A 144,179-nucleotide genomic window follows, 5' to 3' on the forward strand; every position below is an offset into this window, starting at 1 on the left:
TCATCCAACTACCGTAAAAACTTTGCACAGCTATTAGGGTAAATAAGGCACTTTACCAATGCCCAAACCGTGAAGTGCCTAGTTCCATATCCTTTCAATGTTTCATTGGAACTGACACTTAAAACTCTTAGATGATTTTCCTCCTTATTCTTTTAAAAGCTGTATTTTAAAGTTTACCATGAACGTATTTTCGAGCTGACAAAAGTGTTTCAGGGCAATGTTGCCATCTTTAGCAGAAAAACTACCTTTCCCAGAATGCATTTCCCTTATATCAGTCCATAATAGTATCAGTCCCTTAAATCAGTCCTTTATATCATTTCCCTTATATCAGTCATTTCCCATAGTTCTTTTTGGGTCTGAGAGTCAACTTTTAAGTTCTTTTTTACCAGACTTGCTTACAAATTCTTGACCGGGAGGTTTGAACAAAGTTTTTTGCTTTTGCAACGGGAGATTTGAACAGGCATTTTACATTTTCAATTATGGGACATTGGGAGGTTTCTGGTCTCTCCTCAGCTGGCTTTAACAGGTGTCTCTCCTTTAATTGACACTGGCCCCCAAATCAGAACCGCACCTGCCTCGTTAGCGCGCATTGAGGTGGGCAATTTCTGATAGCAACTTTCCTCGGGGCTTGTGTTTGTCTTAGCCAGTCAGTGAAAAACAAGATCATGCACTACAGCTTTTCCATAGCTCTTTCGGAAGAGATTTTCTCCCACTGATTTATCTCATTTTGCTTGTTCCTCCCCCCCCCACCCCCCCCAGATGCAGAGCTTCAGGTATCTGTCTGCGGCTCTGTACCTCTGCTAGCTGCCTTTGGAAGTAGGGGCTTTTCCCCCCAAAATCTGCCTCAAATTCTAGCAGCTTTTCACAGGTCATGCATTTTCTGGGGAGGATTCTGTCCCTTCTGTTTCTTCAGAGTCTTTCTCCCAGACAGTTCCCAGTTTGGTCTCAAGTTTATCCCCTCTACCCCAGGAACAGTTTCCAGTACTACAGTGGCGGCTTTCCCTGCTACTGAAGGTAGGGGCTTTTTGTCCGTTTGTTTTCTGGGTCTGTGTGGTTTGCGTACAGACTGAAAATCTAACAAGGGAGGTTTTTGCCATTTCTAAACTCCCATTAGGACAGGTGTTTTGCCTTATCAGACCTTCACCTGGCCCAGTCCCCCAGTGGGTTGCGTTTGCTTGTCTGGGTGCTCAAGGACAGAGCTTATTCCAGAGGCAATCACCCCTCAGGGCTACACTCCCTCATCTCAGGGGAGTCAGTTGAAACAAAGCTTTTCTCAAAGAGGTGCTTTCTCTGACAGAAAAGAAAGCTGTACTAGTTCTGTTCTGCCCTGGCTGGGCTCTTTCCCCAGACAGCGTTCTGACTCAGCAGCACAACTGCTTCAGACACAGTTCAGCTTTACTGTTTTCCCAGAAAGGTCCTTACTCTGATAGGAAAGCTTTTTTCTCAGATTTCTTTTTGCAGCTGTGGACCTATCAACCCAGGACTTGTAGGAAAGTGGACAACTGTGCCATTCCCACTGGCTTTAGCTTTGTTCATTGGCAATCTTCCCCTGGGTCCTGCACCTTCCTGCCTCAGCTCTGTGCTCCAGGAAGTTTGAACCTGCAGGAACCCTAGTATCCCTGAAACGCACCCCAACTCAGAGACGCTGGCCAGTCCCTCTGGGTTTTTGCTCAGAAGCGAGGATACAAAGCTAACAGTTTGCATTGCTTCAGGGGATCTTTGCATTAGGACCATTAGGAGCACCTTTTCATTCTGAAACGCTCAACTCAGAAACAAAACCCTTGATGCCTCAGCTCGGCTGTAACTGAAAAGCTTGGCTTTTTTGCTTTTCTCAGGTAAAGTTTCTGGCCCTTTTGGGCTCTCTGTAGCTCTTTACCCACACTCTCCCAGCGTTTCCCTCAGGGTACTCTGACCCACTGTCTTTTACTAGCTTGAAGAGACAGAGCTTAGAGGTTTTTTAGGAACTTGTCCCTGCCTCCTGCATTGCAGGGAGGATTTTTTAAAGCTTGAAAGAACTTAGAGAGGTTTTGCTGTCTTAAGAGGTTTGTTTTCCCTTTGAGCTAATCACAGGTGGTCCCCATACTAATATCTTCAGGTGATTCTAATTTTTGCCCTTTTGAGAAAGTTAAAGGCTTTCGTTTTTAAGTTTAAAAGCTTTTGAGAAAGATGAAGGCTTTTTAGAGATTTTTCCCCAAAATTTTCCAAGAAAAGCTTTATAGTTTAAGAGAAAGATTTTTCCCCCCAAGAGAAAGAGCAACTTTTCCCAAAACTTCCCAACTTTAAACTTTTTGGCTTTTTACATCCCCATTTTTGCCTCAGGGAGAAATCACTTTCTCCTGCCGCTTGGACTTAGCATTTCAGCTGTCCCCAGGTCAAAAGCTTCCATAGGAAACTTTTCTTCCCCATAAGCTCAAAGAAGAGCTTTTTTACTACCCATAAAGCCCAAAGAAAGATTTTTTTTCCCCCAGTTTGCGTTCTTAGCCCCCAAAGTTAGAAAATTGTAGAGTTTTTCTGTCTAGTTGCTTTACTTATTTTTTCCTACACAATCTTACACTTCTAAGTTTTTCCTACACTATTCTACTACCCTATGCCTTATTTTTCAGATAGAAATTGAGAAAGGGATAGAAGATAGAAAATTTTGACAGAAGAGAATTTCGCTGCAGCATCGGACATCCTTCCAGTCCGCTTTCCTTTTCTCTCGAGGATAAAACCCCTGCCTCTCAAAAATATATATAAAAAATATATATTTTCCATAACACCGGCATGCCTCATCCACTGGCAGGGCTGAACTCAGCACTTTCGCCAAAAACTCTGTAATAAAACTATTATTTTCCTTTATCTTTAGTCCCTATTACTTTGTCTGTAGTCCCTGTTCATTTGTCTTTAGTCCCCCCTTTTTTTAGTCCCCCCTTTTTTTCTTTAGTCCCTTTTTTCTTTTTTCTTTAGTCCCTGTTCAGGCGCCATTCTGTGGGGCGTTTACCCAACCACCCCCACAGTTCCCCAGAGTTTTCTTGAGTGCGAGCAGCAGGAAATATTAGATAGAAGGATTTATTGCGGAGAATATCGCGGAGATAAACAGATAGAAAATAAAGGATAGCCTCGAGAGGGCCTGGAACCTATTCCAACGGGCCCCGACTGTCTCTGCCCCAGGGTTTTTATAGAGACGCCAAGGGGTGGAGCAAAAGACCTCCTTCCCCAGCACAGCCAAGTGCAGACCATCCCAGACACCTGCACTTAGGCCCGTGGTCTAATCATCCTCTATGCGGACCTGGTGGGGAAAGCCACGAGGAACCCGAGAACGGGCTCCCACACCTTCCATTACCACTTTCTCCTTTTCTCAACACTTCTTTTTCACCTTGGCCATCACCTACTTTTCAAAGGGACTGAAGGAATTATGTTGTAGAGAGGATTTTGTCATCACAGTAGGTAATAGCATTCTAGATCTTCACTGGATTCATTGTAGACCTATTATGTCTGCTGCTCCCTGGAAAATTGGGCATTTATATTCCCAAAATGGATACTTCAGGGGCCAGAGGAGACTTTTTGTTTATGTATTTTGATTTTTCCATGCAAACTTCTGGTAGCTTACAGTTAACCAGCTTCTGTTACTTCTTGGAGCCAATGATGGTTTGATTGAGAATGGCCCCCATAGGTTCATATATTTGAATACTTGGTCCCCAGTCAGTGGAACTGTTTGGGAAGGATTAGGATGTGTGGGCTTGTTGGATGTGGTGTGTCATTGGGGACAGGCTGTGAAGTTTCAAAAGTCAAAGTCATTCCCAGTTACCTCTCTCTCTCTTCTTTGTGTATGTGTCTCAAGATATAAGCTGTCAGCCACTCATCCAGTGCCTTGCCTATCCACCACCATGCTCCCTGTCATGATGGTCATGGACCCACCCTCTAAAACTGTAAGCCCACAATTAACTCTTCCTTCCATAAGTTTCCTTGGTAATGGTGTTTTGTCAAAGCAGTAGAAGAGTAACTAAGAAATTGTTACCTAGGAGTGGCATATTTCTTTGACAGATTGGATTATGTTATTTTGGGGTGGAATGTAGAAGACTTTGGGATTTTGGACTAGGAAAACAATTGAACACTGTAAGCAGGGCTTAATGGGCCGGTCTAGTAGGAGCTTGGAAGACAGGTATTGAGAGAAATGTGGACTGTGGAGGTACAGCTCGAGAGATTTCAGAGGGGAAAAATATTAGCAACCAGCTAGATACTATTCTTGTGATACTTTTGTAAAGAATGTGGTTGCTTTTTTCCCTTTTGGCCTAAGGATCTTCCTGAGGCTAAATTGAAGAATTTTGGACTAATTTCATTGGCAGAGGATATTTCAAGACAGCCTGGTATTGACTCTGTCATGTGGTGATTAGTGATCACTCCTATGCAGGTCCACAGTGAAAAGAAACAAGTGGGGCAAAAAGAATGTGAAGCTTGAGAGGGAAGAGGTCACCAGGAAGGTAAGGCATGTGCCAAAGGAGACAAGGAGAGGCCAGATTCAAAACAGAGTAAGAAGAGTGATACCCTCAGGAGATCCCACCCAACTAACCTTCCTACTTGTAAAAAGGAAAGCATTTGCAAATGTAATTTAAGGAGAGCCAAGCTCCATCCCAAAGAGATAGCCTAAGTTGGCCCCATCAGCCAAGTGATTCTGGCTTTTCTCATAAAGGATACAGGAGTAAAGGGGTTGTGGAATCTTCCTCTGTGGTTAAGGAGAGTCACTGAGGCATTTGGCAGTGGAGTCCCTGCATGGAGTCCCAGAGAGGCCATTGTATGAGGCTGTAAAAGTAAATAATGAATTGCACTGACCTCAGTATGTTGGCGATGCCAGAGCTATGAGAGATCTATAGAGAGCTGTAGACATGAAGTGGAACCAGCCCCTGAGAGAGAAAAGTGTTACTGTCAGCAAAATTGGAAGGGCAGAGCCATCTGAGTCCTTTGACGTCAGACATGGAGCTCCAGTATTTGGAGTTTGTCCTGCTGGATTTTGGTCTTGCTTTGGTCCAGTATTCCCTCACCATGCTCCCTTTCCTCCTCCCCTTTGGAATGGTAATGTATGTTCTGTGATGGAATTACGTCACACAATTGAAAAGTAAGAGATTTTTTTTTCTACAAGAAACAAGATAGCAGCTCTTTTGTTTTGCGGGATGGTTAACAAAGTCCCTCAATAGCCTTTTCCCAGGGTCTGTGGAAGAATCTACAACCAGTTGATAATATAATCTTAATGAGGTCATGCTATGGGCCTCAGGAAAATGAAATAGAGATTCAGCTGTATATGATAAAGCTATACCTAGAAGGATCAAGGAATCCTTCTAGAGAAGTAGTCAAGTATCAAGGAATATTTTGTGTTATTTGGCTTTTAATATATCAGCTGTTTCCTGCTATGAACTTCTTGTGTGCTCATAACACCCCCAAGAACTTTTAACAGTGTATTTTACCTGAAATTCTTCTCTAGCATCCTAGGCCAAAATGGCAAACAGTCTCCTGAATTAATATAAACATTGCCTAGGAGACAGGCACATAGCTTTGTTTCTTGTGCAAATGAAGCTCAGACCCTCCTTTCTCTCACAGCCCAAATGGCATTCCAGAGCAATTGACTCAGAAGAAGGGGGGGCGGGACAGGACGGACGGACGGACACGACACTTTTTGTAAACCAGGTGCAATGTAGCAATGAGGCAGACTTCCTAGCTCTGAGCAGAGTTACCCCACCCTGCAAGGATATGGTAGCATAGGAAAATAGAGGCAATTTTATTTTAGTGACTTATAGACTCTTTTACCTAACCACCTGTAAATTGTAGTTTGAGCATATTTATGATAGACTCATAATGTTTCACCTAACCATTTATAAGAATATATTTTGAGCACATAAATTCCCTTCTTTCCTTATTCCAGGCCTTATCTGACCCCGACCTCCTCTATTTACTCCCCTTTGGGGTTGCAAACAACGCTGGCTATCATGGTTCTTGTAGGGATCTTGGAAGTTTTGCTTTGCATTGTATTGTAAGAGTCAGGCTTCTGGGAGGGAGAGACTGGTTCTGGAGGAGGAAGGGGAAGGAACCAAGATGGAGAAGAACAAGGATGAGGATGAGGATGGAGAAGGAAAAGAGAGTTATAAGAGGACAGGAAAAGGGGCAGAGAGGAGCTAAGTATAAGAACAAAATAGAAGCTGTGTAGAGAGAAAACTGACTCAAAAAAATAAAGCATATGAACTAAAGAGTTTCATGTAGATAGCTTCATTTAATATTATCAAAGATTAGATTATCAGCTGGTCATAGATTCTTCCTGGACCCTGGGAGAGGGCTATTGAGGGGCTGGACCCCCGTAAACCCTGATAATATCAAAAGAATATATGATACACAAAACTCTTCAGTCCATTCACTTTATTCTTCTGAGTAAGTTCTTTGTCTACACAGCTTCTTTTCTGCTCTCATGTCTAGCTGCTTTCTTGCCTGATTCTCTCTACATTTTTCTGCTGTTCCTTCTAAGTTCTATCTTAATTCCTTCATCTAGTTCTGCCCCACCTTGGTTTTCATCCATCTGGTTCTTCCTCATCTGTTCTTCTTTGTCCATAGTTCCTCTTTATTCTTCTAAGTTCTCTCTCTCATTCTTCCCCATCCAGTTCTTTCCCATCTAGTCCTCCTCCATCTGTCCTCTACTACTTCTTCTCCATCTTCCACCTCATTCTTTTAGTTCTCAATCTAGTCCTCCTCAAGTCTCTGGGGTTTACAGTTATACACTCATGCAATAGCAATGCTCTAGCTAACGCAAGGTCACCAGGCTTGGATTCCTTTAGGGTCAAAGGGAGGGGTGATAAGATCCATTCAAGGATCAGTAATTGTCAGCTGCCATTTACAACCCAAAAGGGAAGTGACTAATGGGGATAGAATCAACTGAGGGTCGATTTCAGTTACTATCTAAGCAAAGGGGATTTTATGTGCTCAAACTATATTTTAGAAGTGGTTAGGTAAGGTGTTAGGAGTCTATCAGTGATGAATGAAAATAAAACTGCCTTATTTCCCTTTGGCCCCTGATCTGTCCAAGCTATCTCGGCTGCTGCCGTTTTCTGGCAGGGCAAGAGAAGTGTAGCTAGGTAACCTGCATCACAGCTTGATGTATCTGGTTAAGTAAAAACCCTTCAGTTCTGAGTTAATTGATCTAGAGCTTGGAAGAAAGAAGATTAAACTTAATTAGCACATTTGCCAGGCCTTCTGAAACAGTCTGGATGCTTAAGTGTGTTCTTAGAAAATCTGGGAGGTATCTCAGATAAGATACTTTTGTCCAGAGAAGGTCCTGGCTGGATGTTGCTAATGACGATAATTACAGAAAGGCCTGAAATTGGGGGTCTTGACTGTGTTAGCACAGTTGGAGAAAGTTATACTTTAATTGTATAGGGGAAACTGTGCCCAATGAATGATCAAACATACTGTTCTTAGGGATGGAAAAGCTACAATAGCATGTGAGAAATCTATAACAGGAAACAGCTAATATTCAAAAGCCATTATCACCAAGACTCCTTAAGCCTGGCTTTATCCTCTGGAAGGCCCTTAGGTTCTTCCAGGTATAGCTTTGTCATAGCCAGCCAAATTCCTACTTCATATTTCTGCATCCTGCAGCATGGTGTCTTACTGTTCTATTGCTGTGAAGAGACACCATGACCAAGGCAACTTGTAGAAGAAAGCATTTCATTGGGGCTTACATTTTCAGAGGGTGAGTCCATGACCATCATGGCATGGAGCCCAGTAGCAGGCAGACAAGGCAGGCAGGCAGGTATGGCACTGGAGCAGTAGCTGAGAGGTCAGAGCTGATCCACAAGCACAAGCAAGAGAGAGCTAACTGGGAGTGGTGCGGGATTTTAAAACTTCAAAGCCCACTCCCAGTGACACACCTTCATTAAGGCCACACCTCCAAATCCTTTCCAAACAGTCCATCAGTTGGGCAATGGTAGTGCACGCCTTTAATCCCAGCACTCAAGAGGCAGAGGCAGGTGGATCTCTTGAGTTTGAGGCCAGCCTGGTCTACAGAGTGAGTTCCAGGATAGCCAGAGCTACACAGAGAAACCCTGTCTCAAACAAACAGTCTACCAGCTGGAGACCAGGCATTCTCATATATGAGCCTATGGGGGTCATTCTCATTCAAACCACCACAAGAACAGAAAGGCAGGTGGGGGAAGGGTAATCCTATACATAAGTTCTTTAGAAGAAGAAATTCATCATGACCAATTGGCCATCGTGAGAGTCTTCTGGAGGGTCATCCCAAAAGTCTCCTGTGGGATGTTTTTTTCTCTGTAGACTGCCAGGAAACTTCTGGAAGGAATGTCCTCAGAAAGATTAGGCCATAAGGGAAAGGCCAGGCTCTCACCAGACCCTGTTCTAATTCTGGAGGTGATCACCAGAAAGTCAGACGTTCATCTAATGCCCTGAAGCACTCTCCCTCACTTGAATGTTGATGAGTCCTGGGATACCCTCTCCAGGCTCCCACTCCAGCTTTCAAGATGCCCAGGGTAGCCCAACCAGTCAGAACGCACATGGTCAATGTCTTAGTGGCTATGATAGCCCAGTAGTCAGTATTGCCTTTCTCACAGTTCAGCCACACTACAGCCTTTCAAGATATATCTGACCAATATTCAAAATGCAATTTTATGCAACCTCTTGCCTGCCAGTGAGGTAGAGAGCACTCTTTCCTTGTAGTACCTGAGATTGCTGCCCCTCTGTTGGCCAGTGATATCCTTTCCAAGTGCTCAGCAGAGTTGTTCCTGCTATCAGGGGGGAGTTTATGCGTATATCTGGTGGATACGATCATAGACCCCACTATATGGGTGGATAGTGAAACCATAGGCCGTGCTATACAGCTGCTTCATCAGTCCTGATATATTTCAAGGATCCCACATATCGTCCCCATCAAAAACAGTACCCATTTAAACCTCAGACCAATTCTGAATCTTAAGAGGTGGTGATTGGCTGGGAGTATAGTGCCTCATGCCTTTAATCCTAGCACTTGGGAGGGGTGGGGGCCCCTGCAAGCACCATGGCCGGCAGGGAAATGAACGGCAAGAGGCAAGAAAGGAAGATTCAGTTCAGTCTGACCTAGTTGGTGCTGGTTCAAATTTCTAGAGAGCCTGATATCAGGTAGTTTATTGCAAGCATATTTAAACACAGTACAATTTGGAAAAAGTTTCCTGGTGTACAGCTGGGCGGTGGTGGTGGCGGCGGCGGCGGCGGCGGCGGCGGCGGCGGCGGCGCACGCCTTTAATCCCAGCACTTGGGAGACAGAGGCAGGCGGATCTTTGATCTTTGTGAGTTCGAGGCCAGCCTGGACTACCAAGTGAGTTCCAGGAAAGGCGCAAAGCTACACAGAGAAACCCTGTCTCGAAAAAAAGTTTACTGGTGTAATACAATCCCCAGTGTATAAGGAAGCATAATTACACTGAAGCGCTACTCAAAGTACATGTAACCATGAAAATGGTTCTACAGCTTAAGGGCCTAGCATCTGGTGTGGTCTCTGACTGAAATAGCATAGAGGTCAGCAGGCTATAAAGTACATGTGATATCTCCCCTAAGGATGGGTTCTGTTAACTGAGAAACAAAGCAAAAGAAAGGTCGAGAGAGGTGGGTGAGTGCTGTGGAGTAATCCTCTTGTACACTGTAAGGATTTGTCACTTGAATTGGTTTAATAAAATGCTAATTGGCCAGTAGCCAGGCAGGAAGTATGGGCAGGGTGACCAAACTAAGGATGATGGGAAGGAGAAGGGCAGAGTCAGAAGTTGCCAGCCAGACACAGAGGGAGCAAGAGATGAACATTCCATGCTATTAAAGGTACTGCCATGTGGTAAAGCATAAATAGAAATATGGGTTAATTTAAGTATATGGGTTAGCTAGTAACAAGCCTGAGCTATTGGCTGAACATTTATCATTCATGTTCAGCTTCTAAGTCAGTTATTTGGGATAGGTAAAGTCCATTTACAGGTGAGTCTAGGGTAAACATTCTGGGGGGTTTGGATGAGGTCCGGCCCTACAGATAGCAAAGGTCACCAAGTCATTAACAACATCCACCCTCAGCCTTCTGGGTGGAAAACAGGTCTTCATTTTCTCCTTTGTGAAGACAGCCCTGTGTGATTAACATTTCTGGTTTCCCTGGTGATCTTGGGCACAAGGACTTTTGTGCTCCCAACAGGGAGGCAGAAGCAGGAAGATCTCTGTGAGTTCAAGGCCAGCCTGGTTTCCATAAAGAGTTCCAGGCTAGCTAGGGCTATATGGAGAGACCTATGTACTAGCTAGTTTTATGTCAACCTGACATAGGGTAGAGTCATTTGAGAGATGGGAACCTAAATTAAGAAGATGCTTCCTCTGCCAGGCGGTGGTGGCACACACCTTTAATCCCAGCACTTGGGAGGCAGAGCCAGGTGGATCTCTGTGAGTTTGAGGCCAGCCTGGTCTACAGAGCGAGATCCAGGATGGCACCAAAACTACACAGAGAAACCCTGTCTTGAAAAACCAGAAAAAAAAAATGCCTCCTGGGCTGTAGTCAAGCCTGTAGGGCATTTTCTTTACTAGTGATTGATGTGGGAGGACCAAGGCCATTCTGTGTGGTGCCATCCTCCAACTGGTGTCCTAGGTTCTATAAGAAAGCAGGCTGAGGGGCTGGAGAGATGGCTCAGAAGCTAAGAGCTCTGGCTGCTCTTCCAGAAGTCCTGAGTTTAATTCCCAGCAACCACATGGTGGCTCACAACCATCTATAATGAGATCTGGTGCCCTCTTCTGGTGTACAGGCAGAATACTGTATGCATAATAAGTAAATAAAATCTTTAAAAAAAAAAAAAAAAAAAAGCAAGCTGAGCAAGCTATGAGTAGCAAGCCAGTAAGCAGTAGTACTCCTCCATGGCCTCTGTATCAGCTCCTGCCTCCAGGTTCCTGCCTGTTAGTTCCTGTCCTGACTTCCTTCAATAATGAACAGTGATTTGGAAGTATAAGCCAAATAAACCCTTTCCTCCCCAAGTTACTATTGGTCATAATGTTTCATCACAGCAATGAAAACCCTAACCCTTAGGACACTCTGTCACACACACACACACACACACACACACACACACACACACACACACAGAGTCAGAGACTCTTGAAGGAATGTTCTAGGCCCTAAAAGTCTGCTATTTGGGGAGTTCAGAAGAGACCTAATGGGGGCTGGAGAGATGACTCAGAGGTTAAGAGCACTGACTGTTCTTCCAGAGGTCCTGAGTTCAATTCCCAGCAACCACATGGTGGCTCACAACCATCTGTAATGAGATCTGGTGCCCTCTTCTGTCTTGCAGGTGTACACGCAGGCAGAACATTGTATACATAATTAATAAATAAATCTTTTTTAAAAAAAAAAAAGAGAGACCCAATAAATGGAGGTTAGTGTAGTGAGGCTAGGGTCTCCACGCTCTCCTCAAATCCTGTGAGGGCAACTTACTATTCTGTCTTGGATTTGAAGGATGCCTTTTTCTGTGTTCCCTGCATCCTGGCAGTCAGACCTTATTTGCCTTGGAAGATCCAACTTGAAGGCAGGACGAGCCCCTTAGACAGTTCTACTCTAGGGCTAGTCCTATCCTAGGGACAGTCCTACCCTAGGGATTCAGAGACAGTCTCTGTTCGTATGGATTGGCATTAGCCCAGGACTTCATGGACTGGTCAAGTCTTCACGTGACCTTCTCCAGTGACATTACTTTGTGGGGCATCTGAGGAGGAAAATTCCCAGGGAATTGAGTCTCTCTTCAACTTCTTAGCTAACAGGGGATGGATATAAGGTCTCAGGAAAATCAACTCTGCTCAAGTTACACAGTAGGGAATTTAGGGGGAAACGTAGCCTGAGTCTGAACAAGTCCATCATACTCCAATGCATGCTTTTCCTCAGACTGTGAGGCAAAGGAGGGATTTCCTCGTGATGACAGGGGAGATGGATTCTCGGACTGTAGAGCTGTTAGCCCCTCTAACTGCTTGGTAGAGAGCTTGTACCCATGCCCAACATAGGATTCCTAATTTGAATGGGATCTTAGTTGTCTGTGAACCCATGACTGCCCTCCTGAAATTGGAGGCAAGGTCTACCCATATTTTTGCTGGTGATGGTACACCTCCCTTCTGGAAAAGTCATATGACATTCAGTGTTCTAGTTGCCCCTGGTCCCCTACAAAGTGAGGAGATTAAGTTCTCAGTTGTCAAACTCACAGGATTAGGTTGCATTGTTCAGAATACCAGTCTTGTGCCTATAGGATATTGCTGAGCAATTATACAAAATAAAACCCAAGGGAATTTTATTTCCATCCTAGGCTGTAAGTTAGAGAATGACATTTGACTTCTGCCCCCAATGAGAATGGGACCCTGACTTCACCCAGACATGGCCTCTGGTGTCCATTCCCCTTAAAGAGCACATCTGATACATGGGAGGTGAGGTGGCAGTTCTGGTGGAAGGGAATGCCTAAGGATACTGTTACAATCGTGACCTTTCGTGTGAACATCCTAAGCATTTCCTATGCACCACAGTGCTGTGGGATGTTCTGTATGTTAAATATGTTGCTCTGATTGGTTAATAAATAAAACACTGATTGGCCAGTAGCCAGGCAGGAAGTATAGGCGGGACAAGGAGAGAGGAGAATTCTGGGAGGAGGATGGCTCAGACAGAGATGCTGCCAGCCACCACGATGAGAAGCAGATGTTAAGATACTGGTAAGCCATGAACCACATGGCAACTTATGGATTAATAGAAATGGGTTGATTTAAGATATAAGAACAGTTAGCAAGAAGCCTGCCACAGCCATACAGTTTATAAGTAATATAAGTCTCTGTGTGTTTACTTGGTTGGGTCTGAGCAGCTGTGGGACTGGCGGGTGAGAGAGATTTCCTGACTGTGGGCCAGGCAGGAAAACTCTAGCTACACTGCAGGGCCCTGGTGTGTAGCTCAGACCGGTGCACAGGTGCAGTTCACTTCGTTGAGCAAGGCATTATTATGATGTTGAGATCTCTTCATTAACCTTGTTTCTCTTTCTTAAACTTTTAAAAAAAGATTTATTTATTATGTATACAGTGTTCTGTCTGCATGTTTGCCTGCAGGCCTGAAGAGGGCATCAGATCCCTTTATAGATGGTTGTGAGCCACCATGTGGTTGCTAGAATTTGAACTCAGGACCCTGGAAGAGCAATCAGTGCTCTTAACCTTTGAGCCATCTCTCCATCCTCTAACATTTCCCACCTTTTTGTTTGTTTGTTTTGTTTTTTGTTTTTTTGAGACAGGGTTTCTCTGTGTAGCCCTGGCTGTCTTGGAACTAGTTCAGTAGACCTGGTTGGTCTTGAACTCACAGAGATCCACCTGCTTCTGCCTCCTGAGTGCTGGGATTAAAGGCGTGCGCCACCACTGTCCAGCTAACCTTGTCTCTTAATGTTCTCCGAGAGGTGGTGATTAGAAACATGGTGGCCCACCTCTAAACTCCAGCTGACTGGTTAGCAGCTTCCCCACGGTGTCCACCTTGCAATGAGCACAAGTGTCTAGGAAATCACCAGCCTGGCTGACACTTGTGACAAAGGCCACATGCTGTGGAATAATCCCCTGTACACCGTGAAGATGTGTTACTCTCATTGTTAATGAAAAGCTGATTGGCTGATGGCTAGACAGGGTTTTGGGGGCAGAGAGAATGCTGGGAAAAAGAAGGGCAGAGTCAGAAGAAACCATGAGACGCAGAGTGAGCAGGATGAGAAGTACGTACATGAGGTGAGCAAGCCTCAGGGTATCACATAGATGAATAGAAATGGGTTCATTTAAGTTATAAGAATTAGCTAGAGGGGCTGGAGAGATGGCTCAGCGGTTAAGAGCACTGGCTGTTCTTCCAGAGGTCATGAGTTCAATTCCCAGCAACCACATGGTGGCTCACAACCATCTGTAATGAGATCTGGTGCCCTCTTCTGGCCTGCAGGGATATGTGCAGACAGAACACTATATACATAATAAATAAATAAATCTTTAAAAAAAAAAAGAGTTAGCTAGAAACAAGCTGAAGCTATCGGCCAAGCATTTATAATGAACATTAAGTCTCTGTCCGAGCATTTATAATTAGTATTGAGTCTCTGTGTGGTTATTTGGGAGCTGGCTGGCAGGACAGAAGCTTCTGCCCACACCCACAGAAGGTTCGATTTGACGTGGTTTTCTTGCTTGTGCTCCTCTAATGAGAGCAAAGCCGATGCACTTGGGGTTGTTTGTTTTGGTTTTGTTAAGACAGGGTCTCTCTACACAACCATAGCTGTCAGGGAACTCTATAGACCAGGCTGGCCTCAAAATCACAGACATCCATCTGCCTCTGCCTCCCAAGAGCTGGGATTAAAGACCTGTGCTACCATGTCCCAGTGCAACTGTTTTCAGTCACATTTTTGGGTAAGACTGTCATTACTCTAACAGTTTCACTTCATATGTTACAGATGCCACTACACCTGTATAGCACCCTGTCACCAAAAGGCTGTCCTGCACCCCAGATCTACACAGTCAGTTAAGTTCTTTTTTTTTTTTTTTTTTTTTTGGTTTTTCGAGACAGGGTTTCTCTGTGTAGCTTTGCGCCTTTCCTGGAACTCGCTTGGTAGCCCAGGCTGGCCTTGAACTCACAGAGATCTGCCTGGCTCTGCCTCCCGAGTGCTGGGATTAAAGGCGTGTGCCACCACCGCCCGGCAAGTTAAGTTCTATTGCAGCCCTCTGGATTTGTCCAGGAGAACCCTTTTCTCTAGCCAACACCCTAAAACACTATCCCCTCTCTACAGGAAATGGCCAGAGTGGTCACCACCCCAATGCTCCCATCCCCAAAGGCAGTCAGTGTCTGTCCTTGAGAGCGGGGAATGAAAAGGGGTCCGGAATTTAGGCCAGTCAGGAAAGCAGGGGCAGGCCCTGTTTCTTGCTCTTCGCGTCCCTCCATTGTTCTGGATGTTGTAATTGGACAGCTGAAAGAAAAGCCTACAGGTAGGAGAAAAAGAGCTCCCCTCAAGGAAGGATACCCTGCCCGGACAAAAAGAGGGAAGTGGGCAGGGTTCTATAGAACACCAGAGTTTCTCTGGTGGACTCCGGCTCTGGGCCCCCTCCTGTCCCTGTGTTGTTAGTTCGTTCTAAAACGGTTTGCTCTGCTTCGTGCTCCTTTCCCCTCCACCATGGCTGTTACTTCTGTTTCCTGTCCCAGTGGACCCTGGATTCCCAGGGTCACTTTCTCTTTCCCAGATCCTCTCATGTGGTGACGCATCTTGACCACATCTGGAATTAACTACACCCCAGGCTGCGGGGCATGCCTGTGAGGCGTTTTCTTGATCAGATTGTGTGAAGCAGGAAGACACACCTGAACTCTGGGCAGTACCACGTGCCAGCTCAGACAGAAGGACACAGAAGAAGGAGACTGCATTTGCCAGCTTGCCCTCACTCACTGGCAAGTCCATCCTTCCTGCTGCTGCAATACCAGCTTCTCTGGGATTCTAATGTGGACAGAAGACCAGCAGGCTCTCCAGAGGTCCGTTCTGGCTCAGTGCCAGCCTAGGACTGCGCAGACAGACAGACAGCCTCATCGACTGAATAACTGCAAGATTCTCAGCCTCTCCAGTGTGAGACAGCCTTTGCTGGGTGTGCTGGTTAGTGTGACGTGAATTTGACACAAACATGGGTCATTTTAGAAGGAGGAATGAAGAAAATACTACCATAAGATTGGCCTGTAGAGTGTTTTCTTGATTGATGATCAATATGGGCCGTTGTTTCCACAGGAAGCAAAAAGTTATGGTTCTCTTCAAAATTAGTGAAGATTCGATTTGATCTGGGAAGACCTCCTAAAAATCTTGACTGCAGACATGAAAAAAGAAACCAAGAAAGAGTACAGGACAGGTGACATGTATGCTGATCCCTCACCTATGGAAGCAACTCTGAGAATGGACAAGACGTGATCAGTCTTGTTGGCTACAGAGTTCTCATGACTTATTATTACCTGCCATCCTCTCATATGGATGGATGGAGATTTCTATTACAGTTTAGTTATACAGTCCAAACGGACTTATAAAGTTGAAAGATGCCTTTTACCTGTTCAAACATAAAACAAAAAAAATCATCTTTAGCTGACTTGTACACACCACACATTCCATACTTGTGTTATTACAGATATATATGTTAACTTCAAAAGTTAAAGGGTTTCAGAAAAAAAAGGACCAGACACCAATAAAGGTAAGTAGCCAGGTGACCCAGCCTCAAAATGCCTCTGTTGCATTTTCCTCAACATTCTGCATCCAGAACAACTTCAAAGCTGCTAGCTGAGATGGTCCAACCTCACAGACTACTCCAGCCAGGACTTCAGACAAGCCCTGTACTTTCCCATTACACAGAGACTGGACAAAAAATGATACAGCTAGCTCTCCCAGGACTTGACCATTATGTGAATTTTCTCAGGGTTCTCTAAAGATGCCATCAGCCCTAGCCAACAGGATGCAATTTCAAGAATATGATGCCCACATTCCCAAGATGTATGGTAAATGGTTTTTGGTCATTCGGTGGATTATGATGTTTGTCATCATTTAGGGGGGATTGATGATGTTGTGGCCACATCACAAGATCCCCAAGCAAGACCACCATAGAGCCAATATCCGATGCAAAACAAAAAGGGGTTTATTGATAACAAGCAAGCCCAGGCTTGGTCCATGCCCAAACTCAACACAGCAGGTGGAGGAAGACAGCCCTGAGCTCTCAAGGTGAGGGGTTTTTAAAGGGAAAAACTGCAAACAGGGTGGTACAAGCCTTGGTATCATATGACTGGGTGAGGGTGTGTAACCTTTGAATTTACTGGTTAGGGGTTACAGTTATATTTTGGGGGCAGGCCTGGACAAATCTCAGGCTTTGTCCTGAGCTGCCCTGGGGGCTGGCTGGCCTAGCACGTTCACATTGACCCATGCACGTATCTCTAAGTTGGTGAGGGGTCCCAGACAGTAAACAACTGGCTGAACCTTGAGCGACCAGAATACGTGCAGAAAGGGAACTACTGCAAGGAAGCTGCTTGCTTAAGTCTCAGGAAACTGAAATTGAGGACTGATCTCTGAGAGAAGACTGACAGCCTGTTATGGCGTCTGCTTGGTTCTTTCAGTGACAAATTGTTACTGGTCATGGTAAGAGAGGAAACCAAACAAGGGAGGTTAGATTCAAGGATCTCTTTCTGAAAAGAAAAAAGATATAGGAATGATAGGGTAAAAGGGTAGACTATTGAATATACTGTAAACTAAAAAGCAACTATTAATTTCAAATATTTTACATTGGTATGGCTTTTTCTATATTGATACAAATTTAAGGTAATTTTTGATGGCTATTCTTGGTTGTCAACTTGACTACATCTGGAAGTAACTAAAACCCAAATGGCTAGGCACACTTGTGAGGGATCTTTGCTTAATTAAGTCATTTGAAGTGGGAAGACCCACTTCTAATCTGGATTTTTGAGGTGGGGAGAAAACATCTTTAATCTGGGCCACACCTGCTGGCAGTCTATATAAAGGACATGGAAGAAGGAAGCTTGCTCTCTTTGCCTGCTTGCTCTCACTCTTACTGGCAAGTCCATTCCTTCATAGCATTAGAACCCTCTTCAGGATTCTGGCATATACTGAAGACCAGCTGAGACATCCAGTCTCATGGACTGAACAACTACTGGATTCTTGGACCTTCCATTGGCAGAGAGCCATTGTTGGACTAGCTGGACCACAGCCTGTAAGCCATTCTAATAAATCCCCTTTCTCTGTATATAGATTCATTCTATCAGTTCTGTTCCTCTAGAGAACCTGGACTAATATACTCTCCTTCCCCTCATGCCATACACTTCATTTTCTGTGCCCAGAACAACCTTGTTTGCCCATTTCCTGTCTGGGTGGGCTACTGGGCAGATTCCTGCCAGATTCAGAAGGAAGTTGCCATGTTGCTTATCTGCTGGCTTTCCTGAGGTCCAGAGCCTGGCACCATTCTCCCCAGCCTTTCTGTTACCAGGAACAGAGAACAAGGGTCTGGACTTCTCCAAGATACTCTCATTGCCATGACAGGTTTCACACTGTGCTGGAGTCCGATCTCAGGTAGTGGGGTTCCTGCCTGCTGTGGCTTCACATTCCAACTGTCATGAAGACATCCTTACAGAATGGCCATAGTTAAGTCAGACTCCTGCATCTGCTCCTGTGCCCCCTCAGCTTCTGCCTCCCTCTGCTGCTGCTCCTCACTCCCCAGAAGCATCTTCCAGACCTCAGGCCTGTGTTAGTCCCTACCCAGAAGTTGCTGACTTCTGTGTTCTGTCCCCAGCCTGACACTGTCCGGAAGGGCTGTCCAGTTAAGTGAAGGACTACAGATGCGGCTCTTGACACACAAGCTCTCACTTTGTTCTTCAGTACCCCCACCAGGGTTGCAGCCTCCATCCTGTGACAAGTGGCCAGAATGGCACTTGCCGGGAAGGATCAGAGCCACACTGCTGCCTCAGGACTGCTGGCAAGGCCAGAATGCCTAATGAGCACTGGGCTACACCACACAGAACTGACTCACCAGGTACGTGATACAAGGTCTTCGGCACCACCCCTCCCAACGCCCATGCTCAGCTCTGAGCCATACCCGGCAGAGGCACAAGTCCAGGACAGGGTGGTCCAGACATGGAGACCCCAGCCTGTGGTCACTATAGCTGCAGTACCCAGGATAAGGGCTTAGTAGTGTCTGCAGGGCTGTCCCAAGGCCAGGAAAAAGACAGACCTCAAGGCCCCCAAAGAATACCTGAGATCTGGGAGCTCACAAGGTGGTAACCTGTTTGCAGGTGAACAGTCACAAGTAACCCAGCCTTGATTCTACGTGAGGAAACTCTGGCTTGGAGAGAACAATCTTTGTCCTCCAACCAAAAGCCCCCATGAAGCCAGGTCCAGCACCTTCAGCCTCAGCCTCAGCCTTCACCCAGCCCTTCCCATTAGCGGGTGTGGAGAGGCAGCACTCAGGCCTGGGTTGCTTTATGTATTGTAAGTCCTCTGCTCTTGGCTATATTGGGCTACCTCAACCAGAAAACCTTTTTCCTTAGCCAGGTGTCATCTGTGTTCAAATGGAATCCAGGGTCATTGGGGCCAAGATCAGGACATATTAAGGAAATAGATCCTAGACTTCCTCAGTTCAGGAGCAGAATATAATGTCAGGAGGAACCTGGCCATTGGCTGACGGTGTCGCCTCCCAAGGGCTCAATAGTTGCATCAGTTATGTCCCCTTTTGCCCACATTCTTCTCTGAGTTGGAGGAGACTGAAGAAGCCCTCCTCCGAGCTCCTGGCCCACTGCAAATTGTCAGGAGTGGCTGGCTAGGGTCATATAGCCTTAACTTGGGAAGCCTCTTTTTTTCAAGTTTACTTGGGTGAACTCAGTGTGGAGGTAACTAAGTTGGCAAGCCTAAGAGGTGAGTCTGGATGAGCAGGTAGGGAGCGATTGGGGACCCTGGGCAGATGGTTTAGAAGAACAACCATTTGAAGAAATGTCAAAGTCCAGGGATATGGCGAGAAAAGGTAATCAAAGGAGTTTGGAGGCCGGAACACAGCTGTCAGAAACCCAACTCTAACAGACTTCTCTACAGAGCCATGCAGCAGTCCTAGGGTGGTGAGGCCTAGGAGCTCCATTCAGGACTTTAGGCCGGTGTCCATTTCCTGCCTCCAGCACCCCAATCTTGACTCCTTCTCAGGCGAGCCTGGACTCACATTGCTACCATTTAGCGGTCCTCAGGGAAGAGCAGCTGTTTCTCAGCAGTGCCCAGAGAAGCCCTCCAGTTGTTGGCACTGAACCCATCTCTGTCTCAACCACTGAAGCCAAGTTAACAACCGACTTAAGCACTCACTGGCCAGGTCTTAGGTCACATGACTACCCCTGGGGCTGGAGGGGTTCAGTATTCTGCCAGCCCTATAACCTGACACTAGGGTGGGCTTGGTCCCCAAAGGACATTTACAGTTCGCAGGGGCCTTGCCCTACAGTGCTGGATAGTTTTGTCATCTTGACAGGAGCTGGAGTCATCTGAGAGGAGGGAACCTCAAGCGAGAAAATGCCTCCATAAGAATAGGCTGAAAAAAAAAATAGGCTGTAGGCAAGCCTGTAAGGCATTTTCTTAGTGACTGACGGGGGAGGGCCCAGCTCCTAATGAGTTGTCTCATCCCTAGTGGTACTGGGTTCTACAAGAAAGCAAACTGAGCAAGCCATGAGGAGTAAGCCAGCAAGCAGCATTCCTCCATGACCTCTGCATCGGTTTCTGCCTCCAGTTTCCTGCCCTGTTTGAGTTCCTGCCTTGGCAACCCTCAATAGATTGAGACTTAGGATATGTAAGCCAAATAAACCCTTTCTTCCCCATATTGCTAAGGTCATGGTGTTTCATCACAGTGATAGAAAACCTTAGACACCTATTGAGGACTACTCTGGGTACTTAAGTGTCTAGGAGGGTCTACACTTGGGCATGGGGTGGAAGCCAGAAGCCAAGAACCAGCATCTCCAAGGAATGGGATGCTAAGTTACAAGGGATGCTGGAAGGCAGGTGTGCAGAGTTGGGAGTTATAGAATGAGGTAATAATGACAATTTGAAAGGCACCAAGAAGCCCCAGAGTTCACAAAAAGAGGGTTATAGCAGGGCAGGCAGGAGACAGGTTAGGGATTTTACCAGGCACTTGGATAAGAGCCACAGGGCTGGCTGTGGAGTACTGGGAACACTCAGGCCGACAAGCCAACTCTTAGCCTTCAGGAAACCTCAAAAATACCTGTGGAATTGGGTAAGGTTGTTTCCAAGGTCTAGCCCATCATGACCCTGTGGACAGGGGCTGAGCCATTTGGGGGTGAGCCAGCTTGGGGATGGTAGCGCCCAATTCAACATGGTACCTGGCCATGCCTTTTGCAGGGAACCTTCAGCCAGGTACCAGACTTCAAGAGGCAGTGAAGTGACCACTTGGTTCAGGTGGCTGAGTCTGCCGCATGATCACATCAGCCAAGAAACGCTGGTCCCTTCCCACCCTCAGCCACTGCCCCAAGGCCCTTCCCCACTTAAAAAAAAAAAAGTGATACAGGGAATGAGCGCTCACTATCTCTCACCAACCCTGGCTCCAGCTCACTCCTACACCTTACATGTGTACATACTGTTCTAGAACTTTGCAGGTCTTCCATTTGGCAAAATTGTCCATTGTTAGACTGGCTCCTGAGGTTTAATCCCCAACATGTGGACAGCTATCCTGTACATGCTGGTCAGTGCGGAGATCTAAGGCTGGGAGCCACTCTCTTAACATTTCTTAGAGGTGCTGCGCTCTCCACTGGCCGGCTGTCTCACTTCTGCCAGCGCGGTCGGCCTCGACTCCCCCCGCAGGAGCCCCACCCCCACCCCCGCAGCCTCCAGCGCCCACGAGACAACGACAAGGGTCAAGGTTGGAACCGTTTATTGCGCCCCAGGAGAGTGGCGGGCGGAGCAAGGCGCCGCGCAACCGGAGCGCCGGGTGGCCAGCGGCGGGCACGGCAGGCAGGCGCCGCCAGGCCATTGGCGCCGCCGGGCCGGTAACCATGACGACGGCCGTTGCCAAGGGTGAGAGCCAATGGAGGCGTCGCCAGGGCCGTTTCAAAAACCTAAAGCAAACAGAACGTAGCATCGCTGGGGGAGGGGCAGGAAAAGGACAGGGAGTGGGGACCTGGGCCAGGCCGAACCGTACCGAACCGGTACACTGTGGGGTAGAGACGGGAAACTTGTTAACGTCGCCAGACCGTCGGGCGTCACTTGCGGCCCTTGGGCACCTTGGGCACGTTGGGTTTGGCCGCCTTCTTCACCTTCTTCGCGCCGGCAGCCGCCGCCTTCTTGGCCTTGTGCGCGCGCCGCTCGGGCTGCGGCCTGGCCGGCGTCCTGTCCGCCGCCGCCGCCGCCGTGCGCGCCTTGGGCGCGGGGCTGCTGGCCGCGGAGGCTCCGCGCCGCTCCGCACCGCCCTCCAGCTTCTTGCGGTTCAGCTTGAAGGAGCCGTTGGCGCCGGTGCCCTTCACCTGCAGCAGCGTGTCGTTCTGCACCAGCGCCCGGATCGAGTATTTGAGGTAGGTGCGCCCGTTCTGCTGGTCGAACCACGCCACCTTCCTGGCCTCGGCGTAGATGCGCGCCAGAGACGAGCCGCCGCGCTCACCCAGCCTGCGGATGGTCTCCACCACCAGCTGGCTGTACTTGCCCGGCTGGTTCTTCTTGCGGTTCTTCCTTCTCTTGGGCTGCGCGGGCGCCGCAGGGCCGCTCGCCTTGGCCGTCTTGCGGGCCGTCCCGTCGGCGCTCGTCGGCGGCAGGGCCTCCTCAAGCTCCACGGACATGGTGGCCAGCGGGTTAGTGGCAGGCGGCGCGCGGTAGCCTGGGGGCCGCGCCGGGAAGAGGAAGGCGAGGGGCCTCGGCGACGCCGGGGGGCTGGGGGCGCGCGGCGGCTCCAGGCGGGAGCGGCCGCGGCCGGGCCTAGGACCGGGCGGCAGGGCTGGGGCGCGGGCGGGGGCCGGGCCGGCCGCGGCGGGGCTCGGGGGTGGGATGCGGAGAGCCTGCGGGGAGCGCGGCGTGGCTGCGCCGGCTCCGAAGCTCTGGGCGTGCGCGCTGCGCTCTGGCGGAGAGCGCGCCCCGCTCCGCTTTTATTTCCCCGTGGCGGACCACGTTGAGAACAACAACAGCCTGGGCCCAGGCCAGCGCCAACTTGTGCTTCTTGGAGTGCCTTCTGCGGCCGCTGCCTCCTCCGCCCGCGGCTTCCGGGCGCGGGTGCACCCTCAGCAGTGTGCCCTGGCCAGGGTCCGAGCCCGCTGTGCGGCGCAGAGGCAGCCTGCACCTAGGAGGAGCTCGGCGGAGGGGCACAGAAGTGTGCACCCCAGGCTGCACCGGCGTGGAGGAGGGGGGCGCCCGGTTTGGAAACGATTATCACGGGCCCCGGGCGAGACCCCAAGGCCCAGAGCTTTGCAGGCGGTAGCCAAGGGTGCTCCTCAAGCACCCGAGTTAGGTCTGGGCCCAGGGAACCACAGGCCTACCTGCAGGAGGGGCTTTAATTTGTCTGAACTAACACAGGGTACGCCCTCACGCGGCCAACAGGAGCAATGCGAAGAAATGAGAAGGTTCTGGGGCGGGGGTCTCTTCTGGATCCTAAGGGGATAGAAGAAGGGACGTGCCCTGAGGTTGCGTGCTCGAGATCTTGGGCTTTGGGCACCAGCCCAAGGATGTGTCAAGGAGGGCATAACCACAAGGGCTTCCCCCCAGACACAGCTTATTGCTCCCTGGCTCCAAGTACCCCATTTTGTGATGCTTAAGTAGCTGTCTCTGGTGCCCTAAAAACCAAGTGGGGGCTCCAGGATGGACAAGTGTAAGGTTATGAGCTGCTGAGGCATGTCCCTGAGAGGGTGTGGCTGGAGAGTGGCTTTTGGGAGTCGACTCTACAACACTTGATAATGGAGGGCTTAAAGGAGGTAGTGCAGGAAAGACCTGAAGCCTAAGAGGTTAGGATGACAGTGGAGGAGGGGGTGGTTCAGGCAGTGGCCTGCTTGTGAAGGACACAGTAGATACCACTCTAGAGTCCATGCCAGCTTTTGGCTGATAGGTGTCAAGAAGTTCCCTGGCCTCTTGAGTGAAGGGAGCACTTCTGTTGATCAGAAAGGTCCTAACACACTCCACTGGCCTCATAAATGAAAGGGAGACCCAAGATTCTCAGCTCTCAGCTATCAGAGATGCCTTTCAAACTACTGGATCCACCTTCCTCCCTACCCCACCCCTGTAGTTGGATTTTTCTTTGGGCCGCTGTGGGAGTCCAGCTCCCACCTTTCCTAGGGTTCTTAGAAGGAGGAGAGAGGGATAAGAAAATATTAGATAGAGCAATATGGAAGACGAGAAGAAAGACAGAAACACAGGATAGCTTCAGGAGGGCCTGGATCAATACCCATCAGCCTCGTCCTTTATTGAAAAGGGCTTGTTATAATATGCCAAGGGGAGAGGCAAAAGACCTCCCCCTTGCAAGGTCAAAGCATACCATACAGCCAAGTGTAGACCCTTTCAAACACCTGGTAAACATGTCTGTGACCAAATCATCTCACTATGCAGCCCTGCTGGGTAAAGCAAGCTCAGATTCTCTGACCCTGAGTAAGTTCTCACTAGGAAGCCTCTGTGGGCCACCACAGATCCCCCTTCTTAATAATGATATAAAGTGAGGGTACAGAGCTTAACTCTATTCACCTCTGAATCACCTTTCCACTAAGAACTTGCAAATAGCTGGAACAATCACAGCAATACACCTACCCTTTATTCCTGCTATACCTCCCTGTAAAGGACTAGAGGATGATCAAGATAGAATGGCCTTTTTGAATGGGTCTAAGATGTCTATAGTAGTCTTAGCTGCACCAAGCCCTTTTTTTAAATCAATAAACTCCTGATGCAACTGCATCAAATAAATCAGTAAACTTCTGTTGCAACCGCATCAAACCTAAAGACTCCTTTAGCATTACCATTACCATTAACAGGTTAACATAACCCTAGCATGAAGATTACTATACACAATTATAATTCTCACAAACTTACATACAAAAGCAAACTCTCACTAGAGCTATGTTCACGTTACAAACTTTAGCAAACATCCAAATCTCTTAATAGAACTTGTTGCATTTCCTAAACTTTAGCAAACATCCAAAATCAATTTCTTTATAGAACTATACACTTTTTGCTAACAAAACATGGGGTACATTAACACAAGTTAACATTAATCCACTCAAGGGACAACAAAATATTTTTTTAATTAAATAGGCTGAGGAATATTAACTCCCCCTTTTCTTTATAATTGAACCTGGGTAGAAAAAAAAAATTCTTCATTTCTACACTAAACTAGTTTCATCCATTCCTATATAACAGTTCCATAAAGTTCCATTCCAAACAGTTCGTGAGTCACCACAGTCAATAAAGTATATATGCATACACAAAAAAATCATAAGTCAGAGACTATATACGTAAGTGAAGTCAAAATTGTTCCATTGCAATTAAACCACTTCTGTTCATCCCATTTCTTAAGTCTAAAAAGCTCAAAAAGACATTTCTGGTACCAGTCTTAAAGTTCCTCTGAGTGCTCGAAATCAGGGCCTGGCTTGTCAGCTGCCTGGAAGTCTCTGTATAGCAATCCAAGTCGTATTGACTCTGAAGCAAACAGCTCCAAATATGAGAAGTCCTACAACCAATTTTTTTTTTACATTTTCTTTGCCTGTAACAATTCAGTTCAAGCAGTCTCTGAAACTTTCGTTCTCAGCTACAGCTGCGCTTTGCAGTCCATTGTCTTCCTCTAAGACAATTTTGTTCCAGGGCAAAAGCTATTAGCTCAACAATAGCTGGCTGGTGCAGACCTCTTTGAAAGAGACCTTCTTACAGCCAGCAAACAAACCGCACAGCTTTTTTACAGTCCTAGTCCTGAGGCCAGAGGGCTCTCAACCACCTCTTGCCTCAGGAGCTCAAGGGAGGAAACCCAGCCACTACAAGCTGTGGCTTCATTGGGTCCCATTACCTGCTCTGCCAGCGGCTTGGTGCTCTGCACCCCGGGTCCCGGAAGCCTCTGTGCACTGCCCTGCTTGCACGGCCAAATGCCACCAGCCATTTGGCTCTGCTTCTCTCTGCTGCTGGGAGCCCAGGCTGGCCTGAGTTCCAGCATGTCTCACCCAGGCATTCTCTCAGCTAGCAGTCTTCCCTGGGTCTGCAGCACCACCTCTGCTGTGGTTCTGCCCTGGTGGGATGCTGCCTGGCCTCCCCAGGGCTTCCCCAGCTCACTGCTACTTGCAGTAGTCAGGCCTACCTTGGTGTCCCCTGAACATACACACACACTCAGAGTCACCTGCTGTCTGGCCCTCCTGCTGTGCACCCTGTGGGCATTCCTCCCTCTGGAGGTTTTGTCTCTGGTGCAGCCGCCATGGCACCCTAAGCGCTCACCCTTCAGATTCCCACTCAGCTCTCCCAAGCATCCCTCACTTGGTTTCTGGTCCAGGGCTGAGGTTCGAAGTCTCAGCTGCTGCTGGTATGCCTTTCCCATGGTGTCTCTGCTGGGCTCCTCAATGTTGAGCTTTGCCTCTAACCATATCTCTCTGGCTGGCTGATTGCATTCTCTGCCATGGCTCTTTCATGGCAGAAAGCATGCAGAAACCTGCTTGTGCTGGCTCTTGGCTTCTGCTGCCTCTTCGATGATGCCCTGAGGGTCTCAGCTGCCAATGCCTGGCTGGGGCAGTCACTCACACTCTGCTACTGCAGCTTTCTGAAGCTGGCAGTCTCTGAGGGGACTTTTTCGTTCTCAGACTGCTCAGTCTACCTGGACACCGCTTTCTGTGTCCCAGGTCCCGTCCATGCTGGGGGCGGGGGTGGGGGCGGGGGTGGGGGTGGGGGGACCTACTCTACTATAAATTACTTTATATTAAACGTTCACCATATCCCTAGACCTAAAATTTATATTCTCCAAACTTCACCAAAATTTTTTTACAACTTTAAGCCTAACTTACTAAATAGAGAGAGAGAAACATAGACAGAGATAGATACTTGCTGCAGCATAACTTTACTTTGCTTTATATTTACAATTTTATTCCCAAAGAATAGAATACCCCTGCCTCAACTTAATTCATTACTGGGCACGCTTCACGGTGCCTCCTCTCTTATCCTTTGTACCTAAGCCCTATATTCTGGTGCCATTTGTGGGTGATTGTGGGAGTCCAGCTCCTACCTTTCTCACCTTTTCTAGGGTTCTTAGAAGGAGGAGAGAGGGATAAGATATTAAGTAGAAAGAGAGATCTAGCCAATGAGAAGACAGACAGAAACACAGGATAGCTTCAGGAGGGCCTGGATCAATACCCACCAACCTCAAAGGTTTATTCAGAAGGCTTTTCATAACATGCCAAGGAAGAAGCAAAAGACCTCCCCCTTGCAAGATCCAAAGCACTCTGTACAGCCAAGTGTAGACCCTTCCAAATACCTGGTAAACACGCCTTTGACTAAATCATCTTGTTATGCAGCCCTGCTGGGTAAAGCAAGCTCAGATTCTCTGACCCTGAGTAAGTTCTCACTAGGAAGCCTCTGTGGGCTCTCACAGGCCACCAGCTCACAAACAACAACATGGAGACTTATGAAAACTTGGCCTTAGCTTAGGCTTGTTTTGATTTTTTTTTTGTTTTATTTTTTGGTTTTTGGTTTTTTTGTTTTTGTTTTTGTTTTTGTTTTTGTTTTGTTTTTTTGAGACAGGGTTTCTCTGCGTAGTTTTGGTGCCTGTCCTGGATATTGAACTCAGGCCCGGCAGATCTCTGTAGACCAGGCTGGCCTCGAACTCACAGAGATCCACCTGGCTCTGCCTTCAAGTGCTGGGACTAAAGGTGTGCGCCCCCTTCCAGCCTTAGGCTTGTTTTTAACTAGCTCTTACAACTTAAACCATTTCTATTCATCTACGTTCTGTCTCCTACGACCCACTCCTGCTTCCTCCATGTCTCCCGGAGTCTCTTCCAGGCACCTTGATTCCTTCTCTTACTTACTCTGTCTAGAAGTCCCACCTGTACCTTCTACCTAGCTATTGGATGTTCAGCGTTTTATTACACCAATCACAGCAATACACCTTCATCCAGTGTACAAATATCCACAACACACCCCATCAAAGGAAGGGGTGGTAAGGAGCCTCAGGACGTTGGCCAGGGTTTAGCAGAGGCCCTGTGGAGCTTGTTGAGACACTGTATGGGGAGGCTCTCCTGGACTCACTCCCCTGTCTCCAGAGCAGCTCCTCTGGTGGCTTCAGTTGCCATCCATGGGCTGATGACACCCACTTCTACCTCCCCCAAGCAGAAGCCTGCTGCCTCCTGTCCTGTGCACTGGGATGCTGCCCACAGGCTCCTTTAGAGCTTCAGGCAGGAGGACTAATTTGTCTTTCACCCCATCCCTTCAATGTGAGGTAGGCTAGACAGACAGGGAAAGGAAAGGTAACAAGAGAAGGGTCTCTTGGATCTCGTTTGTCTTTCTTGCTAAGAGTCAAGAAACTTCAATACAACTGCTAAACCCAAAATTGCCCACAGAACTACGGTTTTCCTAAGATACCTGAACATCAAATGAACTGTAATTAGTCAGGGACAGAATGCTTGTGACACTGAGTTTTTATCATAGTAGCACTTCTCTCATCCCTCCCCTTCAAGAATGTATCTCATAAAAACACCTTATTTCATTTACAAAAGGATTTTTGTTTGTTTGGTTTTTGAGACAGTCCTGGAACTCACTCTTTAGACCAGGCTGGCCTTGAACTCACAGAGATCGATCTGCCTTTGCCTCCCGAGTGCTGGGATTAAAGGTGTGTGCCACCACCGCCTGGCACAGAAAGAAAGTTATTTAAGATTTTAAAAAGTGAGCTAGATCATGTATTTTAACCCACTTTTAAACTCTACTTGCATTTTAAGCTTTGCTTAAATCTTTAAACCTTATTGTAAATTATATACTCTGAGGAATGTAACTTAGAAAGTCATTATAAAGACACCAGAGTGTGACTTTGTGTGTGTGTGCGCGCGCACGCACATGTGTGCATGTTGCATGCATGGCTTGGGTGTCTTTCTCAGTCATTCTGTACCTTATTTTCCCAGACAGGGTCTCTCGCTGAAACTGGAGCCCCTCCGTTCAGCTAGCCTGGCTGCGGCGGGCCGGCAGGCCCCAGGCATCTGTCTCTGCCTTGGTAGTGCTGGAGTACACAGCTGCACACACACCCAGCTGGGGCCAGGGATCGGCACTCAGCTACTTCTGCTTGAGCAGCCTCTTCCCCACTGACCCCTCCCACGCCCTCCCCTCCTCTTCCCCATCCCTGCTTTCCCTCACACGCTCATGTCTGGGAATTGTGTTTCACCCTTGGGTTAGTGGTGAAGAGACACAGACACAGCCCCACACTTCACACTCAGAGTTCCCTTCCTTTTTTAGGGACCTCGACTCAGGCCCAGCTAACTTGTGGTTTTAATGTAGAAAAGAATTTCAGGACTAGCCATGTGAAGTAGAGTTGGAGATTTTGTTAGAAGGGTGCTCAAGAGAATGAAAGCAGGCCCGAGACCATGGATGTGGGCTTCGGTAAGGGAGTCAAGATGAGTTCTCTTAGTAATGATTAGCTGTGTGTCCCATTTGGTGTCTCTCAAGTTACATCTCAAAAGATTGCTAAGAAACCCTTCACTTCTCTTTCCCCATGCATAAAGCGTGTGAGGACACTCACGCATGAACGTGAAGAGGGAGATGTGGGTGTCTTCTTCTGTCACTCTCCAACTTGTTTTTTTTTTTTTTTTTTTTTTTTTTTTTTTTTTTTAAGATTTTAATTATTTATTGTGTATACAGCATATGTGACGGCAGGCCAGAAGAGGGCACCAGATCTCATTACAGGTGGTTGTGAGGCACCATGTGGTTGCTGGGAATTGAACTCAGGACCTCTGGAAGAGCAGTCGGTGCTCTTAACCTCTGAGCCATCTCTCCAGCCCCTCCAACTTGTTTTTTAAAGATACTTGACTGTGTATGAGTGTTTTGCCTGCATATATGTCTGTGCACCGTATGTGTGCAGAGGTCAGAAGAAGGCATTGGATCTCCGGGAATTGGAGTCACAGATGGTTGGAAGCCATCGTGTGGGTGCTGGGAACTGAACTTGGGTTCTCTGCAAGAACTTAACGGAGTTGACCCAGTGCTCTTCCCACTGAGCCATCTCTCCAGCCCTGACACCTTGTTTTTGAGGCGACAGCCACTGTGCCAGAATGGCTAGTCAGTGATACTCCAGGGTCTGCCTGTTGCCGCCCCCATTATTGGGGTTTTAGAGGCACGCTGTCTTACTGGGCTTTTATGGGGATGCTGGGGATTTGAACTCAGATCCTCATATTTTTCACACCAAGAAACACTTTACCCACTGGGCCATATTTTTAGTGAGACTATAGGGTGGCTCCAAGGGTGCCTTGGGTGGAATTACCTGATTAGCTAAAACCAGGAGCCAGTAGGCCTGCAGAAGGGGTGCAGTGTGTGTGTTTCCCTGTAAGTGGGGTTCCAGGGAGAGGCCTATTCCCTGCAGGCTTATTCCCCGGAAAGAGAACAGCCGTAATCAGGTGCCTGTGTTGGAATTCTTGCTTCTCTGCTGGTGAGAGGCTTCAACCAGATTCCTGGGTGAGGGGTGTTAGTTTTTCGGCTGCGTTGTGTGCTTACCCTGCAAGGAAATGCCACGAAACACGACAGAATCCGCTAACAAGAGTTTTATTAAAGGTAAAGGGACAGAGAGTGAACAGGCCTGCGGGAAACACGTGTGTGGAGAAGAAGGAACCGGGAACATGGCGCCTGATTTTATTTTATTTTTTTCTTTTTTTTTTTTTTAAGATTTATTTATTATGTATACAGTGTTCTGCCTGCATATGTGTCTGCAGGTCAGATGAGGGCACCAGATCTCATTACAGATGGTTGTGAGCCACCATGTGGTTGCTGGGAATTGAACTCAGGACCTCTGGAAGAGCAGCCAATGCTCTTAACCTCTGAGCCATCTCTCCAGCCCGGCGCCTGATTTTAAAGGCTGGGCGTGGACAGATCAGATCAGCGTCACTACTACACGCAAGCGCGTAGATCACATGGCCACGTTGCGCGCTTACGTGGCTAGTGGGACATCACGGATCTTGGTCACGCGAGATGCCCTGACCCGGAAATGGCTATCTGGACCTGGCTAGGCAAAGTGTCCACCAGGCATATGCAAACACGCCTGACCGTGGGGGCTTGTTGTAAATCTTTCATCGGGTCCCCCTCTTTTTTCATGCCCCATAATCACCCCCACCCCACCCCCCACCCCCGCCTCACTTTCTGCTCTGCCCGAATATCCGAATATTGAAACTCACTGCCACTGTTCCACTCTGACTCATTCTGAAGTGTTTTCTGAGGCAGGCGAGGACCTCGCTTCACCTAAGTGGAGGTTTAAGGCAAAGGGAGCCCTTTAGGTTGCTGGTAGCTGTGTTGGGCTGTGTATTCTTTGTGCTGCTGACAAACTAACCTGCCCTACCTCTGTCCAAACCTCCACCCTCACCTCACCCCACATCTGCGAGGGGCGTGGTGCCAGCCTCTGCTAATCGACTACTCCAGTGGCTGTTCATGAGGCAGGGCAAGCTCTGCAGAGCCCGGTCCAGGCTCCACCCTGCCTCCAGCTTCAGCCACTAGCCTTTTCCTTCCCCGAGGTTTCCTGCCTCAAGGCTTCTGCACCTCAGTCTTTGGGCGACCATGCTGCCTCCCAGTATTATTTCCTTCATAGCACTTCCCATCATCCGGTGCTGCTTCTCTCTTTACTCAGGGGCTTGGCTCTGGCTTGTGCTTTTTTGTGGCTTTTGTGTCTATCTTTTTTCTAGACAGGGACTTGCTATTTAATTTTTTTTTCTTAAATTATATTGAGTGGGGTGGGGAGGGAGGGCTCACATTCCACCACATATGTGTGGAGGTCACAGGAGAGCGGGTGAGAGCCAGTTCTTTCCACCATGTGTGTCCTAGGGATCAAACTGCGGTTGGCAGGCTCGATAGCAATCCCAGGACTTGATATTTTGCCTGATGGAAGCTCTTCAGAGCAGAGCTGTGTCTCAGTGCTCCTCACACCCAGTCTCGTGGCATCTCAAGCGAGTGAGCCTTCTTGGCATTCTTGTAACTGAACGGTTTTGGGGACCGGGCTCACGGGAGACACTAAGGCAGCTTGCCGTTTGGGGTAGGGAATTTATTTGGATATTAATGTCATGGAAAGAGCATGGCGGGGGCTCTGAGGCAGAGTGGGAGCCCTTCTTAGTGGTTTCAGAAAAAGGGGAGCACAAAAGAGTAGGCCCGGCCCCGGGCAGGCAGCTTGCACTCCAGAGAAAGAATGTTTGACTCCAAAGCTGTAGGGAGTCGGAAGGGATGACACGTCTAATCGGGTTGAGCTCGGTACACTTAGAGCACTCATGTTCTGGAGTCTGGCAGTCTGAGGTCTGTAAACTTCCTTCAGGGAACAATTAGTGTGCCTGCCGTTCTCTTGGAACAGGGCGCCTGAGTCTGTCAGAGGTCTGCAGATACACAGGCTCCTTCACGGCGGCTGTGAGCGGCTGCTGCAGGTGACGCATCCTGATTGGCTCCTCTGAAACCTCATAGTACCATCATCAAGGCAGGAGTGAAGATGCCCTACAGCAGTGCTCCTCACTCACCCTCCCTAACGGTGTCACCTTTAATACAGTTCCTCATGGTGTGGGGACACCCGACCATAATTTTTTTCGTTGTTATTTCATAACTGTAATTTTGTAATGTAAACATCTGTGTTTTCTGATGGTCTTAGGCGACCCCTGAAAAAGAATCGTTCAGTCCTACAGGGGTTGGGACCCCCATGTTGAGAACCACTGTTTTATAGACATATATGCTTCTGCCGTTAGCTCTCAATACTTTACGTGTTCCCAGGAATCTCCTGTTGGGGAAAGGAAAAGGCAGAGGGGGAGCTTGTTTTCTGGAAAGAGATTTCACAGAATTCTGACAACTTGTCCGACTTCTGTGCTGGAGAAGATGCTAGCTAGCCAGGATAGTGTTGGGGGTGTTGCTGAATCTCTGTCTCTTCCCTGTGGCCACGAAATCTCTGTTCTCTACTGCTTGTCTGGTAATCAGACCTGTTGAGGGTGGGTGGCAGAAGTTCCTGGGCTGCTAAGGCCCAGGCCCTGATCCTAACAGCTTGAGTACTAGTCTCGTATTCATGCAGAGAAGTAGCTTCAGGAAATGATTGACAGGAACTAAAGTGCAGCCTGGCTGAAGCGACACACACAGACTCAGGCAAGGAGGAGCAGGATTAAGATCCCATAACTTTGTGAGTGGTGGGGGCACCTGTTCCCTACAAACTGAAAGGTCTTGAGTAGTGGGGTTCAAAGAGAACACTGAGCTGGATTATGGGGGTAAGGAGTTCATTAGAAGAGTTATTAATGCCAGGGACAAACAACACCATGGCTGTCTGTCCGAGGAGAGTTCAATTCTGCAGACAGAGTCTGGGCCACTCTTACAGCTTCTGAAGCACGAGGTTTCACAGCCTGAAGCCATCAGCAGGGAAGGGGGAGGGGACGGGATGTGTGACCACAGTAGTCACACTACTTTTCCAAGCGAGAAATCTGGACACTTGGAAGTCTGTTAGCTAGAGATTCACAGACAGTGCCCTCAGTGGGGTGCCCATCAGTATGGGGGGGGTGCTGCTGCAAGTATGATGTCTGAGCAGCAGTCTGGTTTGGATTCTAACAAGCCTCCTCTACTCTAGCAGGTACCTGACAGAGCCTGGCAAATGGAAGATGTCTATGGTGTTTTCAGTCCTGGGTCAGAACTGGAGGCTGTGACCTTGCCTTCTGGAGTGAGTGGCCAGATGGGGTGAGGGAAGGGTGCTCCCCCTTTAGGAATGTCAAGTGGCTTTAGGCCTGGATGGGAACACAAAGGAACAGTCTCAACCGCTAGGATGGTGGGGAAGGTGCCTTTAAGATGCAAATGAGCATTGTGAAGCCTGAGGGAGGCATTGTTATTGGGCTGGGACCCCTTTGTCTCCACCCTCCAGTTTGGTCCTTAGAACCTGAAGTACCCAGGCCTGAGTGAAGTGTCTAACGGGTTGAAGAGGAACCTGGGGGGCCCCCAGATCTGGAGGTCAGCAGAGGGGCTGTAGTGCGGCTCCAGATGAGGGCAGACCCCAGTTGTGGGCAGTCCCAGATATGCTGGAACCTAGCAGAAGGCTTTGATGTTCTGAGAAAACATGTCCTAAAGAGGCCTCTGTGGAAAGGACAGTGAGCCAGCAGCAGGGCCTCACCGTGGAGACCTTTGCAGCCTAGGCGTAGAGTTCTCATTCTAGGGTGCTGGGCCTGAGAAGCCGGCTACATTGACCATGGCTGTACCAGGGCCACTGCTCCACCCCCACCTGCCTCCCTCCGGAAGCTGTGCAGGGCCATACAGAGATTGGAGGATGGAAATGGGGCCACCCGTGCTGTCTTGGACCACGTCACTCCCCCCTCCCCCCTCCTCCCTCCCCCCTCCCCCCGGCCGAGGCCAGGTCTCAGGTTTCTTTTTCATCCCTTCTGGTTTTCTTTGTGTGCCTTGAACCCCGGTTCAGTCTCTGGTGCGGATCTGAGTTTGGAGGGCACCTGCTTACATTTCCAGGGCTTTTGTTGTTGACGTGTGAACTGGGCTTCCAGAGTAGAAAGGGAGAGACAAATGGTTAGAACAGATAGAGGGGGTAGCAGCTAAAGAATTGGCCTCTAGAATTTGGGATCAAATTTTGTGGGTGGCAGCAGCCAGTAGAAACAAGTGATCCATTCCTACCTTAGGAGAGTCAGATCAGCAGCTTGGTTCCGAGAGGCCGAGTTTCCTGGAAGGGAGCCCATTTATACCACTCCCGTGATCTCAGTACCAGAAATGAAAAAATAGAAAGAGGCCATGACTAAGTCTGAAGAAGATTTGTATTAGAGATATAAGGGAGAAAGCAGGCAGAGGGAAGAGTCCAGGCTGCCCGTGGCTGGCTGACTAAACTGGACCATGAGGGGAGAGATGGGGAGGGAGAGCAAGAGAGGAACCACCAACCAAGAGAGGCAGCCAGGGCCAAGAGACCAAGAGGCCACTGTAGCCAAAATGACTGGGAGGTGGGGGGAGAGGAGCCCAGAAGCCCAGCATCTGGGAGGGCGCTATTTAGGGTGGGGGTGGGGGGAGAAGTGGGGGGGCAGGGGGAGCTGGCCAGTGTCCACTTTGATATGTTAACGGGCACCTCATTTGTCCAGTGTGTGATACCTAACAAGGGACACATGAATAGTGATAGAAACAGAGGCAGTTTATTAAGAAAGAGGAGGACTCTCCTGAGGGTGACGGCACCACAGACTTTGGACCCTTTATGCTACTGACACAGCAACTGTCTTCTGCACTTGGGTATTATGGGCTTTTCCTTAGCATGGCCAGGTGGGCTGTGCAGCTTTCTTTGCTGACTGACGTATCCATGCCAGTCTTGATGCCTCTTTCTCCGTATTCCTTCTGTGCTGGCACAGCACCACAGTTTACCACCCTCTGCAGGCTCTTGGGAAGGCCAGCTTAGTGAGCAGCTCTGCTCAACCCCAGCCGCATGCATTTCACTTCCTCTTTTCTAGTCTCTGGGAGCTCCTGCTTCTGTCTCTTGTGTCCCTGCTGACTGCCTTATGTGCCTGCTGTCTACCCTGCCCTGCCACCTGCCCCATGACCCTGAGTTTGGAATTGCTCTTTCCTGTATTCTGGCTCAAAAAGCGTGGAGCAGGGCTGTGTTAAAGACTCGTTCCTAGGCTCATCCTAGATGCTCCGTGCTCAGTGCCACCAGAGCTGGAGGCCCCCAGCTTTCCCACTAAAGCCTTGGGACATCCAGTTGCTTTGGGGACAAGGGTCCCTCTTCACCTGGTGCCAGTTTTAGTCTTGGTGGGGGGTTGTTAGCCCTGCTTGCATTCCCAATGACTCCTTACCCCCCTCCAGTCACACCTTGTTTTTGTCCCTGAAGAAGTGATGGGTCCCTAAGGAGCTAGGATGGGATGAGAGGCCACCATGGAAGGGCCTAGGTTTCAAAATGAAACAAGCCCTGTCAGCAAGGCTACCTTCTTGCTGGGCCACTGATCTCACTTGAGTGGGGGAAGGAGGCAAAAACTTCAACCTAGGAGAGCAGGGCAGACCCTGGCAGAGGCTCCTGAGAGGAGCATCAGGTAGCTGGGAAAGGGGACTCAAGCTTGAGAGATCCGCTGTGACAGCAAGTATTTACTGTTGGATCCATGTAAGCGGCCCTTTTGCTTGCCCACCACTTTCTGGGATCCTATCGTTAGCTAGAGCAAGACTCTGTAGCTCACTACTACACAGTCCGGCACATAGTAGGCCCTCAATAAATATTTGTTGAATGAATGAGATGCGATTCAAAACCAAGAACAGATTTGGGGCATTTCTGAATCTTTCATGTCACCATCTCCACCGGAGACCCAGGTTTGAGAGTTTCCTGGGGTCTAGGTCACCTGACAGGGCAGGTGGTGGGACCTCACCTCAGAGTCTAACAGAAAGCTAATTATGTGTCTGTGAGGGACACAGAACTTCCCTTTAATACAGAGAGCTCCTTGTCCCATCAGCTCTCGGGGATCCTGAGCTCCCCAGCTCAGGAGCCGCTCAGCAGCTGCTTGGCCCTCGGTTGCCTCCTCACTGCCGTCAGACACGGACATGGCAGGGGCACGGATGTGGCTCTCAGCTGTGTCGGACTGCATTTCTGCCTAGATCCCAGTGCTCCGGGATCCTGGCCCCTGCTGACCTCTTCCACCTTATCTCCTGTCCCCATGCTGTCCCTCAACAGGCCATCTTAACGCCTTTTCATTTAACCCTTTTCTGGCTAAATTATCTTTTCTTGACTGCAATATCCATCCCGCTGTCACAGAGACTTAGTGTTTACAACATTGAGTGATAGAAATCTAGAAATGCCACTCTATCTTGGACTTCTATTTATGAAAGATTAAAAAGCAGAGCGAACTTCACCAAGCCCGCCTGCCCCTCCTGGCACTGCTGGGCGGCCTCAGAAGAGGCTCCATCCTGTGTTCTCCTAGGACATGGGTGTCATGGAGAGGTAGCCCTCAGGAGGTGGCCAGGGCCCTTATCTCGCCCGTGCCTTGTCCCAGCCTCCATCTTACATGAAGAAGCTGAGGTCCAGCACAGGAAATGTTCTAGAAGTATTCCAAGCAGATTCCTCCTGCCCTTGTCCTTGTCACTGTCCAGCTAGCAGGGGTCACAGAGGTACCTGGCAGGTCACCTCATGGGGGAATGAGAAGCCACAGGGTTGGACAGGGGGTATAGAGAGCTTCACTCAGCCTCCTGGGTCTTTGGCTCAAAGACAACCCTTAGGTGTCCCAAGGGGGCTCCACTTATGTGCCATTGGCGGGACTTGGGGGTGTATGTGTGTGTGTGGGTAAGAGAAGCAATTTCAAAAGGTTTGAGGAATGTTAGATGTTTTGGATGTGGAAAGCAAGGACATTTGAAAAGGGACTGTAAACAGGTCATTCCTAGAAACAATGTTTCTTCAAGGAACAATGGCAACAGAATGCCCCTTCCTTCTGGAGTATGCAGAAGGTGTGGTAAGGGAAAACACTGGACCAACGAATGTAGATCAACAAGGGACAGACAGGGTAATCCTTTGCCTCAGTCTTCGGGAAACTCCCAGAGGGGCCTCATGCAGGCCCCAATAGCAAATCCAGTTCAAACCTTTCCTGCAGTCGTAGAGGAAACCCCTACCCAAGAAGAAACAAATTAATTTTTCTGATAACTCTAGACTCTGGGTCTTCTCTATATAAGGTCAACTCCTATGTAAACACTGCCCAGTAAAACCCAGCAGGTATTTGAGACATGTCCACCATGAGAAGCAGAAAGGCCATTTCCGTCCTTTGCTCAGTGGGTGCTGCATAAGGAATAAAGCATATTTGGTGGGAAATGTTCATTTTACAAAAATTTTGAATTCTTCTATGTTCCCCTGCCCCCCAAGAAGTTTCAGGCCCTGCTCTGGAAAAAGAAATTTTCAGTTCTGTAACCCATACATTTTACTCTAAAAATGTTCTCTTTCCTTGACGGGGACTAAAGCGGCTCAGCGGTGAGCACTTGCCTAGTAGTCTTGAGGGTCTAGGCTCCATCCTGTGACCAAAAAAAGAAAAAGTTCACCAAAATCAGTAGACTTGATTTTTCTCCCTTAGAAGTTTTCAAATTAGATTTAGACGAATTTTATTTTAAAGTTCAGGAAAGGATGTATTCCTCATGTAAAAGCATCCACCAATAGCACTGGCCAGAGCCATGAGCTGGCTGTGGGGTGACCTAGTACCTTAGACTGGCCCGGAGAGTGAGGAGCCCCTAACTGACCACACAGCCAAGGAGCCGGGAGCTCTCCTGTCTCTGGGTCACGTCGTCACTGTGAACATGGCTTGTAGTGTCGGAGTAGTGTTAGCTATTGTCTGGAAGCCGGAGCCGAGGTTCTTGTCTGGGGTAAGTGGTACAATAATCAGGGAGCTCCCAAACTTTTAGGCAGTACAAGGACATGCTTTTCACTAATGTTGTACACACACCTAAAAATCAGTCCTGCTCCCCAGCCCTAGCCTCAAATCAAAAGGGGTTTTTGGTTCTGTTGCTTTTGAATGGCATCATTCCCATGCTATAGCTAGAGTTAGAGGGTCAGTGGAGAACAGAAAGCCAGTGACTGGCTTCTGAGTGGAGGTTCCTGGGCCAGGACCAGCACCCTAGTTGAAGGCTTTGGGCACTTTTGTAGGCCTGAATGACAAAACCTCAAGAATCAGACATCTGAGAGCTGGGCATGATGGCACATGCCTTAGTCTCAGCACTAAAGGAGGCAGAAGCAAGGGGATCTCTACGTTTGAGGCCATCCTGGTCTACGTAGTGAGTTCCAGGAAAGCCAGGGCTATGGAGAGAAACCCTGTCTCAAAAGACAACCCCTTCCTCCCTCCACCCCTAGGGGAAAAAGTAGGGGAAAGAATCAGACTCCTGGAAGTGTCTTGGTCCACAGAGGCAGGCATTGAGTTTCTGCTGGCCTTGCCCTATCCAAGTGGGTCTGCTGTTGCCATTTTTTTTTAAGCTTCCATAATAGGTCCTGCCCATGTAGGGATGAAATCCAATGTCTCTGGAGTGAGGTGTCAGGGCCCGGCCTTCCCTGAACACCCATTTCCACATGGGGGCCCTTCCGTGGTTTCTGCTTTGCGCTGCTGGTGTCCCCAAACACTTCCCCGTGCCCTGGCCCTCCAAGGAAAGGCCCTCTCCAAACACCCCATCTGAAGTAGGGTTGCCCGGCCCCATTCCTGTGACTTCTGCATGGCTTTCCTTCAGGGCACTTCAAGTTCTGTGCGTTTCTGTGCTAGCTAGTCTCTTTTGGCCCTATCGGCCAGTCTGTGTAACCAAGTCCTCTGTAATTGGGACTCAGGCTCACAAATGTTCATTCCCTAAGTGAGCTAGGAAGGTCTTCGGCCTTGGTGCTGGGGGCCCTAGGTGCCGCCGGCTGTGGGTCCGGCCACCCACAAGGCTGTTGCCCAGCCCAGGCTAGCAAGGACGAAGGAATGGCTTGTTTCTGAGATTGTCCTGGTCTGCAGAGGGCCCAGCTCTTAGGAAGAGGCAGGCAGGCGCCTCCCTGCCCAGTTCTCAGGCCCCTCAGGCCCCGCTGCTGGAGGCAGCAGCTCCCAGTGCCCGACTGCCTTGCAGCTCCGAGGTTGGCCGTTGGGAAAGCGTTGGGAGCGCCCATCCCCCTCCTCACCCCATCTCCATGGATACCCACGCTCTCCCCACCCCCACCCCCAGTCACGGAGGCGGCCCCCATTGCAGGCCCTGTGTGGCAGCCACTCACAAAGCCACCATCTACTCACAGACCCTTCTCCAGAGAAGTGGCCAGCAGAGCTAGGGAGGGGCGTGGGGGCGTTGGAATGCTTGCTGCTGGGTCCGCCTTGTCTTTGCAGCCCCCCCCCCCCCCCCGTTTGATCCCGAGAGGGCCCAGAGGTTTCCCCTTGGGGCCTATTCCATGTAACCTGAGGCCGTGGCTTTGGGGACTGCTTCCCTCCCGCACTTCAGGTTAAAGTGCCTCCTCTTTACTCTTTGCCTGGAAAACTGAAAGAACATTGCATAGACCTCTGCTTACACCCTAGCCCAGACTACGCCACACTTAAGCCTGTCAGGGAGGCTGAGGGTGTGAGATCTCCTGTGCCGAGCACATGATCCAAAGGGTTACAGCGCCTTCATGCTGAGGCTGACCAACCTGCAAGCAGACCTCTGGGGTACCAGCCACCAAGACCACGCGGCAGAGCTGGCTTCTCCAATGACCACAGGATGGAGGCCCATTCCTGGGTCTTCCAGGCCTGTGCAGTCAGCATATCTGGCTCATTATCTCAAATCCAGACCACTGGTCCCTGTGGTGGCCAGGGACACTGGGACCAGTGGTTTTCATACTTGCCTGGGACACACAAACACACATACAGTAAACCCCTAAGGTCTCTCGTCCATCTACTCGCAAGCCTAGTTTGGATTTTTTTTTTTCCTGATAAATTTTGTCCCAGAAAATAAGAAAACAAACCGATAAAAACCAAGACAACAAAACAAAACACAGAGCACTGGTCAAATCCCTCTCAGGGCCGCTCAGACTCCAGAGCCAGGGAGAAAGGACAAGTGACTGAAGAAGCATTTCCTGAGGGTTAGAACTGGAGGGGACAGAGGCCTTGCCACTGTGGGAAGCCCAGTGTGGACCCCAGCTGTGGCCTGTGTGAGTGAGTGTGTGTGTGTGTGCGTGTGTGTGTGCGTGTGTGTGCGTGTGTGTGTGTGTGTGCGTGTGTGCGTGTGTGTGCGTGTGTGTGCGTGTGTGCGTGTGTGTGCGTGTGTGTGTGTGTGCGCGCGCGCGTGTGTGTGTGTGTGTGTGTGTGTGTGTGTTTTCCCCTAAATCTCACTGGGGGGTAGTGCATGCCAGAAGAGGGTGCCAGATTGCCTGGAGTTATGGCAGTTGTGAGCAGCCCGGTGGGTGCTGGAAATTAAGCCCTGAGCCTCTGGAAGAGCAACAAATGCAGTCATACTCTTTTTTTAACAATCACTGGTCTTCGCCCAGCCTGGTCGGACATACCTGCCATCCTAACCGAGGAGGCTAAGGCCCTGTTTCAAAACAAAGCCCTCAGATGCAAGCAAAACTCCAGATGGTTCTGTGGTTGCCGATGGGACCACAGGCTGTAGCCTAGCTACTCCTGGCAGAAACTTGGAGCTGAGGCAGGTGTGCTGTTCCCACGTCAGAGGGTGTCTACACAGGATGGACAGGGGAAACCGGAGAACCCAGGGGCCCTATAAAATAAAGCCAGTATCAATGTACCAAACGGACTTCCAGTTTCTCCCATTCTGAGCGTGTAAAGTTGTTAGTTTTCTTTTCTCAGGGTATCATCTGTGTTTCCCAGTTCAGTATTTTGTTTATGCCAGAAGGACTAGACAGCTGCCTTCTCTGGTTATATTTCTTGGGGGTTTACCAGGATTTGAGAAGGCTCTACAAGATAGATGTATACTTGACTGAAAATCTTGGAGAAGGACTCACAGTTGGCTGTGACCCAGTTGGTACTGCAAGGGCCCCTTCTGAGCAAAGGGACACACCGACCCCAGCTAGCATAGTGAAACTCCAGTGAACCCCCACCTCCATCAGGAGTAGGGGGAGTGGGGTGATCTGACCTTTTACAGCTGGAAGGAGAGTGCTCCTTGGAGAACCAGGGGGGGATGCTTAGGCTGCCATTCCTAAGCCAAGAGGCTGGGCAAACTGGACCTCAAGAAATGGACACCGAGGAATGGATAGTTTTCCCAAGGAGGAAGGGTCAGAGAGGGCAGATCTCCCACTCAGTACCCCTGGGGAGGTCCATGGGGACGCTCACTCCTGTGTCAGAAAGCTGCCTGGCTCCATGCCCGGCTCCTGGGCCCTCCAGTGAGCTGTGAAGGCACCTAAGGGTAGGCCAGCTATGGGTGTACTGGCTCAGCTGCTTCTTATGCCTAGTGTGCAGACAAAAGCTGGGGTTGTCTTCATGTGTAGAGACCAGTGTGCTCCGAGTTCCAGATAGGAGGTCTGCCTGGAATTCAGAGGCTGCTGAGTGAGCTAGGAGGGCAAGTTCCATCTGTGTAGGGAGTCACCCATGGGTGCTGGCAGTGCTGATGGGCGGGCTCTCTGGGATCTACGTGGCTACTGGAGGCTTGCTTCCCTGTAGCTCTCAAAAGAGGTACAAATGACCCGTATGTGAACTCTGGTGTCAGGAACCGAGTCAGCCGGAGCTAGCTGTGAGTGGATGACAGATGCCGCCACCACACACACACACACACACACACACACACACACACACACACACGTCCCTTCCTCTGACCCAGACCCCTGTGTCTGCAGTATGTGTGAGGAGCTCTCTGCTGGCCTTGCAGCAGACGCTGGCTGTGCGGCTCAGTGGGAGAAGGAGTTCCTACACACGCAGGAGTCTCCGGGTCCTGTCCCCAGCACTTGGAACAGTCAGTTGGTGGGGAGAAGAAAGGACCCCTCACATGGCAGTGTCCAGACGCCGGTACCAGCTGGTGGCAGAGGGATCAGCTTGCTTGGGAAGGAGGTTGGAGGTAAGGCTCTGCTGGCTCTTGATGCCTGTCTGTCTGTCCACATCTGCAGGCTTCATTGTCTGTCTTTCCTCCTTGCTGCCCGCCTTGGCTTCACTTCGTCACGCTCTGGGCCCCCACGCTTTCATCTTTACTTTCCAGTCACTGTGGCACAAACACCCTGAGGAAACAGCGTCCGTCACCCATTCTCTAGACACGGGTACCTGTGGGGAGTTATTTCCTCTGGGTACCTATCACGCTTGCCCACAAATATACTCCAGAGTTTTCCTTAAATATTGGGTCTTATAAGACTAGGGATTCGCCAGGCGGTGGTGGCGCACGCCTTTAATCCCAGCACTTGGGAGGCAGAGGCAGGTGGATCTCTGGGAGTTCGAGGCCAGCCTGGGCTTCAGATCGAGTTCTAGGAAAGGTGCAAAGCTACACAGAGAAACCCTGTCTTGAACCCCCCCCCAAAAAAAAAAAAAAAAGAAAAAAAAGGAGAGGAGGATTCATTAAGGCCACAGGGCATATAAAAGGTCATAGCATGTGCAGCAAATATTCTGAACAGGCTTGCCCTTCTTTCATGGAAGCTAAAGAGAAAGAGGATACAGGTACCCATGCCCATGCTTTAGAATCCTCAGAGGATGCTCTGCAGAGGGAGACAAGGATCTGAAAGATGTTTCGAGATATCTTTTGTCTTACAGATGGGTAGTCATCAGCAAAGCTTCCCCCAGACTGCGTCCTTACCCACTGGGATCTCTGGATCATGGGCCTAAGAATGGAACACTGATATTTTTCTGCACAATGGTTAACTGAATCTCCACAGCTGTGAGCAGACTCTGCATGGGCTCAGTGATCAGACTGGTTTCTTACTGGGGAAGCTTTGGAGGCTAGTTCTGTGTTCCTTAAGTACTTCACAATTTATCCTGAGAGGTGTCATTAAGGAAGACTTTTGGGAGAGCCTCCAAAAGCAACAAAGTTTCACTGGGTGTAGCAGAAAACCCTCGCTGCTGTAGGGTCTGGAGAACAAAAGGTTAAACTTGAGGACTCTGAAGGTAGAGTGGCATGTTCTGAGTACCTGGGGTGCTTCTCCTAGGTCTGGCTTCCCATGGTTAAGTGGGGGTGGGGGTAGCATCTAGTTGCACTTCAGACATTCCTTCCCCCTGGTGTGGCTATGGCATGGTCACTGTGGCAGGGACTTCTGGAGGACAAAGATACTGCTATCCTAGTGGCCGGGAGTGCCCTTGCACCTTGGGTACCGCAGATACTTTCCCTCCCAATCAGATATCCCCCCCCCCCCAACTAGGGGTGCCTTTAGGCTATTGAGAATTCACCCTCCCTGTGAGGACAGGGTCACAGGTGCTCCTGGATCCTCCCTCCCTGTGAGGACAGGGTCACAGGTGCTCCTGGATCCTCCCTCTCTGTGAGGACAGGGTCACAGGTGCTCCTTGTTGGCAACCTTGAACGCTTGTCTTGATGGTTGTGTGGTGAGATCCAAGAGGAAAGGTGCATATGAACAGCCACTGTTGACAAATGGGCAGACTAGTTGGCAAATGGCAGGCCCAGCAGGTGTCTGAAACCTTGCTGGCCAACTCGGAAAGGACCTGTGAGCTGCATGTAACCTGTCTCAGTTGGATGACATTAGTCTCAGAGACAGGTCACCTGTCTTCTAGCAATTGTTATCTGAGGACTAGATGGGAATATGCTACCAGAGCAAATGTGTGAGCTCTCAGCTGTGGCTGGTAATGGGCTAGAGGGATTGGCTTGTGAAGGTTGAGAAGGAAGCTTGAGAATCCCTTGAAGACTCTCAGGGCCGTTTATATGATCCATGCTTTCTGGTCAGCTGAGGCTGAAGAGTTGGCTGTGATTATTAAAAGAACAGTGTGATGGAGGCTAATCTTCTGGGAAGTAGTTCTTCAGGGTCAGTACACAGGCCGTGGTCAGAGGGACCGAGGCTGTATCCCATGCCTGCAGCCAAACTTGGTGATGTGTTAAGAGTCTCCCACAGGACACTGGGTTAGTGGCAAGAGCTGCAGGAAATGCCAGGATGGGGATGGCCACCAAGAGCAGCAGCAGACATGGAGTGGAGCTGGCCCGAGCCTGAGAGGAGCTGTGTGCTGTGTAGAAGGCGGCCTGGAGAAGCGCTGCTCGGGCCCTCTGGAGCCCAGTCTGTGAGTGGGTCCAGGCACTGGACACTGAGCTCTGATTGTAACTGTGCCCTGGTTCTTCCCTCTTGGAATTAGGAGAGTATGTTTGTTCTTTGCTTCTCTGGGTTTTCTGCGAATGACCCTGCATTGGTAGGTGGGTGGATCTCAGAAGAAGCAGACAGTACTGGCTTCTGGGCTTCTCCTAGTATACCAACAGGCTAAGGAGTAGGAGTCTAACCTACCTCCTTTCTGAAGCTGAATGAAAAAGAAAGCTGGGAAGTGACAGGGACCTGAGCAAGTCATATATATAAGGCATGTAGGTCAGAGTTCGTTTGGTTGGTTTTGTGTTTTTGAGACAGGAACAGCCCTGGCTGTCCTGGAAATTGCTCTGTAGACTAGGCTAGCCTCGAACTCACAGAGATCTGCCTGCCTCTCCCTCCCTAGTAGTGGCATTAAAGGTATGCACCACTACTGCCTTGTAGGTCAGAGTTCAATACACTGGTGTCATACCTTGGCTTAAACTGATGGAGTTACTGGTCTATTCTCCATAATAATTACAAGAACTGGCTTACAGAACAAAAATGTATATCTAATCAAAGTTGAAGTGCTTGGTTTTTGCACAAGCTTTATTATCTAAACATTATATAGTCACTACAGGACCAGACAGATACCTTCTGGGCTTTCAGTAACCACATGCAGAGGCTAGACTAACGTGGTCAGAGGGACGAAAAGGCAGAATCTTGCCACCTTGCCCTTCAAAGTCAGGTTTTGGGATTGTAGGGTGTCTCTCAAATGTTAAACTGTGGGGGTTCTCCTAGTCCTTTGTTCAGGACCATGGATACCCCACATGGTGAGCTCTACCCAGTGTCCAGTCTACAAAGAGGAGGGTCAATACAGAGGAAAAATGTGCTCCATGCTTCCAAGCAAAGCCCAGGTCAAGCAAGGCCTTTGACTTGTTCTCACATGGATGGAGCCAGAGGTTCCTCTCAAGCCTGTGACCGCTGAGGAGCAGATCCCCAAATGGTCTTGACAGTGAAACAAACGAAAAACATGATTGATTGTGGCCCACCTATGGTCCTGAACACCAAGCAGGAACGTATAGCCAGGAAAGTAGGATGGTCAGCCTGTCTCTTTAACAGTTTAAGGCAATAGTTCTCAACCTGTGGGTCGCAACCGTTGGAAAACACTTATTTCTGATGGTCTTAGGAACCATGACACCGCTCAGTAGCAAAATTAGTTATGAAGTAGCAATGAAAATAAATTTATGGTTGGAGGGTCCTAAGACCGTTGGGAACGTGTTTCCTGGTGGTCACGACCCACAGGTTGAAAGCCGCCGGTTTAAGGGCATCACACTTGCTGTACATTAGGCTTAGGTCCATAGGAGATGTTTACACCATTTCTAACCATTTTCTTTTTACCAAGAAAAATGCTGTCGTGGTGGAGCACCGCAGCCTTCCTGAACTCCTCCGTTCAATGCTGCAGTACCCACCTGTAGCCCAAAGAGGCAGGTCTGAAAAAGAAAAAAATCCAACGACAGTTAAATTTCTTCTCTTTCTGCCTCTCTAGAAGCTGCCTGGGAGGGACCTCAAAGAGAGTCTATCCACTCCGACAGCCCTGAAATGCCTGAAAGCAGATCCTGGGCTAACCGTTCTGGGCCAGGCATGGACAAGTGTAGGGATGCTGGAGTGTAGGAATGCCAGCCCCTCCAGTGATCCCCATCTACAGCTGATGCAACAGGGTCCTCTCCACAGCAACCACACTGAAGGTAGGCCCTGGTGTTAGAGAAGCTTTATGGACCAAGGTTCCTAACCTTTCTGCCTCCATTTCCCAGGTTTTGGACTTACAAGTGTTAAGTTTTTCTGCCCAGCTATTTTAATTTCTGAAAATTTCAAAGTTTTTTGTTTGTTTGTTTGTTTGAGACAGGGTTTCTCTGTGTAGCTTTGGAGCCCTCCTGGATCTCACTCTGTAGACCAGGCTGGCCTCCAACTCACAGAGATCTGCCTGCCTTTGCCTCCCGAGTGCTGGGATTAAAGGTGTGCGCCACCACTGCCTGGCCTGATTTTTAGTTTTTGAGTGTCTCACTCTAGCCCTGACTGGCTTTGAACTGGTGACAGTCTTCAAGCCTCAGCTTCCCAGGGGTCATGATAAAGTCATGACAGTTTCAGCCACATATCATGTTTCTAATGAGCAAATCTTTTACCTTCTTGTTATTTTTAAATGCTTTGGTTTTTGGTGCTGAGATGTGTAGTTCAGTTGGTAGTGTTCACAAAGCATTAATGAAGCCCCTGGTTCTATTCCTAACCCTGAGGACCAAGCATGGTGGCCTTCACCTGTAATCCCAGCGTAAGGAGGTGTTCACAGGCATCCTTAGTTACAGTGAGTCTGAGGCCAGTCTGGGACAGGAGATCCTGTCTCCAAAGAGAAAACCTTTGATTTCTGATTTTTTTTTTTTTTCCGGTTTTTCGAGACAAGAGTTTTTCTGTGTAGTTTTGATGCCTGTCCTGGAACTCACTCTGTAGACCAGGCTGGCCTCGAACTCACAGAGATCCGCCTGGCTCTGCTTCTCGAGTGCTGAGATTAAAGGCATGCGCCACCACCGCCTGGATTCTGATTTTTATAAATGTGGTATTTTTCTTGGTTTCCTTTTGGGATTGTTCCTTACTGACTTAGTCAGCTCTAAGTTTTCTACATGAGTGTGCTACCTGTGGAAGACAGGCTGACATCTTCGTTTTGAATCTGGATGCCTTTTCTCTGCTTTATTGATGGTAGCAAAGTAGTGTACCCATCTTGTTCAGGAGTCTCAGCATTATCATGCCAGCTCTGCCTATGTAACCTAGTGATGCTGAGGCTTCCTATCATCGGCTTCCTATCATCGCATCTCCTGCTTTTCTATCACGGGGATGTGCTGTTTGTTGTTTCCAAACCTTTCTGAGGGAGAAACAGTGGACCACAACTAAACCCTAGGAAGTGAACCAGCTCCTGGTGGTAGTATGGCTCAGTTAGTGGTAGAGCATGTGCTTGCCTAGCAACAAGAACCTTCTGAATCTTGTAAACTGAGGCACTTCTGCTCGAGTGAAGGTGTAGAGGCAATGTGAAGGAAAATGAGCCCCCGCTATAGGAAGGGGCAGGAACAGACTCCCCAGTCACCTTCCAGCTCTCAGCATACTCTGCCTGGCAGAGGCCATACTCACAAACCAGGTCATGAGAAATACCACTTATAGTTGCTGGTGGTGTTGGATGTTTCTGTGGTACTGGGTGCAATCCAGAGCCTCACCAGGCAAGTGGGAGCCTCCCAAGTCCTAAGCCCCCAGAATTTGACTGAGGTGGCCCTTAATCACTACTAGCTCAGGAATGTGCTCAGTGAAGTATTCTGTTTTTAAAAAGAATGTAGAAAGCTGGATGTATGTAGGGGACTGTATTTTCTTTTTCTTTTTTTTTTTCTTTTTTTGAGACAGGGTCTCTATAGCCCTAACTGTCCTGGAACTCACTACATAGACCAGGCTGGCCTAGAACTCACACTCACACACCACCACCTCCCCCAGCCTTTTATTTAAATCTTTTGAGACGGGTTTCACAAAACTACATAGCCCAGGCTAGCCCTGAACTCTCCTTCCTCCTGCCCTAGCCTCCCTGGTGTTCTGTCATGCCTGTCTTGGGGAAATGTTTTTGTTTATCAGTTGAAGTCTGGCTAGATTTCTGATACAGGGCTGACCCCAAATGTCTAGGTTCAAGGGATCCTGCCTTCCCCTTCTGTTTCATCTGCCTGCAAGTATGTCACAATGCCCAGAAAGATGTCATTTTTAACAATGAAGTCTGTGCCAAGGGGCAGGAGAAGGAAGGAAGGAAAGCAACAGGAGTCTGAAGATTCTGGGGAGCAGGTTAGTAAAGCCTCAACGGACACCTTAAGAATCACTACTGTTTAAAGGGGAATTTAACAGGCTTAGCACGTGGCTTCTGTGTGCTGGGATACAGGTTCCAGCTCCCATCAGGGAAGATCTGTGAAAAGTGGCAGCTGTGACTTGGCCTGAGTCATTCCATCCGTCTGTCCGACTGTGGCACACTTACACACACACCCTGATCAGGTTATAGTTGTATCTGAAAGGAACAAATGTCCTAAGGTCACCAGCAGTTTGGGGCTGCCGCTCTTCGGGAACGTTTTCCATTCCATGTCCCACCTTTCCCAATACTGTGGTTAAGAAAAAGATCCACACTGGAGCAGGTATTCTAGGGTCAGGCATGAAGGCACCTCTGCCTCTAAGCACCATGAGGGTCCAGTGAACACAGAGAATGTCCCCACATAGCCAAAGTCTGCAAGAAAAAAGACAGGGCAGCTGTTCTTTGTTCCTGTTAAATTTTATTGGCATCACGTTCGTCTCTTTACAGAAGAACTCAGCCTACACCCTAGAATGTAGACTTCTGGAGGGGGTAGTGCTCCGGGAAGCAAGCCATGATGCAGGGCAGGACCTTGGGACGGGACAGAACTGCCAGGGCTCAACCCAAGAGACGGGTGGGTTAGTGCTGGGCCACACTTGGTGAGGGGGACGGAGGGGATGATAGGAGGAGGGGTCTGCTAACTACAGGTACCACAACCCTGAAAGGAGCCTTCTAGAACAAAGGTAGAGTCACTGGGACAGGTCTGCTGGGTTCTCCTTTCCTCTTAGAGTAGGATATTGATCTAAAGGGCACAGTAAAGTGTTGAATTGGAAAAAACAAAAACAAAGAAAAAAAAAGAAAAGGGGAAAACGAGAATTTAATTTCTGAAATAACGCAATTTATCCATTGTACACACTACTGTATTATGCAAATCAACCTTTTGGAAAATTTAGACACAGAGGATAATTGTCTAGTTCAGTTTTCCCTCTGGAAAGATGAAAAGCTTTTTGGCTCTTAAGTCTTTGATAAAAGGCGTACATAATTCTTTTGTCTACTGTACAGAATACTGCCGCTAGCTGGACTTCCAAATCTGAGTCTCTAACACTCTTGTAATCCAGACAGGGTTCAACCCTCCACCTTGCACGCCTGCGTTAGAGGACTTAAACACACAATCCAGGAATTCCTTACACTAATTTATACATTTTAATTGGTTGCATATATTAACATGTACTATAAGATTCTTTTCTAAGAAGCATTACATAATAAATGGATACTGTAAAAAGATCTGATTAGTTAAAAGTAACAAGCATTAACAGATACATACAAAACAGCCTGTTCAGAATGGAGCGTGGGGCACCAGCCTTCCCACAGGACCTTCAAGGAGGGGTAGGTAAAAGACCACAAGACCGTTAAAAAAAAAAAAAAATCAGATAATTAGACACAGATGAACTGTGAACAGTTCTCTCACTCTCCAGTGGACAAAAAGAGTAAGCTTTCCATGCCCACTGCACCCCAGAGCACCCAGGGTCTCTGCCAAATGCCATACACAGGGCTTACAGTGGGCAACTGCCCCAAGAGCCTGTCAGGCACAGGCTAGAGTTTGCTTGCTGTGTGTGCGTGTGTGTGTATGTGTGTGCCTGTGTGTGTATGTGTGGTGGGTAAGTGTGTCTGGTGGAGTTTCTTTTGGCAGCTGGATGTGAGAGATCACGTTCTGTTCTGTTTAGAGGAAGGAGGGACGCGTATTGAAGGCCTATGTGTGTTCTTGGTCTGTGAAGGACTCTGTGCTCTGTGCTCACTGCCCCTTCAACAACTGCAGCTCTCTGCGGAGGCCTTGGCCCGGTCATTCTTGTCCAGTTTGATGGGTTCAGGGAATTCATTGTACAGCTCCACTTCTGTTTCCTGGTCAGGGGGGAGAGAGAGAGGTTGATGACTTAGGATACAGGACATTCCAGTTTTCAGTTTGGCCTAGGGACAGGAGCACACCCAGTGAAGGTGCTTTCTGCTGGCTTCACAGAACTGTCAGCTCTTTGGTGTTTTTGTTTTTTGTTTGTTTTTCCAAGACAGGGTTTCTCTGTGTAGTTTTGGAGCTTGTCCTGGATCTCACTCTGTAGACCAGGCTGGCCTTGAACTCACAAGATCCACCTGGCTCTGCCTCCCGAGTGCTGGGATTAAAGGTATGCGCCACAAATGCCCAACAACTGCCAGTTCTCAACTGTTAGCTAGGTCCCAGCTCACTGCTCCATGGTCCCAGGATGCTCCACATGCCACCATGTCCCACTGAATTTTCTGGATTGCTGTCCAGGAGCTAGTCTCTTTTCTTCCCAAGGTTTGTTTCCCACATTGCAGCCTGAGGGGCAGCGCTGAGGGTGATATCATCATGACCTGGGCTACATGAGCAGCTAAGATGGGCTTCAGTCACTTCCTGGACTAATACCTGTGAGGAGTAACTGAGTGCCCACACACCAAGCCTTGGGGCTCACCCTTCAGCACTGTACCCGAGAAGGAAAATCTCCTAAACAGTATTATTTTTATTTTATTCACAACAGCTACAAAAATATAAAATATCTGTGGATACATACTGAACACAGTAGAAGCTTTACTAGGGTCCAATATACCAAGTGTGCACACAGTGGTCTTAGTGTACTTACAAAACTGGACCACCATCACATCAGTTCCGAACACTCATCACCCCAAAAAGAAACTCTATGCTAACTATAATTAGCAGCTGTTCTTTCCCCAGCAACCAACCAGAGGTAGGAGTAGAAGCCAGGGCCTCATATATGCTAAGCAGGCACTCGCCAATGAGCCATATTCATCCCAGACCTGTCTCATTTCTCCGGTTCTACACTGGGTCTTACTCTGGAGCTCAGCCTGGCCTTGCATTTATGGGCAATCTTCCTTCTACAAGGATGACAAGTGTACACAGCATACCCTGATCTAGAAAAGTTTCCTTTTATCAGACTTCTTTCAGCCTCTGTGTTACAGCCACGGTCTACTCCACTGCGTCTGTGGCTGAACGGCATCTGTAGTAGATGAAGCACCTTTTGTTTAGACACTTACCAGCTGGTGAACATCTGTGTTGTTTTGACTTTTTGGCTATTATAAGCAACAATAAATTTATACTCCCACCAGTACTAATACGTACACAAAAAGTAGAGTATGAATGACAGCCGTGGACAGAATGGGTGTCAACCCAAAGTTTGTATGTTGAAGCCTTAGCCCCAGTGTGCCTATGCTTATTCAGATCAGACAAGGTTATCCGTGGCATCGGATCTCACAGGACTTCCAATTTTCCTTTTCAGACAGGGACCCATATGTATCCCAAGGCATTTATTACCATGCTGGGTTTATGTTGTACTGAAGATGGATTGAGCCCAGGGTCTCATGAATGACAACTGAGCTCAAGCTCCAGAGCTGACTATGGATGTTGTTACTGAGATACCCCAGAGGGCTTATCACATATGCTCTCTGAGCAAAGCAGCCCTGTGTGGACACAGCAAGAAGACAGCCATCTGCATGGCAGGAGAGTCCCCTATCCCAAACCCAGTCTGTCAGCACCTCGGGTTCCAGACTTTACAGCTGTGACAACAAAATAAAATGTCCTATGTATAAGCTGTCTGATCTATGGTGTTTTGTTATGCCCCACCCAAGTAGACAATACAGTTCCAACAAAAATCTCAAGGCTTTCACTTAGCTGGGGGGGGGGGGGTGTTAGGAGGCAGCTACAGGTAGGCAGAACTAGACACTAAAGATGCAGAAATAAAGGTAGTCCAGGTAAAGCAATGGTTCTCAACATGTGGGTGGCGACCTCTTTTGGGGTGGTATCAGATATTTTAATTCATAACAACAGCAAAAACCAACCAACCAACCAACCAAAAAACCCAGCTAGGAGGGGGGTAAATGAAGTTGGAAGGAAGATGAAGGTAATGTCTACTCACCAAGAGTTCATAAGATCACTCTGGGCACATTCCCAAGGGGCTATCTCTGAAAGGACTACACTGGTATTGCAGGGAAAAGGGGCGAGCTAAAGAAACCTACCCTGACCCTGGAGCCCAGAACCAGTGAAAGATACACAGCCTGGATCTGGGACCCTAGCCAGTGAAAGAAACACATTATCCCCAAACCCAGAACCAAAGAAACATGTCCTGACTCTGAAACCACTGCCAAAGAAACATACTTTATCCCTAGAATCAGAGCTAGTGAAAGAAATATGCCCTGGTCTTAGAATTAGAGCCAAAAAGCTAAGAAAGGCCAGTGAAAGAAACACAGTTTGTTTGACTCTGAAATCAGAGCCATCTCTGCCCCTGACCAATGAAACTAACCAATCCCTAAGCAGAAAAAATTAACCAATCCCTGAACAGAAAATCTTCTCCCTAGAGAAACTCCACCCCAAGAGAGCCTATATAAACAACCCTGACTGTTCATTTTTTCGGGCTGTTCTTTCCCACCCTGGTAAGGGTGGGACCTTTCCAAATAAATCTTTCTCATGAGAGTTTGGGTGTGAAGATCTTCATTTGCCAGCACAGAGAAGAAGAACCTTGCTAGGATGTCCTTTAGGGGACTGAACAGAAAAAAACCTTGTAGAGATGTTCCCTTATAGGGGGGCTGAGCAAGGTAGAGCTGAACAAAATAACCTTGCTGGGACATCGCTTAAGGGACTGAGCAAGGGGGGGCAGAAAAAGTAAAAACTTTTCGCCAAAGCTGGAGGAGATTGCTACATTTCTGCAGGGGTTTCCCCTTTAGCAGATTAAAGCAAAAGAAGCAACATCTTGGGCTGGAGAAGAAGCAGAGCTCCACTGAGAAGCCCCCTTAAGTGGAAGCTGAGCTTTGCTCAGCTGTAGCGGCTCTCCAGGAGAGGAACAAGATTGCTATATCCTGCAGGGAGACCATCCCCCACCGCACCCAACTCCAGATATCACCAGACTCCCGAACAGCCAGGATACCTTTCTCTCCAGAGCTGAGCTGTCCCAGCAGCTCCAGGTATAGCCTAACTCCTGGAGCAGTCAGGATTACACCCCCCCCCACCCCACCCCCGCTTCCCCAGAGTTGTAACTCTAGTTTACAGGTATAAGGACCCTTGGTGAGTTAGGGAACTATAAAGAGCCTCATAGTAAAGGTATCCTGGTCTGGAGAACTCAAGGACACCCAGTTTCTCTTTCTAGGTAAAGAGAAGGGATGAATAGTTTTTTTTTGAGTTTTTTTTTTTTTGAGCTGAGGATCGAACCCAGGGCCTACCACTGAGCTAAATCCCCAACCCCAAGAGAAGATGAAATATTTAAAAAGCACAACAAACCTCATGAGAATGGGCAGGGGGCCAGCCAAGATTCTGTGCTGGCCATTCAGAGACCACCACCACTGTGGGATATTTTGATAGCACTCTGACACACTCCTGAGACTGCCCAATAAAGATACTTTTAATCAGGGGGCGGAGCCAGTGACTAGCTGACCAGAATTGGCCATAGAGAAACCAGCATTTGGATAGAGAAAATGCACAAGAAGGAAAGGGTGGGACTAGAGTTTGAGCTCTCTTGATTCCGGGAAGGAAGAGACATGCTTCTTGCTGCGCGGTGTATCCAGCCAAAAAGCAAGGTCAGCTAGTTACAACTCTACCTCTGAGCTAGCAGGTTTTTACCCCAGCCTTTGACTTTTGAGTCTTATTGATAAACAGAACGATACTTCAGCTGCTAAACTGACAGAAATACCAGACCACAGTAGCCAGCCTAGGAGGCAAGGCTCCAAGGGACAGTGCTAGGAGGTGGCAGTTGCCAGAGCCAGCAGTTAGTTGTGGCACCACCCACGGCTGGGGAGCTTCCCTAGGTGAACCACCCAGCCCCATCCTAAACAGCCTCAGTTTACCAGAGCCTCTAGGGGTCATCCCACAGAGAGAGCAACAGAAAGCGTTGGAGGGAACCTGACAGTGGTGCCAGTCAACGGAACAGAGAGGAGAGAGTGTTTCCATGTGTTTGTATTTCCTCATGGATACATGCATGCTAAGAAAATCCAGGTGGGAGGGGAGATTGGGGTGGTGGTGGATGTCAGGAGAAAGCATGCTTCTTTGGGGGGCTTTCTTGGCATTTGGGTGATCTGTCCTACCTGGACAGGCCCACCACTGTCAGGAGGCACTTTGTGCAGCCCCTCTAAGCCAGGACCCCTGCCTCTGGAACAGTTAATTCCAAGTCTCTGCCAACCACACTGCTGAGAACCAGTGCACTGATACCTAGCTCCCTAGAGATGAAGGGAACCTGTCTTGACTTTCCAGCTACCACCTGCCTCAGGCGTCCCTGCAGACACACACAACACAGTTTTCTGTATGCCGCATGATGATGGTGCCTTGTGGCTTACGTTTTTACCATGGCCCTCAAAAGTGCCAGTAGCTCAAGCCCACACTTTTGAAAAAACTCCCCCCAATACCGTGACAAACCCCAGGAGTTTGCATATGCTAAGCAAACACTCTAGATTGACTATACTTCCAGTACTACTATATTGTCCTAGCTGGCCTTGAAATCTGCCATCCTGCCTCAGTTTCCCTGCAATAGCTAGAATTACAGGCCTGTGTCACAGGCCGAGCCTCTATACTACTGCCTTGGCACATGGTATCTTCTCACAGGAGAGAGTAGCTGGAAGCTCTGGGTTCCCTGACAGTTTTCTTGTATTTCTTACTAGTATACTACTCTCAGAAAAAAGCCATTTCATGGTTTGAGAGTTGAGTCAGGTAACTACGCTCACCATTCAAAGCTGGCATTCTGTTTTGCAGGTGAGGGGTGGAAGCTCAGACATGAATGACTAGGTGGCAACTGAGATTTGATTCAGGTTTATCTCATTAACTAGAAGCATTGACCTCCTATAAAGCCCAGGAACAAACAAGCCCACAGCTCCTTCACAAGGATGTCTGTTTTGTCCCCCAAGGTTTCACTATGTCTGGAACTCATTATTCAAGCACTAGGCTGCCCTTGAATGCTCCGTATCTCAGGTAAGTGTTCCATCACCAAGCCAAGCCCAGCTCTGCCCTATGTCTTTTTAGATAACAAATATGTCATGACCTATCCATCCAGAGAAGCACCCTAGCTTTCCCAGCTGCAGCTTGGAAGAAAGGCATCTAGGAAAGAACATCAGACATCACCAGAGGGCACCCCACAGCTGGACAGTCCTGGAGACCCACCTGTTTAAGGGCACCCCACAGCTGGACAGTCCTGGAGACCCACCTGTTTAAGGGCATTCCGAGCAATTGTCTGGAAGGCCTGCTCCACATTGATGGCCTCCTTGGCACTGGTCTCGAAGTAGGGAATGTTGTTTTTGCTGTAGCACCAAGCCTGTGCCCTCTTTGTGGCCACCTACAGGAGGGAGGAGGACACTACTGACATGAACAGTGGACAATGAGTGACTCAGTCCTCCCCAGGACAGGTACACAGAAGAGAACAGATCTGGGAATGAAGATGAGTGTGGCCTATAGACCTGAAGGTCTGGTCACTCTGCTGCCCGTGTGAGGGATCCAAACTATTTCTGGCCATAGCCAGACCTTGTGGCTCTTAGCAGTGTGCCACAGACCAAGCCAATCCCAGGAGGTAGAGAATGATTTCTCCTGGGTCCATGGTTAAGCTCTGGTACAATTCCATTTCCCCTCACTCATCTTGGATCACGTGGAGAAATGGTAAGTGGCACAGACTTTGCAGGGCTCACCCCTTAGATTTTTCCTTCCCTCGCCCCAGCCAAGAAACAGAGACAAAATCTGGAAAGGGAAAGAGATGGTCAGAAATAAGCTGAGCTAAAATTAACTATGTTCCAACAGAAATGCTGGGTAGACTCACAGCTGAGTAACACGACTCAAGGCCCACAGCATTCTTCCACTCTGAAGCGAGAAAACCAATTCCTTCCTTTAAGGTACAGAGAGGGAACAGAGGCTCTGAGAACTGATAGCCTCACATCAAAGCTGGCCAGGGTCAGCTGGGGGACTGGGTGACAAGCACTGCTACCAGCACCTCCCCAAATTATTCTAAGCCTGGAAGAGAACCCTCCAAACTCCAAGGTATCAGAGGAGAAGGGGCCTGTGGGGTAACTTGCATGTTAGCACTTACTTGTCTGTTTTCAAGGTCAATCTTGTTTCCCAACACAACAAAAGGGAAGTTCTCAGGATCCCGGGGGCTGGCCTGGATAAGAAACTCGTCTCTCCAGCTGTCAAGGGTTTTGAATGTGTTGGGGGCAGTCACATCAAACACCAGAACACAGCAATCTGCACCTCTGTAGAAGGCCACACCAAGAGACTGGAACCGTTCTTGACCAGCTGTGTCCCATATCTACAAGAAACAAAAGACCTGGTCTCCAGGAGATGCTGGGTAGTGTGTATGTGTGTGCACACACATTTAGAGGAGGGAGTGTCACGAGCTTCCTCTCTTCTCCCAGGTATGTACTCAGAAAGTGAAGTTACAACCACAAGACTTATGTATTCTGTGAACTCCCTAAGGGCTTGATTATTGTGCTTTATTTGAATGCTCTATGTAGCCATGGCAGGCCTTGAATTTGCAATCCTTCTGCCTCAGCTTCCTGGGTGTTGAGATTACAAGTATGCATTACCACAAGCTTTTCTAGAGGTAGTAGAAATTAAGGATTACTAATGAAAATGATATTTGTATCAATGGATTTTTAACAATCTTTAATTCTTTAATCAAAAAGTGGTTTTTGTTTTTAATTCAAAACAAAACCAAAATTAATTAAAAATCCTTACAAAAAATATCTGGAGAGATAAGAGCAACAGAGTGGAAGCTAGCAGCAGGTCCCACTGGTTCAGCATAGACCCTGTCCTACAGGGCCATGTTCAATTGAGAAGCAAACGGTATAAGGAATTCAAAGACACAGAGCAGACAAAAACTGAAGAAAAGCCGGGCGGTGGTGGCGCACGCCTTTAATCCCAGCACTCGGGAGGCAGAGCCAGGCGGATCTCTGTGAGTTCGAGGCCAGCCTGGTATCCAAAGCGAGTTCCAGGAAAGGCGCAAAGCTACACAGAGAAACCCTGTCTCGAAAAACCAAAAAAAAAAAAAAAAACAAAAAAAAAAAAAACACTGAAGAAAAAAAATCAAGTGGGAAACTGAGGCATTACTCCTGGCAAATTTCTAAATTTACCTTAGCTTCAAACTTAAACTTAAAAAAGTACAATTCATTTTTGTCAATAAGAACAAAAAAATAAAAAAATACAACTCTATGTCAAATGGTCCTTTTTAATTTTTCTGAGTATTTTTGGAAGGTAGTGGTGAGAACAGAACATAGGGCATTGCAACTCTGAGCAAGCTCTACTGCTCATCTATATAATAGATTCCCAAATGAAATGTTTTTTCTTTTATTTCCAAATTTATACCCATATATTTACCTATCCAATGCTCTTATTATTTTTGGGGGGTACTACAGAAGGAACCTAGAGATGGAACACATAGCCTCATGAATGCTAAGTACACATTCTACCACCTGCTAAGTATTAGCACTGCTACTGTACTTATTTTTCATGTTTTGATTTGTTTTTTAAGAGTAAACCTATGGCTCAGCAGTTAAGAGCACTGGCTGCTCTTCCTGAGTACTCAGGTTTCCTTCCCAGCACCTGGGTGTGATTCCTAGCACTCATGTGGTAACTCCTAACTATCTGTAATTCCAATTCTAGGAGGTGTGATGCCTTTCTTGTGGCTCCTGTGGGCTCCAGGCAGGAATGTGGTGCAGAGACATACATGCACATAAGACACTAACTACCCCCGACACTTTTTCCTCACTCCCTAGAAATAAAATGGCTCTTGAAGAAACGTCTTACACCAATAGTACTCTGCTGTAAATCTCTTTCCACTTGTCTTTTCTCATATCCAAAGTTAATAGCTAACAGTACCCACAGCCTTATTGTTCTGCACTTTATTCCCTGGCCATCCATCCTCATATGTAGGGCTGCAATGAATACTCTTAAGCCTCCTTGACATTACTCCAATCCCTGAAATCAGGCTTCTAGGCCATTAAGGTTTCTCTGCTGTACTCTGCCTACTTAACCACAGGCTGCCCGTCAGCATGTGCTCCTGTTCAATGATTACTTTGGCTATCCGGGAATCACCTTATTTAGGTATTTGATTTAATGTGGTCTCACACAATCTTGATCTTTTATGACTTGTTCTTGCTGCACTTTAAAGGTCAAAGGTCAAAAACAGCCTCTACTTTACATTGAACAGTTTTACTTGATGCTTTTCCACCACTCAGGCCCTGAAGCCTCTAGCCACTCTGCCTGCAGGTTCCACTCCAGTCCGAGTAGGAGCTCTGTCCTCAGAGTTCCCAGCAAGGTCCTGTGCCTATGGCCTGTCCCATGGCCTTCTGTATCTGTGCCAATACCACTGCTTCAGTGATTTCAGCTCACCAAGTTCCTGAGTGTTCACCCACAGCTGACTCCTAGCTTTTTCCTCGATAGTATCAGAAATATAAATGGTAAAACACAGCCACCACTGCTCTTCTACTAGACCTCACAACCCGTAACCCCAATCCTGGTTTCCATACAGTAGGACCCAATGTGGGCCACACCTGAGGATCCAACTAACAACAGGCCATGACTTTAGTAGGCATTTATGGATTTCCCTTCTTATCATTATTCCTAGACACACTCTAATAACTGCTTACATGGGATTAGGTCTTATAAGTAATTTGAAGATTATTTAAAGTTATACTGGAGGGTATCCTTACATTCTATGTAAACATGACAAATCAATTTTATTATAAAATTTCTAATTAAAATTATTATTATTGCCTGCGTGTATGTTTGTGTACCATGTGCATGCCTGGTGTTCAAGGAGGCCAGAAAAGAGTATCTGATTCCCTGGGACTGGAGTTATAGGCGGTTGTGAATACCACTGTGCATGCTGGGATTCAAACCTGGGTCCTCTGGAAAAGAGCCAATGCTCTTAAAACTTTTCAACATCTCTCCAGCCCACAATGACCTTGAACTTACTCTGTAGCTGAAGTGGCCTTAGACTTCTGATCCTTCTGCCTGAACCTCCCAAGTGCTAGGATTATAGGGAAGCACCACCACACGCAGTTTATGTTGTGCTGGGCACTGAATCCAGGATCCTCCTGACCATCTTTTTTTTTAATTTATTGTTTGTTTTTTTTTAATTTATTGTTTTAATTACACTCATGATATTCATTAATTACACTCATGATATTAATTACACTTGTGGTATTCATTGATTACATTTGCAGTATTCATTCAATAATTATATTTATGATATTCATTAATTACATTAATTGTATTGATTTATTACATTCATAATATTATGTTCAGATACTACTGTCCATTTCTGGGACTTTTCCATCACAAAAACAGAGATTCTGTACTTAAACAGGCTGTAATTTAAAAGTCCAGGGTTATTTGAAACTGGAAAATATTTTCTCTGTAGAAAATAGTAAAAATGATAACATTCCCCAATAAGCCCTTTTAAACCAAATAGCTGAATTAGACATATAAATATTGATTAGATTCTGGGGTACAGAAGAAACCTACCTTCATCTGGGTGGGGAAGTGTCTCAGACAATTCTGAGTAGACACCAAGGGAAGCCACCTATGCTTTCTTTGCTCCACAGTGCTGGGGACAGACCCCAAGGCCTCATGTGTCACAGCAAGCATTCGATCACGGGACTACTTACTCCTCTAGCTCTATGCCTCTAGGTGTGTTTTATTCTTATTTATGTGTCCTTGTGGTGGGGGCACTCGTGGAGGCCGGAGGAGAAAGAACCTGTGCTTTCAGTGTCCAGAGTTCTAATTTTAAAAACAACCTGCTGACTGTGCCACCTTTGGACAACACCCACTGCTGCTGTGCCTGTGGTGCTACGGTGGGTTAACTGGCAACCTCATGGCTGCTCCTTCCTTGGCTTCCATGGCCACACTTTCCTTGGCTCCTCTTTAGTCTTTTGAGAGTGGGTATTATTATGTCATTCATGTACATTTTTAATTTATCCTTCCTGGGAAGTTGGTATTTCTGGATCTCTGAATTGGTGCAATGTCAGTTCTGGGAAATTCACCATCCCCATCCTCCCCCCACCCCCACCCCGGGGCTGGGCTCAAACTCACAGAAAGTCACCTGCCTCTTCCTGAAGAGTGCTGGGATTAATGGTGTAGACCACCACCACCGCCCAGCCTAATCTCTTCTCTTATTCCTCCTGAAATTGATTAAAAGTGGGTCTGTGCTGGAAATCATACTTGCCGGGCATGTGTAAAGCCCAGAACAAAATAAAATCAAGCAATTGGTAGTGACCTCATAGAGCCTTCCGCTCCATTTCCTGCCAGTTTTCTCTGTTGGTCCTTTCTGCTATGTCCAATCTACTGTTAACTGAAATTCTCGAAGTTGTAGAAGTTCTATTAATTTTTTTTCTCCTCAAATCTATATATTGCCTATTTGATTTCTTCTCTGCAGATGCAAGATTATTTTTCTCTATTAAATTCATGCCCACACACCTAACGCTTGGGGAAAAAAGGCAAAAGAATTCTAAGAGTTTGAGGGCAGCCTGGGCTATCTGTAAAAAAATGTATCAATTGGCCTGGATGACCCTGAACTAGCTGGGATTATAGGCCTGTGAAAGCAGACCTGGCTCCTTTTTAAATGTAAAATGCACTCTCTAAGACCAAGGAGGTCACCAATGGGTTCTTTTTTTTGTGATTCCTTCTTTTCTATCTATCTTCTACTACAAGCTGAGAAATATGTGGAGCCCACTCCAGACTCTGCCCCATCACTCAAAAGCTACCATCTCATCCCACCCTCTCCTGGACCCTTCTGCCCTGTGGGTCTTCAGTTGTGACCCCCTTGATTGCATTATTGCAGCAGTGTGGCTGGGATCTAAATTCTTAACCCTGTGACCCACGGAACCCCAGTACAGCTCCTGCATTTGAGCTAGCCACCCATTCTCTCCCACCCCTGATGCTGTGGAGAACACCAGCCTAGCTGCCCTTCCTACAAGTCACCGTTCTTTCTGGGAGCTCTCGGGCTACCATTTGGTTTCCTGCAATCTCACGTTCCTTTTGTTTGTTTTCCCAAGACAGGGTCTCACTATGTAGCTCTGACTAGGCGGGCCTCATGGAGATCCATGGAAATCTGCCTGCCTCTGCTTCCCAAGTGTTGGGATCAAAGGCATGCGCCACTATGCCTAGCCAGTCTCGGGTTCTTTTTGAAACCTTTCCAACCCTTGCAGCTTACTGGGCTTCTATAGTTTAACAGTGTCTTTCACTTATTTTGGTGTTGTTTTTTCAGTTTTTGAAGTTCTGATTTTTCCATATCCTCATTTTTAATAGCATTTTTTTCCATTCTGGTTTCTATTCCCATTTTTAAAAAAATGACAGTCATTATGAAGATTTCTTGTGGCATATGATTTCCACATATGGTCAGGAGCATATCTTCTCACTCCAATTTTAAGTTGTCTCACAAACTAATCTTGGTTTTTGTCAAGAATGATACGAGTTTCTGTTAATTCTTCAAGATAGAGTCCTGTTCTTTGAAGAGTATAAACTTAGATTCTACACATATGAAGCTGGATCTGGGAAGGCAAACCTTTAATTCCAGCTATTGGGGAGGCTGAGGAAGAGATCTGCAAGTTCAAGGTCAATGCCTGGGCAGCTGAATGATACCTTGACTCAAGACACTAGTTTAAAAAGGTCTTGGGACAGAGCCCAACAGCAGAGATCCTAGGTTCAATTCCAAGTTCTCCATTCCCCAAACACACCTAAAGCAAGCCCCATACAGGTGGACAGGTACACAATGGGGCACTGCCTCAAGCCCATTGCCATGCCTTTGGCCTGTCTCACTGTCCTGCTTTTACATTCTTTCTGGGGCCTGACCATGTGGTGTGGAGTGTGTGTGTTTCTCAGCTTTAGCTCCCCACATGGTAAGAAGTAACTTACTTCTCCCGTCCTTTCACAGCTGAAACTTAAAAATCATCCCATCTGTTGTGAGATAATTCTTCTGTACACTGTGAAGATGTCTCTGTTTAACCTCCCCCACCTAAGGCACCTTCTGATTGGTTTAATAAAGAACTAAACAGCCAACAGCTAGGCAAGAGAGGATAGGCAGGACTAATGGATAGAGATAGGAGCTTTGGGAGGAATCTGAGGTGAGGGGGATTCCCCAGTAACTTGGGGGGGGGGCAGTCAGACATACAGTATGAAGAGGTAACAAGCCATGTGGCAGAACGCAGATGAATAGAAATGGGTTAATTTAAATTTTAAGAGTTAGTTGAGAACCAGCATAAACTAAGGCCAAGCTTTCAAGAAGTCTCCATGTCATTATTTATTGGAAGCTGGTGGTCCAAAGAAAGTCCATCTACACCCATCCCGTGGCAGGAGCCTCTAAGCCTATCATAGCTTCACTTTCTTCTTTGTTCTTATAATCTGGAAATTTCCTTTTCTCAAATTTGTTTTAACTTTCACTCAGGTGTTTTGAAAATCTCCAGATGCGTAAGGGTAGGCTGGGGAAGGTTGACTTACATTAACTCTACCCTAAAATGTGAGCCAATTAAGAGTTCTTACCTTTGTGCTAGGTGTGGTGGCAACAGCCCATAATCCCAACACTCAGGAGGCAGAGGCAGGAAGATCAAACATTCAAGGCTATCATCCTCTGCTACAGAGTTTGAGACCAGCCTGGATTTATATGAGCCCTGTGGTTCCCCAAGCCCCATAAAAGGCTAAATGAAACACTACCTTTAAAAAAAGAAAAAAGGACAGGCTGGAGAGATAAATGGCTCAGCGATTAACAGCACTGCTACTCTTCCAGAAAACCCAGGTTCAATTCCCAGCACCCACATGACAAGCTCACAACTGTCTATAACTCCAATTCCAGAGGATCCAACACCCTCAAGACAGATATATATGCAGGCAAAACATCAATTCACATAAAAAAATATAAAAAATAAAAATAATAAAATTAAAAAACAAACAAACAAAACAAAACAAAACAAAAGCGGGGTCCTGAATGAGGACCTGAATTCTGATCCTCATCACACATACAAAGCAGACATACTGGAGGAGCATCTCCAATGGCTGCACTACACCAGGGGGACGGATGACAGAGCAGGGATTCCCGTGAGCTCAGAAGGCTAGTCTAGCATATGGAGTGGGAAAATAAGAACAAAGACCCTGTCTCAAAACAAGGTGGAAGCTGGCTACAATGGTGCACACCTTTAATCCTAGCACTCAGGAGGCAGGCAAAGGTGAATATTTCTGAGTTCAAGGCCTGCCTGGTCAATACAGCAAGTTCCAGGTAAGCCAGAGCTACAAAGTGAGATCCTATCTAGGAAGAAAAAACCCAAAAATTAGGGGGAGGGGGTAAGAAGGTAAAGATCAACACCTGAAGTTGTTTTCTAACCTGCACACTCATGCCTTGGTACATATGCACCTGCATTCACACACACCAAAAAATTAAAATATGGGGTGTCAGCCCTTAGCTTTAACGTAGAACTCAAAAATCTAATGTGAAATTCAAAGATTAATCTCGTCTCTCTAGTTTGATGTTGCCGTACCAACTACCTGAGGGGACATCATGGACCACCAGAAGACAAGTCAAAAATTGGGATTCTTTTTCTGAAAGTGTTTCTCCACAAGAACGTGTGCACACTACACAAAATGCCTCAACAACAAAAAGTGTATAACCATAAAATGAAGATTTTCAAAAAGTATGTTTCAATGGGACCACTAACACACTTGGGGCATGAAGCTGAGCAGACACATGAAAACAGCAGACTGACTTAACAGGACTCAACCTTATAAAAAGGATTTAGCTATGTGTGTGTCTGCCTGCACTTGTGCACCAAGTTGCATGCCTAATGTCTGGAGAGCAGAAGAGGGTGTCAGATCCCTCAGAACTGTAGTTATAAACAGTGGTCTGGCAACTGAACCTGGGTCCTTTTGCAAAGAGCAGCCAGTGCTCCTAATCACTGAGCCATTCTTTCCAGCCCTAAAGGCTACAAACAGAATAGCTAGTAAACAAACAAACAAGCAAATAAACAAATAGAAACCACCTTAATATTTGCTGTGAGACATTAGGAAGCACACAAAGATTTCTGACCTGAAGCACTGACAAAGAGACTAAGAGATAAGCCCAACGGTGGCTTGTGGTGGTATTGTGTTCCCCAAAATACTGTGCACCCTAATAAACTTATCTGGGGTCAGAGACAGAATAGCCACAATATTAAACATAGAGGATAGGCAGTGTGGTAGCACACGCCTTTAATCCTAGCATTCCAGAGGCAGAAATCCATCTGTTCAAGGATATAGCCAAGCATGATGACTCACGCCTTTAATCCCAGAAAGCAAGCCTTTAATCCCAGGGAGTGATGGTAGAAAGCAGAAAGGTATACAAGGCGTGAGGACCAGAAACTAGAAGCATTTGGCTGGTTAAGCTTTCAGGCTTTCGAGTAGCACTTCAGCTAAGATTCATTCCAGATGAGGACACACAGGTTTCCAGTCTCAGGAAACAGGATCAGCTGAGAAACTGGCAAGGTGAGGAAGCTGTGGCTTGTTCTGCTTCTCTGATTTTCCAGTGCTCACCCCAATATCTGCCTCAGGTTTGATTTTATTAATAAGACCTTCTAAGATTCCTGCTACAGTGGCTCAAGACCTTAATTCCAGCAGAGGCAAGTGCAGCTGTTTGAGTGCAAGGCCAGCCTAGTCTACAGCATGAGTTCAGGACAGTCATGGCTGCACAGACAGACAGACAGACCCTACAGCACTAATCTTAAAAGAAAAAGGGGAGGGAGGGAGGGAGGGAGGGAGGGAGGGAGGGAGGGAGGGAGGGAGGGAAGGAAGGAAGGAAGGAAAGGAAAGAAGGAAGGAAAAAAGGAAGGAAGAAAAAAAGAAAAATGAAGATTTTTGGAACACAGTAGAGACCCATACATGTTGCTAAATTTAAGGAAAAAAAAAAAAAAAAAAAAAAACACCACCACCAAAAACCAGACAACAAATAAACCTAGCTAAATTAAATTTTACAAAAATTCCTAGTTGTCTTGCAATATAAAATTCAAATTTAGAGCTGGGGGTCTAGCTTAGTGTTGGGAACATGTGCACTCAGCAAGCATGAGGCCCCGGACTCCATCCCTACCATGCCTCCAATCAAGTTTAAACTGGTTGCCTTTTATTTTATCTAACAATTCTTTGAATATAATGGTAGATTTGAGAAACAGGGAAGAAAACAAGTTTCTGTGGAATAATCCTTCTATACACTATAAATGACATTGTGATTAGTTTAATAAAGAAGCTGCTGGCCAAAAGCTGGACAGGATAAGATTAGGCAGGAAAAGCAGACTAAGGACACTGGGAAGAAGGAGGGTGGAGTCAGGAGTCACCAGCAAGACACAGAGAAGAAACAGAAGGTGCAAGATGAAAGAGAGGTTAATGCCACGTGGCAGAATCTAGGTTAATATAAATGGGTTAATTTAAGTTGTAAGAGCTAGTTAGTAATAAGCCTGAGCTATCGGCCAAGCATCCATAATTGAGTCTCATGTCGGTTATTTGGGAACTGGCAAGAGGGAAAGAAAAGTCCACCTACAATAATTAGATGTGAAAAACAACTTATATTCAATAAGCTGTGCCTGCGAGAGGACTCAGCAGGTAAAGTGTTTTCAGTCAATCCCTAGAACACACATAAAGGTAGAAAGAACCAGCCAGCTCCACAAAGTTGTCCCCTGATACACACATAAGGAATACATTTTTAAGAAGATTCAGTAGCAATCAGTCAGGCTAGCAGCTCTGCAGTGGCTTACCTGCATGGTGACAAGTCTGTCATCCACCATCACCTCCTTGGTCAGGAAGTCTGCTCCTATTGTGGCTTTGTACTGGTTACTGAACTTCTTATTCACATACTGGTTCATGAGCGATGTCTTTCCAACACTGAAATTGGAGGAAACCATAAGTCTAAGTCAAATAAGGGACTGAAACCAATTTGTGCTTGCAATTGAAAAAGCAACCTGTCTGGGCTAGAGAGAGAGAGTTCAGTTGGTAAAGTGCTTGTCTGACACACAGGCCCTGGGTTTAACCCTCAGTACTGCAATTTGAAAAACAAAACAATGCAAAGGAACAAAGGAACCAGTCTGTCATGATTGAGAACAGATGTCTTCCTCTCAGCCAAGGGTAGCACCAATAATCACCCTACCATCACATACTAGAAAGTTTGTATTTTCCTGGGATAGTGCAGGGGGAGAGGCTGCCAGGATGGCTCAGCAGGTTTGGGGGTTTGAATGAGAAAGGCCCCCATTAGCTCATATATTTGAACACTTGGTTTCTTGTTGGAGGGATATGTCACTGGGGATGGGCTTTAAGGTTTCAAATGAATCTCTACTCTCTGCCTAGTAGCTGCAAATCATGACCTGAGCTCCTAGCTACTGCTCCAGAGCTAGGCCTGCCTGTCTGCTACCATGCTTCCCACCGTGATGGTCACTGACTCGCCCTCTGAAACTGTAAGCCCCCAATCCAATCAACTCTTTCTTGTGTAAGTTGTCTTTGTCATTGTGTCTCATCACAGCAGTAGAAAAGGAACTAAAACATCAGGGAAAGGAACTGCCAAGCCCAACATGATTTCAACCCCCAGGCTTCACTGGTGTGGGGATTCTTGCAAATTATACTCTGACCTCCACACATGCACCAGGACATGTACAACCCCTACACTTATACAGAAACAAAATGAACACCCCCCCCCCATGCAAAATAAAAAAAATGTAATAAAATCAAATACAGGGGGTGTGGTGATATATTGTACATCAAATAAAGCTTGCCTGAGGATCAGAGGACAGAGCCAGCCACTAGATTAAACATAGAGGCCAGGCAGTGGTGGCACATACCTTTAATCCTAGCACTTAGGAGGCAGAGATCTGTTTGGATCTCTGTGAGTTCAAAGCCACCCTGGACTACATGAGATTGATTCAGTCTAGGAGAGAAACAGGGCCAGGCAGCGGTGAAACACACCTTTAACCCCAGTATTTGGGAATCACATGCCTTTGCTACCAGTATTTGGGAAGCACACACGCCTTTAATCACAGCACTAGAAGGAAGTGAAATGGCTGGGTGGAGAAAGGCATATAAGGCGAGAGGAGACAGGAACTAAATAAAGCCTTTCATCTGAGGACTCAGAGGCTTTCAGTTAGAAGATTCATGGAGATAGGATCTTGCCATCCATTCGGCCTGAGGATTCGGTAGTGGTGAGAAGTTTCTCTAGTGGTTTGTTCCTTTGTCGCTCTGATCTTTCAGCATTTACCCCAATATCTGGCTCCAGGTTTTTTTATTATAAGACCATTTGGGATTTGTGCAACAAGGAGGAGAAGGGATTAGCTCAGTGGCAGAACTCCTTTGTTTCCAACACAGCAGAACAATACAAAAACACAAAGCAATAAAGAACCCACAGTACAGATGTTCATCATATACAGAACACAGTTTCTAAGTTTCAGTACAGGCAGCTCAAATGGTAGAACCTAGTATTAATTTTTTTTCCCTTCCAGAAGGCAGGCAGATACATACTCCTAAAACAAAGTTCTGTAATAAATCACTCTGCCATTCCAAACACACTGCTGTAATCTCAGATGTTTAGTGTGTTACTCAGTATGATCAAGTAATACTAGGAAGAAGCCACTGACTTCAGCTGACACACAGCAGAAAGCATCAGTAGCCAGCTAGAAAAGAATGTTCCTCCAAGCACATAAGTGAATTCAGCACTTGAAAGAGTGAGGTAACAGGATTGGAAGCTTGAGGCTAGACGGGGCTGCATATGAATTCAAGGGTAATCTGAGCCACTTATATTTTGTCTCAAAAATAAAGCCTAAACAAAGCACAATAAAACAGTCTGTGAGATGGCTCAGCAGGTAAAGGTACCTGTTGAAGCCTGATGACCTCAATTCAATCCCCAGAACTCCCATAGTGAAAGGAAAAACAACTCTTGCACACTGTCTTCTGACCTCTATCACATGCACACACAGTAATAAGTAAAATGTAATTAAAAAAAAAAAAACAAAAAAAAAAACAACTCAAAGATGTTCCACCAAAGGAATTTTTTCACCAAGAAAACACACCAACCAAGTGTTTCGTTAGGTTAAGAGTAGGGTCAAGGTAATGCAACCTAAAGACAGAGCTAAAGCATTCCTTGTCTATGGCTTTCCACAAAGAAACAAATACATATTCAGAAGACCTGGACGTACACACAGCCCAAGGCAGCAGTGCTGGGCTGGGTGTAGTTCAATAGCTGACCACTGACTTCACATGTGAGGCCTTGGGCTCCTTCCCCAGGACTGCAGCTTAAGAGAACTCACAGGGGAGAATCTGTAATGGATCCAAGTCCCTGAGACTCCTTTCAGACAAGCCTGGTCAGCACGGGTCAAAGGACTAAGACATCTCTGACAGCACTGGGCAGGAGACATTAGCCCTACACTCTACTCCACTGGTATACAGTTGCAGGACAAGAAAATACTAGTTCAAGGGTTCCTTAAGCAATTCAAATAGGCCAAATGAGACAGAAAAATCCCTGACTCTTAAGGGAAAAAAGGGACTTTAAACTAGAGGAGCATACCACCTGCTTTTTGTATGTTCTTATGGTCTTCTTTTTCAGAAGCAGAGTCTATGCTGCCTAGGCTGGCTTCAGCCTTCCAGGCTTAAGTGACCTTCCCATCTCAGCCTTCCAAGTAGCTTGGATGACAGGCATGTGCCACTGTGCCAACTTACTATTTTATACACAAATCCTCAGTGAAGCAAGGCTGTCATTGAGTCACATAAGAAACTGAGTCTGAAAACTGTAATAGAAAACAACTGGGAGGCAGAAGCAGGCTAATTTCTTATGAGTCTGAGGCCAGTCTGGTTTACACAATGAATTCCAGGACAGCCAGAACTATAAGACAAGATGAGACCCTGTTTAAACTCAACACCCCACAACTAGACAATCTTAATAGCCATTGAAGAATTCATTACTTGGTGAGTGGATGATATAGAAACAAAATACTAGATTCTGGTCCTGACTCTTTCACATATAACTGGTCAGGCACAGGCAAGGTACTGGCAATAAGAGATCATGAGACCAGCACTTCCTAGTCTAGCCAGATGGTACAGAAAAGGATTCAGAAAAATGACTATCATTTACTGGGTTCAGACCTCCACTCCCCCCGACACACACACACACACACACACACACACACACACACACACACACACACACACAAAACCCCAAACTGAAACATGTTAAAAGAGACAGCGATATAGCTGTGGTAGAGTGCATGCCTAACATGCTCCAGGCCCTGGGTTATATTCCCAGGAAAACACACACCTATACAGGGACATGCACACATACCCATGCCAAAAACCAAGCAACAAAAATACACACCAAAGAAATTCAAATTTTTACTATATCCCAACAGTAAGGCTAGAGGACAGGCCCAGAGCAGAATGTGGAACTGTCAGTCATGGGAATCAGTGAAGATGAGGCTTCAAGCCCATCTTTGAGCTCGAATTCATGAAAACTACTTACCCAGAATCTCCCAGGATGATGACCTTCAGCAACACTTTCTTCCTAGAGGTCATCCTTTAAGCTGTAGGAAGAAGAAGAAAAGCACAGGTGAGCCGAGGAAACACCAAAGCAGACACTGTCTCCTGTACTGCCACTCTACTCAGCCAGAAGAGCCCCAGCCTTCACTCAGATTGCCCCTGGATCCTGATGAGAACACATCCTTAGCAGAACTGTGAACCCTTGAGCTAGCCTAGACAGCTGGGCAGGAGCTGCAAGGATGAAGATGTTACCCCCCTCCCCCTCAAATGCTGAATCCATTCCTCACATCATCAGTTGGGATTAATGCCCCAAACAGAGTCAAGAGTTCACAGTGAAGATTTACCTCACTGCTTAAGCAAGGGAACCCCACTTTTGTACTTATTTATTTTTCATTCTTAGTTTTTCAAGACAAAGTTTCTCTGGCTGTCCTGGAACTCAATCCATAGACCAGGCTGGCCTCAAACTCAGAGATCTATCTGCCTCTGCCTCCCTTGTGTTGGGATTAAAAGCCTGCACCATGACACCTGGATAAGAACCACTTTATTCAAGCAGCACTGATACTAGCTAGTTTCATGTCAACTTGACACAAGCTAGAGTCATCAGAGAGGAGGGAACCTCAATTGAGAAAATGCTTCCATAAGATCAGGCTGTAGGCAGGTCTGTAGGCTATTTTCTTAATTAGTGATTGATGTGGGAGAGCCCAGCCCATTGTGTGTGGTGCCAACCCTGGGCTGGTGGCCCTGGCTTCTATAGGAAAGCAGGCTGAGCAAGCCATGAGGAGCAATTCAGTAAATAGCAATCTTCTATGGCTTCTGCATCAGCTCCTGCCTCCAAGTTCCCATCTGGTTTGAGTTCCTGCTTTGGCTTCCTTCAATGAACTATGAATTGAGATATATAAGCAAAAAAAATAAACCCTTTCTTCTCCAAGGTGCTTTTGGTGCATTTCATCACAGGAATTGTAACCTAACTAAGACACACCACCATAGTGGAACAGAATATTTGTTTGATTAAGTAAAGAAGTACTGTATTTGTTTGTATCGCAGAATAATTGTTTAACTATGTAAAGATGTGTTGTATTTGTTTATGCTGCATTTGTTTAACTATGTAAAGATGTGTTGCTGTTTTATCTTATCTGCCTAAGGAACCTGATTAGTCTAATAAAAAGCTGAACTGCATATAGCTAGGCAGGGGAGGGATAGGCATGACTGGTGGGCAGAGACGAGGGCAGCCAGCCAGACACAGAGGAAGCAGGAAAGCAGGATGGACAGTACGTAGATGAGGTAAACGAGTCTCAGGGCAGCACAAGGATTAACAGAAATGGGTTAAGTTTAAAAAAAAAAAAAGCTAGATAGAAACAAGCCTAAGCTAAGGTCGAGCATTCATAATTAACAGTAAGTGTCTGTCATGATCTGGGGGCATGATCTAAGAAAGCCCGCTATACACATCACTCCTTCCCCCAACTACTGTTTGCTGCTTTTAAGCACTTATACACATCTGTATATATATGCTATCGATATTATCCCCTTTCTAACAGTCTCCACAAGGGCAGTTTTACTCTCTATGTGCCTACTGCCAAGTAAAGAATGAACAAACACAGGGTTAGTAGATGAACAATACCTGGCAACGCAATTCTAGGGACAAAAAACCAGGTGGCCTTTGCTTCCCCTGACCATACAATATACAAAATGCTTAACCTCACCAGCACTTGTCAAACCTTCATCAATTAACAAAAAAAGGGCTCCGGAGTTAGTGACTTACCAGAAAATGAGTAGGTTTCAAAACTACTACTTGCTAGTTGAACACTGTATGTAAACTGGTAAATATTGGTTGCTATAATTTTAATGTATGTCCCAAACACAGGTGACTAACAGAACATAGTCCAGCAGGCAAAGAAAGAAGCAGGAGGCCACAGTGTCAGGGCCAGTTGCTGACAATTGCTTTTCCCATGGCTGACAGTACACCCAAGAGCACACAGTAACAGGAGATACTGTACTGACTGGCCCACAGGGAAGAGGAATCATATGCCTCTCAAAGTGACATTTTCCATTGTTTCTGGCTACAGGGACAGTGTAGAAAATGGGAGTGGTATCTCATGAACTAATGGAAAGCTATTTGCTGTGACAAAAAAGAGAACCTCTTGAAATGATTTACTCTGGTATCACAGTTTCAAAGGCATTAGGGCAGTTGCCAAGACTCTGGTGCCAAGCCTCTGTATGTTTATTTGGGTCTGAGCAGCTGTGGGACCAGGAGGGACACAGGAAAACTTCCAGCTACAGGCGTGTGCCACATGTCCTGGTCATAGCTTGATTTCTTAATAGCCTCTATTAGTATCTTAATAGTATCAGAAAGGAAGAACTACACTCAGGCTCTGCTCATGCATAATGACCCATCTGTTTCCTTCCCACTGTGTCTCTACTCACAGGCAGTGCCACAGAGCACCTAACATGCCTACTCTGCAGCAGTAAAGGGAGATACCCTAGTCACTTTCTTATCTGCAAACTGTGGAAACTACAGAGGAATGCTGCCCCAAAGCCACCAAATTACCACAACAGCAAATAGTGTCTCCAGCATACAATTTTCTTATATTGATTCTTCTATGTTGTTGATATATGAAAAATGTGGAAGGAGAAATGTAAGGAATGTCTCTGGAACTAAGGATGCTCTTTTGTGGTAAGAGGACCTGTCTAGCCCATGCAAAGGCCCTAGGGCTTTATCCTCAGCACCAAAAGGAGAGGGAGAGAGGGAATGAAGGGGAGAAGGAGAGAGGAGAGAGAAAAATATTTCTGAATTCTTTCTGTCTGTGGGATAATTTTCCTTGAGAGGCAGCAAGAGCTGGAGTAGGATTCAGAGATGGAGAGATCTTCCATTCAGACTCACACAGTTTCCACATGTCGCCAACAGGCTGATCAGTGGGCATCAACAGTGGGAGTTCTTTCAAGAGTTCGTTCAGCATTTGGTTTAGGCCCAAAAGACATGAAAGTCCCTCATGGCAGAGCACACTTATACATTAAAGGAAAAAGCTCCCTTCTAGCTGCTCAGGCTCCCCATGAAGGACACATACAGCGCACGTTGCTGTGCCCCAGCATAACTTACTAACCAGCGTATATTTTGCTTTTTACCAAAGAAGCTCAAGAGGCACAGATAATACCAGCCTTTATTGGCTCCCGGAAAAGCATCAAGCATATACTATCTAAAAAGATGTTTTAAGTGAAAACTTGTTATGGTTTTGATAGGGGAAAGAGAAAATATAAATATGAATTTGGATTTTTAAATCTGAGGAGCTAATGACAGAAGACTTCAACAGCAACATCAGTTAATTCCAAGCACTGCTAAGGAGTTGTGCAGTAGCAGAAGCAACTGGGCCCAGGATTCCTTGATAGATCACCATTAAGAAGCCAAGTAGAGCAGGGCATGGTGGCACATGCCTTTAACCCTAGCACTTGGGAGGCAAAGGTGGGCAAATCTTTGTGAGTTCCAGGCCAGCCTAGTCTACATAATAAGTTCTAGGACAGCCAGAGCTCCACAGTGAGACCCTGTCTCAATATTTAAAGAAAAAAACCGCCGGGCGGTGATGGCGCACGCCTTTAATCCCAGCACTCGGGAGGCATAGCCAGGTGGATCTCTGTGAGTTCGAGGCCAGCCTGGACTATCAAGTGAGTTCCAGGAAAGGTGCAAAGCTACACAGAGAAACCCTGTCTCGAAAAACAAAAAAACAAAAAAAAAAAAACTATCTGTGTGGGACTGGGAAGATGGTTCAGTAGATAAAATGTTTCCTGATGTTTGGATTTCCAAAAAAAAAAAAAAAAAAAAAAAAAAAAAAAAAAAAAAAAAAAAAAAAAAGAAGAAGAAGAAGAAGAAGAAGAAAAAACCAACCAAACAAAAAAACAAGTGATTAAAGGGTAACCTCAACAGCATATCCTCTTCTGGCATGCAGACATACTTGCAGACAGAACACTCATATACAAAATACATGCATAAATAATTTTTTAAATAAAATAAAGAATTTATGTCTACCACCTGGTTTGGGAAGTATGATGGTTAGGATAACTTGGGGACAGATGTCAGCTGGTCCTTGGGGGGCAGGAATATCAATGGCCACTTTGAATAATAACCCAAGGGTTAAGAAAATCCAGGTAAGGTGGGGCAAGGAAGGGGGATGGTGGCAGTGGTGCATTACACAGGAGGAGTAAAGAGACCAAGAAGCCATTCAATCTGGAGAAGACATGCTCACTGCTGCTGCAAGTCTTCACCATCAGTAATGGTCGCCGCTGCCACCAAATGTCAAGTTCTCCCTCGGAAACATGCTTGCCTAAGAGAGAGCTGCAGATCTTCATTTGTGGATACAACCAGGAAAGAACTGCAATCAAAAGAAGTCTACCCAGAGGCTGGAAGAAGGACCCATACTTCAATTCTGCAATTGTTCTTATGGATCTTAAAAGACTTGGCTATGGACTTAAGGAAACCAGCAACATCATGTGTGGAGAAAGGTCCTGACTAGCCCATGACCCAAAGTCACAGAAGCCCTGACTAGGTGATCAACCACCTCTTCGGGGCAGATGAGACCACATTATCTTCTGTTTACTTTCTTGAATTTCTTTTTCAAGCAGTTCTGTAAAATAAACTCGCACACAAGAAAACTGTATATAGAAAAGGAAAGGGAACAGAATGGCAGAGTAGGCTGGCAAGCCAGCTCAGTGGGTAAAAGCTCTTGCTGTCAAATGTGACAACCTGAGCTCAATGCCTGAGACCCACACGGTGGAGAGAAGCAATCCTGCCCCCAAGCTGTCCTATGACTTCCACAAGTACCTCAAGTCACACGAATGCCTCCCAGCCCCAAACATACACTCCAGACAATAAACATAAATGAAAATCAACTTCTAAGACAGAGAGCTCAGAAATACAGTATCATTACCTTAAACAACAGGAAGAAGCTAAGGGACTGAAATTGAACACAACTGAAAATGGTAGCCAAAACTTCTCACTGATTAAAACAAAACAAAAACAATTGGAAATGCTAGAAATTCCCAGGTCAGACAGTACAAATGCTGGTGTTCTCCAGCACAATGGAGAGAGAAGGTAGGAAGTAAGTAGCGGCTCAGCTACACTTTCTGGAGTGCCCAGAAAAACTGAGAGAGTGAATAATAGCTGGTTCTGAGAGGGCAAGAATAAAAAAACCACCAGCCAGGTAAGAAAGAAGGAGGGGGATGAGTGGGTGGCTTTGGCCAGGTCACTGCTGTAAAATAATGAAGTCATTTTGTGGGGAGAGCTTGGAAGGCAGAATTCAGCAACTGGTCACACTGAGTTTGTGTACCTCTCTCTGACTGTATAGCAGTGGCAATTTAGCTACTGAACTCCAAATCCAGGCTCCAGCCTCCCAGGACATCAGGGCCTGTCTGTAGTTTTCCTTCAGGTCAAATCATGTCTTCACTGACAATTCTGAGATGTCTACAAAGCCCAAGCTAGCCTCCAACCTCCATCCCTCCAGTGACCAAATTACTCTTCCTGCACTCCCTGGGCAACTGAGGCTCCACAGAGGATCTGAGGCATTCTGTTAACTTGAGAGGGGAGCTAGAATAGCACAAAACTCAAGTGTGCCTGAAAGACAGTCACATTGCCACTCCTGATGGGAACAGTTACCAAATCACAGTCCTCTTAATGAAGCTGTTGCCTCCACCTGCATGATTTTGTGTGTTTTTCACTTGTTTATGAGAAGCTGAAATGTATCAAGACTTGAAATACACAGCATAATGGTCATGCCCAATTGGTATGTTCCAGGAATTTTATGCCAATTCTCTTGGTAAGTAGTTGCTGATGATCTGTAGTTTAATGTAGAACTATCATCTCTGAAGAAATTCAAAAGGAAAATGCTACTAGAAAGCTTCAAAAGAAACCTGAATGGGTCTAGCAGGAAATGACAGACGAAACATCAATAATAACAATAATAACAGTGAAGACATTCAAATGTCTTGCTCTTTTGTTTTGCTCACATGAATGTGTACTAAATGTGTGCAAATGCCTACAGAGGTCAGAAGAGGCTGTTGGATCCCCCGGAACTGAAGTTACAGACACTTGTGAGCCATCATTCGGGTGCTGGAAATCAAACTTGGGTCCTCTGCAAGAGCATCAAGTACTCTTAACCTCTGAGCCAACTGTCCAGCCCCATGTCTTACATTTTCAGTTCTGTTCTCTTTCCTGTGGACTTTTTATGTGTATGAGTGTTTTGTCTGCATGTGTACATGTGCACCATGTAGAAGCTCTAATACATGATTTCTGAATCACACTACTGACATAACTCTTCAGCCCCAGGACTATCAATCAGCACTATAATGATCTTACAGTCACTACACAAATATCAAACACAAAAAGTGGCACTAGACTACAGGCAGAAATCACACCAAACACAGACATAAAATACTGGGGGTGGGGGGTGGGAATGAGACACCAAACAAAACAATGTAGGAAAACGTTCTAATAAACTCTGTTAATCTGTATACTAACTGTATGTTCACATGTAGACTAAAAATCAAGCTATGCTGAAGGCAGTTATGACAGCGTCAAGAACTGGGAACAGATTCCTGTAGAAGAACCAGGTGAGCCTGGTTTCTACTTTAGAGTAGAAAAAGAGAGCAATAAGTCTTTCAGGCAGAGAGAACAGCAAGTTGATAGATCTCATCAGAGAAAGAAACAAAAATCAGGCAGCCCATTAACTACATCCTATGGGGCCTTGCAGGCCATGAGAAAATCCTGAAACCACAGTCTAAAGACGCTCACCCCATGAAGACCCAATGCTGGGGAAGGCTGAAGCTATCGACATAAGAGGTGATAACACTAAAATAAGGGGAGGCTAGGAGGAACAGCATCCAGTAACAAGAGAGTTGGACAGTAACCCTGACAGCAAGAGCACAAGAAGTGTAGGGCTCCGCTAGCAGGACTGTTTGGTGGCTAAAAACGGGATGATCATGAGTTTGAAGCTAGCCTGGGTACATGGTGAGGTCAAGGGTGCCTAAGCTGTATTATGAAAGCCTGTCTCCAAAAAGGGATAATGTGACTATTTGGGACTTAAGTTTCACCCAAAGGAATGCTTGTTTGTGTTGGGATTTTACCACCTTACGCTAAGCTGGAAACACCAGCATTCCTCAAACACACAGTTCAATATAAAAGAAAACTGATGGAAAGAGCTGCTTTCTAGAGGCTTGCTAGCTGGGAAGTCAAATGATACCATCAAGACATGAGGCAGTACAAACAGAACATGGCAAAGGCGGGAACATGCCAGCAGAGACATAAACTCAACACTGAATGTGCAATTCTTGAGAAGAAGCATTCCTTCCTTGGCACTGTCAGAAATGAGTTCGAGCTCAGTGGGTAAATGCTATGCAGCTGTGGTGACCTGCGTACAAATCCTCACTCAGAGCCACATGAAGCGAAATGTAGTAGCTAGTATATATCTGTGACCCCACTGTCCCATGGTGAGATAGATGGGAGGCAGAGACAGGAGAATCTCTGAATGTTCTTAGGCTACCCTGATCTGTGCAAACAGAGACTATGATCAATACCCCAGATTGTCCTCTGACCTCTCTCTATACATGCATCATAATTTTAAAGGGGGGCAGGCGCTTCAAGACATTTTACTGGTTAATCCATCTCAAGCATCGGGAAAGTTCCCAGAAAGAACAGAAAATGTGAAGGAAAAAGAAAAATATAAAGAAAAAAGGAGCAGGGGTCTGGAATGAAAACAAGACTAAGGGTCAGATCCTGAAAGCTGATTGTCAGGAGGGTAAAGAGACAGCTGAGAGGTGGAGAAGAGCTCGGGGATGTAGGTTCAACAAAGCTGGCAACAAACCATGGCATAGGAACATGACCATGTTGAGAGACATAGTTAAACCTCACAACTCCCTTCTCAACTAAGCCTCACTCCAAACGCCCAATATCTACTGTCAAGTAAGCTCACACACCTCCCCAGTCCCACTCACTATGCATTCTGAAGCAGACTTGCTCTCCTGAGAGAAGTGATGCTCTGGACACCAAGCCACTCCACCTTTTATCATGTTGGACTCATGACCACCTTGAGTGGCAGGCCAGGAAAAAGGGGAGGGCACACACTATCCTAAAGTGATTCTTTCTTTCACGCGAACTTTTCAAGTCTAGCAGTAGTGGGGGAAGAAAGCTAGGTAAACACTGTGGATAGTGTACAGTCCTGCCCAGAACCTTCTTCCTTTAGACACACATTTTTAGGTGGCTGCCCTGAGTGTTTCCAGCTCTAATAGGGACTGTGATGCTGTTTATTCTTATTCAAACGAAGATCTTAAGCCTATTAGTCATCATGAGGAAAAGGCTGGGTGATAAGTCTGGACAAGAAAAAAAAGTGTCTGAAGCAGCATGATAATATTAATAAGTGCTCCCTGTGCTCTCCTTTAAAAAGTAGAACCAATTTTATTTTTGGAGATGCTAGTGCTCAAAATATGCTAAGCAATTGCTCCACCAGTGACTAAATGCCTCAGCTGGAAATACTACTTCTTTTTACTCAGTGGCCCATGATCCTTAAAGGGCTGACTGAAGAAGAAGGAGGAGGAGGAGGAGGAGGAGGAGGAGGAGGAGAAAGCAAAATCTAGGAAGATTACATGAGATCTAAACACTGTCTGGCAACTCCCCTGCCCGCCCCATCAAACTGTAATAAATTCTGTCCATGGTTCTCTATCTCATTGCCATGATGGATAGCAGAGGCAAGCTGGCGTGCATTTACTAGACAAAAGAACTAAGTGTCAGAAGGCTTTTGCTGTTAATTTCCACAAGCCAGTTTGGGTGCCCTTAAACACTACTATCCCTTTGTGTTGGCCTAAGGAGCTTGTGTGGTGCTATCCAGAAGTGACCTGTGGCACGCTGCTTGTAAGGTAATGGTAAGGGAGCAGGAAGGCAGAAAGAAGCTTCCCAAGTCATGTGGAATCAGCCCATGCCACCAGGGAGAACGGCTCTGACCCACACAGTACAGATCCTCTCAGCTATTGTATTAAGTAGCAATTTGTTGCTTAGAACTTAGGGCCTACAGAGAACAGGAAGATTAAATGGTCACAGCTAGAGACTATGAAGTTAGTATGTGACCTTAGACTGCACAGTCCTCACTCTTCAATGATTCTTTCTACAAGAATCATCTTCTAGCACTCAAACATTCAATTTTCATGGGTGCCAAAATGCCCAATACCAGGCTAGGTTCTATATTACAGTTCTACTTTTTGTTTATATTTTTTATTTTTGATTGGGGATATTTGTGTATCCCAAGCTGACTTTAAACTCCTTATGGAACTGAGGCTGGAGGCCTTGAATTCCTGTTTTGCCTCCATCTGCCAAATACTGAGAGGCACCCTCCACCATGCCTAACTTTACAGTCTGCTTTGACTGCCCTGTTCAGCGAAGGTTCTTAAAGAACTTGAGATCATATCCCATACTACAGACAAAAAGCAGAGACTCCCAAACTCTCAGGAGATGGCTACATGTTTAGATTGATTACTGGGGAAAGAACCTGTGAGAATTTGAACTGTTGTGGAATTTTTTGTGTACACTGTAAAGATGTGTCTCTGTGTAAGGTGCTTTCTGATTGGTTTAATAAAGAGTGGAATGGCCAACAGCTAGGCAGGGAGGATAGGCGGGATTTCCGGGGAGAGAGAGGATGAATCTAGACAGAAGATGCCAACAGGACACGGAACAAGTCAGACATATGGGACAGAGGAAAGGTAACTAAGTCACGTGATAGAACGTAGATTACTAGAAGCAGGTTAATAAAGTTATGGGAGCTAGTTAGAAAAAAGCCTGCTAAAGCCAAGCTTTCAAAATTAATAAGTCTCCATTTGTCAGGCTGGTAGTCCTGACAAAAAAATACCACTATAATTAGCAGATAAAGTATTTACTGCGTAAGCCTGACAAATGGAAAGAATCTATTCCACATAGCTGCCCTCTGACTTCTACATGCCTGCCATGGCAAGTACATGCATGGACACACCCCTGCCCTGTGGGCAGATACATACAAATAACAACATTTATGGATGGATGGAAGGAAGGGAGGGAAGTAGAGACCAGGGCTAGACAGTACCAAGACAAAGCCATTTCAATTTCAGCAGCACAGTAGCAGTGGGAAAAGCCCAGGTTTAAATCCCACCCATTCAACACATTCCACTGCATGAACTCAAACATGTCTCTGCTTTCATGTGAAAAACAAAAATCCTAAGTAACATAATACAAAGAAAATCAATAGTATGTCACCTGACATAAATGTATCTCATGAACGGCATTATCACATGAGAGCTTTAGTAATTTGGACAAAAAGCATTTACCTAATCAACAAGTGTTATCCATCCTCTAATCCCACTACTGTGGTCTCCCACACCAGCTTTATGGGTTTTGCTCTTATCCACGTGTGCATTCACTGCATGTGTCTGCTGACTGCATCTTCATTCTAACATGTATTACACATTCATCTGTGTACTTCCCCATTGTTTCAATATGCTTTTAACAAACACTTCAGTGGAAACTCAGGTTCAGCACAGGGTTATTGTTCTTGAAAAAGAAAGCAGTACTGAAATCACGGGCCCTTGACTCCGAGTGATTCACTCCCACAGACCAATGTAAATTCTTGCTGTATCCTTAAAGATAAGTTTACTACTATTCACATGATCCTACTCATCCCAGGATAAAATATCCTATTCTCTGACTTTCTTACTTTAGGCCCAACTATTCAGACTTGCAGATGACCAATCCCATATTCTGGAGAAGTGGTCCCTGACCATGATCTAGCAGTAGTAACACCTAGTTCAGTTCAAACAAACCTGCACATCCAGTGCCGATGTGCATCAAAAGGGGACCATCTGAGTTTCCTACCAGACGGTAAGCACAGCATTGAGCTCTGTGGCTTTTGCAAATGTCAAACTAGAAACTATAATGGCCAAATTCAGAGGTTACTGCACAGCTCCTTACTGGATCAGGAAATGTAAGTAATTCTATAAGTGAACAGGACAGTTATAAAACAAAAACCAAAGTACCTTAAACTTAGCCATAAAGGATCCTTAGAGGAGAAATTGTTCAGGGTAAAAGCACTTGTTGTGCAAGCCTGGTAGCCCAAGTTCAGATCCCAGCACCCACATAAAAATCTAGGAATGGCCAATTCACATGCCTATAACCTCAGTGCTGTGGGGAACATCAGCCTAGCTCCAGGAATGGGAGACCCTGTGTCATGGAAGTAAGGTAGACAGTGATAGAGCAGGACACCTAACATCCTCCTCTGGCCTCTGTGTGTACACTTCCACATTCATATGTTCCCCCCAACACACACACACACACACACACACACACACAGCCCCCCCCCATTTTATCTAAATTCTTCACCAGTTAAAATCCACAACACCGCACCACCTACTGAGCAGTTTCTAATGAACTGAAACCAACTATTATTCTTCTACTGCTTCTTTTGTGAGGCAGCATGGTGCTATGATCACCCTTCACCACAAGACATCCTTCAAGAGACAGTCTCTCCAGAACCAAGTGGAACACTCTTGGTTCTTCCATCTCTTCATGAAAGGGAGTCTAGACTCCTAACGTCCAAGGTGCCCACTCTGATCTGATAAGAGTAGTGTATCTCTTCAGAATCATATACACAACTACCTGCTTCTATATGCAAGTACTATCCACTATCAGAACAGATTGCTAGGCATAGTGGCACATGCCTTTAATCCCAGCACGGAGGAAGCAGAGGCAGGCGGATCTCTGTGAGTCTGAGGACAGTCTGGTCCATACAGTTTCAAGCCAGCCAGGGCTACATAATGACACCTTTCCTCAAAAAGTAAACAAACAAGCCGGACGGTGGTGGCACACGCCTTTAATCCCAGCACTCGGGAGGCAGAGCCAGGCGGATCTCTGTGAGTTCGAGGCCAGCCTGGGCTACCAAGTGAGTTCCAGGAAAGGCGCAAAGCTACACAGAGAAACCCTGTCTCGAAAAAAACAAAAAACAAAAAAAAAAAAAGTAAACAAACAAAAAACAGGTTAATCATATAGAATGTTACCTAAAGACAAAGGATGAATGAGAACTTTACAGCTCCTCCAAAACCTTCCTCAGCTTTCAAGTTCTGAACTACAGAAGTCACAAATATGGCTAGCCTTAATAGTCACAACAACAAAAAAATGACACTTGGTTAGCCTTCATTATGCTATCACCTTCCTTCCATTAATCTTGACCATGCATTCCCCCAAAGGATGTTAATCAATGATCAACTTAGATCTAATAGGCACAGTACACACATTAGTACATCTATGGAATTAACATCATCACTGGGTGCTGGGGAATGTTGCTTAGGTGGTAGAGTGCTGGACCTGGGGAGACACTGCGGGAAAATGCCACACTAGCCCAATTTTAAGTGCTTAATAATCACCTGGAATTAAATGCAGATATGGACACTTTCACCATAACAGAAAGTTCTACTGCACAGAGTGGATCTAAGTATTTGAGGGTCTTTTAGGATTAATATATAGTGTGCCACTTCAAATCTCAACCAATAATACTTCCTGTTTCATTACCCAGTATCTACCCATTTCTCCTGCTCCAGAAGGACAGCATAATAAATCTTGGCTTTTCAATGGCAAACACTGGGTAAAATCTGATATGTGAATTCAAGAGAATAGTGTACACTTCAAAATATTTGTGACCATTGTCTCAGCAGACCATAGGTGCTCAAACCCTATCTGAAAGTCTCTGGAATCCACCGAGACTAAGCTTCAGTTAACGATCCTAACAATTATGTGTAACACCAGAGCAAAGGGAAATGCAACCACAGCACCAGAGGGACAACCACCTGGGCAACGACATGTGCCAGACTAAAGCTTCAATGCATCTTTACAACCTGTACAAGCAGTTTCACCCTGCTTGGGTGTGAAGGTCTACAAAGTTTAGACAAGTAAGAAAAAGGCCTCTTAAGGGATTTTATGCCATTTGGTAGGACAAGTACATGGATCACAAATAGTTTATCAAGTACAAAATTCAGGATGTAAAACTATTACAGCAAGAAGAAACAACCTACAAAATGAGAAAATATAGCTATACAAAACCATATGCCTCAATAAGGAATTAAGAGCCAAAACATATTAGCAACAACTCACAGGATTAGAACAACCCATACAAAAATAGGCAAAGATAGGCTGGAAAGATGGCTTATCAGTTAAGAGCACTGCTCTTCCAGAGGACCTAGGTTCAATTCCCAGCACTCACATCAGGTAGTTCACAACCACCTATAATTACTATCCAGGGGAATCTGACAACTTTTGCCTCTGTGAGCACCTGCACGTGCATGCATGTGCACACACATACACACACACTTAGAAATAATAAAAATATATTTTTGTAAAAGTGAGCAAAGAATCTAACAAACCTTTTTCAAAAGAAGACACACACCACACCAGCACAAAGGGACACCTGCACACCCATGTTCGTTCGCTATGGCACCACAGCTAGGACATGAAATCAGCCATGTATCCACCAACAGATAAATAGATTAAAAATGGAATACAAAGCAGGCATGGTAGAGTACACCTGTAATCCCAACTCCTGGGAAGTAGACACTTAAGGTCTTAAGCTTAAGGTTATCCTCAGCCATGCAGTGAGTTTGACTTAAGACTGTCTCAAAATTTAAAACAAACAGGAAAAGACCCCACAAAACAAACACCGAAAGAGGAGCCTGTGAGATGGCTCAGTGTGCAAAAGCACTTACAGAGCAAGCCTGATGACCTAGTACAACTTTTAAAACGCATAAAAGGTATGAAGAGCTGACTCCAAAAGATGTCCTTTGACCTCCAACAGTGTGTGTGGGATGCACACATGCATACATCGATTTTTTTTTAACCCAGAAAAAAGGAGGAGAAATAATACATATATACCACAGTATTATTTAGCCATAAAGAAGATGACAGGTGTCATCTGCTGCAAATTGAGTGGAACTGCAGGACAGTACATTAAGTGAAGTTCAGTTAGACATAGACAAATATACCATGTATATGAGAGGCTAAAAAAATTTTTTTTTCCAAGTAGAATAATGATCACTTGGGGCTGGGAAAGATGTAGAGAGAGTGGAAAAGGGAGGCTGAATCTGATCAGTACATGCTTATCACTATATTGCTGTGAGATGTTCCTTCCGTATGCTGTGAATATGTGTTGCTGCCATTGGTTAATAAATAAGTTGCTTTGGCCATGGCAAGGCAGCTTAGAGGTAGGCAGGAATCCAACCAGAGAGACAAAGAGAAGAAGGTTGAATCAGAGGAGGCACTGAAAGCAGCCTGGGAAGGCAAGATGTAATGAAACTCAGGTCAAGCCACAAGACATGTGGTGATACATAGATTAATAGGAATGGGTTAATTTAAGATGAAAGAGCTAACAAGCAAGAAGCCTGATCCACAGGCCATACAGTTTGTAATTAATATAAGTCTCTGAGTGACTCTTTTATAAACGGTTGCAAAAGCTCAGGTGGGAGAGATTCGTCCAGACCTTTGATCAAGCGAGCAGGACTGAGAAACTTCCCCCTACACTATATGCTTATCATAACAAAAATATCCCACTAACCTGGATGGTGGTGGCACAAGCCTTTAGATTAAGCACTTGGGAGGCAGAGGCAGGTGGATCTCTGAGTTCGAGGCCAGCCTGGTCTACAAAGAGTGTTCCAGGACAGCCAGGACTACACACACACACACACACACACACACACACACACACACACACACACACACAAAACCCTGTCCTGAATAACCAAAAATAAAAGTCACACTGAATTCCATTCATACAACAAAAAGTATTAAAGAACATTCTTTTAAAAAAAAAAAAAAGATATACAAAATAGCTAGCAGGTAGTGGCATTTGTATGTCTTATGTTTCCAGCAATACCCAAGATATGGAAATACAACTAAGTCTACCTCAGCAGGTTGAAAGGATACAGATTTGGTTTATATTTGCAATGGAATACTATTCAGTCTTTAAAAAAAAACTGTACTCTGAAGAAACACAGCTGAATCAAAGAACATTGTGTTACATGAAATAAATCAGATACAGTAAGATACTTTCAGCTTGATCTCAAACCCAAAGAAGCCTGGATGCCATGTGTCAGTAACCAGAGGCTAGGCATGGTCAAAGGGAATGGTTATACATTATGGCAACTACTTAGTAACAATATATTGTATACTGGAAAATTACTAAGTAGATTTTAATTGTTCTTGCCACAAAAACATAGGTGTACATTAAATAGCATGATGTGGCTATTCCAAAATGTATTCATACACAAAAACACATACACCATAATTATATTCAGCTTTTAGTTATTTTTTAAAAGTTTAAAAAAACTTAGCTAGGCAGTGGTGGCACACACCTTTAATCCCAGCACTCAGAAGGCAGAGGCAGGCGGATCTCTGTGAGTTCAAGGCCAGCATGGTCTACAAAGTGAGTGTCTGGACTACATAGTGAGGCCCAATCTCAACAAACAAAAACAAACAACAACAACATAAAAATAAGGTATTTCATGCTATATCACCCACTCCCCAACCCCAACAGGATTTCTCTGTGTAACAGTTTTCAGCTGTCCTGGAACTCACAGAGATCCACTTGTTTCTGCCTCCCATGTGCTGGGATTACAGGTGTGCACCACCACTTCCCATGCTACCATTTCTTATACAAAACAAATTCTTGTCCACTTCCTGAACAGCATCCCCAAGAAAAACAAAAACAGTCAGGTAAATAATAATCTGCAAACAGGGCGTGGTGGTGCACACCTTTAATCCCAGTACTCAGAAGGCAGGACAGGCAGGCCTCTGTTATACAGAGTAACCCGGTATTGAACCCTCCCTCAAATAATAATAATCTGTATTCGAATTTGTAAGTTTTAAAATTCCAAAATCAGGTCGGAGTATGGGAATGCACAACTCTATCAGGCAGGCAGGTGGAGGCAGGAGGATCAAGAGTTCAAGGCCAGCCTCAGCTACATAGCAAATTTGAGGACAATCTGAGCTACATGAGCCTATCTCAAAAACAAAACAAAACAAAACAAAAAAACCCCAAAAACAAACAAGCAAACAAACAAACAAAAACCCATTATCTCCTATCCCATGACTCAGAAGTATGAGCTGAGGATTCGATTCTCAGTACCCAAATGGTAGCTCACAATCATCTGTAACTCCAGTTCCAGGGGATCCAATGCCCTCTTCCAGTCTCCAACAGCATCAGGCATGCATGTGGTGCATATACATTTATGCAGGCAAAACATCCACATCTCTGTAACTGTCCTGGCTGTCCTGGAACTCGCTTTGTAGACCAGGCTGGCCTCAAACTCAAGAGAACTGCCTGCCTCTTCCTCCCAAGTGCTGGGATTAATAGCAGGCACCACCACCGCCCAACAAGATACAAATTTCTTAAAAGGTATCTACATATTGAACTCTCAGCTGGATAGAGGTAGCATTCTAAGCAAAGCATTATATCAAAAAGGATCTCAAGGCCACCACTAGTCCAGTCTGTTTTTAACTGGGTTTAATTTCTGAAGTTTACTATTATACTGTGAAGCACTTGGGAGCCAAAGGCAGAGAGGTGTGGATCTCTGAGTTTTAGGCCATGGTGCCAGTGAAAAGGTCTCAAAACAAACAAAAAGCACAGTACCAGGGAGGCAGAGAAAGGTGTGGTGCAGTTGCTGAATAAATTTCCTCCTGGTTAGGAAAGTGAACCAACCTTTTGGCTGGAGTATACAAAGAATCTATGTATGGACACTCCGGACAAAACTGGCCTCTGAGAAAAAAGGACTCTATCAATACTGAGTATGTAGGGTTCTCCAAACACAGATCAAGAGAAGATGACAGAGTTTTGTTCTGTTTTAAGATAGTGTCTCATGTACCCCAGGTTGGCCTCAAACTCACTCCACTGGGAAGAGTAACACTAAATTTCTGATCCTACTGTCTCTGCCTCCATAGTGCCAGGATTTCAGATAAATGCACCACCATGCCCAGTTTATGTGGTACTAATGACAGAGCCGGGGGCCTTCTTCATGCTAGTTAAGTAGCCTATTAGCTGAACTACAGCCACAGCCAAGAATTTATTTTAAGGAATGGCTCACACAGTTCTGAAGGCCAATCGGCTCCATGATCTTACAGTCAGAATGTTTGAGAAAGACAGACTCGGTGCATGAAAAGACAAGCACAGAGCACATTTTTTCTCCCTTGGCCTTCTGGTCAACACAGGCCTCTCTATCTGACTCAAGTGCCCCATTCAAATGCTTCCCCCATAAGCACAGACACAGCCAGAACAAATCTGAGTGAAGTACCTGGGCATCCAAGGTCTAATCAAGTCGACACATGAAATCAGCCATCACACCTGGATAGACATGAAACTTAATCAAGCACCCATTTGAGGCTTCAAGTAATAGGGGTGTGTAGCATGAGTCTTATTAATAAAATCAAACCTTGGGCCAGGTGTTGGGGTGAACGCTGGAAGATCAGAGAAGCAGAACAAGCCACAGCTACCTCACCTTGCCAGTTCCTCAGCTGATCCTGTTTCCTCAGACTGGAAACCTCTGCTCCAAAACCTGAAAGCTTAACCAGCTAAAAGCTTCTTGTTTCTGGTCCTCACGCCTTATATATCTTTCTGCTTTCTGCCATCACTCCCTGGGATTAAAGGCTCACTTTCTGGGATTAAAGGCGTGTGTCACCTTGCCTGGCTGTTTCCAATGTGGCCTTGAACTCACAGAGATCCAGAGGGATTTCTGCCTCTGGAATGCTAGGATTAAAGGTGTGTGCTACCACTGCCTATCCTCTATGTTTAAGATTGTGGCTATTCTCTTCTCTGACCCCAGATAAGTTTACTAGCGTGCACAATATTTTGGGGAACACAATACCACCACAGGAGTGCTTTGATGCTTGAGATCTTTTTATTTCTTGTGTGTGGTGTATGCACCTATTTTTGTGTGGTGTGAGTGCATGTGTGTTTGTGTGCATGAGGCTGATGTCCAGAATCGTCCTGATCACTCCTCTACTTTATTCAATGAGGCAGATGCTCAATCAAACCCAGAGCTCCCAAATATGTCTAGTCAGCCAGCTTGCCTCACCCATCTGATATTTTATGTGGGTTTCTGGGAATCTGAACTCTGGTATTCTATTTTGAGACAAGGTCCTCATAGGTACCCCAAGGTGGCCTCAATTTTCCTTTCTCCTGCCTCGGCCTAGGTACTGAAAACACACCTGGCTCAGGATGGACAAGTTTCACAAACAGGTAGTGAAGCAGCACAACAATGGAATGGTTCCTGATGGCACCAGATGTGTTCACTTAAGACAGACTACAACAAGCAGGGTGCAGGGGCACACACCTGTAATTTCAACACTAGGGAACTGTGAGGACCCGAGGATGCCCTGTGCAAACACATAAGGAGTGGTTGAAGTCTTGAATGAATATATTACTGTGGTGATATTTTATTTGTAAAACCCAATAAAGTTTATCTGAGAATCAGAGGAAAAAGCCAGCCACTATATTAAACATAGAAGTCAGGCAATGGTAGCACACGCCTTTAATCCTATCATTTGGAAGGTAGAGATCTGTCTGGATCTCTGTGAGTTCAAGGCCACACTGGGAACAGAGCCAGGTGCGGCACACACCTTAAATTCCAACACTAGTTAACCATGGAGGTCTGGAGGTCTATACAAAGCTGGGTAGGAAGAGGAAGTGATGTAGCTGATGGAGAGAGCAAATGATGTAACAACAGAAAGGCATATAGGCGTGGGTATACAGGAAGCAGCTCTTTTTGGAGACTGAGGTGTTGGTGAGGTGAGGTTAGCTTGTGGCTTTTCCTATTCCTCTGCTCTCTCAGGTTTTCACCTCTGTATCTGGCTCTGGGTTTTTATTTAATAAGGCCATTTAGCCATTCGTCTACCTACTACTGACATGAACATAGTCATATCAAGGACCTCGATGCCTCAAATTCATGAAAATAGCAAAGCCTTCACTTGGGCTGTGTATAGATGTTGACAGTATATGTAAAAAGTATAGACCAAAATTTCCTCGCCCTGTTATGGAATATTATTTTAACTAGGCAAAGATGTGTTACATTTGTTTATGCTGCAAATATTACTTTAACTGTGTAAAGCTGTGTTACTTTTGTTTATGTTGCCTTTAATTATGTAAAGATGTGTTGCATTTGTTTCACCTGGCCTGCCTAAGGCACCTGATTATGGTCAATAGCTAGGCAGAGAAAGGATAGGCTGGGTTAGCAGGGAGAGAAAATAAGTAGGAGGAGAAATCTAGTCTAGAAAGGAATGAGAAGGAGAGAAGAGAATGAGGAGAAGGAGGGAGACATGCCCAGGGCAAGAAGCCAGCCAGCTGCCAGCCGCCAGCCAGCTAGACACAAGAAGCAGTGAAAGTAAGATATACAGAAGGGGGAGAAAAGTAAAAAGCTCCAAGGCAAAGGGTGGGATAAAGAGAAACAGGTTAATTTAAGTTAAAAGAACTAGCCAGAAATGAGCCTAAGCTAGGCCAAGCACTCCAAACTAATAATAAGTCTCCATGTCATGATTTGGGAGCTGGTTGGTGGCACCCCTAAAAAAGAAAAAGCCTGGTATACCTCCCAGATGTTTTACAGTCTAAAACTGCTCCCCTACAGAAACCACCTATCAAGATTAGCTGAACCTGTGTCCTCATTCAAAAGTATAAATCCCGAGTTTCCGGGCTGTTGTTGGTATGAGTCCATCAGAGTACATGGCTCATCCCCACCCAAACCAGCTTTTGTGTATCTGTCTGTCTGTCCTTTCTTCATTCCCTTATCCCCAGTCACATCAATCCCAAAGCCTTGCAGGTCAAGGCAGGAAACCTGAGGCAGGAAGAGCTTAAGTTCAAAGTTAGCCAGGGCTAACTCAAAAATAAAACTAAAAGTGTACTCCGCTAGAGAGCTGGCTAAGTAGGTAAGCACTTGCCAAGCAAGCATGAGGACTGGAGTTTGGGTCTGCAGCACTCATATAAATAACAGCTGGGCAGGTTGGCCTGCCAGTGATTCCAGCAGGCAGTTAACGGAGAAAAGAGATCCCTGGAGCAATCTGGCGCCCTAGACTAGCTGAACCAGCAAGTTCTAGATTTATATATTGAGATGAAGCCTCTCAATATATGTGGAGAGCAATAGAAGACACCCAACATGAGCCTCTGGCCTACAGCAGCACACCCACTCCCACACAAACATGTACGTACACACATATACCATACAAACACCAAAAATGTGCCTTCAACAGCACAAAAAAAACCCGCAAAAAGATAAAAATGGCAAGTTTACACCACATACATTGTTATCACAATAAAAATTAATTGAAAGAAGTGTCAGTTATATGTTTGTTACTATGTTATTGCTATTATCAACAGATACTAAACTAAGGTGAAAAAAGGACCTCAAGTAAAACTCTGGACTTATGCCAGTACCAGGCTACTGTGATTTGAGGACTTTTGTTTAAGTTTCACTGTGTTTCCGGGAAGCAGGGCTGGTCTGGGATTTGTCATCTGCCTGCCTCAGCCTCCAGAGTGCTGAGATTTCAGGTGTGGTTTTCTGTGATGTCTGGCTTACACTGACGTAAAATTTGAAATCGGGAACTGTGACCACTCCACACAAGCTAGTTTCTGGACAGTCAAGACAATTTGGGCACTCAGAATTCCATGAATTCCCACATACATTTGGAGTACGTTATTTGCCTCCCCCCCCCCCCTTTTTTTTTTGAGACAGGGTTTCTTTTTGTAGTCCTTGCTGTTCTGGAACTCGCTTTGTAGACCAGGCTGGCCTAGAACTCACAGAAATCTGCCTGCCTCTACTTTCTTTTTTTTTTGGTTTTTCGACACAGAGTTTCTCTGTGTAGCTTTGAGCCTTTCCTGGAACTCACTCTGTATCCCAGGCGGGCCTCAAACTCACAGAGATCCCCCTGCCTCTGCCTCCAGAGAGCTGGGATTAAAGGCGTGCACCACCACAGTCCAGCATTTTTCTTTTCTTTTTTTTTTTGGAAACAGAATCTTACTCTGTTGTAACCCCAGGCTGGCCTTGAATTCTAGATCCTCCTGCCTCTACCTGCTGAATGCTGAGGTTACAGGTGTATACCACAATGCAAAGATAGATATTTAAAACTGGAATGTTTAAGGACTGCAATGAATTTGCTACTTTGGATAGCACTGTGATTCCCTAAGTAAATTTTCTAATCAATGAGCACAAGCAGTCTTTCTTTTCATTCATTTAGCATTCCTTTCTTCCTTCCCTTTTTGCAATGCTAAGGATGGGTCCCATATCCTCTTCCAGTGAGTTACATTCCATTTGCAGTGGTTAATCTTATCAATTTGATTAAGATCTAGAATCACCACAGAGATTGTTTAAAACCAAACCAAACAAACAGCAAACCAACAAAGCACTCAGGAGACAGAGGAAGTCAAATCTTTGTCAGTTCAAGGCCAGCCTTGTCTATATAGCAAGCTTCAAGCTAGCTAGGGCTATATAGTGAGACACTATATCAAATCCTGAAAACATGCCTCTTGATAAGTCTATAAGGCTGTCTGCTGAAAATTTTATTGTTGTTGTTCTGTTCTTGTTTATTTGGTTTGTTTTGAGGTGGGCTCTGAAACTGTATGTTCCTAAATGTCCTGAAACTCACTCTGTAGACCAGGCTGGCCTCAACTCAAGAGATCTGCCTGCCTCTGCCTCCCCAGTGCTGGGACTAAAGGCCACTGTGTCAGGCTTGTGCTTTGGTTAGTGTATGCTGCCTTTCAACTCAGCAGGGAAGACACACCTTAAAGAGAGCAAACGGCCCACAGGCTGGAGTCAGGGTCTGAAAAAACAGAACAGAAACTGACCACCAGTATGCATATCTCTCTGCTTCCAGACACATCAACACCTCACACTCTTTTTTTTTTTTTTTTTTTGGTTTTTTCGAGGCAGGGTTTCTCTGTGTAGCTTTGCGCCTTTCCTGGGACTCACTTGGTAGCCCAGGCTGGCCTCGAACTCACAGAGATCCGCCTGGCTCTGCCTCCCGAGTGCTGGGATTAAAGGCGTGCGCCACCACCGCCTGGCTACACCTCACACTCTTGATGCCATGTTTTCCCCGCTATGACAGGCTGTATATTCTCAAACTGCAGACCAAAACAAACTCTTTCCTTTAGACTGCTTCTACACAGCAGTTTCATGACAGCTCTCTTCAACTTCTTTCCTTTTTCTTCCTTCCTTCCTTCCTTTGTAGAGGGGCTGGAGCTACGGCTTAAAGGTTAACAGCACTTGTGGCTCTGGCAGAGGGCAGGCGTTTGGTTTCCTACACTTACATGGTGGCTCATAACCCTCCTATACTGCAGATCCTAGTGATTCAATACATTCTTCTGACCTCCTCAGGTACCAGGCACACATATATACATGTAGCAAACACTCATACACATTAAATGAAAAAAAAAATCTTAAAAAATGTATTGTGTGTATATTGCATCACACTTCATAATCCAGACTAGCTAACACACAAGCTTCTGAGCAATTTGTCTCCCTTCTCACCCTAGTAGTGATGGGATTACAGATGCACACCACTGCATCTGGCTTTTTATGTAGTTCTAATGATTGACTTGGGTCATCAGACTTGTTATTTGAATTAGAATGACTCCCATAGGCTCATATAGTTGAATGCTTAATCACCAGGGAATGGAATTCTTTGATAGGAGTAAAATGTTTAGGAGGTATGAAACTGTAAGTAAGCCCCAATTAAATGCTTTTTCTTATAAGAGTTGTTGGAATTGTTAACTTATTAGTGTGCCAGGCTGGATTTCAATAATAAGAAAGCTTAGATTTGATAAAGTAACTCAGCAAAATTGCAGAAACTAAATCTGCAGCTAAAATCACAGTTCTATAGACTAATCTCAAAAGGAAGTTTATAAAACAATCTATTTATAAAATATGCAAAAGAGTTCAATTTAAGCAGGTTAGAGTAAACCACAAACTATTGATAAAAACAACTGACGTGTCAGGGAGACAGCTAAATGAGTCAAAGTGGTAGCTCTTCAAACGTCTTAGTCACTGTTCTACTGCTGAGGAGAGACACCAGGACCAGAAGAAGGGCTCATCTAAATCCTTTACGTCTCTAGAATTCACTAAGTTACCAAGCTCAGGGCTTTTCACTGTAAAGAGTCTATTCAGATTTCCTACTTCTTTGTAATTCAGCCTTAGGTTTGGTATTTCTAGGAATCTGTCTAGTCATCTAGGTTATTTGCTTAACAGGTATGCAAATTGTTCACAGTACTCTTATAAATTCTTTGATTTCTGCAGTTAGTAGTAATATCCTCAAAGTAGGATAGCCCCATGATGAATGACTGACCATATGGAGCCAAGGAATGTGCCACATCATGGTCATCAGGATCCTGCCATCTGTTGGACAGACTCTGTAAAGCTGTAAGTGCAGACACTGTCCAGAATGTACAAGATCCCATTCATTTAGAACTAGAAAGCCTCCAGAACAAATTTCTGTCCAATGGTGGCTGCCTATCCACATGGGGTCTCTGGGCTCTGCCATAAACACAAGTAGAAAGTTAGGCCAACACTTCTTCCTTCTCTAGATACATTTGCTCTGTCAAGAAAATCCAGGTGGGGGAGAAGTACCTAGTTCAGGTGAAGTAAACTTTGATGCATTATTAGCAAACACTCTAATTCGTATACACACAAACCTATAGGCACGTATACCCATACCCATTATTTCAGTACAGTACTTTCATCAGTGTTATTACCTTATAAAGCCATCATTCTGCAGGTTAGAAACCCATAACTGTATACAGCTCAACAATGGGTTGTGGAATATTGCTTTAACTAGGCAAAGATATGTTACATTGGTTTATGCTGTGGAATATTACTTTAACTGTGTAAAGGTGTGTTACATTTGTTTATGCTGCATTGTTTAATTATGTAAAGATGTGTTGCTGTTTTACTTTGCCTACCTAAGGCACTTGACTGCTCTAATAAAAAGGAGGGATAGGCGAGGCTGGCAGGCCGAGAGAATAAGTAGGAGGAATCCAGGCTCGAGAGAGAAGAGAGAAAAAGAGGGAGATGCCCAGGGCTAGCCAGACATGGAGTAGGATATACAGAATGAAAGGTAAAATACAAAACTGAAAACAAAAAACAAACAAAAAGCCCTAAGGCAAAACATAGATGAAGAGAAACAGGTTAATTTAAGTTATAAGAACTAGTGGGACAAGCATAAGCTAAGGCCAAGCATTCATAACTAATAATATCTCCCTGTCATGATTTGGGGGCTGGCGTCAAAGAAAGCCTGCTACAACCTTGTTTCTTTTCTTTTCTTTTCTTTCTTTTTTTTTTTTTTTGGAGACAGAGTCTCTACATAGCCCTGGCTGTCCTGGGACTATGCAGACAGGCCGCCCTCAAACTCAGAGATTCACCTGTCCCTGCCTCTAGAGTGCTAGGATTAAAGGCCTGGGCCACTATACCTTGCTCAACATTGTTTATTAATGGGACAAAGACTTTATCCCACAAGATTTCCTTTTATGTCATAGCAGCTCATGCTTGTAGTACCAGCACTCCTGAAATTGAGGCAGGAGGATTGCTGGAAGCTGGGTCAGTCTGAGACATAAAGTTAGTGCTAGGCCAGCTTACCTCTCAGAAAACAAAAACAAAAACAACAAGGGCTGGAAAGAGTACTGACTTAGCTGTTAAGAGCACTGACTGCTTTTACAGAGGACCCAGATTCAATTCCAGCACCAACATGGCAGCTAACAACCATCTGTAACTCCAGTTTCAGGAAATCCAATACCCTCTTCTGGCCTTTGCAGGTACTGCATCATGCACAGACATACATACAGCCAAAATACCCATACACATTAAAAAAAAAAAAAAGTAAGATAAAAAATTAAAACCTCAAACAAATCAAGACTTTTAGGCAATCTCACCTGTACCCACTGCTCCCATGTACTGTATCTACCCTGAACTTTCTCTTCTAAATAAATCCCTTGAATTTTGTGGGGATGGGGGGATTCTTTTTGTACAACTAGTCCTCTAAAAATAACCATTGTTGGCCAGGCATTGCAGCACACACCTCTGGAGGCAGAGGCAGGAGGATCTATGTATGTAAGTTCCATGACATCCAGGACTACATAGAGACCCTGTGTCACGAAACAGTAACTAACAACAACAAAAACATTTTTCACAAAGGTGGAGCTGAGGTTGTAGCTCAGTGGTAGATGCTTGTTGGAGCCATGGGTTCAGCAGCCCCAAACTGCAAAATAATGCAAAAAAACAAAAAGCAAAACAAAAAAAAACACACACACACCAAAAAACAAACAAAAAAATAAAAACCAACCAACCATAAAGTCATTGCAATCTTCACTTTTAGCATAGCATATCATATCTTCATCTTGTTGATGGCCCTTCACATACTTAAATTCTTTAGTGCACGAAAAACTCCCTCCACAGGTCTTTCTTTCCTTAGCACAGAACTCAGCTTGATACATCCTGTGGCTGCCTGTATGTTGACTACACTTTCACTTCCCCTGAATCCCAAGGATAGAACTCAGTGTTCTCTACAGCAGCAATGAGAAGCAAAAAAACCAACACACTTCTCGGTTTCTGATCAGCACTGTTTGAACAGGTGAAGTTACTAATTAACTATACACGCCATCTGCCTGTCATACACACACTCATTCTAACTACAGACACTAATAAGAGTAAGTGAGTGGAATCTTTCCAACCCTGCCTGCTTTAAAACCCTACTTGGCTTTAAATAAAAAAAAAAAAAAAATTAAAAAAAAACAACAAACTGACCAGAAGGCTCCACCCTTCACAGAGACAACAAGCAGATTGTGGATCCTCTGCAACTTCAGACAGCTTCATGGGTTCACAGAACTGCAAGCCAAAAGGCGGCCATTTGGCAGGAACAGCTCAGTAGGTGCAGAGAGACAGACTTCACATGACATGTACAGATGATTAACTCAGCCTCCAAAAGACAGCCACGAAAAATGGGAAGACTTGGCTGAGCCATGACTCTCTTCCTATTTAGAAGGCAATCATTTTCCTCAATTCTGATGGCTAACATTCCTTTAAAAGTTCTGAAAAGAAAAACTGGCCCAATAGTCAACTCTGTGAGGACTAATTAACTGTCTCTTGATCTGTCAAAACAAGAGGTAGTTCATCAGTTAAGGGCACCAACTGCTCTTCCAAAGGACCTGAGTTTGAATCCCAGAACCCACATGGTGGTTCTCAGACATCTGTAAACCCAATTCCAGAGGATCAGACACCTTCTGGCCTCCTCGAGGAACCAGGCACAGAAATACTGCACAGACATACAAGCAAAATATCCATACACATAAAAATCAAGATTTTAAATTAATGAAACAGAAAATCCACCATTAACAACTCCCCATAGGAACAATAAAAGAAATCCAGTTCAAAGACAACAATCAACAAGCAGTATTAACAAACAGTAAAAAATTCATCTACAATGTAGATTATGAAGTAATCGTTGTGAAATTTTTTTTGTTGTTGCTGTTGAATAGTGCACGCACCCATGTGGGTGTGTGAGTAGGTGTGTAAGCCAGAGGCTGACACTAGGTGTCTTCCACTATTGCTCTCCAACTTCTATTTTGAAACAGTCGATCACTAATCCTGTAGCTCACCTTTTTCAGCTACACTGGCTGGCCAGCAAGTCCCTGGGATCCACCTATCTTTGCCTCCCCAGTCTCATACCTACCACCTGTGCTGGAGTCACAGCAGTGTGCCACCATATCCAGCTTTTTGTAGGTACTGAGGATCCAAACTCAGGTCCTCAAGCTGGCAGCAAGCACTTTACAGACTGAGCCACACCTCTGACACTGTTTTCCAAACACAGCAGGAAAAGACCAGCGAAAGCAGAGGAGGAGTTTCAGGAACATAATTTAAATCTAACACTTGCTTCTTCAAGGGGTAATCCATTACTCCATTACTACTGCCCCAACAAACCCAGGGCTCTGGGGTTCAAAAACAGGTCTCCTACCACTGTACATCTATAAACACTACATAGCATTTGTCCCAGATATATTAACAGGGAAATATTGAGCTTCTTCACTCTTTGACGGCACCTTGGGAAAAGCTTCCTCTCAGTATCTAGATGACTGATTCTGCTGGCCACACTGATCAAAGCAACTTCAATGGAGTTCTTTCAAGGACATAAAACTGCCTGGCTTACCAACACAGCACAAAGCAGAAGGAAACTGCCCCAAAGACAAAGGGAAAAGGCATGTGGGAGGGGAGGGGAGGGGAGGGGAGGGGAGGGGAGGGGAGGGGAGGGGAGGGGAGGGGAGGGGAAAGGGAGAGTCATGTGTAGGTGGGAATTCATGTGATAAAGTAGTATATTGTGAATGAGGAACAGACAATATAATTTAAGCACTAACAACAGGCATCTGGAGAAAGATCCTGGCAAAAACAAAACAAAACAAAACAAAAACAAACAAACAAACAAACAAAAACCCACCAAACACACATGGGCCAAGGGCTAGATGAACAGCTGTTTTGGTCCTGTATAGAAAGGGGTTAAGTATGACATAAAACCCAGAGAAGAAAACGAAGTGGCAGATCTGACACAGAAAAGTTTCTTTCTACAAAAACACACCACCCGGCCAAATTTCACCAAGAAAACAAGTCAAGAAAAAGAATCAAAACTCTGTTATCTGAGCCATTTCTATATAGATGGAGGGAAAGAGGGGCTCACTGGAGCTTTGGCACATTAAGAGCAAATTCACAGAACACAAATAACTAATGAATGTATTTTTAAAACTAATAGCTATTTTCCAACTACTGTGATAAAATGTCATGGCCAAGGCAACTACTTACAAGGAAGGGTTTGTTTGGGCTTACAGTTCCAGAGAGATCAAAGCCCATCACCATCAAGGCAGGGAAGCTTGGTGTTAGGCAGGCATGGCAACTGGAGCAGCAAACTGAGAGCTCACAAGCAGGAAAACAGAGAAAAGAAACTCAAAATGGAAGAAGTCTTTAGCTTTCAAAGCCAGATCCTAGTGACCTAGCAAGGCCATACCTCTAAGTCTCCCCAACTGGAGACCACCCATTCAAATGCCTGAGACTATGGGGGACATCTCATTCAAACTACTACAGTTAATCAATCAAAACTCAAAGCTTAAAGTACTTAACATTTTTCCCATTTGTTAAGTGGACAAAATTAATTTAAGAACATTGACAGTTGACACCCTACAGCACAATTCTCAAACTATAACTGTTAAGTACAAACCTTCCTGAGGCCCCCTTGGCAATGAAAACAAAATTTTAAGAGTGTATTAACCACTGTATCTTGGATAAGTAGCATAAGATAAACACTGAATTCTTTTAATTTATTTATGTGGATGGGTGTTTTGTCCACATGGATGTCTGTGTACCACATGCATGCCTGGTGCCTGTAGAGGCCAGAAGAGGGCATCAGATTGCTGGAACTGGAGTTACAGGCCATGGTGAGTGGCCATATGGGTTCTGGGAATTAAACCCAGGACCTCTGGAAGTTCATCCAGTAGTCTTAAGCCCTGTACCATCTCTTCTAACCCCCTGAATTCTTTCCTTGCAGGGATAGAACTAAAATGTTCTTTAGAGGATGGCCAGTGCAGTTATCACAGAGTCATTAAAAACAGCATGTAATAGATAAGGGATGTGGGTCAGAGATACACCACCTACCTAGCATGCATGAGGTACTGGGTTTGCTCACCAGCACAGCAAAAACAAAAGCCAGCATATATTACAAGAAAGGGTTTCTACTACAGACGGCAGGATTTTTACAAAGCTATAGAATGTGTGCTATGTGATTCCACTTTAAAAGAGTTTTGAATAACCACCACATTGCCCAAACGAACTTCTATACTAGCAAGGCAGAGTGATGTGGACCTGTAACTCTAGCACTTTGGGAGCAGAGTTGGGATTACAATTTAAGGCCAGCCTTAAATTGTAATTTAAGGCTGCACAGTGAGATTCTAAAAAAGACTTCTATACTGCTTTTGTAATTTTTAAACAATCTGAAAGGACAAATCTCAGGTCATGAGGTAATGCGTTCCTCTCACAAAGAAATAAGTAAGGCAAACTTCATGCCTGTGGCTTGAAAACGGCTAACAGGAAGCAAGCAGGGTTGCATACATTCCTGTAATCCCAGTAAGGGATTCAAGGCCAACCTGGGCTGCAAGAGAACCTACCTCAAAAAATCAAAAAGATCAATAAGGTTCTATGACTAAGAGCCAGAGTATTGAAAATTAGCATTTTAAGAACAGGTAATCTTTTTGTTGTTGTTTTGGTTTTGAGACAGGGTTTCTTTGTGGAACCCTGGCTATCCTGAAACTTGATTTTTAGACCATGCTGGCCTCGAACTCAGAGAGATCTACTTGCCTCTGCTTCCCAAGTGTTCAGGATTAAGGGTGTGCCCCACCACGCCCAGCCAAAAACAAGTAATCTTTTTTTAAAAATAGTTTTTAAAGATTTATTTATTTTTATGTATGTAGTGCTCCATCTGCATGCCAGAAGAGGGCATCAGATCCCATTATAGATGGTTGTGAGCCCCATGTGGTTGGTGGGATTTCAACTCAGGACCTCTGGAAGAATTGCCAATGCTCTTAACCTCTGAGCCATCTCTCCAGCCCCAGCAGGTAATCTTTTATTACACCTTGAAGTCCTGCTTAAGGAAGCACCTGAAATCCTACATTCCACACAATACAAGGAACTTACACCTATTTCTTCTTTTCAACCACTAATCACAGCTGATATACATGTAGATTATTTGTCAAAAGCCAGTTGGAGATGGACAGATATGATAGACCATGCCTTAATCCCAGGACTCAGAGGATACATAAAAGCAGCCCAAATATACAAAAGCACAGCTAGAGGCAGGCCTGGTGGAACACACCTGTCATCCCAGCACTCAGTGGCTATAAAGGGAAGGTACCATTGGGACTGCATTGCCAGCCAGGGGGACAAAGCCAGGAAGGCCAACACTACCAACGGCAGGCGAAGGGCTTCAACCACAGGCAATGGAAAAGGAGGTTCTACAGCCAGGGAAGGAAGACCTAATGAATACTTGAAGACTGTGTGTGACGCTTTGCCTCATGAAAATGGGATGGCATCCATCAGTAAAAGGATACTTAGAAGGTCTAGGATTTCAATGCTAAAAATATGGGAAGCAAAGGTGGGAGGTCTGAATGGATGTTTCTTTCATCCTCATTATGTGCAGAGGACAACTCCAGGTACCTGACTGAAAGTATTACACTTATCCCTAGAATAAATCTATTTTGGAGGGTAAGTCTTGAACCAAGGTGGCAGACCACTTCATAAACAGAGCTAAACTCCCAAACCAGGGCTGGTAGCACCTATAATCCCAGCACTGAGGGGCTGCCAAGCCTGGGACACACAGGGAGACCCGAATTCAAACAATATACACACATATACTGCAAAGCTAAGCTCCTTTCAGCTTTTAAGTTAACCACCTGCCTGGAACAGAAATCTCTAAAAAGTCTTGTTTCTCTCAGTCACTTCAACTGACACTAGTGATTCCAGCCCTGGGCTACTGGATACACAGTAGGATCACACTTCAGGACGCCTTCTACGTTGTGACTTATTCTAGCCAATGAGCCAGTAGCAGAAGTGATGAGTCATTTTTGGCCTGGAACCATTCCCTCTAGGTCCAAGAGACTTTAGCACTTTGTTTTTCCTTTGCCCTATCATGGATGCTCTTTCAGGAGTAAGAAGGATGCAGGGCTGGAGTTTAGCTCAGTGTGGAACACTTCCTGACTATGCACAAGGCCCTGGGCTCTACCTAAAGAACAAAAGGGGAAGGGGAGCATGGAAACGGGTGGGCCTATTATCTCAAGTGTGAGGCCAATCTGGGCTAACATGGCAAAGCTCCTCTCAAAACAAAACAACAGAAAGCATGGCAGCAAGCCAAGAACCGTGTGCTATTGTGTACATTCAGAAGTTGTTACAAAGCACAGCCTCACTTATTATGTCTGATAATGCTTCCAAGGTCACTACAGAGAATTTACACATCATCACAGAAATAGAATGGCAAGTATAACTGACTTGTTTTGTTTTGTCTTGTTTTTTGAGACAAGGTTTCTCCTGGCTGTCCTGGAACTCACTCTGTAGACCAGGCTGGCCTCGAACTCACAGAGATCTGCCTGCCTCTGCCTCCTGAGTGCTGGGACTAAAAGTGTGTACCACCACACCCAGCTTGTGTAGCTCATTTTTAAAACACAAAGCATGAAATTAAGGGAGATCTTCACTGAAGGTGCCATTCTCACATTAGGGTCACAGAGCCTTCTGTAAGCTTAGACACTAGGTGCTAGTCCCAGGCCCTCTATAGAGTGGCTTCACAATACTGAAGATCTCCTTGGAAAAAGAAAGTGACAGGTCAAGAAGTTTAATTTGAATTAATGTACAGACTGTTCACACTCTGTTCCAGGTATCATATTCCCACAGGGAGGAGAAAACAAAGGCAACTTTCAAAAAGCAAGTTCCTTGGAAAATAATTCTTGCTAAGAGGGCTTTGCCCCTACAGCTCTCAGGTTTTTTGTTTGTTTGTGGCCTTTTGTGTGTGTGTGTGGGGGGGGGGGTGCTGGTGGTGTGAGCAAGGATAAGGAGGAGCTTGCAACTTGCATTTGCTGGTCTCTACCATGCAGCTGTATCTCTAAAGCTGTCCTAAGCTAAATTTTTAAACCTATTTAAATTTTAAACTCTTTAAATAAGAGACAAGGGTGATAGTGCTTTTTTTTTTTTTTTTTTTTTTTTTTTGGTTAGGCAGGCAAGCTGAAAAGCAGATAGCTAGTAACACAGGCAGTTATATAAGAACAATTTTCAACATCTCCAGAAGTTTTGATTCCAACTCCAGACATCAAGATATCATAGACACTTCAATCAATGACAGCTTGGCCATAAGCTCCTAAGAGGAACCTACACAGTGGCTGGTTGAAGAGGAAAATCAAATCAAGTCTCTTCTTCCACCCCTATTCTTCCCATTTTTAACTTACTGTTAAAGGCAATTCTGGAGTGGGATTATAGCTCAGTGGTAGAGTGCTTGCCTAGCTCCTGGGAGACCCCAGGTTCAACTGTAATAGTAAATTTTAACAACAAAGTCATTCCTCTCTCAGAACTAGGGCATATCCAGCTGCTTTTTTTTTTTTTTTTTTTACTTTCTATTTTTTTATTTTTTTCCTCCTCCCAATCCCTAAGACAGGGTTTCTCTGTGTAACAGTCCTGGCTGTCTTGGAACTTGCTTTGTAGACCAGGCTGGCCTCGAACTACCTAGATGCACTGCCTCTGCCTCTGAGTGCTGGGATTAAAAGCATGCGGCCTAACAGCCTGGCTATCCAGATTCTAAGATACAGTCGTGAGGTTCGAAGAGAACGTCTCCCTGGCACGGCACTAACAACAGTGGCACCTTTCAGTCACAATACCAGCCTCCCACTAAGTTACACTTCCACACCAACGTCATCCAAAAATTCACTAAGGCCCTCTCTCCCTACTTTAGTCATCAAAGAACTTGAACATTTTCTTTAAGCTATTTTCAGGACTCTCACTTTTACATTCCCCACAGCTGCTGGAAGCCTTTTCTTATAGTAGACAATAAAAATCTGAAAATTAACTACTGGTCCAGAAACTACTCACATACCACCAAAAGCAAGTTACTCTGCAGAGTTACCGGTACAGAATTTTCAAGATTTAAAGAGGGCTGATATTTGGGAAGAAACAAAGCCATATAATACTTCAAACTAAGATCTGATGTTCAAAGCTCAAGAACATTCAGTCAAAAAACTGGCAATCTGATGCCAACAAACACTCACCTGAACACCAATGAAAACAGCAAGAGACCAGCCACTAACACGTGCATGAGGGACTCCAGAACTTTAAGGACGAAACGTCAGATCAACAGTCTGAATGCAAGTACCCTCTGCTATGACTCTTTGGGCCAAGCTCACAGAAATGGGTCAAGATCAAAGAGCATAAGAGCAAAGAGACCATAGGGGTGGCCATGGAAGGCTTCTCTTCACTCACCACACTCAAGTCATTCTGTTTTTCTAACCTTAGAACATTCATCATTTCATTACTTGTTTTCCTTTCTGAGGTGCTAAGGGATCCGATGCACACCACACCACCAAATCTACTTAATTTTAAATATTTTAATCACACAATGGAATATTATAGTGCAATGAAAATGGAATTCAAACCACACATTACACAAAGTTTCAGAAAAGTCAAGGGAACCAGATATAGCAGAATGACTGCACAGTGGATAATTCCATTTACATAAAGAAATCCAAACCAAGCAAAATTAGTCACTGTGTTAGAAATCAGCTGCAGCTGGCTTCATGTTCTGAGCGTGGGAGTGGGATAGGACTGGGGCTTGAGATGTTCAATAAATAGCTTTACAAAGATGAGAAAAAAAGAAAGAAAATTCTTATTTGAGTTAGCAGTAAGGAGATAATGGTTTGAAAGAGGTGCAAGGAGTCTTTTAAGTTTGTGAAAATTCTTTAAACTGCTCATCTACGTTTATTTCCATATAGATGTGTGCCTATTTAAAAAGTGGGCCATACATGGTAGCACACGGCTTTAATCCCAGCACTCAGGAGGCAGAGGCAAATACTAGACGGCATTTACAGGAAATGCTGGGTAGAAGGGCTTCTACAACAATGTTCTTCCTGCAGTCACTGACAAAGTAACACAGGCCAAAGCATTTTTCCCCAAGACAGGGTCTTTGTAACCCTGGTTGTCGTGAAACTATGTAGACCAGGCTGGCCTCACTCACAGAGATCCACCTACTGTGATTTAAAGGTGTGTGCCAACCCATCTGGACTGCTTTAAAAAAAAGGGGGAAGTGGGCAGGGTCTCACTATGTAGTCCTGGCTGGCCTGTAACTCACTATGTAGACCAGGCTGGCCTCGAACTCAAAGCTTCATCTGTCTCTGCCTCTCAAAAGTTGTATATCACCACACCCCAGAAACAGTTCTACTAGGAACTGCAAAGATGACCTAGGGCTTCAAGGTCCCCAGATCTGGTAAGTGCATGGAGAATTGTTGGCAGACTGACCAATCATTGTATCTAAGAGATACAGTGATGGATGTCTATAATCCCAGCACTTAGGAGGTAAACGAAGGATCAGTTTAGTCATCTTTGGCAATTTAAGGATTCAAAGCCAGCCTGGACTACACAGAAGACCCTATTTCAAAAGAAGGTGGCTTCTGTGTATGCATGAGCACCAGTCCACTATTTTTCATAAAGTCCAGGCTGAGATTTTTGTTTGTTTGTTTGTTTTTCGAGACAGGGTTTCTCTGTGTAGCTTTGCGCCTTTCCTGGAACTCACTTGGTAGCCCAGGCTGGCCTCGAACTCACAGAGATCCGCCTGGCTCTGCCTCCCGAGTGCTGGGATTAAAGGTGTGCGCCACCACCGCCCGGCCTCAGGCTGAGATTTTTAAAGATGAATTCATAGTAGCTTTCTCATTGTGTGCTCAACTCAAACTAAAGTTTACTAAACTGAAGTCAACCTTTTAAAAATCACAATAATACAGACTAGAACAAATGGTATTAACCATTTTAATTTTTATTAACATGTATTTTTATGTCATTTTCATACATGTATATATAGTGCACTTTGCTCGTATGCAGTTAACTGTTACAGGGTTCCTGAAGTCAAGTGAGTTAACTTCCTGAAGAAGTTATCTTCACTTAATGCTAGGGAGCATCAAGAACCTTCACTCTGCCTAGCAGCATCATAAGCAAGGCTGACTGAGAAGCAGGCCAGGCTGTGTAACCCCTACAGACCGCTCAGGTGCTCAGGTCCTCAGACTGCCTCAGATCTGCTCTGTGCCAACATAGGCAATCCTAGGAGACCAGGAAATGGACAACAGGAATCAAACAGATCTCCAAAGCAGTAATGACATCATCAAAACAGAGTTCTGGCTGGACTCCCACCCTGTGCATTAATTACTGCATCTTCAAGCAGATGAACAAGGCCAATACTGCATGTCACGTCACCACTAAAGCCAAATCCCAAGCTTTCTTCCTTTCCTAAGTAGCTATTCTTAAATTTGGTTTTGGACTCAGTGTGCAGTACTAAAACTGAAACTTGCCAGGGAGAGTCCTGAAGCCCGTTTTGATTTTACCCATCATGTCAGTTTTACCTTTGGTTTACAAATCACAGCTCACAACCACTATTTAAAGTCTGACTTTGTTTTTGTTTTTTATTTAAACTTCAAACCATAAATACAAATGATCTCCAGTCTTTAATGTCGTCTAATAGGTAAAAGATGTGAGGACAAATAACTCAAGAAACTGCAAAATGTCTCTGCAACTGCAAGCAGTGCAGCTACCAGACCATGGAGCAAGAGCATAGGCTGGCACAGGTAGAGGTCGGGTAACACAATGAAAACACAACAGCAACCCCAGTGGAGCAGAAAGCAGGAGCCAGAAAGGGGAGCTTCAGAACCCTTCCAAAGAGGACCCAGCTCCAAGATGAGATGCTGTTAAGCCCAGATTAGGAGGCCACCTCCTCGTTATTTCCCCAGGGAAACTGTCATCATCCATCTGGGCCATATCTGCTGACTTGACCCAGGAGGATGGATGCCAAAGACGACTACTGGTTCTTAGGGTCTGAGTTTGCACCATATTTTCATAGAAAGGTTAATGACAAATGTATGGTAAAAGTATTATTAGATCTCTTTGAAGATGGAGTAAGAGCAAATCCAATGACCAAACGTTCTTGCCTCACTAGGTGGTGGAGCCAGAAACTGATTCACAGCCCCTTTCCTATAGGACTCTTCTCTTACAGGATTAGGACCTCTGATTATGAGGCACAATTGGCACCAAAAACAGAAAACCAGAAAAGTCACCCATGTGGTTGCCAACAATTACCTGGAAGATTACACTATTAAAACTATTTTTAGAGTGACTTCTTAGTTCCACCCTCCACCTTCAGAATAAAACCTGGGCCCTTTAAAGAAGAGGACCAGAAAGCCGTGGGAAACGGGGCACAGGTTTTTTTGGGTTTTTTTATTTTTGTTTTTTTAATCTAGAATGCATCACTAAGTCTGGCAGGAGCTACATTAAACTTTCTTGTCAGCTGAAAAGGAAAATCCAGCATATTCAATGTGCCTTTGCTCACACATTACAGTACCTCGCCCACCCTGTGCCTCCTCTTTGGGCATCTAGGCAAGTGGCTTCCATTTCCCCTGAAGGAAGGACAAAAATATCACAACAAAAAGGGAATCAAGTTTAGTGTTGATGGTTACGCTTCAAAAGAGGTGGTCAATCATAGACTGTAACATGATCCTCTCAGGAGCAATGCATACAAATGTGTTACCAAAGCTCACAAAGATGGGGGCTGAGGATGGCTCAGTCTCTATACTAGCATGAGGACTTGAGTTCAGATCCCCAGGACTCAGATTTCAATCAAGAAAAAGAAAAGGTTAGGTGCAGAGGCATCTGTAACACCAGTGTGGGTGTGGGTGTGGGTGTAGGGAGGCACCTTGGAGCTCAACAGCTAGCCTGCTTAGCAGTGGCTAAGCTCCAGGTTCATTAACGAGACCCTGAATCAAATAAAAAGTTGAACAATTGCCAGGCGGTAGTGGCACACGCCTTTAATCCCAGCACTCAGGAGGCAGAGGCAGGCAGATCTTTGTGAGTTCGAGGCCAGCCTGGTCTACAGAGCGAGATCCAGGAAAGGTGCAAAGCTACACAGAGAAACCCTGTCTCGAAGAAAGAAAAAAAAAAGTTGAACAATTAAGTAAGACACCCAATACCAACCTCCACACATGGATATGTGCATACACTACACACAAAAAGTTGGCAAAATATTTCAAGTTGTTAGCTAGAACACTACACTTTTAGATGTCTGATTCACCTAAGGAGATTTAAAAACAAAACAAAACAAACAAAAAAAACCCTACTTTTTGCAAAAGCCCCACACTCTTTCTACAGCCCAGTCATTCCAAAACTGAGTTCCTAGTGTGAGGCTCACCATTTTACAATTCCTTGAGGACAGGACTCATGCCTGTCTCCCTGAGTCAGGACCCAGTAATGCCTGACACATATATAATGGAAGAAAAACATGTCCTAAATGAAGGCACCAGTCACTGCTCTCCTCTAAACTCACATATTACATAAAGCCCTCAAGTGTATCAGGCTGGGTAGCAAAATTCAACGCCAGACACTCTAGGATACCAAACTTTAGCTTGGTCAGCTTCAGAAGTAGATATAACTCACTTTCCAACTCTTACACTCAAGTCTGAACCAATCCTCCCAAGCTCCAAGAAAAACATACTAACAGGAGATTTTATTAACCCAATCATGCGGGTAATCAGCTGGTGAAGTCACAAGGAAAAGACAAGAGTCTGTTCTTTGGGAAGCCAAAGACACAGTATTTTCAACAGTGGAGAATCAACAAGCTAGGCACCCATCAACTACTGTAGAAAGGAAGGTGCACAAGGCAGGCATGCCAGACCTGACTCAAAGAAAAGATCTGGATACGAAAAACTACTCAAATCCAATACATACCTTGCCAGAATTCAAAATCTTCTGATTCGGAGTGGTGACACTACACTCCGTAACAGCCTTGTAAGTTACAACTGCAAATGCAGCATAGCTTTAAGGTAGGACCAAGAGGCTCTCAAATGACAACACTAGACAGGAGGTGGAGGGGGTTGCTGATGGACAGATAACAGGTGGCAAGCTTTGGAGCAGCTAAAGCAGAAGAGGCCAGAGGCCAGGAGATTGCTAAGTAGCCTGAGTGCCTACACTTCAGTCGCTCTCTCTGTAACTTATCAGCGGTGTGACCTTGGACGGGTGACTTAACCTCTCTGTTCTTTGATTTCTCTCTAAGTGGACACTGCCTCGGTGCTTCGGAAGGCTGCTGGGAGAAGAGGGCAACCTGTGCGGTCTTGCCACGCAGCCCAGCAAACGAGAAATCTGAAATCTTCACAACGTTACTCTCAACATCCGCACGATTACCAGCCCGGAGGGCACCAAGCCTTCTGAAAGGCACTCAGGAGGTCCTTCCCCCTGGAAGTTCGGAAATAGGATTTACCGTGCAGGACCCTGAAAGCTCCTGTCTCCCAGTGCCCGCGGTGGGCCGGGGCATGTGACGCGCCTGGCAGCGCTGCCTCTGTGGCCGGCCCGTACCTCTTCCCACCCAGCAGGGCTGCCGCCGGGGACGCTTCTGGCCCAAGAATCCCCGCACCCGCCGCCCGTCAGTTCACCCCGCGCCCTCCGACCTCCGCCCGCCGGGCGCCGCCCCGCCCGGCCCGGCTCTCGCCGAGGACGCCAGGCCCGGAGGCCGGGGCCGCGGCGGGGGAAGGGCGGCCCGAGTCCGCCGCTCACCGCGGGGTACGCTGAGAAGGAGACACAACGCAGGCCGCGACAGAGAGGTCCGACTCCGGCTCCAGCAGGCTCCTAGGAGCTGCCCGGCCCCAAACACCGTAGCCAACGCCGCCGCCTCGGGCTTTATGGCCAAAGCTCCGGCCTTGCTCCCACTTCCGCCACCGCCGCCGCCCCGAGCGGAAGTGCCTGTCACGAGACACAACGACGCTAGGGGTTGGGGGGAGGAGCCCCGCCTCCACTTTGCGTCACGTTCCGGTCGCGTCAGGCCCTGACCGGCCGTCTTGTGGGGTAAATATGGCGGTCTCCAGGTGGGGGCTGCCATCTTGGAGAGTCGTACAGAAGCTGGAGCACGCCATATTGGGCCGAGAACTGATAATGCTGTAGTCCTCCCCGCCCATTACACCCTCCCGCCCCGTTCCCATAAAGAACGCAGATAAAAGAGAAAAATCACTTGGCCTTTCCGGAAGACGCTAGTCAGTCAGCCATGTGTGGCAGGCAGGGTGTGATCCAGGGTTTTGTGATCCCACCAGTTATAACCTCTAAGGTGGTTGGAAATAATCAGTTACAGTGTCCTCTGTGATGGAGACCCAGAGGTGAACTAGACGCTACTAAATACCTGGGCAGGATAGATGATCCAGGAAAACGGAAAATGAGCTAAGGGATTGCTGAACTGAAAAGAGAGACACAAAAGGGTGACTGTGGCAGCACAGGCGTGGAACTCAGCCTGGGAGGTAGAGGCAAGAGAACGGAAAGGCTAAGTCTAAAATTCAGTCAATTAAAAAGATTCATAAAGGCAGACTAGACCTCTCACTAGTTCTAAATCTCTTCCCAAGAGTAGAGGACCAGCTCTACTACTCTTTTTCTTTCTTTTTGTTTTGTTTTTTCGAGACAGGGTATCTCTGTGTAGCTTTGGTGCCTGTCCTGGATCTTGCTCCTGCTTCATCCTCCCAAGTGCTAGATTACAGACAGGAGCCACTCTATCTTCTTCTTCTTCTCCTCCTCCTCCTCCTCCTCCTTCTCTTCCTCCTCTTCCTTCTCTCTCTTCCTCCTTCTTTCTTCTAGACCAGGCTGGCCTCGAACTCACAGAGATCTGCCTGCCTCTGCCTCCCGAGTGCTGGGATTAAAAGCGTGCGCCACCACCGCCCGGCCTCTTCCTTCCTTGTTCATCAGAGACACTAGAGAGAGAAAAGTCTTTCTCTCTGTGTGTGCCTTTGTCTCTGTTTCTCTGTCTCTGTCTCTGTCTCTCACTGGAACTCACCTAAAAGTCCTGAACTCCAATTAGCCTCAAGCCTTCAGAATTCTAGGGTTACCTGTTGGGAAAAACAAAAACAAACAAACAAACAAACAAACAAACAAAAAACCAGAAAAACAAGAACTCTAGTGTTATAGGCTCTACCACTATATTTTTTCTAGAAACTTGTATAATAATTCTATTTCTAAGGGACCACCAACTCATTCTCCAGGACCAGTATCAATGAATATCTTTATGCTAAGCTAACCTCTCAACGGTTCTGTCATTTTCCAGCATCTCCAGGCTGAGGAGAGAGCCTCCAATACGTGAATTCTAGGGGGATTCACTCAAGCCACACCCAAGCCACATCTGCTGCCTGGTTAGGTACCAGTAGACAATACAGGAAGGGAAGAGTTGTATAAAAAGTCCTAGAACAGGTCAAGATGGGACCATACCTCACAGTTGTTAGGGAATGAGTATCACATCAACTTTCAAAGTTCTCTGGGCAGTGGTTGCACAGACCTTTAATTCCAGCTCTCGAGAGACAGAGGCAGGGGGATCTCTGAGTTCCAGGCCAGCCTGGTCTAGAAGAAAGAAGGAGGAAGAGAGAGAAGGAAGAGGAGGAAGAGAAGGAGGAGGAGGAGGAGGAGGACAAGGAGGAGGAGGATGAGGAGGAGGAGGAGGAGGAGGAGGAGGAGGAGAAGAAGAAGAAGAAGAAGAAGAAGAAGAAGAAGAAGATAGAGTGGCTCCTGTCTGTAATCTAGCACTTGGGAGGATGAAGCAGGAATATTACCTTAAGTTCAAGGCCAGCCACAAAGTGAGAGACTATCAAAAAAATAAAAATAAAAGGCTGGGTGTCATGGGACATTTCTGTAACTCGAATCCACCGAATCCTCAGCCTAAAAGGGAGCTGAGCTCCTGTCTCCTCCCACCTTATGTTCCTCCCTCCGCCCAGCCATATCACTTCCTGTCTCCACCTCCCTAGTGCTGGGATTAAAAGCATGTGCCTCCTAAGTACTGGGATTAAAGGTGTGATCCACCACTGCCTGGCTCTGTTTCTCTCTTAGAGTGGATCAGTCTTGTGTAGCCCAGGGTAGACTTGAATTCAGAGAAATCTGTCTGCTTCTGCCTCCAGAGTTCTGGGATTAAAGGTGCGTGCTACCACTGCCTGGCCTCTATGACTAATTAGTGGCTTAGCTCCGCACTCTGATCTTCAGGCAAGCTTTCCTTGTTAGATCACAAACAAGATATCACCACACACACACACCTCTTTAATCCTAATACTTGGGAGTCAGAGCAGATGAATCTCTATGAGTTCAAGGTCAGCCTGATCTATATAGCCAGCCAAGATTACATAATGAGACTCTGTCTAAAAAGTAGATAGATAGATAGATAGATAGATAGATAGATAAAAATAATAAGATGAAAATCTCTAGTGACTTGATGTTTAGAGACTCAGAAGCTCTGTTAGTCAGGTGAGGGGTTTGGACTGGGAGAGACAAGGAGAGACTATTGATCCATGTCGGTCAAGGAAGTTTGTTATGGAATGTGGTTCACTGGTACAGCACTTGTCTTGTGCATGCTAAGCCCTAGGTCCAATCCCCAGCACTGCACAAAAGAAGAAGAGGGAAGAAGAGAAGCTCGTCACAGAGATGGGTCATGAGTGGGTCTCTGCTCTCTGCAGTGCCACTGAAGGATCGAGAGACCCAGAGAGGAAAACAGGCTGAAGCCCAGATGGAGCAATAGACTGGTAAAGTGAGTTCAGGGATAGAAACACTGAGATGGAACATCCCCATGAGATGTGGAAGTGACAGATGGTTTGGACTGAGGCAGAGATGGGATAGTTAGGTTTGGGGTGCCTTTGATGAAAATAAGGATTTAAGAGTACAATAAAATCACTCATGGAGAACAAGTAGAAGTGTGTCCTTCCAGCAAACTGTTGACTGAGAACTTGGTACATGCTAGGCATTTGTAGGTCCTAATGAATACGGAAAAACAAGACTTCCCTGCCAAGATCCTCACCACTTGATATAACAGACAGTGTTTAAATAAAAACACATAGTGAAATTTTTGCTTAGATTTCAACAGTTAGATGTTATTTGGCCATTCAACTGAATACTTTGGAACTATAAAAAAGAACAAAGGAATTCTATGTATATTCATATGCAAACTGAAATATCTTCAAGAGATATTATTAATTGATAAAGCAGGGTACAGGATGCAATATATGTGACCTTTCTTGTAGAGGGAAAAAAAACTGTAGTGAGTCTTTCTCTGTCTAAGCCAGCTCTGAAATAATGACATGGAGACTTCTTATTATGAAAGCTCAGCCATAGCTTAGGCTTCTTTCTAACTAACTCTTTTTTTTTTTTTTTGAGACAGAATTTTCTCTGCATAGCTTTGGAGCCTGTCCTGGAACTTGCTCTGTAGACCACGCAGGCCTTAAACTCACAGAGATCCACCTGCCTCTGCCTCCCAATGCTGGGATCAAAGGCGTGTGCCACCACTGCCCAGCCTAACTAACTCTTATAATTTAAATTAACCCATTTCTATTAATCTACATGCTGCCAAATGGCTTGTGGCTTTTGCCACATGTCCTGTTTTCTCTGTGTCTAGCTGGTGACTCTCCCTTTCTTCTTCCCAGAACTCTCTCTGTTTATACCTTTTGCCCCATTTATACCTTCTGCTTAGCTATTGGCTGTTTAGCTTTTTATTAAACCAATCACAGTAATGAATACACAGTGTAATCAAATGTCTCACAACAAACAGCCAAGGTAGAATAAGCACAAACTTCAGCAACTAGTACAAGTGGCTATCTGGCTTCCCTATTAAAATTTGACAGGGAAGTAGGACCTTATGAATGACTGGAATAAAGAACTGGTGGTAGAGTCAGACTTTCCACAATGGTAGGGATGTGGGAAGTTGATGCATATTCCTGTCTCTCCATCTCATCAGCCTCCACATGGCAGATAGACCAGCAGTCAGGAAGCAAAGCTGGATATGGCTAAGAGCACACATGACCCATGGTAGACAGCAGGAGGCATCCATGAAGCCCAACAGGAACTGCTCAAACAGAAAACAAAAAATCATCTTTGGCAAACTTGTGTACAACACACAGTCTATAGCTATATAAATACAGTCATGTATATTGCCTTTAAAAATTATGTATTTTCAGAACAAGGGGACCTGATACCAATGAAAACGGATGGCCCAGCTGACCCGGCATCTCAAAATGCCTCTGTTATAGTCTCCTTAGAATTCTGCATCCAGAACAGCTTCAAGTATGCTGGCTGAGAAGTTCCAGCCTCATGAATTACTCCAACCAAAACTTAACAATTATTCTGATTTTTCTCAAGGTTCTCCCAAAGATACCAGTGCCCACAGAAAACAGGAAGTAGTCTAGAGAACAACACCCACATGCCTAAGAGATGGAATATGGGTGGGATTTGGTTATTTAAAGGATTATAAATGTTTGTCATTGTTCAGGGGAGTTGGTTACAAGTTGTTATTGGTCATAATCAGAAAAAAAGGCTAAACAAAAGAGTTAAATTCAAAGATCTCTTTCTAAAGGAAAAAAGGGGGATATAAAAATAATGAGATCAAAGAGTAGATTATTGTTTTTTGTGATATTTTGATTGTGTTCTGATAGCTTGCTTGGAGTCAGAGGGAGGAGCTAGCCACTAGCTGACCACAGAGTTTTGGAGGACTGTAGAGAGAGGAGACAGGAAGTGGTAAGGTGGGGCTGAGAGAGGGTCTTGGCCCTTTTGGACAGAGGAACTGAAGAGGTAGGAAACAACTGGTGGCTGCTCCATTCTCAGATCTTTCAAGTTCTGACCCCAATACTTGACTCCCAATTTTTTATTGATGAAGATTAATTAGATTAATGTTTCATCTGGCACCCAACTTTGGGGGCATGATTTCACAAAACAGCAGCTTGCCCATGGCTTTGAAGCCACTGGTACTCACCGGAGCTGCATGTGGGAGCTGCCCCTGCTGGAGTCACATCAACACTGGCTTTTCCTTGTTTTCCCCAAGTCCTCTGAGAGAGTCTGAGATTTTTCCTGTTGTAGCCTCTCTACAGCAGTCTCCACAAGCCCCAAATTCCACAGGCACCTGGGCTCCAAATGCTGCCAGAGTTAGCCTCTCACCACCAGTCAGCTCTGCCTTCAGGCAGCTCTGTGCTTTCACTTCCCGCCTGTCATATATGCTGCTTTCACACATTCCCCCATGTCTACCTTTCAGAGACTAGTTCTTTGGCTTCTTTTTCCCATGAGTTGTGGGCTTTCCATGGACCCCCTACTCAGGCTGCAGAAATGTGATCAACAGCAGCTGTCCTTAACCAGACTGTGTACCACCTGTGTTCTCCACTGAGACGTGCTATGCAGTGACAGCCAGTCTGACAGTTCACTGTCATCATCAGCAAATTTGGTGAGACAACTTGGCAATCCTAAAGGGGGGAATTAGTTGAGAGAGAGAGACAGAGACAGAGACAGAGAGACAGAGAGAGAGAAAGTTCTTCCCACATTAAAAAAATGGGAAATACTATTACAATGGAGAGAATTAGGTCTCTGTATGATTCCACAATGGATGGTTTAAAAATGTAACAAAGGAGGGGATAATTAACTTAGCTGGGATTTACATAATGTCATTTATAAACATTATTGGTTTGGTAATTCTTATTTTATACCTAAAAATGTTGGTTGATATGAGTGCCAAGATACAGGTCTTAGAAAAGCTTACTAAAGAAAATGAGGCAATTTTAACTAATAAGTTACAAGCCTTAGAAAAACTTACTAAAACAGATAATAAGGATATATAGACAAAGACAGAGGAATTTAAAGAGAACCAACCTCACCATTACATTGTAAAATTAGAGAGGAACAGCCCAATGTTATAAAAAAAAAAACAACCTTAATTTAGCCAGTCACCCTACAGGAACAACTGCCAAATGACAAGTATCCCCAAAGCTATATAAGAGCTGACTGGATTTCTGTGGAAATGTTAGATTTGAGGAGATTCAAGGAATTGAGAGTCTCAGAATGTACACATTCACCTTTTATGAGGCAGATGTTAAAATCATGGTCAACTAGTAACAGAATTGTCTCACAAGACAGGAAAGACTTGGCTATAACAGTATTGGAACCTGGTCCTCAATTACAATGGAGGACCTGGTAGAAAGATGAGGCTAAAACCATTGAACAATGAAGTAGGGCTAGAAGTATGGAATTTCCTAGACCAACTTCTTGGAGAGGGCAATTATGCTGTTGTACAAAGACAGTTTATATGTGATGACCATACCTTGGCTCTATGCCATGTAGCAGCTTTGAATGCTTGGGACATAGTTGAAGAAGTTGGAAAGAGAACTAGGTCATTTACTAAAGTTATAGAGGTGGTTACATAAGTTACATAAACCTTCACAGATTTTTTTTTTTACTAAGATTGACTTCAGCTGTGAATAGAATGATACTAAATTCAGAAGATAGACAAATAATAATTGAATCTTTGGCTTTTGAAAATGCTAATTCACAATGCGAAAGGGTAATTAGACCTTTAAAGGCAAATCAGCAATCATAGAGAAATGGATCCAAGATACAGTCAATATTGACTCTTATAACCATTATGCTTGGATAGGAGAGGTAGTTTTCAGAGGCTTGAAGAAAAATGAAAATGTCAGATGTTTTAATTGTGGTAAACAAAATCACCTAAAAAGCAATTGTAGCCGGGCGGTGGTGGCACACGCCTTTAATCCCAGCACTCGGGAGGAAGAGGCAGGCGGATCTTTGTGAGTTCGAGGCCAGCCTGGTCTACAAAGTGAGTTCCAGGAAAGGCGCAAAGCTACACAGAGAAACCCTGTCTTGAAAAACTAAAAAAAAAAAAAAAAAAAAAAAAAGCAATTGTAGGGGGCTGGAGAGATGGCTTAGCGATAAAGAGCACTGACTACTCTTCCAGAGGACCCGGGTTCAACCCCCAGCACCCACATGGCAGCTCACAACTGTCTGTAACTCCAGTTCCAGGGGACCCTCACACAGACATACACACAGGCAAAACACCAATGCACATAAAAAAAAAAAGAATACATCAATTACTTAAAAAGAAAAAAAAAAGCAATTGTAGGCAGGGCATTCCTAATTTTTTTTTTCTAGGACTAATCCAAACAGAAGGCCTCTGCCTTCTGAAATATGGAGAAGGTGCAGCGAAGGCTAACATTGGACCAGTGAATATAGATCAACAAGGGACAGACAAAGTAATCCTTTGCCATCAGCAAATGCCTTAGGGGGACTTCAAAGGCTCCCATGCCAAACTTAGTTCAATCATTTCCTGTCACAATGGGGGAAACTCCTCTCCAGAGCAATTAAAGGATCTCATGCCTATGGAAAAAATGATACTGTTCTGGATGATAAAACAGCTTTAGAAGATAAAACAAAAAATTCAGGAGAAATCATAAAGCAAATATTTTGGCAAACTTCTCTGAATGATCAAAGACCAAAGGTAAAAATACAAATAAATGACATTGTCATTGAAGGTCTTCTAGTCACAGGGGCACATGTAACAATTATTGCACCAGAATCTTGGCATCCAAATTGGCCTCTTTGGGGAATAAATGTTCATAAATGTTCAGCTTTTAGGGACTGGAACTTTATCTCTGGTAAAACAAAGCATGAGATGGAGCAAGTGTATAGGACCAGAAGGACGGAGAGGAAAATTAAAGCCATATGTGGCTAACATAGCAATGAATTTATGGGGACATAATTTGTTACAGCAATGGAATACCCAGATTACCATTCTTCCAGTCTCAGAAACAAACCATAAACTAACATATGTTTCTGGGAAAAATATTAAAAAGTTTTATAAAGAACAGTCACTGATTATTCAGTTTGTACATAAACACAGTACAACAGCTGCTGATCTTTCAAAGATACCAACAACCCTACCTTTAAAATGATTAACTGACTAACTTGTCTGGTGGAACAATGGCCTGTGACATCAGAAAAATTAAAGGCCTTCAAACAGCTGGTACAGGAGCAGCTAAATGCTCAACATATTAAGCAATCAACATGTCCTTGGAATTCTCCTGTATTTGTTATTAAAATTAAATCTGGAAAATGGAGAATGTTAACAGATCAATGAGCTATTAATAAGCCAATGGGCTCTTTACAGGCTGGAATTCCCATGCCTTCTCTATTACCTAAAGGATGGTCTATTATAGTGATTGATTTAAAAGGCTATTTCTTTACTATACCTCTGCAAGGACAGGATAGAGAAAAATTTGCCTTCATGGTGCTTACTTATAATAATTCTCAGCCCATTAAAAGATATCAGTGGAAAGTTCTCCCACAAGGGATGTTAAACAGCCCTACCCTGTGCTTTTGTATGACAGCCATTAGAAATGATTCATGTACATTTTCCTCAATCTATAATTTACCTTTATATGGATAATATATTACTAGCTGATTCAAATGTAGATGCTTCAGAGATAATGTTTGAAGAAGTAAAGAAAATTTTGTCTTGTTGGGGATTATAAATTGCTCCTGAAAAAAATACAAAGAGGAGATTGTACTAGTTACCTAGGATATATAATAGGTTTACAAAAAATTCAACCCCAAAAGGTACAAATCAGAAGAGATCAATTGCAGGCTCTTAATGACTTTCAAAAGTTGCTGGGAGACAGTAACTGGCTAAGGCCCACTATTGCATTAAAAACTCAAGAACTGAGTAATTTGTTTCAAATTTTACAAGGTGACAAGGACCTAAATAGTTCAAGAAAATTATCAGCTGAAGCTGAGAGAAAATTGGCTCTGGTAGAAAAGAAATTATAGGATGAGCATGTGGATTGTTTGGGTCCAGAGCTTGATTGCATTCTGGTTATTTTACCTTCTACACATTCCCCTACAGGAATTTCAATGCAGAGAGAAGATAACTAAAGCGTGATCCTAATTAGTCTTATCAATAAAAACCAGGAGTCAAATATTCAGGTAAAAGCTAAAAGATCAGAGAAGCAGAGCAGCAGCCACTAGAGACTTCTTACCTCTCTGAAACCTCAGACAGAAAAGAGGGGCCAATATTCTGTCTCCACCCACCTATATTCTTGTCTCCACCCCCTGAGTGCTAGGATTAACATGGGCCTACCAAGTGCTGGGATTAAAGACTTGTGACACCACTGCCTGGCCTCTATGGTTAACTAGTGGCTAGCTCATCCCTCTGATCTCAAGGCAACCTTTATTTGTCAGAACACAAACAAAATATCATACAACAGATGATATTTTAGAATGGATACTTTTACACACAAATGGAGTGAAAAATTAAGGACCTATGTAGAAAAGGTTTTTAAATTGATTCTAAAAGGAAATTAGCAGGAATAGATTCAGTAGAGATTGTAGTACCTTTTACTAATGCTGAAATTTCCTCTTTATGGGCAGAAAATAAATATTGGCAAAGAGCTTGCAGTAATTTTTTGGGAGAGATTAACAACAAATATCCCCAAAGCAAGGGAATTCAGTTTATAAATGGAACTAACTGGATTCTTCCTCACATTATGTAGGAAACACCAATTTCTGGAACTCTTACATTCTATACTGATGCAAAAAAATCAAGAAAGAAAGGTTATAAGTCAGGAAATTTAGGTAAAGTGGCTCAAAGTCCTTATGATTCTGTTCAAAAGTCAGAATTATAAGCTATTCTCATGCTATCATTAGATACATATTCAGGATTTCAGTGGGCAACTGCTTTGATTTCTGAAAAGGCTGATTCTGTAATCACACATTTGTTAGGAGTTATGGCTATCATGGGGATACCTGTACAAATTAAGACTGAAAATAATCCATCATACATCTCTAGTAAAATGAAACAATTTTGCGTATTACAACATAAAGCATTTTACAGGTATATCACACCATACAGGGCAAGCAGTTATAGAGAGATCTAATTGAACTCTAGAGGATGTGCTACATAAACAGAAAGGGGTAATAACGATCTCCAGAGATAGATTGCACAATGCTTTATTAACTTTAAATTTTCTAAATGCTAATGAGAAAGGAATGGCAGCTGTGGATAAACACTGGATAATAGAAAAAATGCTGAATTAAATCAGCCTGTTTACTTTAAAGATGTGTTGATCTCAGAATGGAAACCAGGATATGTTAAGTTGGGGAAGAGGTTTTGCTTTTGTTTTCACAGGAGAAGAAAAGCTATGGATACCATCAAAATTGATAAAGATTAGATTTGAACAAGAGAGACCTCTTGATTAGAAGAGGTGATAGTTCATCAACCAGCATGACCATTCAATCTAAACTAACTTATATGACTAACAAATGCTTTCCATTTGATCAGATATAACTTGCCAAAAGGGAAACTCTCCAACATTAGGGTTGGGGCAGGGTTTTGTTTTTGTCTTTCCAGAAGAATGAAGGCATCCAACTAAGGTTCTGAAAAGAGAGAGGGGGAGATATAGAAATGAAAGGATAAAAGGGTAGATTATTGAATCTACTTTTAAACCAAGAAAGCAACTACTAGTCTAAAATATTTTATATTGGTATGGATTTTTGTATATTGACACAAATAAGGTTATTGTTATTATACTGTATACATGTTTCTACTCTTGTTTAAGATATTTTTGTATATTGATAGCCAGGCGGTGGTGGTGCACGCCTTTAATCCCAGCACTCAGGAGGCAGAGGCAGGAGGATCTCTGTGAGTTCGAGGCCAGCCTGGTCTACAAAGTGAGTTCCAGGAAAGGCGCAAAACTACACAGAGAAACCCTGTCTCAAAAAAAAAAAAAAAGATATTTTTGTATATTGATACAAATTTAAGGTTATTTTTGTTAGAACATACTGTATATACATTTCTACTCTTGTTCATGGTATTGTACCTATATAGATCATTTAACAATGTAATGTAAATTTCTAGTCCTTGAAAGTTATTATTACAAACTATTTAGGATAATAAATAAATGCAGGTTAGGAGTTAGTCACCTATTACAATCGAACTTGTAGTCATGTTAGGTATGTTTTCAAGGTTAAACAGGTATATTTTAGATAGACAGGTGGTCTTCAAACATTTCAGAGATCTACAGAACATGGCATTTAAGATGCTTTAACAACATAAGGGTTTTTTTGTTTGTTTGTTTTGTTTTGTTTTGTTTTGTTTTGTTTTTTATGACGATTAGGTGTGTCTGCTCCTGGCAGCATCAACCTACTTCAGAGAAGATGAATGGCATCAAAGAAACTCCATATGGAGTTTACTTTCTTTGTGGCAAAAGTTAGCCACTGGGCAAGAAACTGCCCTTCACTTGACTGCTGACAATATGCTGTCCAAATTGGACAAGCAGGACACAAGAGAAAGGACTGCTGAACTTTGCCAAGACAAGGTAGGATAGCCCTTCAGAAAATCCTGCTTCACAGATAAGTCTGTCAGATATTCTAGGCCTGTAAGCTGAAAATGGATGCCCCAACATTACAGAGAAAACTTGGGTGACTGTCGAGGCAACCAGCTGTTTCTGTCATTTGTCACATTTTTTTAGAAGTCATTTGCTTTCACTTCCTGCTTACTCAGGTAACATTATATTCTGTGGTGTTATTTTTTTGTGCTCTAACAAAATATGCAGCTAGCCACTAGAGGGTAGGCAGTGGTGGCACACACCTTTAATCCCAGCTCTTGGGATCTCATGACTGTGATCCCAGTACTTGGGAGGCACATGCCTTCAAGTCCAGCACTTAGTGGTGTGGCTGGGTGGAGAGAAGAAGTAATAAGGCAGGTGGAGACATGAGCTTCGGCCCCTTTCAGTCTAAGGATTGCTAGAGGTAAGAAGTCTTCCTAGTAGCTGGCTGTTCTTCTTCTCTGATCTTTCAGCTTTTACCCTGATATCTGTCTCTGGGTTTTTATTATTAAGACCAATTAGAATTCATGCTACATCCTTCTTCTCAGGTCTCTGATGGAGTTGAAGACTAGATAGTTATAGTTTTCTTTGTTAACAAATTCAGCAAAGAAACTCACAAAAGAGGTATAAAGTGTACAAGATTGAGAGACATAAAAAGATAGTTTTGGGTTGGTAATGCAAGTTAGGATAGAAAGTGAATTAGGTACAACATTTTGGACTCACCAAGATAGGATAGTTAATAGAGTATTAGTATTTTCTCCAAATTTGCCAAATGCAAATAGACCAGACATTGTTAATGTAATTATTACCTGTAAATATTTGTATATAGTTATTGTACTTATTGTATATAGTTTTACTATGTTAGCTAAAACCTTCGCTTTTTATTTAGACAAAAAGGGGGAAATGTGTGATATTTTGATTGTGTTCTTACAAATAAAGCTTCCTTGGAGTCAGAGGACAGAGCTTGTTGTAGAATATTATTTTAAGGTATGTTACTTTTGTTTATGTTGCATTTGTTGAACTCTGTGAAGCTGTGTTGCTTTACCTGTCTAAAACACCTGATGGTCTAATAAAGAGCTGAATGGCCAATGGCAAGGCAGGAGAAAGGATAGGCAGGACTGGCAGGCAGAGAAAATAAATAGAAAGAGAAATCCGGGAGGAAAAGAAAAAGGAGGAGCAAGAGAATAAGGAAAGGAGGACATTAGGGGCCATCCAGCCAGCCACAGAGTAATAGTGAACATAAGATTTACAGAAGTAAGAGAAAGGTAAAAGCCTAGAGGCAAAAGATAGTTGGGATAATTTAAAGTTAGGTAAAGCTGGCAAGGAACAAGCCAAGCTAAGGCCAGGCATTTATAAGTAAGAATAAACCTCCATGTGTGATTTACTTGGGAGCTGAGTGGTGGGCCCCCAAAAGAGCCAAAGAGCAAAAAGTCAAAAGAGTAAAGAAACAAACAAACAGACAAAAAACCAACAACAAGAGCTAGCAGCTAGTTGACCAGAGGTTTGGAGGACTTTAGAGAGAGGGGGACAGGAAATGGTAAGGAGGGGCTGAGAGAGGATCTCAGCCCTTTTAGACAGAGGAACTGAAGCTGACACCAGAGGATTACCAAGAGTTGGGGGCTGGCCTGGGCTACATATAGAGAACCTATCTCAATAAACAAATAAAATGCTAGGGAGTCATGATGGAAAATAGATGATACCAGGCATGGGTGTCCAAAAATTCCTCTCTGAGGAGGTAACATTTGAGCAAAACCAACTGACACAGCCAGCCTACATGAACAGAATGTGATGCATGTGGCCATTACAATAGAGCAAAAGTTCTATACAGAAGAAAACACCTTGTTCAGGGAACAGCAGAGGTCAATGTGGTTGAAGCAGAGTAGGTAAGTGAGAAGAAGGAATTGGGGGTGGGGGAGAGCCAGATTCAATGGTGGCTTCTGGGTCATGACCTTTATATCATGTGTAAGAAGAAGCCCTGAAGGTATAGATGAGATGAGATGTGTGTGTGTGTGTGTGTGTGTGTGTGTGTGTGTGTGTGTGTGTGAAAGAGAGAGGACAGAGGGAGAGAGAGGTGTCTGTGTAGGTCATTTGCACAGCAGAGCATGTCCTGGCCACCATCCTTTCTTCCTCTTTCCTATAATGAACCTCATTGCTATGGAAGGTTCTTCCCATAGCCTCATGATCCAGTCTGTTTTGGGATATTTGTTTATATTGCATGAAGATGTGTCTATGTTTTGCCTCACCTGCCTAAGACATCTGATTGGTTTAATATAGAGCTGAATGGCCAATACCTAGGAGGGAGAGAATAGGTGGGACTTCTGGGCAAAGAGAGGAACTCTTGTAGGTAGACTGTTCTGTCCTTCTAGCTGCTTCCCAAATAACCACACAGAGACTTACTAACTATAAATGCTCAGCCAATAGCTTAGGCTTGTTTTTTAGCCAGCTCTTATAACTAAAATTAACCCATTTCTATTCATCCATGTGCTGTCCTGAGGCTTGTTTACCTCATGTACATACTTCCCATCCTGCTTGCTCTGCATCTCATGGAGTCTCCTCCCACTCCACCCTTTTTCTTCCCAGCATTCTCTCTGCCTTAAAACTCCTTCCTAGCCATTAGCCAGTCAGCTCTTTATTAACCAATGAGAGTAGTGCATATTTACAGTGTATAAAAAGATTATTCCACAGCAGAATCTGGCATGACAGGAGACATCATGGAGACATGAGGGAGTAGGACATGCAGAATGGAGGGAAGATAAAGAGCTATGTGGCAGAATATAGATTAACAGAAACAGGTCAATTTAAGTTATAAGTGCTATTTGGGAACAAGTCTAAGCTAAAGGCCAAGCTTTCATAATTAATAAGTCTCCCTGTCATTATTTGGGGGCTGGCGGTCAAAGGAAGTCCAACAAGAAAGACTAGCTACAAATGTTTAACTCTGTCTGATCTCCTCCTGCTTCTACCTTCTGCAATGCACAGCCATCTCTGTTTTATACACTGCTGTGGACTGCATTCAGGAAAGTGCTCTATCCACTGGGTTACACCCTAGCCTCTGATTTTGATTATTTTTATTCTTCTCTTACACAATACATCCCAACTGCAGTTTCCTCTCCCTCCACTCCTCCCAGTTCCCACATATACACTTCCCCTCTCCCCCAGATCCACTGTTCCTCTGTTTCCCTTCAGAAAAGAACAAGCCTCCTAAGGATATCCACCTAACATGCATAACAAGATACAGTAAGACTAGGAACAAACCTTCATTTCAAGGCTGGATGAGGCAACCCAGTAGAAGGAAAATGGTCCCCAGGGCAGGTATTTTCTTTCTTTTTTCTTTTCTTTTCTTTCTTTTTTCTTTTTTTTTTTTGAGAAGGGTTTTTCTAGGTAGTTCTCACTGTCCTAGAATTCTCTATGTCAGTGGTTATCAACTTATGGGATACAACCCCTTTGGGAATGGAATATCAGATATCATGTGTATGAGATATTTATATTATGATTCATAACAGAAGCAAAATTGCAGTTTTGAAGTAGCAACAAAATAATTTTATAGTTGGGGGTCACCCCAATATGAGGAACTATATGGGGGTCCTAGCACTAGGAAGGTTGAGAACCACTGCTTTATGTAGACCAGGCTGGCCATGAACTATAGTGAGTCTTTCTCTGTCCTGCCAGCCAGTTCCCAAATCCCAACACGAAGACTTATTATTAATTATGAAAGATCAGCCAATAGCTTAGGCTTGTTTCTAACTAGCTCTTACAACTTAAATTAATCCATATCTTTTAGTCTATGTTCTTTTACGTCGCCTGGTTTCCTTTACTCTGTATTGTCCATGCTCCTTGCTCTCCATCTGGCTGGTGACTCCCCCTTTCTTCCCAGCATCCTTTGTGCCTAGATATCCTGCTTGGCTATTGGCCATTCAGACTTTTATTAAACTAAACATTGTGACACATCTTTACACAGTGTAATCAAATATCTCGAATCACTGAACTCATAGCCATCCTTCATAGTGAGAGTATGTCAAAAATAAAAATAAAAACAAAAAATATCAGTTTTAGCCTAGTATATTGACACATGCCTAGAATCCCAGCTCTTAGAAAGCAGGGGTTAGCTTAGGGAACATGAGAACCTGCTTCAAATAAATTAAACAAATACACAATAATAAAAAAATCAAAGGAGAGAGAGAATCACTCTATTATCATAGCCAATTTTTCTCAAGATCCTTCCCTAGAAAGTTCTTATCAGCCCTGAGTCTCACCCAAGCTCCGTCCATAAGCCCCGCTGCACTCGACATCCTTGGTTACCCCACCCAACCTCCAGCTTCCATGACACCTCTGTTTCTTGCAGCCATCCCAGGAGTTCTCTGTGCTTATATGTAATGATTTACTACCTGCAAAGTTGGGGGTAATCAGTCTCACCTCGCTGTGAGAGACTGTGTGCGAATGTGTTGAGCACACTCCATCTCATAACATGGAGTGACTGAAGCTTCTTGCCGGGTGCCCGGTAAGGGAACTTGTGGGCAGTAGCTTAAGGTCTGGTAGGTACTAAGGAAATGAAGGTTTGCTCATTCATTCATTCAAAAGCTACCAATCTGCCCATGGTCCAGTGGAAGACCACCTATTCCCACGAACATAGGGGCAGCACTAATTGGACACAGTGGGTTGAAAATTAAACAATAGCTGGGGGTGGGAGGCAGGGGGATGTGGCATACACCTTTAATCCCAGTACTTGGGAGGCAGAGGCAGGCAGATCTCTTGAGTTCAAGGCCAGCCTGGTCTAAAAAGTGAGTTCCAGGGCTACACAGAGAAACCCTGTCTCAAAAAGCAAAAAGCAAAATAAATAAATAATAAAAATTTAAAAATAAAACAACAGACCCATAAAGGAGGATATTAAGTTGGGAAATGTGTTGTGAAATGGGGTCCAGGATATGATCCTCAGCATCACATAAACTGAGCTAACCTCCAGCCCCTGATTTTGGTATTTTAAATGATCACTTTCAGCCATTTGTGGCGACAGGCACCTGCAATCCCAGCATTCAGAAGGTGGAGGCAGGAAGATCAAAAGTTCAGGGCCATCCTCATCCTCAGCTACATAGAGAGTTCAAAGATAGTCTGTGCTATAGAAAACCCTGTGTTAAAAACAGTAACAAACAAACAAAATAACACACACACAACAAAAGCCCTTACATATGGAAATGTATAACAATAGACCTTTACTTCCTGAAGCTTCGGAGGTTGAGAAGTCTGAGGTCAGGGCACCAGGACAGGCAGTAACAGGTGAGGGCTGTTGCCTTCTGCCTCCAACATGGAGCCTTCTGCTGTGCCCTCACATGGCAGATGCAGGCAAAAAGAATGACCAGGCTCCCTATGCCACTAATGCCATTCCTGACTATAGGGCACTCATAAACAACTTAATCACTTCCCAAAGCCACAGCTCTTGAAAAACCACAATCCTGGAGGTTATATTTCTTCCCTTTTATTTTTCAACTCTGCTCTTTTTATTTTTGTTTCGCTTTGTTTGTTTGTTTGTTTGTTTTGAGACAGTGTTTCTCTGTGTAACCCCTGCTGTTCTGGAATTCACTCTGTAGACCAGGCTGATCTCAAACTCAGAGATTCACCCGTCTCTGCCTCCCAAGTGCTGGGATTTAAGGCGTGCACCACCCCCTACCTACAGGTGCTCTTTTTAAATTTTATTTAATTTTAATTTTATGCATATAGATGTGTTTTACCCCTGTATGTATGTCTGAGTACCATTTGTGTGCCTGGTGCTCTTGGAGGCCAGAAGAGGACATCAGATTCCCTAAAATGGGAGTTAGAGGTAGTTATGAGCAGCCATGTGGGTGCTGGGAATCTAACTCGGGTCCTTGGGCTTGCTCCAAGCTCACATTCAACTTTCTAATATTTCCCAGGACCATCTGCCCAGGGTGGTACTGCCTAGAGTGGGATGGTACTCCCAAATCAATCATTAATCAAGAAAGTGCTTCTACAGTCTTGCCTACAGGTCAGTCTGATGGAAGTATTTTCTCAGTTGATATCCCCTCTTCTCAGATGGCCCTAACTTGTGTCAAGTTGACAAAAATTTAATCAGCACAGACAGGAACCAACAAAACTGGGTTTTGTTTTCTGTGTGTGTGTATGGTGGGGTGGTTGTTTGGTTAATTTGCTAGTGTATGTGTGTATACAGACACCTGGCTTAGAACCTCCACAGCCAGGAACCAAAACCAAGCCTTTCCTCTTTGAACTGCACTTGATCTTAGTAAAAGACCAAGAGATGAGCCTAATTTCTTCATAAATTATGTCAGGCATTTGTTACAATCATCTTACTAACACAATTCCCCAGGGTAAACTGAGGAACTAAACTCAGAATTTGGTGAGGGGGTGAGAGGTAAAACCTTCATATGACCTCCCTAGAGAAAGCATCTGGGACCAGGGTTGTCAGAATTAGCAAATGTGAAAGCTTGTGCTAAAACACTAGCCATAGCCATCTAGAATTCATGCTTCCCTGTGCATCATGAGTTTGATCTGGCAGCCTCTGTGGGATGAATGGAGCACTGTGCTGCTGTGGATAGTTAATAGCACACCTCTCTGTTCTCTTCTCTTTCTGTAAAGGTCTTGCTGCCCAGGCCTGAATGCCACAGTCAGCAACATCAGGTTGAACTTTGCTCTCAGGCTCTGTTCTAGAAACACAAGCCAATTCAAACAGGATTTCCACCTCTTGCCTCTAAGAGTCCTGAACATGATGCTTAACCTCATTTCCCTCTGTCATGAGATGACAGTTGCTTCCCCGTAGGCAGGGTGTCAACTCCAGAGACACTAGGCTACTGTAGTCATATGTGTATTCGTCACTTTCTAGTACCTTCAGCTAAGAACCTGAGAGAAACAGCATGAGGAGGAAGAATACATTTTGGCTGACAGCCTAGGAGGTCTCTGGCCACAGTCTGCTGAAACATTACGGCAGAAGGCCATAGCGGAAGGAAGTTGCTCACCTGATGGTTGGCAGAAAGCAAGAAGAGCCCACAGACAAGGGACCCTTCAAGCACATACACCCAGGGATCCCTCCAACCAGGCCACACTTCCTGACAGCCTGACATTTACATTCATTCCTAACAGCCCCCTGAAAATGAGCTGTCCAAAAGAGCAACCCACTGAACCCAGCTGTGATCTAATCACCTGTGCTGAGTCACCAGCTCAGGACCAAACCTCCAACACCTGAGCCTTCAGCACTCGGTACCCCACCGAAGGCAGGAGTCTGGGTGCCAGAGCTGCCCCTGCAGCACGGAGCTAAGGTGGCTGAAAGACACCTTGACTATTGGTTCCCCTCAGCAACTCACAGTTGACAGCCCCTTGAAAGGACCAAGCAGACACCATAACAGGCTGTCAGTCTTCTCTCAGAGATCAGGCCTCAATTTCAGTTTCCTGAGACTTGAGCAAGCAGTCTCTGGAAGGGCCTTGAACAAAAGACATAGTCCTTGCAGTAGCTCCCTTTCTGCACATACTCGTACTCTGACCGCTCAAGGTTCAGCCAGTTGTTTACTGTCTGGGACCCCTCACCAACTTAGAGTTATGTGCATGAGTCATGGACAGAGCCTGAGCCACTGAGTCAGCCCCCACAGTCAGTACATGCTAGGCCAGCCAGCCTTCATGGCAGCTCAAGGACAAAGCCTGGGACTTGTCCAGGCCTGCCCAAAAATGGGTAACTAACCCCCAACTAACCCTAGCCAATTAAAAGTTACTAACATGATTGCCATTCGACTAAACCAATCCTGATAAGCAACATCTGTGGGTTCCAAATGTCCTTCTGATAACTATTGTTGAAAATTCCTCTGGATCCCAACCACTAAATTCAAAGGCTACACACCCTCACCCAATCATATGACTCAAAGGCTTGTACCACCCAGCTTGCAGTTTTTCCCTTTAAAAACCCCTCACCTTGAGAGCTCAGGGCTGTCCTCCTCCACCCGCTGTGTCAGAGCGTTGGACACGGACGAAGCCCGGACTTGTAATCAATAAGCCCCTGTGTGTTTTGCATCGGATATCAGCTCTGTGATGGGCTTGCTCGGGGGTCTCGGGCCGTGAGCACAACACCCTTAACTCTACTACTTCATCTGACCTCTGCACCCACTTGTTTCCAGCCTTTCACGTCCAATTCATAAATAACAGAGTTGCTCCCATTTATCCATCATGTCTACATTGTGGGTTGAAGCCCTGGTCTGGCTGTATCCCTACCAGACTGAGGGTGGCTTGCCTTGATCTATCTGTGTGCATCTCAGGTATTCTTTCCCTAGAAGGACCCTGGAGCCTTGAAGACTCTAACTCTAGTTCAATCCAGCTTGCGTGCCTCATCCATTTATTTGCTCAGCAAACATAGCTTGAACATTACTGCCTGGCAGGCACAGACAACTCTAGGTAGGGCCTGCTAGGAGACCTCAGTGAATAAGAACACCACAAATCTCTGCCCTGCTAGAATGTATGTTCTTGTGGAAGAGACAGAAAACAAACCAGGTCATGTGTGCACAGATAGCTCTACCTAACATACAGGAGACCCAGAGTTCAATTTTCAGTAATGCAAAATAAAAATTAAACTGAAAACAGGTGAGTGAGGGAAATCTGTTCTTGTAGGATATTTTGTTTGTGCTCTGACAAACAAGGCTTGCCTGGAGATCAGAGGGCAGAGCTAGCCACTAGTTAACCATAGAGGCCAGGCAGTAGTGGCACACACTTTTAATCCTAACACTTGGGAGGATGAAGCAGGAAGATCAGGAGTTCAAGGCCACCCTGGGTTACACGAGATTGAATCAGTCTAAAAGAGAAACGGAGCCAGGCAGTGGTGGATCATGCTTTTGATTCCAGCACTTGGAATCTTATGCCTTTGACCCCAGCACTTGGGATCTTATACCTTTAATCCCAGCACTAGGGAGGTGGAGACAGAAATATAAGGTGAGTGGTGACAGGATCTCCTGCCCCCCCCCCCCCGCCCCTGCCCCAATTCAGTCTGAGGATTTGTAGAGGTAAGAAATTTCTAGCAGCTGCTGCCTTTCTCTGATCTTTTAGCTTTCAGACTAATATATGACTCTGGGTTTTTATTGTTAAGACTAATTAGGACCATGCTTCAATGTGTAGCATATTAGACAATGGTAAGTGTGATAGAATAAGTCAAGGAAGTGGGGGAGCCTCCGGCCCAGTCCAGCTTGACCTCCACCCTCTACATGATGCTGCCTTTCCCCCATCACCACTCAGAAATAATTCTCTACACTGAAGGGTTCACATTGCCAGTGATTCCCCGCTAAAGCTCATGCCCTAGTCTGTCTCATTCATTGGTATAACTCCCAGGCCTGGGGCAGTGTCTGGGACCTTTCTGGCTCTCAGTGAGATTCATTTTTTTGTCTCTGCCATTAGTCCAGCAGAATAAATGCTATCTAAAGGAAGGAAAGAAGCTGGAGTGACCCAGGAGACACACTTAATGTCACCAGGGAGGTGGGACACTCAAGGAGGACTTCCCAGAGGAGGCAGCAGTCAGGTGAATCAGGAAGGCAGAACTTATTTTGCCAGCATTACACACACACACACACACACACACACACACACACACACACACACACACACACACATATATATATATATTCAATGTTCCTTTGTCCCCTTTCCCTTCACAGAAAAAAAAAATCCCCATTTTCCTTTAAGACCAGTCTAGCAAAGAGGCTGCCCAGCAAGGAGTAAACAGAACATTAAGGTATGTTCTAAATAAGATAACACTAGATGCTGTAACAATATATCTGGTCTATGGCCATCCTTGATGCGATGCACCCCACCTTACCTGATCTTGGAAGCTAAGGACTGAGGGCTGGCTAGTACTCAGCTATGAGACAAATATGTCTCCATAGAAATTCCATATCAAACAAAATAACAGTAGGTATCTTCCTTCCATCAACAGATCCCAGGGACGATGCCAGCACCATTCTGTAGCACCATTCCAAAGGGGCTTGTCATTGTCTAAATACAGCTGATCGCAGGACAACAAGTGTGTCATGAGGCACACCCACTTAAAAGCCTCGATGCAGTCATGACCCATCGCTTCTGCTCACATACCTGTGGCAGGAGCAACTTGTATGGCCACGCCTACAAGCCAGAGGGCTGTAACTTGGGCTCCAGTTTGGACAGCTGCTTTCTAGCAACAGACATACGCTGTGGAAGGGAATAATAGTTGATGGAGAACCTTTTGTGTCTGCCGTTAGTCCAGCAGAACAAATGCGATCTGAAGAAAGCAAAGAAGCTGGAGTGACCCAGGAGAGGCCCCTGATGTCACCAGGGAAGTGGGACACTCAAGGAGGACTTCCCAGAGGAGGCAGCAGGCAGGTGACTCAGGAAGGCAAAACTTACTCTGCCGGTAAAGGAAGAGGAAGGTTGTCAGCCGAGGGACGAGCATGCACAAGGCATGGAGAGGAAACAGGGTGGCGTAACTTGTCCTGGAAACTGCTGGCGAAACACTGCTCAGCTACGATGTCGGAGAGGAGGAAACGGACACGGGAGCCCAAGCAGAGAGCAGGTTGTGGTGGGGCCCTGGCTCTGAGGTGGGTGGGGACTTTCTCCATTTTCCTGGTATTGACAATTGAGAGCCATAATTGAAGGCAGAGGACAGTGGACCTCACGTGTGAGGAGGAGTTCAGGAAGTCTACTAAGAATGGAGAAGAACAGGGTCTGGGAGTTCCCTAGTAGGTGGCAGAGCTGGACCACCACAGTCCCCTCCCTCAACACACCCTGGTGAGCAGCTAGGAAAGAAGATGTGCCTCCTGTGGGGTTCTCCTTCCCCACCATTGCCAAAAGGGGTCCTAAGAGAATGGCTTTTAAGGCATGAGACATGACACACCCAGGGACACATGTGTCTCCTTTCCCGAGGCAACATATAAGGAGGCAGTACCAGGCTAGGTCCTGTCCTCTATCTTCCAAGAGCTGGAAAGGAGAGCAACGCAGTGGTGGGGCAGGGGATGGAGACTTCAGGGGATGCTACCTGCTGGCAACCTCTGGGAGGATGGAGTTCCAGAAGTTCCAGCCATTAGTTCAAGCGGATACTGGGCCAAATGATTGTATCAGATCACAGATCTATCGCTGTGAAACCAAACCCCTGTGTACTTAATGCCTCAGCCAACCATGATGTCTAGTTAGATTACGGAAATCAGAGGGCCCTGGATTCAGTAAGAGACCTTCCCTGGGTTAATAGAGAGAGACTTGGGAATACTCTGAACATCAACCTCTGTCCTCCACAGGCATGCGCTTACATGGGAATGAACACACATATGCACACCACACACACACACACACACACACACACACACACACACACACACACACACACACACGGCAGGGGTAGAAGAAGAAGTAGTACTTAAGCCAGGCTGTGTGTGGTGGCTCATGCCTGTTATCCCAGCATTTAGGGGGCAGAGGCACAAGTCTGAGACCAGTCTGGGTTACAAAGTGAGACTCTAGCCAGACCTGGTGGTGCACACTTTTAATCCTAGCACCTAGCGGGCAGAGGCAGGAGGATCTCTGTGAGTTTGAGGCCAGCTTGGTCTACATAGTGAGTTCTAGGATATCCCAGAGTACATAGAGAGACTCTGTTTTGATAACCTCCAAAACATCGCAACAAAGTAAGACGCTTACTTTAAATTTTTCTCAAAAAGCAAAGCTTGGTGGTTCATACCTGTGTGATTCCTACATTGAGGAATCAGAGACACACAAGCCCCTGGGACGCACTGGGCACACAGCTGACCCTATTTGGAGATTTCCCAGTCACTGAGAGACACCTTTCAAAGACAAGGTGGTACCTGAAGAATTAAACTAAGATTTTCCTCTGACCTTCACATGCACACATGTGCACTTGCACACATGTATGCACACACACACACCCCTGGAAGGAGGTGCTTATAAAGAGGGCCTACTGTTAACTTGAACAATTCTCTACCTGCTTAATTATTATCCCAGTGTGTGAAGAAAGAGGACCTGATTGTGTCAGGGCATCAGGTGTATACCACCATATGCAGCCTTGCAATTTAATTTTTTTTTTTTTTTTTTGGTTTTTCGAGACTTTAAAATATTTAAATTTAGCCGGGCGGTGGTGGCGCACGCCTTTAATCCCAGCACTCAGGAGGCAGAGCCAGGCGGATCTCTGTGAGTTCGAGGCCAGCCTGGGCTACCAAGTGAGTTCCAGGAAAGGCGCAAAGCTACACAGAGAAACCCTGTCTCGAAAAACCAAAAAAAAAAAAAAAAAAAAAAAAAATTTAAATTTAGACCTGGGAGGTGAGTGGTGAATGACATTAATCCCAGTACTCAGGAGGCAGAGGCAGAGGCAGGTGGATCTCTGAGTTTGAGGTCAGCCAGGTCTACAGAGTGAGTTCCAGGATAGCCAGGGCTACATAGGGAGACCCTGTCTTGAAAGAGAGAGAGAGAGAGAGAGAGAGAGAGAGAGAGAGACCCTGAACTGCGGATCTTCCTGCCTTCATCTCTCCAGTCCATCACCACACCCAGTTTATGCAGTGCTGGGACTGAACTCAGGTCTTGTGCATGTTAGACACTCTACAAATGGAGTACCTCAAAGTTTCCTTCCTTTAGAAAACTTTCTCATATTCTCTTTCTTTCTTTCTTTCTTTCTTTCTTTCTTTCTTTCTTTCTTTCTTTCCGGAGCTGAGGACCAAACCCAGGGCCTTGTGCCTGCTAGGCAAGTACTCTACCACTGAGCTAAATCCCCAACCCCCTTCCTTCCTTCCTTCCTTCCTTCCTTTCTTTCTTTCTTCTTTTTTTTTTTTTTGGAGGGGGAGAGGGAGTGAGAAATGAAACAGAATCTCTTGTCATCTTGGCTAGACTCAGATTTCTTGCAGATATTTGATCACACTGTGAACCCCAAGATTGCATTAGTTACTGCAAAAAGTTGTGGTGTGGCCCAGCTCTTGCACACACTTTTAATCCAAGAGCTTCTGCTTATTATAAACAGGATTAAATAAAGTCCACCATAGGTCAACAGTTGGAACAAGAAACCAGATGACAGGAAAAAAAAAAACAGAGAGAGTAAGAGGGAGTCAGGAGGACAGATAGAGAGATGCACAGGAAGTAGAGGGAGGGATATTGAATTTGAGGAGTTTTGTTTGAGATGGAGTAGTTTGAGAAAGGCCTTTTCTCTGGGACGATGGTGGAGGAGGAAGGTTAGCTGGGTACTTGCTCTGCCTCTCTGAGCTAGCAGGCTTTCGCCCTGCTTTATTGGGAAAATCTTTATTGGTAAAATTAAAGAAAAAGTCTTTATTGGTAAAATCAAACCTTTGAGGTTTATATAAAAACAACACGGATTCACTAAGGTAGACCAGGCTAACTTTCAACTTGTGATGGCCTCCTGCACCCCCAGCCTCCTACATGATGGAGTTATAAGCATGTGGCACTACTCTCAAAGAAGACTTTCTCGGGTTCAATAAATACGATGTTTTGTTTAGCTATTCATCCACAGGTGAACATTTGTTTTTTACCATTTGGCTACTATGAATAATGCTGTGCGAATATGCCTTTACAAATGTCTTTTCAAGACCTGGGCAGTGCGGGCCACGCCAAATCTATCCTTACTACTTCCTGTGTCTATCTTTCCCGACGGCCTCTGATCCTCTATGATTACTTTCTGTCAACTAATTGCTAACTCAGTCTCCTACCCAAGGTTAATTTTATTCAGTTAATGAAAATGCAAACTCAGGGCTCACAGTGTGACTGAATATCCCCCAACAACTATTGGCTGCTCTTCAAGAGGACCCAGGTTCAGTTCCCAGCATCCAGCTGGTGGCTCAAAACCCTCTCTAGCTCCAGTTCCAGGGCATCTGGTGCCCTCTTCTGGCCTCTAAGTGTACCTGGAATTTCAAGTAGTGCACAGACAAGCATGCAGGCAAAACATTCATACAAATAAAATAAAGTTAATTTAAAACCTTTAAAAAGAAATATACACAATTGCTTCCTGCCTCCAAACTGTGGCTTAGGATTCTGGGAATCACTTTAATTTCTTGAGTGGTAGGAGTGCTTGCTTCAGCTTGGACCCCACAACTCTGATATCAGGCCTCTTCAATCCCTTAGAACTTCTTTGGTGATAAGAGTCTTTTTTTTTTTAAATTAAGACAGGGTTTTTCTATGTAGTCCTGGCTGTCTCTTGGAATTCACTTGGTAGACCAGGTTGGCCTCGAACTCAGAGATCCACCTGCCTCTGCCTCCCGAGTGCTAGGATTGAAGGAGTGTCCCAGCACACCGGGCTAGTATGAGCATCTTTTGTTCTAATAAACAACTCTTGCAGAAGATGAAGATGGTAATGATCATCAATAGCCTGTAATGTAATACACCATAGATACATAAAGATGCTGCCCCGAAAACCCAAACAATGGGTCTGGAGAGTGCCTAGTGCGGAATGTTCAGGAGTCCTGGAGGGTTGCATACCTGCCTGGAGATGGTGAGGAAGCTCTGTAACCTCTCTCCAAACTGCACCCCATGCTATCTTCCATGTTGCTGTTTAATAGTATCCTCTATAATATGCTCTACACTAACTGATAGATGTCAGCAAGTACTTCCCTGGGTCTCGTGAGTTTTCTTCTACAAGTTTGACAGTTTTGTTCTTTTGGTTAGGGTTCTGGTGGCTCTTATAACCTATTAAATTAGAACAGTGTCTGGGAAATGTCATTCTGCTCAGAGATCCATAGAGGCTTCTCAGCTCTTAAATGCCACCTCCTGTTTCTATCCCCTGCCCCATCCCCCGGGGCTCAACTTGCTCTACCTTATCCCCCTTCTCTGATTTCACCCAGTTCCAGGCACCTGGCCATAACATGCTGTTCCTCAAGCATGCCAAGCACATTCCTTATCAGGGAGCGAGTACTTGATGTTCCTTCTGCCATGAGCATCTCTTCAGGTTCCCAATAATCTGACCATCCTAATGAGGTCACCTCCGTCCCCCCCAATTCTGCTCTTTTTCCTTCTTAGGACCTATAACTTCCACTTATTGTTATCTCACTGTGCCACTTCAGGAGAATATATACTCTAGGAAGGCTCTGGGGTTTGAATATGGTTCCCAAAGTTCAAGGTTGGTTGTGCAACAGGTATTATATGGGTCAAAAGGGCTCTGGCCCAGGAATGGAGTGATGAAGTACTGCACAGTAATTAGTTACAGAGAGTGAGTTTGCTGGAAACCAAAGCAGGCTGGCCCCCTCTTGTCCTTCTGCTTTCTGCCATTGGATGACACAGCATGAAGGCACTTACCAGGTATGCTCCAGGCTCCTGGTTCCCAGCCTCCAGAATTGTAAGCTAAATCTTTAGAAATTACTCATTTTATAGAGAGATGAGAAAATGTGCAAAGGCACAAGGCAAGGTCTTGATCATTTACATTCGAATGAGCCCATCAATTAGTCTTGGTGGGATTGGGTATCAAACATTGGGTCTCACACATTGTAAACACGCACTAGCACCAAAGCTATCAGTTTTGTGTGTGTGTGTGTCTGTGTGTGTGTGTGTGCATGCTGGATGTGTATGGTAGTGCACATGCAAATATGTGTCTGTTCACATAGAGGGCAGAAATCAACACTGGTATCTTTGTGTTGATATTTTATTTGTGCTCTAACAAATAAAGCTTGCCTGGGGATCAGAGGACAAAGGTCAGACGTGGTAGCACACACCTTTGATCCTAGCAATTGGGAGGCAGAGATTCATCTGGATCTCTGAGAATTCACAGCCACACTGGGAACAGAGCCAGGTGTGGTGGCACACACCTTTAATCCCAGCACTAGTTAACCAAAGAGGTCTGGAGGTCTGTACAGACAGACAGGAAGTGATAGAGCTGGGCAGAAAGAGGAAGTGATGTAACTGGGCAGAAAGAGGAAGTAAGATGGCAGGGCACAGAACGGAATATAAGGCGTGAGTATACAGGAAGTAGCTCCTTTGGGCTGAGGATTTCCTAGCAGTAAGGACTTGTGGCTGGCTTGTTCTATTCCTCTGATCTTTCAGTTTTTACCTCAATATCTGGCTCTGGGTTTTTTATTAATAAGACCATACAGCAATTTGTGTTACATATCTTCTTTAACATTTTTTCATCTATTTATTTGCGTGGGAGGAGGCATGCACATGCCATGGCTTGTACACATGTGTGGGGGTCAAAGGTTAACTTATGGAGTCAGTTCTCTCCTCCATGTGGGCGCTGGGGATTGAACTCAGGTTGTCAAGCTCTGGGAAATCTGTCTGTCTCTGTGCTGTGGAGTATTCACCAAAGAATATTACTTGGACACTGGTTTAAGCCAATAGAAAGTGTTTATTAGCCAGCTGGTGGTGACAGTTGGTGTTCAGGGTCACAATGGAGCCTTTCTCAGGGTGAGCCTTTAAGTACAAAAACCATATTCTGGGTTGACATACCTCAGTTAGAATAGTTAGTCAGAGCAGAACTACAGAAGCCAAAAGGCAAGGTTAGTACATTTAGAGACTTTCCCAGAACTACAGACTTTGATGGATTAGGTCTTTGTTTTCATTTTGGCAGGTGGTGCTGTCTACATGCTGAGTTTTATGGTCTGAATGGTACTTCCATCATGGAGTCAGTTGTGCTAAGAGCTGGGGCCTACGAAGGTCTTGGACCTATTACATCTGTCCCTCCCATTTCCTCTAGGAGCTAAGGTTATAGGGGTTAACCACCATGCCTCACTTTTACATGCATGCTAGGAATTCAAACTCAGGTCCTGTCCTGGTTAGTGTTAGTGCCAACTTGACACTAAAACCTATATGACAAAAGTCCCCACCTATAATCAATCACCTGCAAACAAAGAACCTCCAGTGGAGCATTGCCTTAATCAGATTGGCCAGTGATCGTGTCTATGAGAGACTGTCATGCCTGATGATGGATGTGGGAGGCCCAGGCTACTGTGGGAAACATCACTCCAAGGCAGGTAACCTGAGCTGTATAAGCAAGCTAGCTGAGTAAGAGCCCGAGAGGGAGCCAATAAGTAGCCTTCCTCCTGGGTTTCTGCTCCAGGTTCCCACTTTGACTTCCCTCAACGAGGGACTGTTATCTAGAAATGTAAAGTGAAACAAATCATTTCCCTAAGTTGCTTTTGGTCACAGTGTTTACCACAGCAACAGAAAGCAAACCAGAACAGGTCCTCATGCGTGTATGGCAGATATCTTACCAACTGAGCCATCTCCCTGCTCCCCAAAACTCAGTTTTTATCTGAAATGGGGGTTCTGCCTGCTCGAGCAACTTGTAGGTCACAAACTTAAAAATGAGGAAGAACATGGATTTGTCACTGTCTAACGTCCACCTCTCAAATACTTTCTTAACCTTCAGGACCTTTAGTGAGGTCAAGCCCCATGAGCCAACCCCAGAATGGCAGAGAAATGGCATCAAGAAACTCAGGTGACAAAGAAATGAATCTCTGAAGGACACTGATTCCAAGTCCCTGAGGAAATGTGCTTTGCCAAGAAGCACAGAAGGGCCTGGACTGGGAAGACAGTGAGTGCGCGCACGGCTAAGGCCTCTGGGAAGCCTGGGGATGCTAAACCCAGGTTGCTAAAGGGGCTCAACCACAAGCTCTACCAACTTGTTTCGTGGCTCTCAGCAAGCTTAGAACGCTGACTTGTGGCTTTGCCAAGCAAAGAAGAAGCCAATACCAAGGTGGAGGCTGGGGCTCTGGCCCAAGGCCCAGCTTCAGTTCCTTTTGTTGCTCAAACTCCTAAAGATTCCCGGCTCCCGTGAAGGCTCCTGTGAAGGCCCCCACAGTGAAGGCCTCTATCTACCATTGTAAGACAGACTGGTGTGACTCCATCCCCAATCCCCTCACCATTTGAAGATGGCTGGTGTTCTGTACTGTTTTTACAAATAAATTTGAGGCAGAATAAAAAAGAGGAATGTTGGGGGCTGGAGAGATGGCTCAGAGGTTAAGAGCACTGCTTGCTCTTCCAAAGGTCCTGAGTTCAATTCCCAGCAACCACATGGTGGCTCACAACCATCTGTAATGAGATCTGGTGCCCTCTTCTGGCCTGCAGCCATATATGCAGGCAGAACACTGTATACATACTAAATAAATAAGTCTTAAAAAAAAATGTTTAAAAAAAAAAAAAAAAGAGGAATGTTGCTGTTTGTTTTTACTCTTTTGGGGGGTCCACTACCCAGCTCCCAAATAAATCACACAGAGTCTTATTACTTATAAATGCCCGGCCTTAGCTTGGAGTGTTTCTTGCCAGCTTTCCTTAACTTAAATTATCCCATCTACCTTTTGCCTCTGGGCCTTTCCCATTCTCTTACTTCTGTAAATCTTACTCTTACTCCATGGCTTGCTGTGTAGCTGGGTGGCTGGTCCCTGGAGTCCTTCTCCTTCTCTGGCTACTTCTTCCTTTCCTTCCAGATTTCTCCTTCTATATATTCTCTCTGCCTACCAGCCCTGCGTATCCTTTCTCCTGCCTTGCTATTGGCCATTCAGTTCTTTATTAGACCATCAGGTGTTTTAGGCAGGCAAAGAATCACAGCTTCACAGAGTTAAACAAATGCAACATAAACAAAAGTAACACCCCTTAAAATACCGTTCTACAACAGAGGGATGTGTGGGGTGTGGATCAGTGGCAGAGCACTTGCATGACATGAGCATGGCTCTGGGGTTGATACCCACTACTAAAAATGGAATGTGTGTGCACCCTTTTTTCTTTTTTCTGTTTCCGTTGGCTGGAATTGAATATGAAGACAACCAGAATTTATTTGATTTTGTTTTTTAGTTTCGTATATTTATTTTTATATGTATGGGTGTTTTGTCTGCACACATGTCTGTGCACCACATGTGCATGGTGTCAGTGGAGACCACAAGGGAGCACTGGATCCCCAGGAACTGGAGTTACAGACAGTTATGAGCCCCTATGTGGGTGTTGGCAACCAAACCTGGGTCCTTTGCAAAGAGCAACCAGTGCTTTTAACCACTGAGGCATCTTTTTCTGGCCTAAAATAAAATGTATTTTAAAAAATAAGAAAACAAAGTAACAGGGTTCCTTAGGTTCATTCTGTTTTCTGGAATGTGTGCACCATGGTTGAAGCTTTGTCTTTCCTAGAAGATTCCCAATAAATGCTGCAATTATATTTGTTTACTTATCCACCTGTTTGTTTATTTTGAGGCAGAGTCTCACTCTGTGTAGTCCAAGATAGACTAGAGTTCACTATTTAGCCCAGGAAATTCTGTCTCAGCTTCCAGAATGCTAGAACTACAGGGCTGTGCCACCACACCCAATCTGTATACTGGAATTTTAAAGTCCTTGGGAAGCCCTAAAGTTAGCAAAGGTAGTTTTTGTTTGGTTTTGCTCTTTTGAGGGGCCTGCCACCCAGTTCCTAAATAAATCACATGTGGAAGCTTATTCTTAATTATGAATGCCCAGCCTTAGCTTGGCTTGTTTATTGCCAGCTTTTCTTAACTTTAAATTAACCCTGTCTGCCTTTTGCCTCTGGGCTTTTACCTTTCTCTATTTTTGTATACCTTTCTTTCCTTACTTCGTTGCTTGTTGTGCAGCTGGATGGCTGGCCCCTGATGTCCTCCTCCTCTCACGCCCAGATTTCTCCTTCTATTAATTCTCTCTGCCTGCCAGCCCTGCCTATCCTTTCTCCTGCCTCGTTATTGGCCTTTCAGCTTTTTATTACACTTGTCAGTGTTTTAGACAAGCACAGTATTACAGCTTCACAGCGTTAAACAAATGCAACACAAACAAAAGTAACACACCTTAAAATAATATCCCCAACTGTGGTTAAAACTGAGCAAGGTGGCTCACACCTGTGATCCCAGCACTCCGGAGGTAGAGACAGCCTGGGCTGCAGGAAATCGTGTCTCAAAAAAAAAAAAAAAAAAAAAAAGAACTACATGATGGGTGGTGCTAGTGGTGGTGGCACATGCCTTTAATCCCAGCATTCAGGAGGCAGAGGCAGGTGGATCTCTGTGAGTTCAAGGCCACCCTGGTCTACAAAGTGAGTTCCAGGACAGTCAGGACTACACAGAGAAACCCTGTCTTGAAAAACCAAAAGAAAAAAAAAAAAAGAACTGTATCTTGAGGCTGGAGAGGTACTGATTGGTTAACAGCACTGGCTGCTCTTCCAGAGGATCGGACCTCAATTCCCAGCACCCACAAGGCACTTCCAACTATGTGTAACTGCAGTTCTGATGTCCTCTTCTTGCCTCTATGGGTACCAGCATGCTTGAAGTGCATAGACATACATACAGGTAACACACACATACACACATAGAATAATAATAATAAAACGAAAACTACTTCTTTCAGTGTTCCGTGCAGGCAGCAAGTGGCCAGGTGACAGAGTGGAAGTAGAAGCTGATGGGTGTGCTTCCTTGAAATTTTCACAAAGGAAGAACTGACTAAACCAGAAAGTACAGTTGGTGGCTTTGTATCCCCCTTCATCCTGTCTGAAACTAGGCAGTGATGGGGAAGTGTCACAATCATCTTTGAATCGAGGGGACAGTTGAAAGATGAAAGCCACAGGATAAGGAAGACAGCATAAAAGTGGCATTGGTCTCTAGTGACTCCATGGTGACCTCTCAGTTAATGAGAAAGATGATGAAATGTGTGTCTGGTTGAGGAACCACAGCCTGAGTTTGAGATGCTGGAGACGAACCCAGGGCCTTGTGTGTACTTGGCAAGTGCTGTACTGTTGAGCATACCCTCTTCATGTATTGAATTTTCTATTAAATGATAAAAGGATAGATCCAAATTTCTTTTACAGAATGGAATGACCAAGCCCTAACTTGTTTGTGTGCACGAGTATTTTGTGTGTGTGTGTGTGTGTGTGTGTGTGTGTGCCTTGTGCCCATGGAGATCGGAAGAGGGTATCCCATTCTCTGGAACCAGGTGGTTCTGAACCACATACAGACGATTGCAGATTGCAGAACTGAACCCAGGTCTTTTGCAAGAACAGCAAGTGCTCCTAACTCTCTCTTCAGCTCCTTGTTAGTTGTTTTGGCATATATACTATGTTTCTGGATTAAAAAGTATTTTATGGGCACACAATGGAAATGGTGCATCTCAATGATGGGACAACCAACCAGACTGAGAGACCGGTGATGTTTGGGTCGGGGACTTGGGAAGAGGTCTGAAAGGACAGGCTGGAGGCTTCCTGGTGGTAGCTGGAAAGTGCCTCAACACCTGCCTGGGGCTGGATAGAAATGTCAGTACCACTCTGAGGAAGAAAAGAGAGGTTCAGATTGGAGCTCCAGCTGAGGGAAGACCTTCCCGTGGTGAGAGCACTACGAAAGTACGTCAGGCTTCCAAGAGTGAGTGAGCAAGTACAACCTCAGGAAGTTCAGTACAGGGATGGATACTTCCTGACAGAACAGCTGACGCCCAGAACTTAGAGGTTTGTGTTCCATGATTGCTGAGGAACTTGCCACCTTGAACTAGTATTCTAAACACATAACTTGATTCTACAGTGGGATTTTAACAACTTTGAGAGAGCATCCATTTGAGGTCGAGGTGCAATGTACTGCTTCCCTGCAGTGTACTACTCTTCTTCCAACATCATTCTCTTTGATGAGGCTAGGCTCATTTAGACAGAGTCAACCAGGAAGTCTTCACATGTCTCTGGGTAATTATTAGGCTGAAGATATTTACGTATATTTTTTTTACTTAGTGGTATTAGGGGTTGTGGGGATTGAACCCCAGGGCTTCATGTGTGCTAGTGAAGTGCTCTACCACTAAGCTATATCCCAGCACCTCCTCTCCCCCTATCCCACCCTACTTCTTTTTTGAGATAGGGTCTTGTTATATAGCACTGGCTAGACTGGAACCCCTGCCTCTGCCTCCCAAGTGCTGGGATTAAAGATGTGCACTCTTGTCGTGGAATAACCTTTTTGTACACTGTGAAGATGTGTCTTTGCCTAAGGTGCCTTGTGACTGGTTTAATAAAGAGCTGAATGGCCAATAGCTAGGCAGGAGAGGATAGGTGGGATTTCTGGGGAGAGAGAGGAACTCAGGGTTAGAATATGGCATAGCAGGAGATGCCAGCAAGACACAGAGTGAGTCAGACATACAGAATGGAGGAGAGGTAAAAAGCCACATGGCAAAATGTAGATTAATAGAAACTGGTTAATTTAAGTTATAAGAGCTAGTTTGAAATAAGCCTAAACTGAGCCAAGCTTTCATAATTAATAATGTCTCCATGTCATCATTTGGGGGATGGCAGTCCCAAAAGAAAATCTGATGAGAAAGCTTGATACACATTATCACCCCCACCACCCCCACTACCCCTACCACTGCCACCACTCCCACACCCTCATCACCTCATCTTTTTATTTTGAGACAAGTTCTCACTATCTTAATTAATTTTCTGTTGCTATGATAAAACACTATGTCCAAGGCAACTTATAAAAGAAAACATTTTATTTAGGGCTTATAGTTGCAGAGGGTCAGAGTCCATAATGGCAGATCAAAGGCATGGCAACAGAGACATTTTGATTCACAAATTAGATGCACAGAGAGGAAGAGAGAGAGAGAGAGAGAGAGAGAGAGAGAGAGAGAGAGAGAGAGGCGGGGAGAGGCTAGGAATAACATGATAACATGAGTTTTTTGAAACCTCAAAGCCTGCCCCCAATGGACACACCTCTTCCCAAAAGGCTACACCTCCTAATCCTTTCCAAACAGTTCCACCAACTGGGGATCAAACATTTAAAAATAAGAGTCTATGGGTGCCATTCTCATTCAAACTACCACATGTACCTCAAATTGCTAAATGGTCTTGTAATAAAAAAAACCTGGTACCAGATATTGAGGTAAATGCTGGAAGATCAGAGAGACAAAGGAACAAGCCACAGCCACCCCATCTCTCACCTCACCAACTCCTCAACCTGAAAAGGCTTTCTAGCCAAAGGCCTCTAGCCAAAAGGTGTTCCTCAGCTGAAAAGCCTTTAGTTCCTGTCTCCTCACACCTTATATACCTTTCTCCACCCAGCCATCACTTCCTGGATTAAAGGCATGTGGGCTTCCTAGTACTAATATTAAAGGTGTGTGCCATCACTGCCTGGCCTCTGTGTCTAATCTAGTGGCTTGTTCTGTCCTCTGATCTTCAGGTAAATTTTATTAAGGTACGCAGTATATCACCACAAGCACACACTCTAAATTGTCCAGGCTGCCCTGGACCTTGTGATCCTCCTGTCTCAGCCTACTGAGCAGCTAGGATTGCAGTCCTTTGGCATCAGGCCGGAATAAGATTAAAAAAAAAAACCTATTTACTTTTTATCCATGTTTATTAAACTAAGACATGCTCAAAACAACAGAGAAAAGAGGTAAGGAACCATCTTGAGGAAACTGTAGTTCTGCTTCCTGGAGAGAGCCACATTTATTATTTTAGTATCAATTATTTTCTATATTCATTTTTTGAAAGTTGTATTCTATTTTACATGGCATTTTGATGGTGTTTTAATTTTGTGTGTTTTAAGACAGAACTTCATGCAGCCTAGGCTGACCTCAAACTTACTCAGTAACTGAGGAAGACCTTGAGTATTTTGTCATCCTGTTCCCACCTTCCAAGTGCTGGGACTACAAGCATGGTTATACCTGCCTAGTAGTATATTCTGTCTTTTCTTCCTTTCTTTTCTTCCTCTTTTTTTTTTTTAATTTTTTTTTAAGATGGAGTCTCACTATGAAGCCCTGGCTGGCCTGGAACTCTCGGAGACCTGTGAGCCTAAACCTTGTGAGTGCTGTGATCAAAAAATGTTCCACCATATCTGGTTTAAAATTTTTTGTTTGTTGGCTTTTGACAAGGTCTCACTATGTAGCTCTGGCTCACCTGGAACTTGCTATAGAGACCAGGGTGGCCTCCAATTCATAGAGATCTACCTGTTGCTGTGTTTTTCTTTATTTCTTCACAAGTCATCCTGTTCATCATAAGTTCAGGCTGCCTTGAACTCTGGACTCTCTTAAACCAAGGGTCTCACGCTAGGCAATGCTCTACCACTGAACTCTACTATAGCCCCAGCTCCCCTTCCACTTCCTTTTTACTTTATTTTGAGGCCGAGTGTATGAGGCAAATATAGTAGGTCTTTTCTTGGACCACCAGCTCCTGAATACTGACACTGAGACTTCTTGTTAATTATGAAAGCTTGGCCTTTGCTTAGGCTTGTTCCCACTAGCTCTTAAAACTTGAATTAACCCATTTATATTCATCTATGTTCTGCCATGTGGCTCGTTACCTCTCCTCCATCTATGTCTGGCTGACGAAATCTCCCAGCCTCAGATTCTTTCCCATAGTTCCTATCTCTCCTTGGAAGTCCCACCTATCCTCTCCTGCCTAGCTATTGGTCGTTCAGCTCTTTATTAAACTAATCCAAAGGTGCCTTAGGCAGGTGAGGAAGGATAGAGATACATCTTCACGTAGTGTACAAAAAGATGACCCCAATATCAGAGTCTCACTGTGTTGCCCAAGTTGGCTTTTAACTTACTATTGTCCTGCTTCAGCTTCCTGTATAGTTGTGATCACTTGTATATGCCTTGCCCAGTTTAGTGCATTCCTTCTTTCTTTTTAGTTTTTCAAGACAGAGTTTCTCTGTGTGGCTCTGGCTATCCTAGAACTCACTTGGTAGACCAGGCTGGCCTCAAAAATCTGCCTACCTCTGCCTCTGGGTGCTGGAAT

At 45.3% G+C, this 144,179-nt stretch overlaps 2 protein-coding genes across 2 annotated transcripts; both read right to left on the reverse strand.

Annotated features, from left to right (window-relative positions):
• Positions 1-21,400: 21,400 nt before the first annotated feature.
• LOC131907164 (histone H1.10) lies at positions 21,401-22,436 on the reverse strand. The gene has a single exon (XM_059258157.1). It carries the CDS (start codon positions 22,313-22,315, stop codon positions 21,746-21,748), a length of 570 nt encoding a protein of 189 aa, XP_059114140.1. The 5' UTR covers positions 22,316-22,436; the 3' UTR covers positions 21,401-21,745.
• A 26,107-nt stretch (positions 22,437-48,543) lies between these two features.
• On the reverse strand, positions 48,544-108,125 carry Rab7a (RAB7A, member RAS oncogene family). Its single transcript, XM_059258156.1, has 6 exons — positions 107,943-108,125; positions 69,568-69,628; positions 65,831-65,957; positions 56,155-56,373; positions 55,285-55,413; positions 48,544-49,981 (listed from the first exon to the last, which is right to left on the reverse strand). The coding sequence occupies exons 2-6, from the start codon at positions 69,618-69,620 to the stop codon at positions 49,886-49,888; spliced, it is 624 nt and encodes a 207-aa protein (XP_059114139.1). The 5' UTR covers positions 69,621-69,628; positions 107,943-108,125; the 3' UTR covers positions 48,544-49,885.
• Positions 108,126-144,179: the final 36,054 nt, after the last annotated feature.

This window comes from Peromyscus eremicus, chromosome 3 (genome assembly GCF_949786415.1).
Source record: "Peromyscus eremicus chromosome 3, PerEre_H2_v1, whole genome shotgun sequence".
Taxonomy (NCBI): Eukaryota; Metazoa; Chordata; class Mammalia; order Rodentia; family Cricetidae; genus Peromyscus; species Peromyscus eremicus.

What these genes read in the sequence shown, in the direction of transcription:
- LOC131907164 (XM_059258157.1), bottom strand. Translation starts at nt 22,315, where the DNA reads ATGTCCGTGGAGCTTGAGGAGGCCCTGCCGCCGACGAGCGCCGACGGG.
- Rab7a (XM_059258156.1), bottom strand. Translation starts at nt 69,620, where the DNA reads ATGACCTCTAGGAAGAAAGTGTTGCTGAAGGTCATCATCCTGGGAGAT. An exon ending in TTGACCTTGAAAACAGACAA is followed by an intron (nt 55,414 to 56,154) that starts GTAAGTGCTAAC and finishes TCCCTCCTGTAG; the next exon opens with GTGGCCACAAAGAGGGCACA. An exon ending in CTCGGAATGCCCTTAAACAG is followed by an intron (nt 49,982 to 55,284) that starts GTGGGTCTCCAG and finishes CCCCCTGACCAG; the next exon opens with GAAACAGAAGTGGAGCTGTA.